Here is a 108,334-nt window from a genome sequence, read left to right as displayed (position 1 = left end):
TATAATTTGAGAGCGGCCTCAACACAAGCCTGAAGCCCACCATTTTAATCCTGCACCCCGATCGCAGAATTGCATGCGTCTTTAATTAATTCGTATTGTGTCGTTCTCCTTTCCCTTCCAGACACACTGGCTGCGTTCGGTAGGGGACCACTGCAGCATCGATCGACCAGCCAGCCAGCGTGACATCGCGACCGGACGCGGCGACACCAACGGAAATGACTATCAGCACCGCGGCCGCCCGATCGATGGAATCGATCGTCACGAAACGGGACCCACAGCAACCACAGCTCAACAACGGACACGATCGGCCTTGGTTGCGGCGAGAACGGCCGAGAACGCAGCAGCCAGTAATGATGGTGACCAGTTTTCTGTCCAAACCCATCCCACCAGCCGTAATGGCGCACGGCGCACTGCTGCTAGCGATACTGCTCGTGACCTCCTGCGCTATGCTGCCCGTCGCTGAAGGGAAGATGCAGCTGTGTGAGGTAGAGACGGGTCAGTCCAGCATCATTCTGGACATTGAGGAAAGCCGAGGTAGCTGTAAGTATAGAAGAGCAACAAAAAAAATCATCAAAACCCGTTCCTTTTTTTGTGTTTTTAAGCATAAATAGACATATTTGCGTCTGGCCCATGCATCCCCGGGCAAAAGGACGGTTTAATATCTTTCGCGCAGCAAACTGTAACAGGCGGCAAAGTAAAGCGTTACAACTTTAGTACCTAACCCTACGGGCACACGCGTTAAAAGCTGCAGGTGGTGGTAGCATTGCCACAAACATTATCCCTTTCCGGCCAAACATGAAGTCACATTCCTGCCACGAAACAAAACCCGATTCCATTCCATAAACCGATCCTTCCTGCTTCCCCGTCTAGCGTTCCGTGGCAGCACAAAAAAGCACAATCAATTAAAATTTGCCCCGTAGGCGGAAACGTAATGGGTACACTTGTTTTGCAGCAGTACTTCGTGACCGTCCGGCAGCTCTTTGGGGGGCTTATTGCCCCCGCAGGCACTAATCAGAATTAGAGCTTCCTACGGGTGTAATGCATTGCTGAAACATTGGGTGCATGCATTGGGTAGGGCTCAAAAAGCAATCAAGCGAATAAATCCAGTCATTTGGAGCGTCTGGGGAATACCAGTTACAGCCTTACAATCATGTACTAGAAGCCCTTATTACCCTCATGTGAAGTCTGTTAAACTATATTAGCTTACTTACTTCAGTATTTGGTTTGGCTTGTTGAAAGTAAATACGTTCAACAAGTTCAACATTCGTCCCTTCAAGGGTGATACACCGATTATAGCGAACTTTCAATTTTTCGATACAATTTTTGTAGTAGTATTTGCCCCTTGCCTCAAAAAAGGCCTTTGTTTCGGCGATCACCTCTTCATCCGACGAAACTGTCCTCCGAGCATCCTTTTGCGATCTGAGATATGGAAATTGTCACTGGGTGTCAGATCTGGAGAATACGATCGGTGGGGAAGCAATTCGTAGCCTAATTCATGAATTTTTGCCTTCGTTTTCACTGATTTGTGGGACGTGTGGCGGGTTTATGTGTATCTCTCGTGTGAGGTGAATGTGGGGGAGAGTTAAAAAAAACTTCTATTTTTCTTTTCTCCGCTTTGGAGCAGGTTCATCGCGTCCAGTCCACTCGGATGACTGTCTATAGGACTTTAGAGTGAAGTGGAGAAGCCAACACTCATCCACAGTAACATATTGGCGCAAAAACTCGAAATTATTTCGCTTGAACAGCTCCAAACACTGCTCCGAATCATCAAATCGTTGTTTTTTTTTTGTAAAATGTGAGCTCGCGCGGCAGCCTTTTTGCACACAGCTTTCTTCATATCCAAATACTCGTGAACGATATGTCCAACACGTTCCTTAAGACATCTTTAGGGTGTCAACTATCTCGATCAACTTCACATAATGGTTGCTTTTAATAATTTTGTGGATTTTTTAAATGCTTTTGTCAGCAACCACCTCTTTTGGGCGTCCACTGTGTTCACCGTCCTCAGTGCTCATTTTATCACATTTAAATTTAGCATACCAATATTTGATGGTTGATTTTGGTGGAGCAGTGTCCATAAACTCTTTATTTATTATATTATTAAAACAATTTTTGGCTTCAACTGTATTTTTACCCTTCAAAAACCAATACTTTATCATCACGCGAACTTCCTTCTTTTCCATGATTACTCAAAGCACAACAGATGCGTCACAAAAAATGCTTTAGCCTACTAGGTTATGGCCCGAGTGCTGTCAAATTTCGACAGAATTCGTTTGAAGGTTGGTACAAACTAAGAATGATACGGATTTAAATCTCCTAGCGCGATATATGTGTTAGACCAAACAATTATCAGCCGACCGATGTCTAAAAACTCATTAAGCTTACAACAGATCTCGAACAAGATTCTGAAACATTTAAATAACATTAAATATTTTAGATGAGTTGAGAATGCCAATTTAAAATTATGCAATTCTTGGCCTTTCCAATTTAATTTTTGATCAGGATGCTCTGTTTTCTGTTCTGTCTGTGCTCACAACTGTTTCACAATTTTATTCCAGCGATAGCGCAACACACAAACCCACCGGAGCTACCGATCTCTGGTGACCCGAACGATGACATCACCCTGGAGCTGGTCTTCCCAAAGGGCAAACCAACCTTCCTGCTCGATGGCAAATCCTTGCGACTGATCCATCCACTGGATCGCGATGAAGAGAATCTCAGCCACATCGTCTTCCAGGTAGGTTGTTGGGCCACATCGCCACAGCAATCACTCCGAAAACTGTCCAACTGATCGTTCTCGTTTGCGTGTTTCTTCCGTGATCTAGATAACCTGTATGGTGCGGTCAACGCGCCGCAAGCGCAACATTCCAATAATCGTCCGAGTGTCGGATGTCAACGATAATCCACCGATGTTTATCAACACACCCTACGAAACCACCGTCCCGGAGGTAGGTAGCGCACTAGATTTGTCCCCCCCCAAGACGCCACCGATTGAACATGCTCGAGTTGCACCCGAGACACGATGAATCATAAGAACCGTCGAACCCACCCCCGAGCTGTGAAAAAAGTGCTTAAACGGCATCACTCCACTATCTCCGCTGGTACTGCATTATTTATGGTGCATCAGTAACCGGCGTCAGTAAGCGGGTGGCTGCGTACGTGGCCTTCTTTGGACGCACTGTTCGACCGCGGTCGTTACCTGCAGTGCAGGGTCGCACGGTATACAGCAGCAGCCACCCTCGGTATCGAACCACCGTGATGTGTCCGATCCGATCAGCAGGGACAGTAGTGCGGAGGCTATAATTTTGCGCCGTACAGCAAATGTAACCCTCGGCATGGATTCCAGACACGAGACCCGCCCGTATTCATCCCGTAATTCGTTACGCATAATAATTGCACATGCATTGTGCGGTGCTGGCCCAGCCAGCTGCGTTGCCCCGGTACGGTGAACGCGTGGAACTGCTTGGCTTTTTTGCCATTATATAGATACCTACACACAGACGGGGAGAGTATACAGCGATGATATCATTTGTGTTTTACAAAAGTCCTCTCACCGTGCCCGTCGACGATGCACTGGGGAGGGTTCCAGTGCGGTGTCATTATCCTAGCCATACAAATGCTGGAAACGGTATTCAATGCACAGTTTCACAAGAATAAAGTGGGAAAGCGAACTTGTCACTGGATCTCTGCCGTAAAGCCTGGGAATAAAGGGGAAAATTAAAAGCGCGATCTCGCCGCCATGTTTGCACTGTGTTTCGGCTCTAGCAAGGCTAACTAGATTTATGAAAGCATTGAACTCTCCTGGAATGCGCTGCAAAAGTCTGCCGGATGAGCTGCTGGTGGCTTTCCTTATGAGAACTATCGTCTCTATCGGCGTAACCCACTTCTTGCAATTGCATAACAATCCTTGCGTGCAATCAGTGAATGTAATTGTACGGTGTTAGATCATCCATTTCATCATTATCATCCACCTCGATGCCTCAAATGTGTGCGCATCCGTTGCTGCCCGTTGCTGCACCACTTTATTAATTTTACAAATGTCTCTGTACGGTGTGCTATAATCGTGAAGCAAGCTCATTTTTCTCTTGCTATCTTTCCGTTCCCATTTCTCCGTTCTACCGGGATAATCTTACAGAGCTAACTGTGCTATTTGCGGACTTCCCTTCCACTGTTTACCGATGGTTGCTTCAGCGGCCCGGAATCGGAAGGTGGTATTTTATCGATCTTATCGATACTTAATTCTTTGTTTGTGCAGCAGAAATGGAGCTGAAACAGTTCGTGACTTATTTATTACCTCTCTGCTACACTCCGCCGATCCACATTGTTTTTGCCTCCTTCCGACCCTGGGATGAATCGGTGCAACTCATCATTGTCGATGATGCGCGGTAGAAACGTAACAAGCAACATCCTACATGCAAGCAGTTCGGTAGCGCCTCCTCTACCTACAATCGGTCAGTTCAATGCTGTAATTAAAGCGCGTGACGTTTGCTTTCCTACCCCTTTTTCTGTTTTCCTTTTTTTTGGAAACCTTCTGCAATAGATTTCGTTCGGTAGAGAGTCGCTCAAAAGTACTATGATTAGATTTTTAATTAATTCCAGCCGAGATTATGCGTTTGTGGGCAGTGGGTTCCGTTTTCGTGAGTCCGTGGGCGTATTAACAACTTTGTTGTACCAACAAGACACTTAAAAGCTCGCTCTTTCACCGTCGATCGAACACGTATACTTTCTCCGTGGTTCTGTTTTTTCCGAGATTTGCCAAATGCTATTGCAAACTGGCTGGGTGTAAACGGGAAGAACGAAAGAAGTGTCGTGCGAGCAATACTAATACCAAGCGTTCAAACCGGTCCCATCCGACCGGTCATCGTGCGACGGACCAGCTCACACCTAACCGTCCTCGGCAAAGCAAATAAATTAGCCACGAAAGCTTTTAGCGAAATTGTTAGCACTATTTGTATCGGACGTCACTTTTGCTGTGTGCTTTTCTTTTCCTTGATTTACTTGTTGTTGGCCTATTTTTTGACGACCTTATTCTGTACCGTGGAAAGGTTGGAAAGGACCAATTTTAATACTTTCTTGTTGTGCGAATCTTTAAATTGATGTTATCCTACTTGGAACATGATAAAGCACCAGGATGCAATCAATGCAAGTGCGATTTAATTGCAATTCTCTATCGGGAAGAGAGCTCACTTCAAGGATATAAATCTTCATATGGCACCCCTAACGGTGTAGTTACCGTGTTAGCTTAGGATAAAATTTATCACCTTGTCGTAATGTTCACCACAGCCAGCGATTAATTTATGGGACTTGGATCGCAACCCTTCCCGATCGAACGCTTAGGAAAGCCATCGTCGTATATATTTTTGTTTTCTGACATTTTAATACATGAAATATCAAAACTCATACATTCACATTGTGTCTAATCGCGCTCCATAAACGCATCAAGGAAAGTGAGACCCACAAACTGACACTCTCACGCGCAACTCACGCGGGTCAACTCAATTTGACCTCACCGGTGTGCATGTTTTATTTTATTTTCACCGAGACCACTTGCACGCCCTGCACATGCGTACGTACCCGGCGGCGCAGTTTAATTCGAACAGCTAAAGCCACCGACCGAACGACCGGGCACCGATGGGATCCGTGCGGAGGATAATTAGAAAGTCCTATCCGCGGACTGGTGATGGTTGGCGATATTAAGGTTAAAGATGCCCTACGGCACGAAGGAACCACGGCCGCCGCAGGAAAGCTTTCATCGTGCTTCCGAAGACGATGGTGAGAACGAATGAATCACCCAAACTCAAACCCCCAAACCCGACGACCGGCGAAAATCGGCGACATTTTAATAAAGTCTTTGATCTTGTCGATGAGTAATGTGTGGGCAATTTAAATGAACGCTACGGCCTGCTCATATGTTTACCGACATGCCGCACCGATGTGTGGTAATTACGCAATTAGTGTTCCTTATTAAATGATTGTTGAGATTATCATACCAGTTTATCGTACACCTGGGCTCCCGCTTTGATCAAACCCTCTGTCGGAAGCGTTTCCAACAGTGCGGTACGACCAAGCCAGAATGATATGTGATTGGAATTGAAATATAGCAAAGCTCAACGCCGGTGTATTTTCTTTGCATTCACCGCGCGTTCGAATGTATCTCCATCATAGCAGCCGAACCGATAGCGTAGCGGGCGCATTTGTTGTGACGAATGCAATCCGGTACACCTCGGAGCACCGTTTTGTCGTTTTGTTTTTACAAAATCCATCAAATGGGTCAGATAGCAGGAAACGCGTACCAATCTGCGCACGATATTGCGTGGTTACATTTAAACCACTGCCATCTCTCATTCGCTGTTTTTCACTTTCTTTACCTACATCGCACGGACCAACGCCCCGCGTACCGCGCCGCGTGTGCGTATCGATTACTGCCGACCGAACTCACTGATTTATGGGTGGTTAATTAATTGCAGCAAACTGTCAAACGAAGTCCGATTAAAATTCAATAATATTCCGGACTCATGGTGGCTTGATGCCGGAAAGAGCGTGTCAACTTTACGTAGCGTCAAATGGGTGAAGCGAGCGAATCAACTCAACCCGGGGCCGATACCACGGGTACAACAGTGTGAGGTGTACGGATGACTTGCGTTGCCGGCTAGGAGACGAACCTGTTCCTACACTCTCCTGTTGGTGATCGGAATGATATAATTAACGTGAAATAAGGTATTCGCGGTTGCAGGAAAAGCTCAGCGAATGGAATGAGGAAGTACCGGGTAGGGCGAACTTCCATCGTCTTTTGCACGCGATGAACGTCCGAACTGGTCGATCAACATTGGTTCGCCCAAGATAGTCCACGAGTACGAGAGCTGGCAAAACAAAATAGACGCAAAAAAAAACTGTACAGGAATTAGCTTCTAATGAGGAAGAAATTTTCTTGTGAAATGCATTATTTTAGTTTGTTTTTTTTTCTGTCTCATCTCGCCCAGTATATGTCAGTAATGCTTGTTTGACGTAGATCGTCAACCTAGAACTGGATTAATCGATAACCATATTTGTGCAAATGTGATGCCCTGTTTGCTCGGTTTACATCCCGGCTAGACGATTGCTTTGACGCAACGTAACGAGATCGTTTTTCCAGCAAGCATTTCACGATCGCCGGAATGCGATAAAGCGGTTCATCCCCGCCCGCCCCCTAATGCAATACCACCCAAACGAAGCGCGCAAGAGATCGGCATTCGTGAGCCGTTGCCTACTTTTCACATTAGCCCTTGCTTAAGACGTGACGTTCAATACCAACATCACAGTAAAACAGCCCGATTCACCCTACTTGTTTTGCATTAAGCTGGTTGAAAAAAATAAATTAACATAGTGATCGTTTCGTTCGACCAAAACATGGCCAAAATTCTATTAATATTGTGTTTATTATTTCTCTCCCTTTGGCAAAACACATCTTACCACCGCGGGGCATACTATCTGCTTGCGATACTCGTCCCATCGTACGACACGGGGCGAAAAGGTTCTGTGTGTTGTGTGTTTATTTTCCTGTTTTTTTTTTGTTCAAGCACCAAGTTATTCCACTTCAATGCGAGCACAGGACCACCGCCACAGTTCGGTTCCGTGGGCGAGAATCAACCCTGATTAGGTTCCAATTTTTGTGTTGCTTTACAACGATGCTCGGTCTCCACTTCTTCGCCCTGTGGTTGATTGAAAGTTTGTCGCTTTTCGTCCCGCTCGCTAAGGGTCGGACGGATCCAACCTGAGCGGAATGTTCGTTTATCGTAGCGTCATTTAACGACGGTGTTTATTTTACCGGTTTGCTTGGTTGAAGCAGGTTGGGAACATGGAGAATATTCTTTTTTTCATCAATAGTTGTCTTATTTCATCAACTAAGACCACGCGTGTGTACGGGACACGCAAAGGCTGTAAATTGTCCGCACTATAAGATGTCGACGAAAATAACACAAAATGTGCAAAAGATTATTACGAAGATCGCGGCCAATGTTGATGCGCTGTTGCTTGTGATGATGATGATGATGATGATGATAATCATGTTCATAAAATTTGATGAGAATACTCGTTAATTATATTGTTGAAATCGAAAATCACTGTGTCTGTATTAATTCTTTGCCCTTGCTGTCCTATCGTACGACATCGGATACATGGTTTCGAGGTACATGGTTGTCCATGGTGGGGATATGAGCATAATAATCCATTTCGTATCAAACTGCACCATACACCTCTGGAAGCTATGGTTCGATCAATCTGTTCCATCACCTAAATAGCGGCAATGTTGATTATGTCTCGTACGAGCTGAGAAAATTAAAAAGAGCTCGTAACGATGTGTGATATTAATTTCCTATTTGCATTTAGCGTGAGATCAAGGTCGTCTGGGTTTGCTTGCACGAAAACAAACTCACCCAACGGGGAACACAATCTTTCGTGCTTGTCAGACGACATCATTTGTCATGTCGTCATGTGGCACAGGATCGAAATTCGTTCGTTCTTGCCGAGAAGCAGCCGAGAATTGTAACGATTGCAATTCAAATCTATTTCCGACCGACAAAACTGCTGCCAGGAATGGAATGCCGCACTCACAGTCACTTTACGCCCATTCACAAACGAAACCGTCCGTGCACTTGAGAGCACCGGGGCAACCTCAAACGAACCTGTCAAAATTATAAACGGTTTCGTGACACATCGAAACACCCCGTGCCCGGTGCATCGATTCACGGCGTCAAACAGGCGGACATGTGCTGTGCAAGCGGCCAAACGCTTCCAACTCCAACGCAACATAAACAAACGAAACGGATCACGAGCGCTCGTGAAGCAGCGATGCAGTTTAATTTCCACTCACAACCTGTGCGTGGTTCTCATTTTCGGGTTCCCCCGAACGTTTTGTACAAACAAATTAGTGACGACTACTTTACCACTCGCATGAGGGTTTCATTTTTTTTTTTTGCTCAGACCTCTATTATTATTGTGCTTAAGAGTCAGCCCACCCGCAGCCCAAATTGTACGAAACACTTCAAACCGATCAAACCGAAGGCGTCCCCCCTGTCCGTGCATGCATTCCGATGGAATTCGATGATCGTTTACCAATCGATCAGCAATCTGCAGTTTCGATTGACAGTTTAACCTTCAGCTTTCGATCGCCTTCGGTGAACGCAAAATTTAGTGCGAGGTTCGGATCAAGAAATTTTGTCATACCTTTACTGCACGCATCGATGTGGATCTTTTTGGATTTGGACCCATGATTCCTGCCAGTGAAGCGTACCGAAGTCGATGATGCTTTTCGTACTGAGAGCTGTGATTTTCTCACGATTTTGCCATTAAACGCTCCCCGTACCGCTGGGAATTCATTCGTTTACCTCTTGCGCCCGCGTGTGTTGAGCAGGAATCGTCCGCGTAAGCTAATATTATTAATTCAAATTATCTGCTCCTAATTGATCGCAGCCTGTGTTTGCGCTGCCGAATGAAGACGGCGATGACGCTCTTATGCAAGCTGCTATCGAAAATGGCAAACGGGTAACAAACGCTGTGTTGACAATCGGTAACCGCAGTACTCGAAGCACACCACGAGCACCACGCTGCAGTCCCATCGAAGGCAAGCGATCACCGCACGGGCTTCTTTCAAGGTCTTGGATGCTACGTCAAACGGCTTGAGCAGCGTTGCACGGCCGGTTGGGATGGCTGTGTGTAAATTAGCGCGCATATTGAACAGTTCTCATCGGCCCTACTACACACGGTCCGGGTGCAAAACCGCAATTATGAATCGTAATCATTTTTTGCCATCTTAATTCGTACTTGCCACCAATGAAGAAATCGACGGTGATGTGTGTCGTATTTTTTGTTACAAGCGGGACATTTTTATTCATCGAAAGAAACTTGCGAAAAGGAAGGAAAAGAATACAACGCTCGACTGGGAAACGAATGTTGAAAGTGATCGTATGCAAGGCGACTGCAATAGCGTGCGGTTACAAACGTTGCAGGTTTTTTTGGAAACGATCGCATTTAATGAGATTCTTGATCTGCGTGATATTACTCGGCAGGGCAACACTTTAACGAAGCCGAACGTCTTAACGACTCATATCAGTCGAGCGTATAATTGGTTTCTAGGAAGGAAAATGATGCGAATCAAATTTCAGGTTTAAAAACAATCCCATCTAAATCGAAATACAATACTGATGGAATGAAATAGGCTTCATTTATAGCATTAGAATCAATTACCCCATCGAGTTAAATTTATGATTCAAATGTCATTTTGAAAGTTGTTTTCTACCTTAGTAACAAATATTGACGTAGCTTGAGCTGTGTTAAAAGCTGTTTGGAATGAATGCGTGTTTAAAATGAACAGGCTATCTAAATGCCTCCTCATTGTAAAATTTTATAGGTTATATCAAAAATCAACGTAATAAATGAGCCAAAAATACATACTAAAAGGATCTTGCACAGTATCTCTTGAACGAATGAATGCGTTATGTAGTCTTGAATACACTGCACACACATTCCGTCATTTGCAAACAAGATTCATTTGTTGTGATCTACCGCCTCAGCTGTGTACTCAGCTCTTTACGTGCATATGATTCCAACGAAACGGTAATAGCACACCTGGAACACTATCAACGCCGTGATGCATAAACACAGCTTAGTGACAATTTTCAGCCACTCCACAGCCATAATAAAGTCATAAACGCGGTAGAATCAACCTCCGCACCGTGTCGCAAAACATACGACTTGTGCGCCGGAACAGCGAGAAACCCTCTGCGCGCGCAACAATTTTACTCGAAAGGATACGAAATTGGCTGAACCTTCACTGTAACGAATTGGGCACCGAATTCTCCTATGCACCGAAGGAAACGCATTACACGCAGACGTGACATTTAGCAACATTTTTCCTTCCTTCATAAACGAGGTCAACGAGGGAGAGCAAATGTGATCGCAAAAGATTGAAGGCGCATTAAAATTAAAACAAAATCACATCAAACTGTGATAGTTAGTCAGACGGACGGGCTCACCTTAAAAAAGAAAAAAAAAACCGCAAAGTTTACGACCAATAAAGAACTGAAAAGAAAAAAATCATCCCACTTATGAAAAAGGTTAATGAAATCCAGTAAAGGGAATCGCAGTACGGTGGACCCGCCGCAATTAACCTGATCAACGCCAAATTGGGTATATGTTCCAGCAACATTTCTGCACAAGTGAAAACGAAATAAGAAAAGCAGGCCAAGAAACACCAAAATTGAGTCACATCGGTCAGCGTGACTTGGTTTGTGAAGCCCTCTGCCGAACCGACTGACAGCTGGCACGTTTGGGTGAGACATTTAGCAATAGCCACACAACAAGAAAAAAAACCCCTGGCAACCATGAATGTACATCCAAAAGTGCATGTCGAAAACACGGGCATCGATCCCGTTGGATGGAATGCGAGAAGCAGAAGGAAAAAGCAAGCTCCACTATAGTGGAGCGACTGGAATCAGGTTCTAAATCACGATTCTTTTTTTCCCCTTGGGTTTGGCCCTAATGGATTGTCGTTGTCTGGATTGTTTTTTTGCTTGTTTGTAGGCGTTGTACCTTGTTGCAAATACCGGTAGCCATAGATCCGACCGAGCAAAGGTGCCACCGGTTCAATCCGTTCGGTCACTCCCCAAAGATGGACGTGTGTTTCAACATTGCCGTTAGGTTCTTGAAAAAATAAAATAAAAATCGGAATACATAACAAAAAAAACGAAAACCCCAATCGCGAATATCCATCCAACGATCCGGATCACCACTCGAAAATACAACGAAACACTTCCTCCGTCCCGGGCAACTCGCCTCATTTAACCAGAGCAAGCAGAATGCAGCGAACTTCTCGATCCTTCTGTCCGTTTACCCTTTCGTGAACGCTCACCCGATTAGGGGTTCCACCGGGAACCGCATTATATTTTTTACACGATTTTCCCTTTTCGCATCCTGTCCAACATAATCCTCGCGTGGCCTAAACACGGCCACACCGCGCCTACCATCGCCGATTGCAGAAAGAATCGCAGTCCCGATCCGCGTGACCACGAACCTTTGCAAACACCGCATGACCGGTTTGTCGGGATCAGTGTAACCTGTGCTGTGAAAGAAGATACCGGTGACTCCGTCTGTTCCTGGCTTACGGCAGCACGGGAAGCACGCGGAATGAATAAAGGGCAAAAACGCTATCGAGAACGGTCTCTCGACAACGGTACACGCGGAAGTTGCACCGACACCGAGAACATAACAATTTCGTCTGACCGCAATTGTGATGTCGCGTTTTGTGATTCGTTAGCACACAGCTTTATGCGCTGTGCTTTCGTACCTGGGGAGCTTTGGAATTTCCATTTCCCACTTAGAGCCGCACCTTGCCAAACGGTTGAAGACAAGGCTGAAGCTGATAGTTCAATAGTTGCCCGCTAATATCACCCGTAGCAAAGAGTAGCACAGTAACACTTTTGCAATGTGAAAACTTCCGGGTATTTGCAAAAGGAACGCCTAGAAATACCCAGCCCCAGAAATTCCGGAACCATAAGCAGCCCGAAATCATGTCGCTTACTCTCAGACACACACCCACCGAGGGATGGATGGATTCGCTTAAATTGGCCATGTTCTTAAATCCACCCCTTCTCGCACTCAGCCTTCAGGGGCATATAACATGAATAAAATTGTTTGAAAACAGTATCTCACATGAGTGATCAAGATCAGGTGGTCCAGTAAAAGGCCCGCGACCCGCGAACGACGTGATTTGCCAAAATCTTTACTATTCCACGGCTAATAATAATAATGACTAACTAACCATAACCTCGAAAATGGCAGCAAACGGTCAGACGAGCTTGGTCAACCTCAAGAAGACCATCCATCCACGTCTATTAATCTTTAGTCATGATATTCACGACTAACACGCGCGCGCACAACAGACCACATTCACCACACATACCGTGCGCGAGTACACCTTTAGCGCGAGAGCTAAAGTTTAAATCTGCTGCGACAAACAATCACACGCCGTTGCGGTCAAACGGATAGCGTTTTTTTTTTTCCTTCAACGAACGCGAAACGTCGCTACCATTGGAAAGATTAGCAATTACGCAAAACGATTCGCGGTAGAAGCTTGACATATGAGTTCCTGCGGTTCGAAACCAACAACCTTACCCAGGTGTATCCCCTTAAAACTATTCTTGAACCATTCATCTCGCTGGAGCTTAGTTTGCAATTTTGGGAGGCAGTAACCACACGGCGAACAATGCAAAACGCGTGTGTAAAGATTTTTGCTTGCTTGCTTGCTTGCGACTGGTTGGGTCTGAAAGGCAGAGCACAGCCAAATCGGCCATGAAATGTCACAACAGATTAACGGTAGCTTTTGCGGTGGTACCATTTGTTTGGAATGGGGAAGCGAGAGGTTTTAGTTTTAGGAAGGGAAGGGTGGAACTTGAAAAAAGCAGGTGGATATTTAAGCAGAACCACTTTAACATAAGTTGACCCATGTACGGTGGGATTTAAAACCTAAAAAAATGGTTGGAAAAATCGATTAAAGAATCTCAAAATAAATAAAGACCATACACAAAAGTTAACTATTTAACTTACTTCAGGAAAGGCGTTGGAAAACCACTTACTAAAGTCTTTTATTTTATTATAAACTAGTACGGTAGTTAGGGTGATTTATGTATCACGTACTGGCGTACCGAACTTGAACACATTCTTTACTGAAAAATCAACATATCTTGTTGAGTTTTCTAACGCTTAAATAGCGCTCTCTCCGCAGGTAGGCAATAACCCGAAGGTCGAGTGTTTTAGTGAAATGATGAAGTTCGATACCAATCTTAACGAGTCTGCACAACATTATATCCGCCTGCTTTACGATCATCTTGTTACGATGGGTAATAAAAGTAAAAGTCAAAGTCATGTCAAACAAATTACACCGTGTCGTGCTCGTATCATTGCCCGACCGGTGATCAATCCGTTTTCCGACCAGCGTTCCATCCTGGGTGGTGATCAATCTTTGCCTACAAACCACCGCTCGGATAATGTATTCTGCAACTACTGCCGAAGAGAAAAAACAAACAAACACACCCTACTTTGGTGCGGCAAAGAATGGGGTCAGGAAAAATTCCCCCTCCTCCCCCTCCCTCCATTTTCCATCCCACCCCACCCGCTTAAGCGGCTTGTCGGGGATGCTGCAAACATTATCAACATTGTTGCCAATTATATGACTCCGGCATTGAAGCGCACTGGTCGGCACTGCTCGTGCCGTAAACACGAGAATTAAGATCATATTTCTTATTTTCCACCCACATCTCGTGCACACATAGCTAAGCTGATTTTACAGGGGGGGGGGGGGGGGGGGGGGTGGCACCCATTGATCGCAGTAGATAAAATGTCGGATTAACACTCGGAAATGGCACACACTTTGAAACGAGCGCAACGATTTTGATGACTTGCTGCTTGGGCGAGTCTTTAGATTGCGCACAAACTTGCTCATTTAATCCCGCGTAATTTAACACTTTGCAGAAATAACAAAACGGGCATACGCTTTAGAGTGTGTGTGTGCGCGCGGGTGATCTAATGATCTAATGCAGTGGCGGGGTGAAAATTAGCACGCCTGACCAATGCGCGATACATAGTTAATGGTCTGTTTGATAGTGACTAATTTCCCACATTGATGTCGATCGCTACGATCCTCGTTCGCATGATCTTTGCGGCGAGCAACGCTAGATAGCCGAGTACGCGATCGGACCACCGACATTTATAAACCCCGCAATGAGCAAACGTTCACTGATCGTGCAACGGCAACTTCTTTTTTCTACTGCCGCCGATTGCTCCATAATCGCACCCCCTTATTCTGGCCCGAATGCGGCAAGCCAACGCAAGCGTAAATGGGATGAATTTGTTGCCCTTGTTCCAGCGGGTTCCATTGCCTAAGGTGTTCGCCCATTGCTGAACAATGCTCAGAATGGCCTTATTAGAAAGCTATAATTGATCCACAAGGCGTTGGGCGCTTTTGTCATTCGCTTGCTGACAAATTACCGGCCCGGGATCAGCATTGCTGCAATGCGACGTGTCCCTCAACTCTGCTCATGCACCGACTTCATAAACCTCGCCAATCGCGTTCTAGTTGCGCGAAAGGTGATCACCGACGGCAGAGCGATCATCGATAAGCAAAGAATCGAACAGACAGTGCGCGCCCGTGGTACCATCGAGCCCCGAACGATGTTGACCATAATTGGCCACATGCTGGTTTCCATTCCAGCTGATCCAAATGTTCCGATTGCCGTTCGACGACGAGATACACAATGAACGGCCAAGGGAAAACCTTATGGTCCCGGTTTGAAGCAGAACGGGCAACCACACGCGTTCGACGAAGATGTTCGTGAAGAATGTTAATCAAGCATCGAACTCGGTGTACCAGTTTACTTTTCTTTCCATTAGTGGACAAGTTGGGCGTGAACATTTGATTGATCGCTGCTCGCAAACCGAGTTTCCCAAGCACACGCTTCTCATTAGCTACTGCTAACCTGTCGCATCATTCCGTCCTCACAAAAAAATAAAACAGAAACCCCCTCACGTAGTCGATGCTACCCGGTGAAGGTGCACATCACGAGACAAAGCTAATCCAGCACGAATCGTGCGATCAAGAGGGTAAGACAACACCTTGCGATCGACGGCATATACATGCACGTTGGTTCCATCTTCCCGGTTTTTGGCATGAAAATGTTTATAGGTCACACGGCGATCTCCGGTCCGTTAGTTTTGCAGTTTTCGCCCACGAAACGAAAAAAAAAATCCCGCCACGGAATCGATCAGAGGTTGAGCGATCATAAATAATTCATTTTTCTTTTTTTTTGCGCCACCATTTGCCACCTCTCGCGCAGCAGCTTTACGACAAGACGCCCACTACTATAAAACTGTTCTAAAACACCCCGGCGAAACCACACATCACCGTACCGTTGGTGCCGTTTGAATTAAAATTAACCAACTCTCGACACTGCTGCTCGAAACAGCTGGAAGAAGAGAATCGCTTAACCCATTCTTTCCCAAATGAATCGTGGTCTTGTGTGGTGATAGTTTTTTTGTTTTGTTTTTCTCATCGTCGCGTTTACAACCAACCCCGTTTTGTGACCGTGTGCCCGAGAAAATACTGATGCCACGGGACTGGAGCCACTCCTACGAGAGTATATAGCTTCCCATTCCGTGTGGCATTCCGCTCATCGACACCCCGTGCCCAAAGCAAGGCAGGTGACTTATGGAAACCGATTCGCCACCAAACTGACTATCACAGGTCGTGTAAAAACAGTCGACGATAGCAGTGCGGACGATCGTATTTTCCCCCGTTCCGTTCGGGAAGATAAATCTCCAACCACAGCCGCTGAAAGATTTCGTCGTTGTCGTTCCCTTGCTGCTTCGGCCCCTTTCGATAGTTTTGCCTTCTAATAGCTGCAAAGGTGTCCCTCCTTTTCGATGCGGCAATTGCAAAGTGCATGCAGACACGACACCCGTGCCACTGCTGCTGCTGCTGCTGAAATGCAGCAACCACGACAAGCCACGATCGCGGCCCCATTCGTGAGGGGATGTTCTTGTTTTTTGATTTTTTTCGGGGGGGTAAATACCTTTCGGTAACAAGTGAACTTACCGTATCGTGTAGTATCCCTCCTACCACTATCGAAACGTTTCACAATCGTCCATCAGCGCGTCGATGACTTGCGGCTGGGGCTGAAGAAAAATCGTATAATGAGACAAACGCTTTTATTAGAAGTTGCTATTTTTTAGCAAAATATTGTTCCGATAGAATTAAGTTGTCTTTATTTGTGCTTCATCCGTCTGAATGGTGATAACCAACCCGTTCATTCCACTTTTGTGGCCGGGGGGCCATTCTCGATTTGGTGGGGCATTAATAAAGCAATAAACAACATTATCCCTAGTTATCCACACCGCACTGCCCTGGAGCAATCCACGGAAGAAAAAAGGTGACGACAGCTAAAGAATGCCGATGGCAAGTTACCGTTTGCTGCCACGGTAGAACCGTTCTGCACCTGCAAGGAGGAGGAACGAAAGGAGACACGAAGGAGCGATAGTGCTAATTTCAAGTTTATTTATTGCCCGCACTTAAGTGCCGGCCAACATTCGAACAATTCGTACCGACCGTCCCACACAGCGCTTGCTGGTTTTGTTGCATGCCGAACTCGGTTCCCGTATGTGCGTGCATGCCGTCACTCCAGGATCGACAATGCTGCTCGAGATAAATATTCCGCTCTCCCCTGTGCCGCATGCCAGAATTTCGCGTACTCCTTTGCACTTTTAGCACTTTTACGGAACGAAACGAAGCTGGCCAACATTCGGAGCACAAAGCTCAAGTAACCACGGTACGGTACCACCACAAAAAAGGGGGGGGGGGGGGGGGGGGGGGGGGGGGGTCGCACACAAACAGGATGAGTGTTGCAGGGATGCAATGTTTACCGTGCCACAGCCTTCAAACCAAAGTTTTACCTTTTTTCTTCCCCCCGTTGGGTATCGATACAAATGAGCGAGAATTACATGCCGGTAAAATGCGATTTTTCAATTACCACGCGGTCCCCCTGGCGGGTCCGGGGATCGGGTCGACCACTCACTGACCTGACCTTTTGGCACCGATGGCAGCGAGCATAAATTACATTAACACAGGGCACGTATCCTGTCACGCCCGGAAAAAGAGCGGGGTATAAAACTGGAACCGTTGTCGTATCCCTGTTTGCTGCCAGGTACGTGGCAGAGGTTTCGGGGCACGCTGTGCTGGAGCATGTAGCTAGGGTTCCGTTATGCAAGAGAAAGTAACGTTTCGTATCACGATCGATCGATCGAACGGGTGTGCAGCAGTGCGAAAAGCTTATCACTTCCCTTTAAACCCCATTTATGACAATTTACGATAATGGAGGAAGTGATAAAGTAAGGATAAGGTTTGCATCGTCTTCCTTGAAACGGACGAAACTTTGTCAATACTTTGTAGTGTCGAGGTTAAAAAGCATCAGTATCCATTCTCGATGGTCTCTCTAAACTCGATAAGGCTGCTCGCGACCGCAAAACAACACTTTGTGCACGGCTCATCATTGTCGGTGGTCTCCCCTTTCCATCCCCTTTCCGAGCACCACCCCTCCCCCTTCATCACTTTTCGAAATCCTCGAAACAGTAGGAAGACCTCGACATGCCGCCGTACGGTGCTGCAATTCATTAGGGTGTCAACCGCAAAAAAAAACACTTTCGAGAGCAATTAACCTATCCGAGGAGATTTAGTTTCTTACCAACGCGAGGTGAATCTGCCCTCCTGCGACAACGACCCCCGTACCCCTTCACGCAACCGTACATCCCCTTTCCCACCGGTTGGAATGGTCGCACTACATTAATCTTCGTCGGGAAGATCGGTGCAAAAAAAAAAACCATCACTTACACTCACGGTTGACTGTCATCGTTGTTCTAAACGTTCATGACGTGCGCGAAACAGACGGGCGCGGTTAGGCACCGGGTTAAAATCTCCTGCAGCGTTTTGTGCGGCTCTGATCTGTCAAGTGTCAGTTTTCCAGTTCACGACCCAAACCGCACCATTCTCACGGCACGATCCACGCGAAGTGACGATGATTCTAGAGCAGTTGTGTGCCGTGTGTCAAAAAAGCGGCGTGATGCTTGCTCCTTTTTCTCGCAATTACACTCCGAAAGGTATTTGCATCCCGTTTTTTTCCCCGATCCGTGCTATGTTTCGGAAGACCTCGTGGTTTCTCATACTTGCGATGGCTTTACTATTCCTGGGTTTGGAAATGTTTCCGCGTTGTCAGCACGACAAGTGGTCGCGATCCTGTAGCGATCCGCCAGGCAGGCGAGAGTCACGTATCCTTTTGCCATTGTGAGCCGTTGTGAAGACCACAAAACACGCGAGAGAAATGGGATATTGCAATCGCTTGTACGAATCAAACATGATCGTTCACCCTTCATGGGCAGGGAGGTCTCCAGTAGGTTATGATTGATCGTTTCTATCGACGAGAACGAGAATCGTATGCACAGAGAGAGAAAGAAGCCACATCCTAGAACATTCGCCCGAAAACGAAGGGTGTAATGCGGCAAATTGTTTTTTGCATAATGCCGGCAGGAGAAATTATGATACATGATTAATTGAACAACACCCGCCGTTGGTCGATCGTGCACGGCGTCCTTTCTGCTCCTGTCGCGAGTGGTGACGAGCATGATGATGAGTGACTGTGGTTAGCGCACGAACTTGCATCCGTGGCCCCGGCGACATGCAATTTATTTCTGCCACCTTTCAACCTCATCACCATTGGGCATTAAGCAGCAGCGCAGAGGTTCTATCCGGAACCGACATCTTCCACCGCACACAAATGCACCATGTTGTGCGGATAGTTCTTCGCTGTCTTTCGCTGTAGTGTTGCTGTATGCCAACCCGTTGTTCATCCCCATACAATTACATGCAAGCATTAGGCCAAGCCGCGGCCATGATTTATGATGTTGATTTTAATACCGCTCCTATTTTGCTTCTCTTTGCAGTCAACACCGGTCGGGACGACGATATTCCGCAGCATACAGGCCACGGATAAGGATGCCGGTATCAACGGGCTGGTCGAGTACTTCATCGTCGAGGGATCGCAAAATATTTCGGACATTTCACCAAACACCCTCACGGCGGCGGACGGTTTTGGGGTGTTTGCCATCGCGTACCCTCACCAGGGACAGGTAAGAGTTTGTTCGTGATGGCGCGATGGAGTGACGCGTTACCAGTTTGCAAGATACGCGGGGAAAGCATAGGGAAGGCCTCTGGAAGAAGGGGGTTTCTTCGCACATTAAAAGCAAAATTAATGGAAGAAAACAGATAACTGACTGTCACTTGATCAAGTCCGTATGTCTTGATCATGTTCCGACCGTGGTGCAAACTGACGCCGACCGATGACAATGACGACAGCGTCGTTGTTTATGATATTTGCGTGTAGCTGCATCGGACGGTGGCCACCATCGTTGCACCATGCGGCATGCTGGTGAATTCCTGCCACACTACAATCACATTCATTTTCTTCATATTTCGTTTTTATGAGTGCTTTTTATGTACACAAAGCCTTGCACGGCGAAGGTGTTAAAATACCTCCGAAAGCGTACGGCAAAAGCCTGGCAGGCAAAATTGCAGTTTGCAGCACAAACTCACCGAAGCTGCGGAATGTTCGCTGTGGGGTGTACCAATGAAATGGAAATGATGGAAAATATCAAAAATCCCTCTCCAATTTCCATTGCCAACGGAACGCGTTCAGCGACAAAACGGGACAGACCATGCGGCTAGAGGTGTCGCAAGGGATGTGAGCATTTACCCGACAACCAGGAATGTCGTTGCACAACAGCGTGCTGCGAGGTGCACCATGCACACACACAACAATTTATAAGGTGCCTGGTGCTGTGTGACGGTACCTCCCGCACTATCGACAGACAGGCCCCGTACCGGGCGATGCTGTTCCGAACAGGTCGCCTTGCTATGGATCTCGTCCGCTGATTCGAGAAACCGGGTCACTGGAGAGAACGGCCCCAAACGAAACGATAGGACGAACCAAATAGCGACAGGTGAGCGTTGGCATTGGTTTTCGGTAGGAAGGAAGGAGGAACTAATCTCGTTTTGGTACACCCCCTACCGATCGGATGTGTAGGAGTAGCCATGCAACCATTTCGATCGGTTCCTGCTCCACTGCGACGGTACACACGGTCGCGACTCGCAGTCTATCTGCGAAGTTCTACCACCGAACTAACGGGTAAACCAGCCCCAACCGTGGGGCACACAAACAATAATATCAAAACTAACAATTCATCGCACTGCTCTAGTCCTTGATCGCTCCCCGGTGCACTAAAAACACGCTCTCGCGTTCCATTACTTCGCCATATTTTATCACTAATTTCCATCCGGGGAAAAGATTAAGATAAACTCTTGCCTGCCCCCCTCGCACCTTACATTGTTCCACGTTGATCGTACGTTGCAACTTTGCAACGCGCCAGCTGCGTTAAGGTGTACGGCAAAAAAGAAAAATGCGGAAAGAGTTCCAGTTACAATTTCTATCGCCAGATTGCAACCAGCAGCGGACTAGATGATGATAGATTGCAACCAAGGAGGTTCTTTGGGAGGATCGGAACTAGCAAAAAGGGCCAACGTAGACCAAGCCATGCACAAAGTTTGATTATTTAAAAAAGGAGCAATATAATAGCGATCACCTGCATTAACTGTTTCTCAATAGTAGAAATTGACAGTAACTTTAGCTCTTTACATTACTATTGATTAGTGATGGGAAAGTTGGGAACGGAACGTACATAGTACGTTCTCTACGATCCTAGTTGAACCTACCTTCACGAGGAAATTGAAATAATCCTATGTAATATGATTTTTACATATCAAAAATACAAAACATAAAACAAACAAACAAACAAACAAACAAACATAACATAACCAATATAAACAACATAAACGTAAAAACATAAACAACATAAAAACATAAACAACATAAACATAAAAACATAAACAACATAAAAACATAAACATATAACAAACATAAACATAGAAAAAAAACAAAAAATAGTAAGAATATGAATGGTATATCAAGTTCGAGTAAACTTAAAAAAATGTCGAAAAATATGACGTACATTAAACGATGTAATATTCGAACCGAACTTAACTACAACTATTAACGATCGTGGTAATTTTTTATAAACGTACTTTGTTAAAGTTTCTTTGTTAATTTTTTCTGTCGTAGAGTAGTCTGCCTCAATATAATTCTGCCTAATTATATATAAATAATTAATTATATAGAATATATATGTATTCTATTCTATTCTATATAGAATGTAATATATTCTATTTTGATTATGTAGAAAATCCGTTTCACATTGAATCTCACCTTTCAAGCCTACACAATAATATCGTGGCACATGAGCAGCCATCATTGACACGAATAGATTACAGCATAATCCTAGATTCTCTAAAAAAAGTGTAACAATTTTGCAAAAGCTTATGGAACAAGCGTGAACTAATTTTTTAATATCGTTGTTTACCTTCCACTACACATTTGAGCAAGAGTAACAAAAGTTAACGTTAAAGCCATAATGTTCGCAAGACGAACAGAATATGTAGGTGCAAAAAATCTACTTTATGAATTTGTATGCGCCTAGGTTTGATCGTTCCACAGAAGGAACGGAACGATCCTAGTAGGCCCGGAACGAAATTCCCATCACTACTATCGGTATGCTGATGGATTACTTAGAGTCCATTTCTGTGATTGTCCTAAGATTATTACACGAAGATGTTACTTGCAGAACACGATTGAAAGCTGCTAGCCTCACGAGGTACTTTACTTCTCCCCCAAACGATACGACAGAGGATCAATCATTCGTTTCTGCCTGCTGGTGCGCCTATTATAAGAAGCTTCTGCAAATGCATCACACCTTTCGGGAACTAGTTTTCTCCCAACATAAATTCAGTGCTGGTGGGTTGCACACGATGCAGCAGGTAAACGAAGTATCTAGGACACTCGCCTTAATCACCACCACAAACATATTATTCACAGCCGCTAGAGATGGGGGTGAGGCTTGTTCAAGTGCTGTTGTATATTACTTTTTTGTATGTACCTTATCCTGGCCTTCCTTCGAGATGGACCATGGGACAAATCCCATCAGCGATCGTATCTTGCACCGGGTTTCGCGCGTTCACCGATTTTCGTATTCTTATTGTTTTCATGTTATTTATTTCTTTCTCTTTTATTTTTTTTTCGCAATGATCGTTCTCATTTAGGTCACCGTGGTCAAGACGCTGGATTACGAACGAACGCAGCGGTACTACCTGACCATCGTTGCATCGGTAAGTACGAAATTTATGCGCTTAATCTTGCATCACGTGCAAAACACACATACAGCACAGCCTCCGACGGTACCATTTATTTACACCGTGGCGAGAGTATCAACGGAACTGAACCGCTACGGAAGAAGGGATTCGGTAGATACAAGCCGGTCAGTATAAGGTGTGAGCCGCTGTGGGAACGAACACGGCAGCAATTGTGCGGAAACGGCTAAAATCCCGAGGGGTGCTGGGTAACTAAATTACATAAATGTTGATATTTCTGCCCGCCGTATACACATCACTGGCACCCGTTGTACGATGAGCTACGACGAATTTTACGCCACAGGCAATCAGGCTCAATGCCAGCGTCTATGGTGAAGACTTTTATTACATCCTCTTCAGCCCTCATGACGAACGTCATCATCGTGTGGGTTCATTTTTTGGAAGCATTAATTCGACTGTGAATTCGTATTTCAGATTTGTGTACATGTTCCAAGCGGTAAAAGTGGCTCCCGTCGGGCAGTGTTTTATTGCAATTAGCGTGCTTAAACGTTTACTCATTCCATTTGCGTTTGGTATTATGTAGCAAAATGCGAATGTTAACAAACAAATTCCTCCGCGGTCATAATTCGAATTTGAGATGAATTTGCACGTATGCTTTCGCTTTTCAGCACGAACATTGCACACCCTCGAGTCATTACTACTCTACTGTACAACTCACCTTTTATTATTTTTTTTATCTTGATTTTCCCATACGATTCCATAGCTTTGAAGATGTGCTGATGAAGGAATTTGGCGATCGTATTTTTTCAATTGCGTCTTTCTTTTGCTCTCCACTGTATTTCTTCGCTTCATTTTTGCCCACAGTTTAGAGTGTTATTACCAAGCGGGTTTTGCTTTGAGCGCATTTTCGATTTCGATTTGATGGAACCGAAACGATACTAGAGTTTAAAAAAAAAACCACTAGCAAAAACATTCAATTTATTGCTTTCGCTTCACTTCCATGGTTAGTTTGAGAGGCATGATAATCTTCTTTTGGTAGAAAAGATTTTTTTTTGTGTTTCGATGAAAACACACAATAGCACATCTAGTTCCGGCAGAAAATTGATGCCTCGGTGTGTTAAATGTGAATGCTCAGTATGGAAATACCGTACGCTGTTGTGCATTAGCTTAAGTGTGATAGAGTATCATTGATTTTATTGCCCCGTTTCGTTTATGTAGCCTACAAGTTACGGTTTGATGGAAGTGCCCTTAATTCTTCCGTTGGTACACATTCTTTCGCACACAGACAACTATTTTCCGCCGGTATGTGAACAAAACTTCCATTCTTCTTTCCATTCGCGTACATTCTTGATTTCAAACATACATCATCTCCTTGCCCAAAAACCACACTGTTCTAGCACGCCAGTTCAGTCCAAAACCATGCGCAAAATGTCGGCAAATGTTGCTCCTTAATAAATCAAATTTTAAAATGTGCTCAACCCGGTGCTGCTGCTCCCCTTTGCTGCGGCTCAATCAGCGGGCGTCGTGCGAGAGAATAAATGCCGCTACTGCATATCGGTACTGTGTGTGTGTGTGTGGTGGCCATTCAAATGGCCTTTTAGGGAGAAAAATCCATACCGGCGAGTTGTAAACGAGCGCGAGTGAAGGGATTTTTGATACCCTGCTCCATCGCCAAACGGGTTTCACAGACTGGGAGTGTTATCCGATCGGGTTCAAATAGCAAAATCGCAACCGTCGCATATGTTCTGATTCTCATCCTATTTCGGTGGTGTTTTACTCCGGGCTTCAGATTAAAACTAGTAAAAGATCATTTATCTAGTCTTGCTTAAAACATTATTAAGTCAACACGTGCGCAAGCTATCTTTAATTTGTATTATTCAATATTTTCTTCATTTAATTCTCCATTAAGTAACACCCTCAAATTTTTGGTTTATGTTCGGTCTAGAAGTTAAATAAACAGTACCACTGCTATACTACAGAACGTTCCGTTTACATACGAATGCATATTGTATCCGTAGGTTTTGATTTATTAATGGAACCTACATGCTACAACGAGATACTGTTCTACCGTCGACCATTGCCAGGGAAGCCCAATACAACGTTTGTGTTGTTTGCATACTCCCCAGCACAAATGCCACCACCAGCGCGGCATGCTTTCGTAGCGTGGTCCCCTTACAACAGCGATACCGTGAGCTCTCGGCAAAGGTCCAAGAATGTGCTCCATCTCGTTGACATTTAACCCCGAACTAGCAGGAATGTTTCTTATCAAGCATGTGCCTTCGCCACGTTGCTAACGATCCTAGAAGAATTTCGCACGTTACCAGCAGCAGTACGCCGTTCGTGATTAGTAGGTTCGCTAACGGAGGAAGTAACATAGGCATAAAACAAAACGAAACGACTTTTAACATCGTGCAAGACAAACGACATTCATATGCTGTCCTGCCGGGGGACAGAAATTGGCAGAAAATTTGTTCGCAACATAATTTACGGCGTTCGGCGTTGATGTTTGTCTTCCCGTCGCAGCGTGGTGGCTCGAAAAATGTTTAATAAATGTCCTCAGGTCCGTACATAATCGCTGCTAGAATTGGAGCAACCAGAATGCCGCGAGAAATGCTCGAAACGATTTAACGAAGTTAAAATATAAGCTATGTGTAGAAGGTTGTGGTTAAAAGTTAGCAGAAAATACATCGATACCGTAGAAAATTGGAACTCACTTGGAACATGCCACACAAAAACCGTCCTGGGTTAGGCTCAAGCAAGGTGGCGTCGGTGGCTTCGTAGGAAGGAAATTAATGGTGTTGTTTACGCTAAATGGTAGCCATAAATTAACGCACAGATTTCCTCCTGCTTCGCTTCATATGCTCGATAAATCGCAAGCACTTGTCAAAGAAGCATGGAAAAAACGCACACATTCACATATTGAATGGCATTAGTTCCTTGATTAATAAATTTACATTCGAAATTCAGGATAGGCAGCAAAAAACTTACACACACACACACGCACAAACGAATGAACGGTCAACTAATATTGGCTGCGATTTGCCACTGTTTTGCCACTGTTAAATGCGCCTCGTGTAATACCACCATTTCATGTGTCTGTCCCACCGGGCACGTCCCGGTGCAGGAACGAGCATTAGATGCCAATTAAAAGCACACTTGCTTCAATTTTACACTTTAACTACAAAACTCGTTTTGAAAGTGCCCATGGATACACGGTGTCAATGGTACGATCACATAATTCTTACGCATGCAGCAAAAAAAAAACACAACAAAACGCTAACATAAAATGATGGTGTAGCGTTACTCTAGCGTTACGAATGATCCCTAAAAATGATCGTTGCCGTAAATTAACCGAGTCAGAAAATAATACTGGCACTTAACACCCGCGAAAGATAACTCACTTATCCCCGGGAAGATCCACAAGGGGCATCGTTTCAGGTTGCAAAATTGTATTTTTAAAGTTTTAGTTTTCAATTCCCTCTCAACTTCCTTGGGACCGTATCCCATCGTTTGGCATTCGAGAAACTTACAAAACCCCGTCCAGTTGCCAACATTGAAGGCCAACAGTAAAGTAGCGTTCCTTCTGCGCATCGTAAATCCTTCAGGTTCGGTGACTTCGGGTCCACTTGACAGGCGACGGAATTCGTGCTGAGAGCTGGAGGTTCAGAACGTAAAATCTGGTTTTCTTTACATTGTTGGGAAGTTTTAGTTTTTTTTTTTTGTTAATCCCTTCACGCACCGGTTGCGTTAAATCTCGCTCGCATCATCCTTTCCACCGTCCACCCCAGGAAACCGATCAAATTGATGACCGATTAAAAATTATTAATTGATACCGGATCGAAATAATTCTGTACCGAATCTTCGTTTTTAGATCGGCATTAAATGCGCCAATCCGTTTTTGGGGATTTCGTTTCCTTTTCCTTTCGATTCCGTTCTTTCTTTCGTTCGAATCTCTTCCACTTCTGCGCTGGCTGCGGCTGAATCGAGAGCGGAAACGGCTCTGCGCTTTGCTTTGGCGGTCTGTTGAAGCATGGGTATGAGCGGCAGGAAATGTGCCAAGTCCTACAGTGCGGGATTTATTGCATCTCTCGGACCTGGCCAATGAAGTTTTCTTCCCAGGTACGGTACAGTGTAGAAAGAGAAAGGAAGGTAAATGCCAACCAAACGACTACATTTTGGGAAGGCAGAAGGTTTTTAAAATTAAAGCAAACACATGCGCTTGCTGACGGTCGCGCTCAGCTGTACACAGCTTTGCTTGGCGTGACCGTGAGCCCAAAGCGTATCGGTATCGATCGCCGCGGGTGTCATGCTGCGAGGGTTCACGAAATCGCAAACAAACCTGCCGCTAGGGATCGTTAACGGCAGAACCGCGACGAGAACCCGGTGCAGTTGCCGGACGGAAGGAAGGTACCAAAAATGGTGGGTTGAAGTTTGCACTACATTGCACCGACCAGCGTCGAGCACCGGCATCGGCCACGCTCGACGCGTGTGGGTGTTCGTTTGACGTCCCCACGTTCCCCCGGTGTGTGTTGGCTGTTGACACGATTGCTAATCGATTGTGGGGTGGTGGGTCAATTTGGTGTGGCCTACACCAAATCGGACACCGCTGGTTCCCCGATTGGCTCGGTGTCTGGCAAACACGCAGGGTGGCACAAACCGATGCAGTTAATCTTTCTTTGATGCGGGCAGATGAATCATCCGATAGTATTGACCTTTGGGCTTTGGTTTCAAATTTATTTTTCACCCGGCAACCGGAGAATCGGGTTCGTCGCTTTTTATTTTTGCTGTTGAAGTCTTTTGTTTTTTCGGAGTAAAATTACGATTTAATCAATAAAATACAGTAACTGATGGGTTCGTGATATAATTTTCAAACATGAATTAGCATAACATGCACCCACCGTTTCGTTTGACACTCAAATTCTACGGAAGCACCAAATGCGTTTGCGTTTTTTCTTAAAGAATGGCATTCCCCTATCGCTACCGTATGTGTATGTGTGATTAATAACACCAAATGCACCTTTTAAAACGTTGCCTGTCCATTGCAAAAGTAAACAAATCGAGTTTAATGAATAATTCATTAGTAGCAACTGCATTTAGCCGTCGCTTAATATAAATCTTCAAAATTGATTACCATTCCAAAGGACATTATTCGCTGCCATATCTGTAGCACACCAAATTTCAACAGCTTCGTTCGTTTAAAATCATTAGCATCCACGTTCCGCTTTGCACCGATTCGGATGCGAATGATCGATACTCTACCGGAATATTTACGAATTAATCATCATGGATCGCGGACGTTGTGTTTCGAATCAATGCGTTCCGGTTATTGCTATTGTTTTTAAAAACTTCACCGAAAGCTGCTAAGCACCGTTTGTAGTAGAGCCGGCCGCAAATGAGATATTAATTAGCATTTTATTTTCATTTCTCCCCCCTCCCTGCTGCATGCCATCCGATCGTGTTCGATCGTTGCAACCACAAACCGGGCGGGTCGATGATTGTAGCTAAAGTGGTGCTAGCTTTCATGCTATCGCGGAACAAAACATGTTCAAGACAGAACGGTAGTAGTGGTGCGGTGATAAAATAAAAATCCCATCCCATCTTTTTCGCCTTCGCCATAATCATACCACTGTAAGCGAAACTATAAATCAGTGACGAATTTATAGCGCGTTCAGATGTCGTCGTTATGGATGTTATTAGCATATTTTACTCATCTCACGACCAACACCGGAGCGCGTGAGAATGAGCGAGAATGGGTTTTGGGATGGGTGAGGGGAGGGAAGCGACCGCACAGACAAAATGTCGGTCGGCGCAAAAATTTTGTTATCATGTTTTGGAATATGTATGAGCTGTTAACACCACACGCTTAGCGTGCCAACTCACGTGAGAAGAAAGGAAGCAAAAAACAAGCCGCACCAGAGGGAAAGGATGGTAGAAAGTTAGTGGGTCACCAACACCATTTGGTCAGAGGAGCAAAACCACTGCTTTAACCGTACCTTTCGGTTGGGATTGTCGGTGTCGCGGAAGTACAAGTTAATTATGCAAGAACCAGCTGAGACTGGTGGCACGAACACCACCACCCGCTCCAAGAAGTCATGTCGCTGTGGCCATTAAAATTTTCTCACCCACCTTCGACGATAGGAAAATTGTCTTCGAGCAAGTGATAGGGAACCGGAAAGTGTGTCTCTAGTTTGCATGTTGGCGCCATTTGCTGTCTCACCCATACACGCGCATAATTATAAAAATGTGTTGTATATGCTTTGGCTTGCGACGAAACGAGCGACGACACAAACGGCAACTGGTTCAAAACACTAGCCACAACACAATGTGCAATGCGTGCGGTGGTTGAAAATTGCAGAAACTCCCATAATGAAAAAGCGTATTTCTATCGGTACGCAAAGCAAAAGCGCCATGAGAAAATGTGATAATCAAAGCACCAGACACTCGCGTTTCATTCACCAGCACCGGTGCGACCTTCTTTATGGTACCTTCCTTACGGTTCCACATCATCACCGTTGTGTCGCGTTCGTAGCCAACGAAAGATGGAAATGCAATGAAGGAAACAACAAAACGGCTAAATGTTGCAATACCACAATGCCGGCAGAATGCAACCAGGCACTGGCAGCTACAGCCCACAAAATCTAACCCTCACCCGAAGAGACACCGCAAGGTACCGGCCACAATGCTACAAAAGTTAAAGTTCACCGCTGAACCGTCTTCAGCAACGGTTCTTTTTTTCTGTGTACAATCCTAACGCGTCTGCGGGTGACTTCACCGGTGGATATAGTTAACAAACCTGAACTGAAAAAAAGAGCTGAAGCTCCCCCAATACTAAAAAGCGAAAATGTTCATCTGTCTTGCGGTGAATGTATATTCGCTTTTGTAGGCAGGCGAGCACCCGCAAACGATCGAGCGGCACGATGCTCTAACGCGCGGAGGCCAAAAGGCAACGACGTGTAGTTTGCTAATGTTAAACAACTAATTAATTTCGATTTAAAGCGACCGAACGCGACCGTGCCCTGTTGCCCTTAACGACGAGCGCAACAAAACATGCAGCAAAAAGGGATGATGCTTCTTCGATGCCTCGAAAGCTGTGGAAGAAAGCTGCTGCTGCTACAACGGTAACGAAGTAGAACTAAAAGAACAGGCGATGATGACGACGCCATCGAGAAGATGCACTGTGTCACTTAGACCCCCCCTCGATAGCCTAGTTGCATAATAGCTGACGGTGTTGTGCATGAGTATACGTGTGTGTATTGATGTAAGGCAAGCGATCTTCATGTTCGGTGCCATTTCAAACACGATCGTTTGTTTTGTGTTTTCTCTACACTGCCATACTATTGTAGTGGTAGAATTGTTGTCTTGATGCTCGCATGTGGGAAAACTCGAAAAGGGGTAGGGTGCACGGTTCCGATCGAGATCCGTACGCGAGAAGTTCAAGGTCCAGGATGGGACTGGACAATATTTCACATACCTTGACATATGCGCGATCGGCAGCATAACCACCTCGCGGACCCAAACGGCAGCATAAGATTTGGGGCCAACAACTCACCTGTTTCTTTGCCTCTCGTGGCAGGCTGACTCCCGCTGACTACATACACCTTCATCGCCCGCCCCGTCATACGTACGTCACAATTGGTGCGCAGGAGACGAGAATCTAATGAAAGAGAAACCGGAATCCAATTAATGTAATTGATACTGTCAAACCTGTCGCAAATGGGGGGGGGCCCATTCGGAAAGTAGTGTATCGCCCATGCATACCATAGAAGCCTTCATCAGACGTTCGGTTGTAATTCTCCAGTGTCTCCCAGTGCCACCACCGACGAGAGGCACTCATGATGGAGAGTCCACTTACATTTCCACCTCAAATCGATGCAATTTATAGTTTTGGATCGCGTTACTATCAGAGCGGTTGGGATCAGTGTCGTTCATCTGTTTTCTTACTTTTGGCGAATGCTCTTGATGCCAGTGAAAACCCCGTTCCATTACCGTCCGACCGTCGATGTAGGTTGTCTACGTGTTCGAAACTATGAGCGAGTTCTTGTCTTGCTGCTGGTGCACCTCATCGATCGGGCTATTGCGAATATATATATGTCCACCCCGCCTTCATCCATCCAGAAGCTGGTGGTTTCGGAATCAAAAGAAAATGAAATAAATGTAGAGGAACCCTAAAAAAAAAAAATCAAACAACCCTATACGACAAGTGGCCAGCCACGGCTGAGCACCAGTGTCTCGCAGATCCACGGGTGCGATCACAGACACTGGGAGCAAAACGTAAGACAGGTCGGGCATAAACGTCTCTTTACTGTGACGACCCGGTCCTTTGCGATCGTAGATCGAAGATTAGGGCTTAATTCAATACATCGACTGCTGGTACGCTCTCAATTAATGGGTTATTTAATCATTTGCTCCGAACCAAACTGCGCATGGCCGGGTTTCGCGCTTGCATTCCGATTGCTACTCACATTTCGCACGAAAAACTCCTTTTGCTCCAACGATTCGGTGAACGCGTGATTTTGCAATGATTAATTAATTTCGATGCTTGCGACTTCCATGACCCTGGTGTCACCTGTGCAACCTGCGCGATTTATTTGACTTGTGTTTATTAATGCGAAAAATTACAATGCGCTGTTGTGTAGACCGATACTTGATCCTTTTTCGTTTCACTTTCAACTAAGTGGCTCAGTGGCATTGGAAACATTTCGTACCGCTTCGGCAGACGAGTTTTTTTTCCGCTCACGATCGTTACCCAAATAACAGTGAAAGCTCGGTGGAATTTCTATGGTGGAACCACAGCAACAAAATGTGGTCCGAAAACAATAGAATGATCAAAAATGTAAATGTGTTTGCTCCGTAGGTCCCGAAAGACCCCCTTCGAGTGGTTCCAATCGGCTCGGAAAGGCCTCATTCATTACGGTGTGCATCTGCTTTTGCCCTCTACCGTAGTCGCAGCATCCGTACACACACTACCCATCGCACAGGCTGTGTGCTGAATAATGCCGAAGGACTATAAATGTAAATACAGCTATATTTAGTTGTTTTGCTCACCGCACCCGCAGCACCCGGAGCAGTTGCTTAGTTTTGATTTTAATAGTACCCGCTGGTAGCCTCAGCTCAGCTGGTACACCATCGAAATAGCAACTTTCCAAAACACCCCACCAAAAGGAGGCAACCCCACACAAATAGCGCAGCACGAGACAGTGGTTTCTCTTTCCAGGCTGGTTCTGTTTCTATTGATTGTGTTATATCTTTAGTATCCGTTTTTTTTTTTGTCTCTCGCTCTCGTGTTATTTTCTTCCTGTAATTCAATCTGTACAATGATGCGCGTCATGAATTATGCATGAGGTTGTGGAACCACGCTGAAGATGGTCACAGCTCTTTCGACCAGGGCAATAGCAATGAGTTTCGCTGATTGGCCAAGGATTCACTGCACGGTGATAGCGCTAGGCAGTGGTACAGTAAAAAGGGGAGTGTGAAAAAGATAAACACCAAACCCCCTGGTCGTCCCAAAGGTTCGAACGGAATTGCCCACCCCATTAGCATAATGATCGAGCCGCGTTTGCGCCGCCACGGCGTTCTATGGGTGTATACGTGTTGTTGCCAATAATTTTGCGCTCCTTGTATGGCGTTTTACTCATTCCGCTCGCATGCCTTCTGTATTATCACCACACGCATTCCACCTTTAAATTACGTTATTGTATCGCTTTAATACCTTGCAGCCCATGCAAAACTACGTAATATTAGAGTTTATCACATCATTTTGGACCTTTCAACAGGTTTTTTTTTGTTGTTTGCTATCAAAAGTTTATCAGCCTGGTTTACTTTATTCAGGGACGCTTTGAATCCCCCTAGTCTGATTGCTGTCATCATGGCTTTTGTTCTCTCTCTCTCGTTTGGAAAAGAATTCGTTCCATCAAGCGTCTAAATCGGGCCAACTCATGTGCACGCTTTAATAAAGGCAGGCGGTGGCTACCGGGTAAATTATCGTTTATCGGTTTCAAAAGAACTAGGCCACTGGGACAAATCTTAAACCGCGGGCAAGCGTACGGTTTTAAGAAACTGAAAGAAAAACCCATAAGAAGATGTGGGTGAGTTTTCCGTAACGTTAAATTGGCCCCCGAAAGGCCCCTTTCTTTTGTCCATCACATGCACGATCCGCAGCCACAAATCGGAAAGATTCGCTTTGTGCAGAAGATTGCAGTCAAGCGATTTGCCCGCTAGAACAAACCGAGCCGGGAACAATAACGAAACGAAATCCAAACTTCTGAACGAACGTACATCATCTTTCGTGATTTTACACCCCTAGAGCCAAAGTCGTGTAAGCAGACGTGATCTATTCAGCTTTTTCTACACCCCCCCCAAAACCGATCCACTCCAGCGTCTCCGTCGCTTGTTGGTTCGTCTTCATTCAGCCCTATTATCTCATCCGTACAATCGCGTTGGGTTAACACCTTCCGTGGCAAAATTGTTGGTTCTTCGTTGGTTGCCGAAAGAATGGTTCATGCGCCTGCTGAGATTTGTGACACTCGAGTACCGCAAACTACCGCACACCGATCGATTCCGATGGGATCTAAGACCGTTCTGACTCTTTCAATTGGAAAGCATTTAAAATTCGACCATTAGTAGGCCGTATCACGCCCCCTCACGCTTGGTTTTTAGCCTGACCGGATCGATCGTAGTAGTCCAAAAATCGATTTTCCCCCGAAAGAAGCATGCGATTGATTTCCCCGCTTTCGTGTTTCGTGTCCGAGTTTGCACCGAGGCAAAAAGGGCCGTCACCATTCGTGCATAACGGCACATCTGATCGAACATCGACATTATTATTCGGCCACCGGAGAGATGCGAGTAAGGCAGCATCTCCAAAGGTGGAAGTTCACATGCAACCGGAACGCGCCCGCGCACGGGGCTATTTGGTGTGAAAAAAGGGCCCGCAAATAGAACACGGGTGAAGGGCTTGCACAGAGAGTGTAATTATAGAGCAAATGTGTTGGCGGTGAAAGAATATCGCAAGAATCGAGGTCGGAACGATCGAGCGCGCCGATAACGAGAGCGCGCCATGTACTGTGCCGTGGCTGCACATTCAAATCATCTTCCCATCTTACCATCTTCGTTCGGCGTGATCAGCACCTCGTTGCATAACAGTTCCGCCCGCCGTACTCGATTCCGTTTGGTGGTGGAAGCAGCGCATGCATGATCATGCGCGCATCGCCAACGGGTACGACGATCGGTGGGGAAGAAGGTTGAAGAAAGTCTTCACCAAGCATAAACGCTTTGCGCAATTAAGATTCACCCTCGACGTACAACCCCCACCCCCAGCGCATGGGAAAAGCATCGCAGCATCATCATCATCGTCACCTACAATCGGTGCTCTCCTGGTGCACGATCTACTCGGTGGTCACGGAGATCACATGGTCGGCATGGTTCGGGCAGGCCAACAACTTAATTAGCTTTTTGCTTATCCTCACCTACGCCAGCAACCACCCTACAACCCTGGGGAGCACAGATTCAATCGGCAGTCGAGATCCGATCCGATCCACCCAATTCGCGTCGTGTACTGCTTTGTTGCCGGATGGACGCTGCACCAAACCCGGAAATGCACTACGCTCCTGCTAGCGCGCTCAACACTATCCTTCCTTCATGTCACCACCGAGTGAGCGGTAGCAATCTCCTGCTGCTTCACTACCCACTTTCTCTTCACGCTACGACATCCTTGTCGCGCACAAATGCGGGCAGGCGCGCGCGCGCGTTAGGTTGCAATTAAGTTTAGATTCAAACCCGCAAGGCTGAAATCCTTCTTACTTGGGATTGTGTTTGCATTTCCCTATTTTACCAATAATTGCTTTTCCGCTGGGGTTTCCTTTTCTCTGCAAACTCTTTGCATCCGCCTGGAGTTCGTTTGGCTATCATCAACGAAGTATCGCAACAAGATATCGCACATCTGTCACAAGACGGGGATAAAACTGTCGCATGGTTACGGGGTTTCGACCAACAGGTCCTGCTTCCCTTCGTTCCTTTCATGAGACCGTGAGCCAAGGTTTCATTTTTCTCGGCTTTCGAGAAAAGTGCCAATTTGTTTCAATTTCCATAACGTTTCCACGACGAATGAGAATGGCGTCGTTTGCACGACCAAACCAATACAACAGCATTATATTTCTTTCCGAGACCCTTCATCCCGTTTGTACAATGGCTCACAAGATGCGCAAGGTCCCCTTGGTAGAGAGTTTAGGGCAACGTACCTAGGAGATACCTGGCATCGGATTTAATTTGACTTATTTGAATAGTTAAGAGATGAACAAAAATGTTATATTAACCGATCATTGAAATTGTTTGGTCAATTTTATTTGTTTAATTTCTATTATGACGGCAATGCCATATTTTCAATTATAAGTCTGCCTCCCTTTCAATGGTTTTGGCGTTATCCTTGGAGGCGACTGTTTCCTCATCGACTTAAAGTGGCACTACATAAAACAATTATCCACAAAGACAACAAAAAACAAAGGATGGACTACGAAGTGATATGGGAACAATGGAAATTAAGGATAGGAATCAAAGGATAAGTCCGTGATCTCGCGCAAAGCAGTAAATGAGCCTCATAGACTTGAGGTCCCTACACCCCAGAATGTCGCGTATTGAAGTACCCGGGAGCCTTCCGATTATCCCGGCCGCATCCAACAAGGAAGGTCTGGCGGTTTCAAACTCCACGCAGGACCACAGAAGGTCCTACACCGTAGCCACATACCTTTGACGTTGCCAGATTAATACGCTGTAGATATCCATCCAAAGCGAAATGATTCGACATGAGTCGAATGAAAGCACGATCTACAGGGAGCCGACCGAACCAAGGCCGCAGGGACACTTGCGGAGAGATCGAGAAAAGAAAACGCCCTAATTCGTCCGCTTCCCACATGCTCTACTATCTTGACAGGAGAAGTTGCTGTGGTGAACGGAGGAGTTCTTGGGTTGAGATAGGCCTGTCGTAAAAAACGCCTTCTGTGGCGCCTGTTTTGGCCAGTGAGTCAGCTTTCTCGTTACCAGGTATTCCAGAATGAGAAGAGACCCAAATTAGCGATATTCTAAACGCTTTGTTAAACATTGAGCCGAGCAACTCAACAATTTTAACTACAAAATAGTCTTACCTCTGAACGGCCCTTAGTGAAATTGAAGGCACTAAGGCTATCTGTAAATAAGAAGTACTGATTTGGGGGACTCGCTGCTATTAACAATAGTGCGTAAAAAATTGGCTGCTTCAATTTGAAGAATGCTTCGGTGGTCTCGCTAAAAACACCGAAGCCAGTGCCCTCCTCAGAGGATGACCCATCAGTGTAATACTGGTTCATTTTGTCAATATGGCCGTACTTGTTCACAAAAATGCCCGGCACAACCCTCGGGCGAAGATCATGAGGAGTGATCTTGATCTCCTCACGCAACGAGGAGTCGGTACTAATAATGGAAGGGGAGCACGGTTTACTGCTTGTGGGGCGCTAGGATTGACGTGTAGAGCAACAAAATCATTATAGATATTAATGATGAAAATGTTTGGTTGTTTGCTTAAATCTTTGTCAGAGTTCTGTAAATCTATGTTGAACATTTTATGTCCAAGAGATTGGACAAGAATAACAAATTGTTTAACTCGGAGCGTTGCTTTATCTTTGCAAGAGCTCCGTAAATCCTGGTTGAATATTTTTGAACTTATTGTATATTAAATGGGGACTTCAATAACCTCAATGCTTGGGCAATAAAGTTTTGTAAATTGTTTCATACAGCTCCGTTATCGGGGGCCCCTCGACAAACAAAGCAAAACAAGTCTCAAAATCATTTTACGCTCCCCACAGCCAGCCAGACGCATACAACAACACACGCAACAACTTTCCAACCAATGTTTCGTTAAATGTCGAAGATTCGCGCTGCTAATTAATGGCAATCTTTACGTACAGCCAGCGGTCTGCAAAACCCCGCGGACGAAAAACCGGAACCACATACTTATAGGCGCTCCGCGGGAGAGAGAAAAAAAAAACAGGCCGCACGTAATTATGGGAGGCCAGCACTTTACGCCAGCTCCCGCGCCCAGTAGTAGTGAGCCGAACGCGACGTTGCGCAACCTGTGACTGACCGCGGACATCGGTAGAGTATTGGTACGCGAGTGGTTAAAGGCGAAAAAACAAAAACGTTAACCTTCCGGTTAAAAGTTCCGCGCGGTTCGAAAAAGGCACACACCGAAGGCATCCTCCACATAATTATCCACCCGTTATTTAACTTTTCATTGATCGTTTCCGGAGGTGAAGGCGTTGTTATGTGGACGCTGTGGGGCTCCCTCTTCAAGAGCTTTCGATGCAAAGAGAAAGCGCACCATCGTCCGTTATCATTTCGTCGCTCTATGATCATCACCCGCAGCATCCAGCGAGACGTTCAGACACGGACGCCCCATCATCGATGTGACAGGTTGAAAAAGGGAATCGATCGGTCCCTCCAATCATCCGCCTGCATGCCGATGTAAAACCTTCAATTTTCCTTCGATCACTTTTTCGGTTGGCTAATATTGGCCTCCCCCCAGATCAAACGAAGCCACCATCATCGGCGAGCGATCGGATAGTAATTAAAAGCATCACAAACAATTCTTGTGCCTCGGTTGGCAATAAAAATGATAGTTTCCCCCTCGGATCGCGTTCGACCAAATGCGGCAAAACCGGGTGTTCGAAACCTCCCTCTATCGCGCGAATTATGCGTCGCCTTTGCTACATTGCATCAGCAAAGGTGGTTCGATCGCGCTTTGGTAGCACTTTTTCGTCTTACCACACACGCACACACACACACGAATGCACCCATTATCCTAATTGGGTCGCAGCAACCTGCCACTGGGAGCCGGTGGTGGTAGTATTGTTACTATTTTTTTTTTCGGGTTCCAGTGTCTACGCATTGCGAAGTTGCACGGTGTTCGGGGCACACATCGCGACGGAACAGATCCCAATCCGAAAGCAATCGCGGACGCTGCACCGCGTTCGAATTGCGCAACCACCGTTCGAACTGCTGCTGCTCCACGGTGCACACTAACGTTTCATTCATACTTTTACGCACTGAACGCCAACGGTGCGACCCCGATCGGGCCCCGGTCAGCTCATTGAGCAAAATAAAATAATCAAAAAAAAAAGCTTACATAATCGCCTCCCCCCCCCCCCCCCCCCCTCAAGTAGGTTGTGAAGTGGTGGGCACCAGGCGGTACATCAGCAGTGGCAGGTGCTGTTCAAACCACGAACATCAATAAATCGTCTCGCCGACGACAAACCGTTAGAAAAGCTTTCGAATCAAGTGTCCCCGTGATGGGGAGGGTTGCGTGCGTGAGTGGAGTGTAAATGACACTATTTGCACAGTCCGATTTTCAATCCTCCCCCCGTACGCTTCCTTCCTTCGTTTTATGCCTATTGCAAATCGTGCGACACCAAGGGGTTTGCTTGTTTGTTTAACCCACCCTGTGTGTGTGTGGCTCCACCGTTTTTCACTATCAGCCACCCTTGCTGAAGGCTTGTTTTATGGTTGTTTATATTGGTTTGCTTGTTTACATTTCTCCTTAACGCACCTGCAAAACCACACCGAGTTGGTAGTCACGTACGGATTCCATCGATGGGTTAGGCTGCTACCAAAATATAACGCCGCAGGCGCGTGGGTAAAGGATTCAACTTGTGGCTCATTTGCATTTGTACTTATTTTTTTCTATACTTATTATTTTATACTTATTATTATACTGATTATTTTATACTTACTCATTATTTTATACTTATATTCTATGCTTATTATTATTTTTCTTACTTATTTTTTTGTATACTTATCCGTATACATAAGCTTACATTATGAATTTCCTATTAGTGCACAATTCCGCTGTTACCATATTAGCTGTTTTAGCTCATCTTTTGAAACGTTCTGATTTAATTCATTATTGAAAACACACTGGACGTATTTGCTAAAAATTGACAATATTGTGATTCGTTTTTTTGTACTCATAATTTAATTTTGAATTAATTAATTAAAGGAATTTTAATTTCGTGAACTTTAATGATTTGGCAAAAATAGTTCCCAAAGTTTTGTTTCTAATTTTACAATCCTTTAGTTTCTGTTCAATACTTTCCACACATTTGCAATTTTTTGCAGTTAGGATGCTGTACCATTTTATATTTAAATGTTAATTCCTGAGTGTACATTCTTTCATTAACCAACTTATACAGAATACTTCTTTCGCAAGAACTAAGCTTATTTTCATTGATGTTTCTCTATATCCTGTGGGATGTTTTTGTATTATTTGTGGTATTGTTATTGATTGTACTACTGATGGATTTTTGGATTGCCTTTTGTGCTTGAGTTTTTAATTAATTCATCTGATAGATAAGCCATCTCATTTTTAATAGTTTTAATACACGGATTGGGTTGTGGAATGTGTCTGCTATGTATGGTGGATTTTGAATGAGATTTCATAATTTGCTACTGTATGGAGTGTCTTCCATTTCTTTTAGTTGTCTATTCACTAGTAAGGCTTTGAACTTTACTTCGGGGATCATGAGGTTTAAACCTCCTTGTTCTTTAGGCAGTGTGTACTACCCTATCTGTGTATTTTTGTTCTCATCGTGCATATAATAAAAAAAAAACTTTGATCAATAAGTGCAGAGTTGCACTCGAATCTCTGCTGAGATAACAGCAGAGTTGAATTGAATTGAAGCAACGTGAAGTTAATTTAGTTTTTTTTTATAGCAAATGTATTCCATACTTTACAAAACCTAAAGTTGCGCAAGCTGATGTGATTTTCATAACTCGTAATTGGTGCTTCTACCATTTGCTCATCGCTCGTGTGAAAGCTATCAAATCCCTCAAGAAGCATCATCGGCAATCAAATATAAACGGCGCCAAAAGTCAACCCTGTAGGGTGCACGAGAGAGAGAGAGTCTAAAGCACACTTTTCACAAGCGTCGGCAACACACCACACCAGGCGGACATCTTCATCGATGAGTGGCTCATCATCACGCGCGACCTCTCTAGGTGGGCACACTGCGCCCGAGGTGGGCTGACATATTACAAAACGCGACGCGTCACAAGTGGGAAAAGCAACATACTTCCCTCTGCACCGCGTGCACCGCCATCCGGGGATCCGTCTGGGGGGGGGGGGGGGGGTCTCATCGATACAGCAGGGCACCGTGGCAGGGTTAATTCCCGACATCAATCAAATGCACCTTACGCGCTTGCGCAACAAATGGCATCGATGCACATTGACGGTAATTCACAGTTAGTGACGTTTGGCACACGGTCGTCACCCCTGGGGTACTGATCCGGCGTGCTGCCGCCGTTGCCACCATTCATCCATCAAGGCAAGATCGTTAGATTTTTCTTGTGTCCGAACCTGCATGTGATTGATTACGGTCCTGAAGGGAAATTCTTCAAAAAGGCAACGCTTTTATCTATGCACCATGGTACTGCCATCAAGAACAATTGCGCTCCACACCAAAGGGCAGTCGAATTTCACAATGCACACGCTGGAAAAAAAAAACAAAAGGTATGAGATGCGTGAATCATGATAGAATGAGATTGACTCTATAGCAAGAATGCTCAAATTTATATTGACATCGTTAAATTAAACAGTGGCATATGGGATGGCATTTACTTCATGAAGGAATAATTGTGGAACATTAGTATACGAAACTTAAGCTAAACTGTAGGAGATAAAGAAACTAGATGAAGATAAAATTTTGAATTACATTACAGCATCTACAACATTACAGCATCTACCCTACCCTATCACAAGGACGCAATATGCAAACAACGCATGCGAACAACAAGTCGCAAGAATATTCTAGCACCTTCCAACAAAATATTGTTTAGGCTAGATTTTTTAGGCTTTTTGGGCAAGATATGCCCATAGCCATTCAATTTCGGCAAACTATGTCGATCATACGGCCCTTGGCCGTCATAATGGAATAAAACAAAACAAAAAAATAAAATAATACATTTCACTCTTGAAAAACTACGATATCAAACATTAAACATAGCGAATTTAGTGAAACAAATCACAAACAAACAAAATCAGCTTTATCACTTATCACTATCCTATAACACTAAGGTAATGATCCAGCTTCGATCTTCGTCTTCCGAGTACCTATATGCACTTTTTTTTCGAACTTTGAAGTTTTCAATTTCTCCTTCAAATGGCAACAAACGGTGGACTGTTTCAAATCCGTAAAACTTCACCCGCGTACTAATTTGTTAATTACGATCAATCCAAGTAGCCTGCTATTGTCCCTTCATTATGTTTGACCGGAATTTTCTACGCAAATGGTTCTACGAGCACTGTGTTGCACAAGCCTGTTTTTATGTTCCTATAGTGACACTATGGCCAAAATCACCTAATTTTTAAGCATATTCGTGAAGATTTCATATCATGTTATTGATTATTTTATTATTTATAGTATTAAGAAAAAGATAACTTTCGTTATGAAATCTTAAGAAAGTTTGCATATGCCGCAGCCTGTTTGATAAAATTGAATTTTTTTTAATCATTTCAACACATTTGACAATTTGGCCGATTGTTTTTTAACGATTCATAGACGACCAGAGAACGTTTCTTGAAGAAGAAATGTATCTTTATTGCGTTTAATTTGTCGTAGGGATGGTATTTTATTCCACTATCACCACTATTGGTATAAGCACCACTGGTGGTACACTTACCCTATTTAATAGTATATGTAGGTAGATTGTGAAATAGCTATTTAAACTGTTAAATAAGTTATACCTAATTTATAACCTAATCTACCCCCTGATCTACCACATAAAAAGTAGAAGAAGGAAATGTCTCTCAGCCCTATGTATGGCTTATGAAGTATCTGGGTTTTTATTTCGGTTAGACATTAAGTATAATTCATAAGATGTACGTGCTGGCAGTTCTTATAAGACTGTTATATTATATTCTGTATATTTCTGTAAGTTATATTCTTTAACCAAATATGACTGAACTAACTATATATATATATATATATGAATCGTCTATTTCCAACCGGACCACAACTGATGGCGCGTGATTGAACTGGCATGTGCTTAATTTTCAACTAAGAACTCAGGTTCACTCAGAGCTTACATTGACAAACCCACAACCATGTCAAGGTACTGAAAGGTGTTGTTACAGCCGCTAAAAATCCCAATCATGGGAAGTAGATTAGAAAAAAACTCCACCCGCTCGTTAGTTAATGCTGTTCGTGATTACGTGCCTACAGGACCAAACCTTCAGGTTCTCCATAGGTATCCTCGTGCGTAAAGCCACCTATCGCCTCGGTACGATGTTGCACGTTCCTGCTCCGATCACCCGCGATCAAAATGGAGCATAGCAAAGCACCACAATTCGAGGCGGCTATGTTCTGGCGAACGTTTCTTGCGACGAGTTCTTGTCGCACTGCGCAGCTCAAAAGGGCATAGGCGTTCGGTTCTGTACCACCGGCATAACAACCAGACCAACCTGAACAACTTCCAATTTTGGGCGTCCGGCGTGTAGGGGTAGTTAACCTTCAACAGCGCTTGGCCGGTGGTTCGCTTGTAAGAGTTGGCACGGTTACTACTACGTCTTAGAGCAGGTCGCACAACCCGTTGCTGTACGCCGTTACAACCCCGTACGAATCAACGCGGGGTTTGCCGAGAACCAGGGAGGAAATTTATATGCAAATGAGGCTTCACTTTTTAAAAAATGGAGCATGATTTTATCGTTTTCTGATTGGTTTCTTGCACTTCTATTGCTTCCACTGTGGGGCCGGGTTGGTTGTGTTTCGTTTGCGATCACTCGCATCCCACCATCTCGCGTTCCCCCCACACCTAATTGCTGTCGGTTCTTTTCGGTTCGATCGCGCTGGTCGATCAATGAAGCCTTCGACACCTTGTCGAAGCGGCGGGCTGGTGGCAATTTTCGACGGCTTCGTCGTCATTGTCGCCGTCACCTGTACACGCTAGGCATCCTAACGCCCGCGAGTTTGTGCGTCGCGACCGACAATCGAACGTTGGGATCTCAGATTCTATCGAACCGAAACCGAATTGAATGAATGAGGCGGGTTTTGCAGATTACAGCGCCAAAACCCGTCGGTGGGTTGCGATCGGCGCTGGATACGATGTGCACTTTACGGCCAGATCAGCGAACAAAATAGTGTAAGCTTTATGGGGCATTAAATGGTTTTTAAAACGCACATAGGAAACGCGCTTAAGCACGCGCCACCACTATTGCTCGCCTTTCATAATCATATTTCCACCATGGGGGAAACGCAGCGGGTACGAACGATTACACGCGGTTTCGGATTAGGCATAATTTAAATGGCGCGACTTCGGTGTGTGCGGTCTGAACCGCGATGTAGCTTTTTATTCGCTACGGGCAATGAGACATTCGAGTTTTTACTGCGTCCGTGATGGTTATGCTTTTTTTTTACAGCATCTTAAAAAAAAGCAACGCAAGTACACCATTAACATCGGCAGCCGGTGCGCCTCGGTGGGCTGGAAACCGAAAGAAATCGAGCGGCGCAGTGCTTTGATATCATTGGACCTGCGCACCGGCTCAAGTTCGTGTTCGCCATTCTTCCAGGCGTTAAATAGTTTCATACATACCTCCCTCCGCACCATAGTGGGCTCATAGTGGCCCTCGCACGCAACACGTCGGTGAGCAAGTGGAAAAAAGGGAAGGCTCTAAATGTCACATAGCCACCGGTAATGTAAATACCTTCCTGACAGGATGTTAACTTTCCGCTCAAAACGTCAGCACTCGCGGCACCTGATACAGATCGGTCCCATATCTTTATGGCATTGGTGGCCGGTCGCTGGTACTCCTATATCCCACAGTCCCACAGTGTAGCAGCAGTATGATTTGCTTTGCTCCATTTAAGTCGCCCCACCTTACGCAAACTTGCAGCAGTTGTTGTGCCTTGTGGCCATGGAGCATTCATGTTTGTCTTTACATGTTCTCATTTAACAGTCGTCCGGCTTCACTCTTGGGCCGAACGTTTCGGATAACCTCGGGAACGCTAAGAACTAGTGAAACAAATTTAAATACCCTTACCCGTGACAAAAACGGAATGAATCTATTTGCACGACACATGCACACGCCATTGCAATCGCGTGTCTCTCGTAGGTGTCACCAACTTCAGGTGCCACCGCTTCACCATTTCTCAATGCGGGGTCTCCCAAGTCTGATTTGCGTTTGTGCCTACGAGGTGCTTAATTGTCATTAAACCGTGACACCCGTGTAGTATAAGCCTAATTTTGTTCACATCGCAAAGCTTCTTACAGGTATTCCAAGGTTTTTTGATTGCGTCCCAGATATTTTTGAATCCGGCCCGAGATTTATTGACTGCGTCCCATCAATTTTTGAATGCGTTCCACAATTTTTTGACTGCGTCCCATATATTTTTGAATTCGTCTCGAGGTTTTTAAACGGTTTCCCAACTAGTTTTGAATGCTACATAAAATAAATTGTCTTTCGCTTAACCACAGTATTCTGCAATTATATTAAACCACAGATAAGGGAGAGAAGGGCACAGGTTCAGATGCATTCTGGAAAATCTTTGGCCTCCGTATGTCATCTTTGAGGCAAAAAAAGTTTAGAGAAAATCGACCGCTGCGGATGTGCTGCTTGGTTGCACGTGCTAACAATCCGCAGAGATTTTACCGTCAAGCTCATCACCAATGCTTGATTCACCTGCAACATCTTTCTTTCTTGTGTATCGGCACAACAACCTTAAGAGGCCTATCATTTCGGGCTTTCTCTATTTACCCGTAGCCGGATAGTCTGTCCTGTGTACAGAAAATTGGTCCGAATGGGATTTTGGACTGATCCTGTCGAGTGAAGACCGGCGCCGATACCTCACCGGAACGCCCCAATAAAAAAAAAACCTCGGAACGAATTCAAAAATATATGGGAAACCGTCAAAAAACCTCGGGACGAATACAAAAATTGATGGGAAGCAGTCAAAAAATTGTGAGACGGATTCAAAAATGTCTGGGAAACCGTCAAAGAATTGCGGGATACCCTGTACATCGGAGGTTTCAAATATTTCGCAGCCAGCTTCAGACAAGATTTACAAGAACTGATGAGTTAGGATTGCTGCTTAATCATGCGTGCCGTTGGAGATTTAATACAATTCCATTGCACCTGTGTAACGCCGCCCTACTGTACCACCCTGTCTGTCAACATCATCTGAACGAATGCCTTCCCGTGCACTGTTTACTGCAGCTCTGGTTTGATGGGGGGTTTTCACGTTTTTTTTTTATGAAATCACTACGACAACTTGCTGGCAAAGAGACTCAAAGAAGGGAACCTTCTTTATTTGGCTTCATGACAAGGTCCCGTGACAACGGCAAGCAATTCGCAATTCGTGGTAGCACCACCGGTTGCCGTGGTTACCACTATTGGTGGTGTTGGAATGAAGCCTGTGTACATTCGATGCACATCATTGCATTCAGCAGCACATCATCACCAACGACGCCATGCGATAGTATTCCCTTCCCTTCCAAACAACAATTGTTTCAACAACCGAAGTTCACCCGGAGAGAACTCTCCGAGCGAATCAATAGCAGCATAAATTCACATGATCATTACCAGCGAACCCTTCCATAGTTGCGGCAATGCGCGAGTGTCGTACACTGTTGTCGGCGATAGTCCAAAGCACGACAGCAGTACGACACAGAAGCGATGAACGGAATGGGAAAAACACAAACCGCGGTACAACAATTTTAACATTTCACGATCACATTCAGCATGGGGATTTGGCAACATTAGCGTCTAGGTATGGCTGAAGATGATACACTCGCGATCGCTGCCTCTCATATTGGAAAGTGACAAGGAAATGTTTAGCTGTTCGTTTGCAAAACCATGCCCCCGGTATTGTGATCCATGGATGGATAGCAACCTCTAATTGATGTGGATTTTTCGTACACGAGGTGCTTGAAGTTTCTATGTCCCTAGAGCGTGGGGACGGTGAAATGTAATCTTATGCGAATGTTGCCGTGATACAACGGATAACATGAGCGCAAATTTTGTGTATCCTCTTCACAGAAAAAACAATACCGGCGCAGACGAACGGAGACGCTCATTAGCGCGACGAAACAATGTTTTGCTTTTTATCGCGAGCTGCTGCAGGAACGTCATTTGAATCACCTTCACTCGTTCCTGCCGGCGAAAAAGTTGAACGGCCGCGTAACAACCAGCGCTCTTCCTTCAAACCGCCATAATTTCAATGGCCCCATTAGCATTCAGTTCAGCTCTCGCCCTCTGAGAGGACCTCCGCGAGCAGAAGTTATTCTTTATATGCACTGCCAAAGCGTTACACCGTCCTCGTACACGAGGCTGTTTCATCTCTTAATTCAAGGAGCGTTCCATTATCTGCTCATATTTGCACGTAGTCATCATCGCCATCCTCGTCACCTGGCATGGCAGGTGAAGACGAAGCAACACGCAACAACCACACCGACGAGATCGGCGACAAAACTGAGATGTAGTTGCGGATTGCCCGTGGCCACCAACATCAACATCGTCGATCGCACAATGAAGATATCCTATCAGCAAAAACTTATCAACGGGCTGGGAACGGGTTGCCATGTGTTTGCACTTGGGACCCACCTCCGGACGGGAACCATAACTTGCACTTATACGCAACGGATACGATCGCCATCCTGCGGCCGGCGATGATTCGCAACCGTCCGCATGACAAGCGATAAAAGCACGCCTGGATTTATGGGAAAGATTTACGACATCAGCTTAATTCTTGATTTGCAATGTGTAGCGTCCAGCCATGCCTTCCAGCCGGCACGAATGTCGGCCGTTGGATGGCCCCCGTGGCACAATAGACTCCACCCTGGTGCTGCGGTTTCCTGCTGCCGGTCAGTGTTGCCCAACCCTCACCCAGCCGGCGTTGAACTTTAACAGCGTCTCCGTTGTCCGCCTCAAGTGAAACATAAAACGCACCCTCAAACGGTGCCTGTTCCACCCGACGACACCAACACACACGTGCAGCGCAAAAATGGCATCGGAAGTGAGTGCAGAATGCGGAATACCGTACCGGAGACCGAAAGGGCAACACTCTCGATGTCATCTCATGTCGAGCGACGCGTAAATAATTTGCACTCACGCGACGTGACTCGGCGGGATTAGTGAAAGTTTTTTTCGCACGTCCAGACGACGACGAACCCCCCTGAAGGACCAATGCCGCAGTATTGCGAAAAAATAGGATGAAAGGGAGGCCCCTCATTCGTTGCCGGTTCCACCTGCATCGGGGCGGCTATAGCTTCACAAACATCGCTTAGATTCGAGGGCATTATTTAATCACTTAATAATAGCTAATTCATCATTTTGCGTGCATGTCGGCACATACCGCCATACACAGCCAGCCAGCCAGCGGCATTTGATCCACTGCCCGGAAACGGCGGTGATCGCCGATCATCGTCATCATTCGCACTCTCTTTTGATCCCAACCGACTGGCCGCTCGAAGAAAGTGCCAAACAAAACCGTAATCGAATTCCTTCCCCCTCCCCAACGCGATGCCCCAAGGGTCGATGGATGGATGGATGGTGGTGGTACGGCCATTGCTTTGCTCAATTCCGTCCGGTTCGTGTTCACACTTCCCTGTTCCGGGCGAGTCTAAATGAAGGCATTGGTTGCATTTTATTTTTTAATCTACCAAACCAAACCAACCTCGCTCGTGCCGCCGATCGCTTATTCTGGGGCCGATAGCTGGGCCAACGAGGCAGAAACCTACAACAGTCGATGTACTCCAATTAACCCCACGCTCCAATCGGAAGTGATCTAATTTTCTTCATTTTCCACCGGTTCTATCGACATTCTGCGCTGAAGCTGGGGCATGATACTTAGCAGGGAACACACATAACAAAAAAAAACAGCACGCAGATAGGAACACGTTTGAACTCTTCACCATGTAACGTTACCTCAAATGGGGTTCAAAACCTTCTTCTTTGCTTATCCGCATCCCCCATTTGTTCGATCCTTCCTGGCCAGCGCAATGGAAATGTGTGCTTATCGGAGATTAGAATCTGCCTCGTTGTTGCTTTGGTCGAGTTTTTGCTCGCTACTTCATGCTGCTCTTTTTCCCACTACCACGGCCAAGTGCTTAATCTAGTTCGCTCCCGAGGGTTTAGTGCAAACCCTTGATTGTTGCTGACCGCATTTTTTTAGGTCGGTTCAATCATTACCAACGTACACAAGTACCTTCCCCCTTCACCGGTACCCGAGCTTCTTCACCCGATACGCGATCAATCGATCTGTGTTGCACAACTTTTTGAGCAAAAAATAGGCCTCGGCTCGTGCCATTTTCCTACGAAACCGTGCAAAGAAACTGTATCAAGAACAAACGAACGAACGCACGGACGCTCCCTGCTTTGGGGTCGAGATGGTTTTCCGTCGGACGGCAACGGGAATCACCCCGCTAGGTCAGCTCACCCGCCTCCCCGTGCACATGAGACCGCTTGACTTCAGACTGCCAGCAATTAAAGTACATTGTGGAAAGGCCCCTGAAATGTAGACCATGCGCCCCGCAATCACAGGAAGGGGTTAGTCACGTTAGGCTTGGTACGTTTATGCGATACGTCTACAATGCGAAGCCTGGCTAGAATATATTATTGGACATTTGGAGTTGTGTAAGCAAAATGTAACTAAACTAAAATTCTGCAATAAATTATTATTTATTACACATTACTGGCCATTTTCACAAAGGCTTGGTCTCTTACAATCCGCAATACAGCCCACAGTATTTCCTAAACAAACGTACACATCAGGAAAACGTATCACCGATTGATGATTAACGATACACTCTGACAATAATTACCAACACCTGTGCGAGAGCCCCCGCTCGGTTAAAGGCCAATTACTCGCATCATAAATCAGTGTCATTGATTTCGATCTAATCTACCACGAGTAGGCACCCTCGACCCGATACGTGAATTAATGCGTCTTCCAATTAGTATCTGCTTCTGTTGATCTGTCCGCAGAGGAGTGTTACTCTAGTTGCCCCAATGTGTTACTCAAAGCTATTAAACATGATGCTGCATGCAATTAATGCATTTAAGCAAAGAACTGCATCAGCATCGTCATCTTCATGCAGTATTGTTGTTTACGTTCACAAAAGAGCTGCACCGTGAGAAGGCAAATAAGTATATTCATGAGAAGAGCTTTACGCGCAGTAAACTATACTTTGCTACATTTCGAAGATCCAACAGTTGTTGCCAACATCAAACCGTCCCAAGTGATAGTAATAAAACAAATTGTGTGGGATTTGCTATTCTTGTTCACTAGCACTTTGTTGGCTACATTTCTTGTGTTGCTGGAGCTAGTATTGGGAAAGTTCCATTTTATTCGGAACGGAACCTACTTTCACGAGAAAATTAAAATAATCCTGTTTGATATGATTTTTACATATTCGTCGCTTTTGGCTTACAAACAGTTTTGAATGTTAAAAAAGAAATTAAAACAAACAAACTGAAGAAGTAAGGAAATTAATAGCATGTCAAGATCGAGTGATCTTTTTAAAAAAACGTAAAAAATATAACGTATATTAATCGATGTAATATTCGAACCGATCGCAACTATAACCAGTAACGATCTTGAGAAGTCTTCTAAAAGTATTTTGTTAAAATTTCTTCCATAGTTCAGGCAATATCTGTCCAGTTTTAGATCGCTTAAATTTAACGTTTAAAAATCTTACTTTAAATTTGATTCATTAATTGAAATAATCCTTTTTTTGTTGATTTCGTTAAAAATGTTTGTTTACATTTTTAGCGTACGGAAAACATGGCCAAACCTCGTTCAAACCTGCTAGTAAAATCGTTTGTTTTGACATTGATCGTGCAGCTTACCGAAGCTTCCATTAGGAAAACAATCTAATCCTGTTTTCCTAGTCTTAACTTGGCTCGCCATTTGTATGGGATGCTGTAAGCGGATAAGCCTGAAATAAGCGACAAAACGAATACAAAAAAAACTGACTTAGAGTATGATCCCGGCCATTATTGGTTATTGGAATGGAATGGTTATCTAAAAAAGGGCTTAAATTTGACATAAGATAATTGACCTCTCGTGAGCATATTTTTGTTACTATGAGTGATGCTTACATTCTACTACAACTTAGAGCAAAGGTGACAGAAGCAAATTTTAACGTTATAATATTCGAAAGACGAACAAAACATCTCAGGCCCAAAAAACTTACATTATGATTTTTTAGGTACCTATGTTTGATCTTTCCACAGAAGGAACGGAACGAATGTAAAAGGTTCGGAGCAGAATTCCCATCACTAGCGCACAACGTTTTGATTGGAAATGGAAATTTAGCTCTATTTAATCAAGCTTCCGAATCAGCTTCTCCGAGCAGTGAGCTACAGTGGAGCCTAGCTGCTAGGCAAAAGCTATTGATCGTTATTAGCGTGTTCGTTATGACAATGGTAATAAATCCTTCCTGCTAATCCTGCTGCGGAAAGTAGCCATATCGCAAATTAAGCTAAATGCAACACACTTTCACCGATTTGTCAAGTTCAGCTCACTAACATCTTGTGCTCCTTACTAACTAAGCCGATATCTTCATTTTGCAGCATTTTGCCAGCGGGGTGGTGAGGCTGTAAGTTGCATGATGATAAATCTAATACCAAGCATAAAGTGAGAATACATAGCGCTATACACGTACTACACGCTCTTTCGCAAATGATATTTCACCTTACGTTCGGGGTTTAGTTTTCACCGGTCGATTAACACTTCCACCAAGCGTGTAATGCTTTCAGCAAACCCGTAACTTCCTGGAACCTGGATCCTTAATCCTCCCGTGCCAAGGGCAATCCCATGCAGAAGCATATCACACGCGAAAGGGAATAATTACGAGTTATTAAACTTGATAGGTTACATTTTTGCTACTCTCGTTTCACTGCCATCATCCAAGCGGAAAAAAAGCACCCGGTGTGTTACTCGGTGCTTGTTACTAGTAAACACACTTGATAAAGCGCAAACACACATTTCACTGCCCGTGCAAAAGCATATCCCGCGGCACCGAACACGCCCAAAATCAGCTGCAGCCTTGGAGGAAACAATAATAAAAAAAAACCACCACCGATGTAGTGATAGAAACATTCGTAGCCAGGCCGAATGTTTTGAGTTACCATCCGGTGTGGGGGAGCAGCAGGCCCGAGAGGACATGGCACCACCATAATTACATAGTTTCTGGCAAGTGTGAATTTCCAACGCCAAACCACCGTGCACGTGATCACCGTCAGGGACGACGACGATCAGTCGGCACCGCAAAATGTGTGCCTCGTGTGCGAAAAATTGCCCGAAACAAGCGAAACAAAAAAAGCAGCTAATAAATTCTCTGCGCTTGCTCGAGGGTGGCAGTCCGATAGTTTAGGCTAAGCTTATATATAGGCGTGAAAGTCTAACGATATCTAATCACTACCGGAACGCGGAATCATGGCCATTCTCTCCGCCTGCAGCGACATCCGTGATTTATGAACTGACGACGATCGTGTACGCGCTGGAGCAGCAGTTGATTGACAGTAGGAGGGGGTCAGGGGGATGGGGGGGGGGGAGGAGGCGAGAGGGGATGATAGTGATATTAGGCTTCCTAATCGCAACCGACAGCAACCGATCACTGTGCTGATTGTGGACCAACCCCGACGTCTATGTGATCGCAAATATCTACCGAAGGTAGTGCTGCTTGACAATTTAATTATCATTCTGTGTTTATGCGCGATTTCTTGTATGCCGCAGTGCTTGAACAATTTTCCCCCCAATCTCACCTTCCCTTTGCATCTTTTTTTTCTTCTCCGTACCTCGATGTTTGCTGCGCGTGCCAGCCCTAAAACCACGATGCGTTTTTCTTTTTCTTTGCGGCACACACGGGTAATAATTGCTATTTCCATATGCATCGCGTCGCGATCGAGGGATGAAAAACAGGGCCTAACCTAAATACCACCGCGCGTCTGAAAAGGGTCTACGCGTCCGCGCATTTACGTATGGACACACGCTCGACAAGGATGGATCACTCGCTGCAGACTCACACACTCGCTCGGTCCATGTGGACCAGGTGCAGTGTGCAGTGTGTGACGGTGCTGCAGACAGTAATTGGAACTGATTTTCCTCCCTTTGGTGGGCGACGAACCTGGGGCAAACGTTCGTTCGATGTGTTGTGCCTTATCCAACACGGTTTACGGGCGATATTTGTTTGCTTCTAGCCCTAGCCGTCGCATATTTGCATAAATATCGTACAACCGCAACCAGCAGCCGTTGGAATGCGCACTCCAGAAGCGCAACCCCAAAACAAACAACCACAGCTGGACGGTAGCCGTACGGTCACAAGTGTCGAGAGCAGGGGAGCACCCTATCGAACCCCGTGGCACACAGGACATTTCTGTCTTGCCGTGTTGCTTTTAGTCGTCTGCCGACGATTTGCAAAACTCGGTCTTGGTGCGCGGCTGGCGTATAAGGTGAAACAGATTAACTGGAGCTGGAATTAGCCTACGGAATGGGTAAATTGTTTTTGCCCTTTTTTCGATATGCTCTCCCCCCACCCGGACATGATTCGCCACAGTGGACTTTCTTCTGCTCCATTTACCCCATCCCACCGAGGCGGGTTTGGCGGAGGCTTCTTCGAGCGAGCTGCCACAGCACACGATGAACCTCCGTTTGGGGTTGTGTATTTTTGTTTCTGGTTTATCTAATGCTGTTGTACTCGTTTGGGCCAGATACGGACGATCTGCATTCCACGGTTGCGTTTGTTTAATGCAACTCGGCAGTGGAGTGGAGCACACCATGGAGCCACCTGATACTTTGCATGATCCTTAACCTGCCCCAATACGAAATGTAGCGAAACTAGAACACACTTGCATGGCAACGTCAAACATGACAGTTTGCTTTTAAAATATCTTCTCAACGTACAGTATGGCCCATAAAAAAATGCGAAAATTTTAAAAGAATATTTTTTTGCTATATAGAAACAATATTTTTACTTATATTAGAAATTTATGTGACCTTTAGGATTCAAGCTATCAAGAGATGTTAATACAATACGATGTACGATGTCCACGAAAGAAGTCGTGTTTAGTTTGCTCCACGCGGGAAAACTTGCAAAACAAATTGCGTAGGCCATGGAGTGCCATCTTGCCACTGTATACCACATTTAACGTATCCTTCTTGAAGGTCAACGTCTTTAAAACTTGTGGTGCAAGAGTGGAGAAATCCGTGAAATAAATACTACAACGTAATCGAGTACAATCCTTGTGACAATTGAAGAAAGATGAAAATCTCTAAAAATAAAATAAAGAAGCGATTGGTCAAAGATGAATTAAAATTTAAAGCACATGACACGTGGTAAATCTCAGATGCTGGAGAATGTTCCAGAAAAGGAAATGTTTAGGTGAACCGTGCTGAACCATTCGCTGAAATAATGGTTTTCAGAGCAATTGCTTCTAAATGCGTTGAACACGATATCATTTTGAATACCGATGTCTTTTTGGGCATTTTGATGGCGGAGGTCTTACTTTGGATGAAAGAGAACTTCAACGAGCAGCATCAGGTCTTTTCCAACTAGTCGGAGAGTCGTATCATACCTGGAAAAGGAATTAAGAGTTGCTGAAGAATATCATGACTTTTTGACCTACCAATGTTTGGCCTCCAGCACAGACTCCAACAGCCTGTGAAGATTATCACCCCGATGTAGACGCTTTGGAAGCCTCCATTACAAAAGTATGGAACTCAATGTATGGTGAATACATTTGGAAGGTCCTTGGCCGCCTGCAGGAAGTAGTGGAAAACAACGGTGGCCATATCGAATAATGTAGAATAGCATGGTTTATTAACTATTTTTTAATTTTTCTTCACTTAACCATGTGAAAAAAATCTTATAAAGGAGTACAGATTTTCGCATTTTTTTTATACGTGCCACAGTGTAAATATTAGTTGATTTCGTGCCTTGACTTTTACAAAAAAGCTCTAATTTGCATTCCACTTATAAGTCGGCACGCTTTTCATCCTGAAACTATTGTAAGCTTTTTTTTAGATTCCTTTATATGCCATCATTTATGAATCACTTAAAGAAATGGCAAACAGTAATAAACCAAGTTGTAATAAAATGATTAGGCGGTAGTATAACCTTAAAAAAACATTTGCTATTCTAACTTAAGCACGATAAAAAACTGAAAATGAATATTCAATTAACTTAATTGAACGTTGTTTTTCCCCCCCTTTCGTTTAAGAGCATTAATGATTTCGGCAAGGTGTGTTGTAAGCGGCGTAAAATATCCAACTAAAGTCCCATCCAAGCAACACTATTCTGCTGCGATTTGACATTGAAAAATTTAGTTCTACTTGCGTAATATTGTTACCATTGAAAGCTGCCAACGCACTCGCTGAGGCATTGTTTTTTTTTTTGGTGTTTTCAAATACAACATCTTAAAGGGGCAAACACGACCCAATGTGCAAAACGGCAACCGAGCCACCAACGTCGGGAAGAAGCAGGTGAAAAGAATTAACAAGTCACGTTAATAGGCCAACCCGACCGACCACGGCAAGTACCACCACCCAGCCAAGGTGCCAAATGTAGAGCTAAATTACGAGAGATAATAAAGATTGTGATCTTAATTCGTGGTGCAAGTTTTTTGTTGTCTCTTTGTTCACTTTGTGGCCAGCAACGCGTTGCGTCATTAGTCGCTGGTGCTGGTGGCGATAGTGTTTTGTCCTTTTGGGGTACGTTTCGGCACCGTTTCGGGGGTTAGGCTGCATTCTCGGTGGTGTATGCAAGAGGGAAGCGTCCGCTCGACTGGTGGCTGGTCCATCTACGGTAACTCCGCACCATTACGTGCAGTTGGAGGACATTTGCTGTTGCCTTAGTGTTTCCATCACTAAACTAAACCCCATAAGTTCCGGGTTCCGGGAATAGAGTTGTGGTGATGGACGGGAATGAGATGACGTGCGCAATCGAAGTAGGCGTCAATTACCTGTTCTCGCTTCACACGGCCGGTCATCGGTAAGGTCGTCAGCAAGAGTGATAAACTCGGGTGGATCGTGTCCGTTGAACCATTGACCAACGAGTTTCCCTTTCGATCGCCATTCAAGTGGATCCTCGATATTAGTCGTAGTAACGAGCGTACCGAAGAATACAACTCGCGCCAAAATCATACGACAGCGAGTGCACTGCCCGGCAAACACCCGAACCAAAGTACCTCCATTTCCTTTTAGCCAAAGTCGTGATCAATTTATTATAATTTTCCACCCCGATAGCCACAACAACTTTATCTTTTCTGCTAAAGGCGCCACGCTACGTGCCGAGCCTAGCCCGCCCCGATGGCGTCGATTGCGTCGCTCGGTTTGCCATCGACGGAACACCTCGGAACGCCGTTGGCACCGAACTAAAGATAGTTATTTCCCGGTATTGTACTTCGGTAGGCTTCGAATTTGACTTCTCTGCTAATGCTAGGCTACCTGGCTTGCGGCTTGCCGTGTTCTCGTTGTGCCCCAGCGACCAAGACGGGTAAGGCACACGCGTTCCACGAGGAGCCAATTTAATTGGAAAATGCATACCTTCCCGTCGGGTTCGTTCAGTTTGGTGTTACGCGTTTTGAGTAGAATGATTAAGTTAATCTATCTAAGGGCAGCATAAGCGGCCACCACTTCAATAGTTTGAATTGTAGCATTTTTATGCGTTTGTCTGCATGCTGCATGCCAATCAATACTAGGGCAATATAATATTTGTTTGATGCATGTTTATGAAAATAAAATTTAAATTTTGATATTAATGATAAATTGATAAATAATGTTAATGATAATGCAGGGGTTGGCGATAGAAATGATATGGCGTGCGTAACTTACTAAATCGCGCAAGCGAATAAGATAAAGCGTGAGATTGATAGTGAAGCGCAAAACACTTCACACGGTATCGCAAGAACTAGATATGGAATCGTGTGCACAATTTAGTGAATGTCAATTCTGGAAGCCTGTTTACGCACATGCGGATTCAAGAGTTGAGAAATAAAATTAAAATTTGTGATGATTAAATTTGCTTAAAACTGATCACAAATAATCATCATTATTTCCCAATATATTTATTTCCTGAAATCACAATTCTTTTTGTAATCACACGCTTCGTATCAATCTCACGCTGTTTCTCACAATGTTGTGAATGATGTAAATGCACCCAACATACGAGTGAGTTTTTGCTCTGGTACGAGTAAATGTTTGTCTAAAGTATCCTAATTATCGAGGTCTAGTTTAGAATTCTTTTAAATAAATAATCTTTAAAATATTACTCCCAAATTTAAGAAAAGGTTGTCTGTTTCGATCATGATACGATCACGTCGCAACAAGCAGTTAACAAACATCTACACCCGTAGCTATCACAGCGGGAATCAACCGGTAACTTGCCTCCTCTCCTTGGGTGGTTAATTTAACACCCATTCCCACCATGTTCCAAATTTCCACAAAAAAAAATAAAATAACAAACATGCTGTTGCTGCTGGTGGTTTGACCACTTTTGTTTTGCAGCGGACACACAGCAACAAGCAAACGAGAACACCGATAGTGATAATTAATAATAGTCGGGCTGCGCTAATTCGATTCGAACAAAAAAAAACAAGGCTAAACCTTCAACTCTGACCAACGCATGAAAACGACCGAGAAATAGCTTGGACTACGGTCGTCCTCGGTCCCGTTGGGTGGCGTTGCGTTGACAGAAACTGTTTGCATTGGGAAAGGGTTTCCATTTTTCGGGCGCATTGAAATCACCGCTCACGTGTCTTGTAATCTCTTCGCGGTCTCCGCCATTGTTTGCAATCACTGTGCAGAACCACCCAAAATCGAAACGCCACCGATCGAACCGGTGGGCGCTGCATTATTCTTCATGTTTAAAAGGATTTTAATTAAAAAAAATGGTGTCTCTACACGCACCCATCCCCGTAACAATGGGATGGTGTTAGGGTGCACCCTACAAGCGGTCTTGCGGCGCATTTGTCTCGAAAGGGCAGATGATTAATGAGCCTGTTGCCCAACACCGTCAGCCCCGTCCGATGGCAATTACATTCAATTTACCGATGCTTGACAAATGACCACGAGGTGGATTGGGCGCGAGATTGCAGGCTACCGATGTGTTACCACTAACAGGGTGCCAATGAACCGATTGACCGTCGACAGCAACCGTGCAGCGATGAAGAAACGTACCGAGATGCGTCACGTCACATACTACTGCAATTTGCATCTCGTCGAAGGGAATTCTACACGATGCAACAAAACAAGGAAGAGGACGCAATGAAGCAAAAGAGAGACATGGTCGTTTCGGAAGATTGTTCATGTGTGTAACGAGAATTTTAAATGATATCTTCCCTTTTTCCTTCCTCGGACGTTGGAAGGTGCTGATGCTGCTTCGTCTGAAATATGAGCTGATCGATTCGCTAGCAGAGAGATGAGAACAAAACTCGCACCAATAGCGACGATCACGATGATGATGATCGGACTAGATTCACCGCGAAAAGAAACATGTCAGATCAGACAGAAATCTGCATCATGCGTCAGAATGATGGCGCACGGCGAAGCTGATGTGATGCGTTAACCCGAGGGTACATGAAACCATTCGAAGGGAACTGTCTAGAAGGATTACCAACTTAGCATTTCCCGGCATGGAATTCCTCGCAGAAGAAGTAAAAATCCTTGAGTACAAAAGATGCCATTGATTGTTACAGCCTGCCCGGCAAAGCTGTTATTGATCCACGCGATCTAGGCAACGAGAATCACCGACATGGTGGCCATTACATCTCGAGAAAGAGAAGCTAACTGTAAAGTTCAATGTTTGCTCTGGAGGTGCTGGATTGGTATGGTTTCGCAGCATGGTTTTTTGTTACTATTTTTGCGATTCTTCATTTAGATAAATATTGTAACAAAAAAAACTTCATATCATTACATTTAAAGCATCATTTTTACAATTGAACTCTTAGTTACACTTACTTTTATCGTTCGAGTCTTTTGTTGCGGCGCGCACGAATCACAAAGGTTGTATTTATTCAACGAAATTGGGCACCATTTGGCTCGAAACCATTAAATTGACCCTAACCTGTACGAAACAAACCATTTATGGGCACGATTTACATATCTTTAGCTAGGCTCCGCGACTTCATTAATAGTTTTTGCGACATTTTCACAATGCAGGTAGCGAACACATACCGAACAGTCTTTAAATCGTAACCTCTATCGGTACTGTTCGTCGCTCCAAGGCGTCAATCGTGTGGTCGCCAATTTTAGCATGGCACGATATCAATAAACTATCAATTAACACAAACTTTAAACCGAACTTTATTACTCCACTCCACTTTTTATGACGTTACGTTTTTTTTCACCTGCTTCTGGGCACATCCCGCCCAGTTGAGTAAAGCTAGCAATTAAAAACGACTCCAATTACTGATCCCGTTCTCAGGTGAAAGGAACCGATAAAACTTCAATCGTTTCAACTCCCTAGGGGAGTTCAACAGTTACCGATTCGATTTCCCTTTCAATGAATGGTAATGAATATTCCAAAATGGCACTCCAACAACGAACAGCAATCACTCAGAATAGCTTTTACAGAAGATGACACACCTTTACCTTTAACTCTGCTTGGAGCTATTGGGCATTGCAGCTCCCATTTAAAGACTGTATTCACAACGCTTCTTTTCATTGCAATACGTGTATGTGTGTGTGTGTGTATTGCGACCAGATGAACTTGTTATAAAATTCAATTAATCGCATTTACTATTACCATTGAAGAGACTCTAATAATCAACCTCCGTATATGTATATATTTTTAGGATCGTGCACGAAACGCCAGCGAACGCCTATCTGCTACAACAACATTAACGATCGACATTGCCGACTCGGACGATCAGGACCCGTCCTTTATTTACCGCGGATGCGTACTGCTGGACGGGGCATGCCTCAATCCGGAGTACAGCGCTTCCGTACCGGCCGGCACACTGCAGGGCGTACTGACGGTAACACCCGAGCGAATTCAGGCGGTCGATCTCGACACAATCAGTGCACCGATTCGGTACACCTTCCTGAGCGGCATCCCGGGCAACTACGGTGATTATTTCGAGATCGATCCCCAGACCGGTGTGCTGAAGCAGACGAAACTGGTCGATGGTTCGGTGACGGCGAAAAAGTTCGACATCATCGTCAAGGCGGAGGAGGTCTCCGATATGAAGCGCTACACCACGGCCAAACTGTCGATTCACGTGAAGCCGGTCGATGCATATCCACCGATGATCAGTATCTCCGCTACGGAGGGGTTTGTCGATGAAAACTCCCCAATCGGAACGGTGGTTATGGATGCGCAGGGTCAACCGATTAAGCTATCGACCACCGATCAAGATCTCGGCCCGGACGGTGAAGGTATGGAGTACATCTACGAGGTAACGACACCGTCGTTCACCGTATCGAAGGAAGGCATACTGCGCGTTAACGAGGAAGGACTGGACCGCGATCCGCCCGGTCCGGGCAAATATCTCTTCCAGGTTGTGGCGCGGGAAGCGAACGGTAATGCCGCCAGCGCACCGATGAGCCTTACGGTGCACTTGCGCGACGTTAACGATAACGCGCCAAAGCTGGCAATGGTCGCCCCGGTTACGTTGATGGCCGGCGACGGACGACGGCTTGTGACGAAGGTTCATGCCACCGATAACGATGCAGCCGATAATGCCGTCGTCACCTACTCGATCTTCCACGTGTCCAACAACGGTGCAAGCAAATTTGCCATCGACTCTGCCACGGGTGAGATTGAAACCCGGACGCGTTTGAACGCCGGTGAGCAGTACAGCATCACGGTACAGGCCACGGATGTGGGCGGTTTGTCGTCCCAAGCCATCGTTGAGGTGACAATCACACCCGGACCAAACACGAAACCACCCCGATTCGCCAAACCGGTGTACGAGGTGCAGGTCAGCGAGGGAGCCGAAATCAATTCGACCGTAATCGTACTCAAAGCGGAAGACCCGGAGAACGATCCGGTCAGCTACGCCATCACGACCGGTAACGATCTGCGCCAGTTCTCGATCGGCAAGGACAGTGGCGTGATAAGCGTTATCCGCAAACTTGATCGGGAAGATCTGACGCGCTATCAGCTGATCGTACGAGCCGAAGACAACGGCGGACTGGCGAGCAGCGCCACCGTGAACATCAAGGTCACGGATATTAACGACAAGAATCCGGAGTTTGACGAACGCAAGTTGCCGTACGTGTTTGCGGTGGACGAGGGTAAGGAGAACGTCGCAATTGGAACGGTGCACGCGACCGATGCCGACGAAGGTATGAACGCGGAGATTACGTACACCATTCCGTCGGATATTCCGTTCAAGATTGATTCCAAGACGGGCGAGGTACGCACGAAGCTGGCGCTGGACTACGAGAAGCAGAAGGAGTACCGATTCGTCGTGACGGCAAAGGACGGTGCACCAGAGCCGCGCCTCGGGACGGCTAGTGTGACGGTGAAAGTGCGCGACATGCCGGACGAAGTGCCCCGGTTTATGGAGTCAACTGTGGAGATAAAAATACCGGAGAATGTGCCTGATATGACGGTCACCACGGTGCGTGCATTCGATCCGGACACGAAACCCGAGATCACGTACGCACTGAAGCGCGGTCCGGGCGATTTGTTCAAGGTGGATGCCCGAACGGGCCAGATAAAGACGATTCGCGGGCTGGACTACGAGAAGGATAAGATGCACGAGCTGATTGTGGGTACGCTGGAAAACAATGGCACCAACCCGGGCGACTACATCCGGATCATGGTGGAGGTGGAGGATCGGAACGACATTCCGCCCGTATTCGTATCGATCCCCGAACCGATCAGTATCAACGACAATCTGCCGATCGGTGCAATCGTCGGTTCAATGCCGGCCGTCGACGGTGACGGATCCTCGCCAGGCAACGTGGTGCGGTACGAGTTGGTCGGTCGCGGCAAAGCCCTCAAGTACTTCCAGGTCGATGCGGATTCCGGAATCGTGCGGATACGTGATGACTTGGGCAAGGAGGAGGACAGCGAGTATCTGATTGATGTGCGGGCGTTTGATATGGGCGAACCGCAGCTGAGCAGTGTTTCGACGCTTCCCGTGTATGTTGGCCATATCCCAGCCAATCCCAATGGTGATTCTGCCGAATCGCGCCTAGAGAATGGTGGTATCGTGAACCTCGAGGTGCAGGGACTCGCGTTCAGTGACGACAGCTACACTACAAGCGTGCCCGAGTCCACCGGCGTAAATGCGACAATTAAGCTCATTCAAATCATCAACTCTAAGAAAGCCACAAAACACAACGGTGGCTTCAGCTGCGAGCTGGTAGGGGATGGCAATAATGAGCAGAAACTGTTCCGCGTCACTATTGAAGATCATGCCTGCGCCTTGATACTGGTCGCACCATTAGACTACGAGACGGCCACCAGCCACACGCTCGAGGTTCGGCTAGCATCGAACAAATATTTTGTAAACCAGCACAAAAATTCGGCCACCGTAAAGGTGATCGTGCAGGACGAGAACGACAATGTGCCACAGTTTGTGTTGCCGAAGACGTATCAGCAAAGTACGCGCAACGACACGTACTACGCTGTGATCAATGCCGATGCGGACATCGAAACACCTTTGCTGCAGGTGAAGGCAATCGACCGTGACGTAGGAGCGTTCGGTCAGATCAAGTACACGCTGGTGGACGTGGACGAACAGTTGAACGAGATCCCGCACGACGATGCGCCGAGTTCGTACTTCACCATCAGCGAGGACACCGGGATGCTCAAGACTCAGAAATCCCTCCAGAGTGTCCGTCAGATGCCGCTCGTGTTTTTGGTGGAAGCGCGTGACAATAATGGTAACACCACCAGCGGCACGGTACACAAGGCGCGGGCCCGCATTGTGGTTAACCTAATTGCCGACATCAATCGAATGACGCTTGTGTTTCTGGACTCGAATCCCAAAGATATGCGTCGCCATGCACGCAATCTCGAGGAGCTGTTGCACGAGAAAACCGACGGGCTGATCACAGGCATCGAAAGGTTTAGCGTTCGCAAAGTGCTGAACGAAAATGGCACTGCGGAGGAGATGGCCGGAGCGACCGATGTATGGTAAGTATCGAATCATATCGATAGTAAGCAAATAAGTTACTCCATTGTGCAATACATGATATCCCATTCCTCTTCGCCAGGTTCTACGCCGTCGATCCGCAAACGGAACGCATCCTCGAGCGAAACTCAAGCACAATCGCCAAGCGCGTCTTCGCACCGGCAATCTTGTCCCAGATCAATTTCGAAGCATCCAGTATTGCACGTGCTACGGCACAGGGCATTTTCGGACCGATCGAACCGAAGCTGCCTATACAGAAAATCAAAGCAACCATCGTCGGTAATGATGACGTCTTTCCGTTTGCACTCATTGCCGTTGCCATCGTAATACTTATTCTCGGTTCGATCGGAATCGTATACATTTGCATATCTTGGTCCAAGTAAGTAGCGCATGCCAATAATTCCAGAAAGCAAAATTAAATCCTGCTAGATTGATCCTCACCTTAACTCTTCTGTTGCCTTGTGCCCCTTCTTTCGACCCGTGTAGATACAAAAACTTTAAGCAAAGAATGCGCCAGTATACTGCTCCCGCTAGCCCCGTACGCTACGATCCGGTAATGATCAATTCCCAACAGCAAGCCCCGTCGGAGAATCCGACCAGCTTGAAAGAGTACGAAACGCAGGTCCTTGCCATGGCTGTTCCACTTGCGGACGAGGGTGACGATTTGCAGCTTGACTTTAGCGCCAAAAATCATGCCTTCAGCCTCGACAATGTTAGCTACATCACACACAAAGAAAATGGTCAGTTCAAAACGTTTTTAAAGTGTCAATTACCTTTTTTTGCTTTTACCTCCACTGTGATGCTGATGCACTAAAGGTTTTTTTACCTTTTCACTCTCGCAGGTCAACACAGTCCTACAAACTCCGACGCAACGACCGCTGTTGTTGGCACACTGCAGCGCAACAATAACAATAACACTAAAAACAACAACAATCTCAATATCAACAATCGCCAAAACACGCTCAACCGAACGCTCGAGATGAACCGCAACAACTATCTGAATCCGCTGGTTTCCGGCGGAGTAGGAGGGAATGGAACGGTGCCCGGAACGTTAACCCTCGGACGCATAAAATCCGAACGCAATAACTACATCAATGGGTAAGTAACTTCATAGCAGGAAGCATATGCCGTTTTGATGGAAGAAATGTTCTGATTGTGTTTCTCTGACTTATCTGCAACAGGTATGGTGATACGCTCAACAGGAATAATTTAACCATGGCCCAGAACAACACGTTCAACACGCTTGGCCGCAACCAGCGGAACATCAACCACGTACCGCACAACAATGCCAACCATGCATCGAACAACATCAACCTTAACCAGGGCCACCATCACCAGATGCACAACGGTGGCGGTTACGTCGGGACAGAAATAGTGACAAACACGCTCGGTCGGAACAATCGCTACAATGATGTGCCAATAACGAATCCTCTGTTTCACATACGGTAAGCTAAACGTTACTGCTGATCCTTCCGGCACAACGGGCAGTTAAACTGAACGAATTGCGTTTCTTACCTTACAGACAAAACGGAGATCTACAATCGCAACCACAGCTGAACCACATCAGCGCTACGAACGAAAACGTCAGTTTCGGCAAACGGGACTACAACCAGTTGTCCTTCTCCTATCTAAACGATCTAGATCGATCCGATGCGGAAACTACTACCGAGCTGTAAAGCCGGGTTCCAGCGATCCGAGCACGTAACACACTCGGGCTCGGTCTCGACGACAAGGTTATCTCAACCATGCCTTAAGAGGACCACGTGGGGCCGGTGTTGACGAACGGACACGACGAAAACTGTATCATCACTTCGAATAGGTTTAGCATACCGCTGTAAAATATTGTGACATATGTGGCATTTTATTGACTATCGTTTTAATTTCTCTTCTACGTTTTATGCCAATAGTTGCCAGCGTAAGCAACTCCCTTTTTAACGACAGAATAGATAAGTATGCAATTTTTAAAACAAAATCGTGTATCATAGTAGCAGTAGATAGATAACAAACGAAGACATTGCAAAGCATGAATGGTAATGAATGATTGCGCAATTTTATATTTATTCGCTGTGCGCATGAAGGGATTGGTGCGCTAAGGATACGCTGGAGAGTATACCACCGTTTTGAGAAAACCACTCTCTCCGTTATAAATAGTTAGTTAAACATTGTACCAACGTAACTTGTTGGTACCGCAGGCGAAATGTTGGCTATAGTGTGTAAATATATACAGTCATTTAACTAGTAAGCCGCTCGTGCTCGTGCTTAGGAACGTTCAGAGTTGAAACACCTAATATACCAAGTTCCACGGAGGATAGTGTTGAGCGAACGGTTGAACATCCTCAACCATGTACGAATATTGACGCTCACATATATCGTTTCTGAATAGAGAGAGTGCCTATAAAGCCACAGAACTGAACGATAAACTGCCCGTAGTAAGTGGATTCCGAACAGGTCTACATGCTTACCGTACTATGGTTACATTTAGAGGGAAATGCAATCACGCTCGAGGAACGGGGCGATATTTATAGTACTCCGTTAGACTGTAATCGTACAATGCAATGCAATGAGCGTAGGAAAATGGGTTTCTATCATCGCAGCCAATTTTAATCTTACAATTGCGTGGAAGCGCAACAAGCGTCCAAATACAGCAATAAAAACCTACTCAATTTGAGATTACTTTTAAATAAAAATGTGTTTGTCGTATCATCCGTTTTTTTTCCAAGCCATCAAAAAACTGCCGTGACCAACTTCATGGATCGCGGTCATGCGGTTCTTCTTTAAATTTTAGCATTTCCGTTCTTTTCAGTATCAGTTCAAGTTGTGCCGAATATTCTATTGCTTTGATGGGAAACTGTACCATGTGCCCATACAACGGCAACGAGGGATAGGTGTGTTCCAATTTTATCGTCCGCAATTTCGGTTCTTTGGATGGTAGTTTCAGCACAGTTGTATTCACTATCGGTTCAACTAGCGCGCAACCGTACGTCTCTATCGCTGGTGTGTGCTTTTGTCGATCAGCCGAAACAATTCCACTGCTTGTTAAGCCACCTCCACCACTTATGGTTCGTATTCGTGGGAAATCTTTCCCACCTCGTAACACTTTCGCCGTGGTAAAACTTACCTCTCGCTGCAAATCCGGCGGAATACGGAAACGATAGCCTTCTGGCGGAGGTAAATCAGTCGCCAATGGTTCCCAGGTTACTGGGCTACCCAGCAGGCCAATGTAGCGTCCTGCGAGGGTCCACAGGCGTATAGTGCGATCACTGCTGCAGCTCAACAACAGGCCCGTAGCGTCTAGATATATCAGGCCAGTAACACAGGTCCAATGCGCTTGGTAGGAATTCAGTAGCCATGGTTTGGGTTGATCTTTGGCGGACCGCTTAGCACGACCCGGTACAACATCGTTAAGTAGAAATGGAAACATGACTCGTAGCGCCGGTTTATTCACATGGAATTTGTCTTCGTTCGGTATCCTATAATTGAAGATACATTTAAAGCCATATATTCAATTTCAAATTGCTTAATATTACAAGTCAAATATACTCACCAGCAATTTTCAATGTACCACGTTTTAACGTATCCTAATGCTGTACCGGTGAAAAGGAATCTGTTTGCTTTGTCAGTTGCCAGCGTTATTATCCTATCGCCTGCCATATGGATTCCATTAAACTGTCCCTTGAAGCCTCCTTTTGGGTGATGCGACCACACCTGGACTGTTCCATTATCAAGCGAACCAACCATTGTTCCATACTCAGCAAGCATCGGACGGTTTGGGAGAAACAGCAATGACTGTATCGAAAGCCGTCGCATCTGTTCTAACCCGGATGGCATTACGACCCGGGACAGACGGCGCTGCGCCAAGTGTCCAGAAGCTACTGCAAACATAGACCGCCTTGGAGCCAATTTGTGAGGTTTTGATTCCGGAGCTTCGCGGAATAAGATCGGCACTCGTGATCGAGGATTGGTTGCGTCAAACCGGCAGTACGGCTGGCCTGTTTCCAGCATCCAAAAAACCAGTTCCCCAGAGTAACTGGAAGTGGCCATCACGCCAGGCATTGAACCACTGACCGCCGCACAAAGAATATCATCCGAGTGCAGTTTGCGCCACTGCAGTCCGCGCGGGTACTCATCATTCTCCGTGAACGCAGCGAATTCTACGACCCGATGATTCCAGCCCATTGCTAGAATACGATTCGCTTGCCAAAATACGGCTGTCACTTCGCAATCGTCGTCCATTTGTATCGTGCGCATGCACGTTCGGCCACTAATATTCCAGATTTTTAACGAACCATTGCGTGCACCGGTCAATAGCAGCTGCTGCTTCCCGTCAAAGCACGCTGCCGTGATTTCTACCGGTTCCAGCACTCCATTACGTATCTGCGTGTGCGCTTCCGTGATGATCGTCATCTTTCGATTCAACCGGTGGTCCCAAACTATGATGAAACTGTCGAACCCGCAGCTGACTACCAGTTGATACAGATCATTGTACAACAGCACCGATACGGGCTTGGTATGACTATCGCCATCTGTACGATCCAGCGCAATCTCAGGACAGCAGGCCGTGACAAATAGCTTATTGCTGGCTACGACAAGCTCCCGCTCACGCATATTGTAGTACGCACAGGCTGGAGTGCCTTTCACGAGCACGGTCGAAAACTGGCTAAACGTTTGCAACAGGACCCGATTGCGCACATCCCACACTTTGATAATCTTCTTCTGATCAAGGCTGTAAATCTTCTCGCCATTATCTTGCAGGAAAACAAACGTAATGCTCGAGGTGTGCCCTACAAGCACAACGGACGGCTTATCAGGTCGGTGTATATCCCACAAACGAAGATCACAATCCGGTCCACCAGAAACAAGCAGCTCGTTGGAGGGTTCAAACGCGAAACAAGTCACACCACGTGGAACGTAAAACCTCGTCATCAATGCAACAGAAAGATCCAGTGAGCGAATGATCATGCTGCATGGTTGTTCCGAACGTGATCGGGCTCGAGTGGCAATTAGAGGATTTTCTTCCGCGCACGCTACGAAGCTTCCCAGGCTATCAACAAACCGTATCGACCGTACTATATCGGGTAGAAGACGTCCATAATCGATACACTCCAACGGTGAGTACTTTCCGCATTGTACATCTTGTAGGGTAACGCGCGTGATTGTGCCAAATGTTTCACTCGATGATGTCGCTTTTCGTTCGGGATGAAACACAAACAAGCGTAAGTGACCGTCGTAGTCACCCGTGATAAGCTTGCCAGGTTCGAGATGGTTAAAACGATACGCCATTGCACTAATTGGATGTGGAAGTCGTTCAATCACCAGCTTCAACGTGAAGGACGACGCAACGACATCGTAGAAGCGTAGCTCCGTTTCCAGTCCAGCCACGCAGAACATACTCGCATCTGGAAGAGGAACGGTTTCGAGCACCCAAGTTTTGGATCGTTTCAAATTCGACGGTGTCGTTCTAGCCGTCATGGCCGGTTTCCAGTCTTCCGTCCAAAATTGTATCACACCCTCGCGAGACGTTGTTATCCAGTGTCCTTGCGACCAACTAATACTGCCGTCCTGAATGCATGAGAACTCTATCAATAACTGATTCGAAGTTTAAAATACTGAGCTCACTTACGTAGTACACCATTGGACAAAAATCGATCTTTGTGATAGTGTACACCTGGCGGCGCAACTTCAGACAAAGATCGCCCGAAATAGGAGGATCAAGCGATTGTTTTACTCCCAGTGGATCATCGTCCTGAAAGCCGAGTATAAGATAGCTGATAAATTCATCCCACTGGCAGTACTCATCGTGGTCGGTGTTTATCTGCAGACACAAGTTCCGATACTCCTCATCCGTGTATTCCAGTCCGATTCCGCACAGCAATTCACGCAATTCCACCAAGGTTAGATGGTCGTTGCGGCAACGGAACTGTCCGCGTAGAAATTCTATCTGCTCACCAGTTACAAAACGATGAATTTCTTTTTCTGATTTGATGACAGATAATCTACCGGCCATGTTGGAGAGCGACACATTTACTGAGTCCTTGGATCGGTACTAATCTTTTTCAGCTCACGACTTGCTTTTGTGAGGTTATGATGTTTATGCAACGACTTCTGAGTTATTATTTGCGCGGATATTCATAGACGGGTAAAATTTTAGGTAATTTGGTACTACAAGCGGCCTTTTTAAAATTAGCTTTTCTTTTTCGCTTCACGAATTTTTCACCGCACCGCCGTACATGAAGGATGTTTGGAATATTGCAACTCACAATGACCAAATGAACAGCCCTTTGTGCAATGTTGGCAGTGCAATAAAAAAATAAAATTGTAAACAAATCAGCTGTCATTCGCATTCTATCGCGGAAAGGGAAATCGACGACACAATTAAATACGCGTTGATTAGATAACATCGAGATACGTAGGCTTGCGTCGCTGATACACGGATACGATTCTGTTGATTGTTTATCCTCAACATAGTTGCCCTTGATATCGGCTGCGTGTGGGTGAATCGAAAACTTACTTTCACTGTGAATGCAGTGAAGAATTTTGTATCCTTTATTCGCAACTTTTACGACGGTATAAAAATGGCTTTACCACTGAACGAAACGATCGGTTTCATTGGTGGTGGCAATATGGCTTATGCTATTGCGTCTGGATTGCTCAACAAAGGTTTGTATCCAATGCAACAATACTGTATCCTTCCCGAGCACTATGCATTCCAATCCGTTTCTTCCTCAGGTGTCGTGAAAGCGGAAAAAATTTGGGTTTCGGCCACAAATCTTGAAAATCTGCGAAACCGTTGGTGCCCACTGGGGGTTACGCACGTTACCACGAACAACAAAGAGATAGTTTCCAAAGCGGACGTTGTTTTTATCTGCGTGAAGCCACAAATTTTCCTCCAGATAGTGGGGGACATTAAATTTGTAGCTGAAAATGATAAAAATTTCCACGTTAAACTATTTGTTTCTATAATGGCAGGTGTTACGCTTGATCGCTTAAAGGAAAATCTGCCATTGGTAGATAGTTCGAAGCTGGTCCGCGCAATGCCTAACACGCCGATGCAAGTAGGCGTTGGTTGTATAGTGTTTTGTCGTTCGTGCTCCACCGATGTTATCGATGCTCTGTACGAAAACGTTAAGTTTATGTTTGGAACTCTTGGACTTGCTTACGAAGTGAAGGAAAACCAAATTGACGCCGTTACCGGGTTGGCTGGTTGTGGGCCAGCATATGTATACGAATTTATCGAAGCCCTGGCCGACGGAGGAGTGAAACAGGGAATTCCACGTGCAATGGCTCTGCAACTCGCCGCCCAAACAGTGATGGGTGCGGCAAAGACCGTATTGGATACCGGGAAACATCCTGCCGTTCTGAAGGATGAAGTATGTTCTCCCGGTGGAGCGACTATACATGGAGTGCATGCATTGGAGGAGGGATCGATGCGCGGCACCGTTATGAACGCAGTGGAGCGAGCAACAAATCGAGCCAAACAACTTTCTTAAGTATCCTGTTGTTGTATGATTGTACATACATGTTTTACCGTTAGTACCATAAATCTATCGAATCATATTCATTGTTCAAACGGAAAATAAAGTGTATTATTTTTTATTGTCAATACTCTGGTCTGTGTATTAGCCATTTGGCAATGAAAAAACTTTAATCTAATACCTTAACGCTATTTTCAGATGCATGGTACATAAGCAATTTCAAAACAATCATGTCCGGATATTGAATAATTTCGTCAAATATTTTTTTTTTGTACTTCGGACTTACATTTAATCTTGTCTATCTTTTTTACTAACGTATTCCACGCACCGCGATGGGTCGGTTGGGAAATACTCCTGCATTTTAGTCATCAATCGTTTCAACCCTTGTATGTACTTTCTCTGTGTCTCATCGTTCATGACGTGAGCAACGTTTTTCGAGAAAATCTTTTCACGTCCTGTACGTGCGTGAATACCGACCATAGTGACTCCGATCGGCCAGGGTGCATTTCCAATGGCCATTGTCAAATAAGCATCACTTGCATGGATATAGTCCCGCTTCAGTAAGCTTTTCGTAATGTCCGTGAGGCTGTCGAGAATATCTTCGGGGATGGTTTTGTTCTTCAGCTTACGAAGCAACGGCTTCAGATATAGTCGCGTCTGTTCAAACGTAGCCCGTGCTATTTTGCCTTTGGTAGCCATCCGCTCTGCGGCCGTCACCGCACTCAACTGATCGTTCCACATTTTGAGCAAGAACTGAATGAGCGTCATTATTACGTGACAGTCGTGATCCTTTCCGCTGCGCCCTAACCGAACAGCCATTTCCTGTATCGATTCGTAAGTGACACTCTCGTCTATGGCGTAATCTTCGTTGGAATTTTTCGCTTTGCCCATACCAGGTGCTTGTCCGTTTGAGGTAAGAATTTCGTTCAGATACTCCTCGTCGACCTGCTCCATCGCTTCCTGAAAGTCGTTGCGGAAGCCTCGATTGATTTCCGGGGTTGATATTTCCAGCTGGTGCAACCGATGGCACGATTCTTTCTCCGATTCGCCAAACAGCAAGATAGGTTCGCCCCGTTCCCGTAGCTTTCTGATCACTTCCGACCGTGGTAGCTTTTTGAAATCATATTTTGGGTCAACTCCCAGTGTCGATTGGCCATCTTTTTCGGCCAAGCCGTTGCTGGTAGCTCCTTCAAATTTATTCAATCCACTCTTTTCGAGATACTCAACCTCTTCCTGCGCCAAAAGTTCACCACGTTTGAAAAATTTCTTTTTCGCGTCCTGTAATGGTACGAACAGACAGTCGTTACTACATGCGACCAATGATAAAGGCAACGATGGCACATACCACAAGCTTTTTATCTTCTAGCAGCTTTCTTTTTTTAGCTATTTCTGCCTTTAGAATATCCATTGCTGCACAAAATTGTAGAAACACAGCGAAATTGTTTTCGTATTCCTTTCTGTTTAGAAATTGCAACTTTCGTAAACAAACAAAACTGACAGCAAATGCGATTGAAGTACAGCACCTCTACATGTGAAATGTGGTACTAAAAAAATTCGGGAAGAGTTTAAAATCATCGTTGTTTTTTTACTAATCCTGCACCAAGCAGCTATATTAATAGTTGATTTTGTTTGAATTGTTGAATTCAAACCCTGATTTGTGGAAATATTAAATAGCGGTGGAATGAGTTCTTGATTTAATGTTTCCGCCACAAGACTCAAGATGTTTGGATGGATAAACGAAGTTACAACTGGACTGCATGAAAGACAGGTCAAATTTGCATCTAATGTAGAGTCATTATGGAAGAATTCTTATGTTTCCGAATCCATTCATTTGTTTGAAGAAAGATTACTTGCTGAAAGGTACAAGAAAGAGTGAAGAAGGAGGAGGGTGGTTAGTACTGGTTTCCGAGCTTAAGCGACAAGCCGACGCTTAACCTAGCTGTCACAAGGTAAACACTCTGATATGACTCAAGAAGACTCAGGAGTAATGCCAGGATATAGAAAGCAATATTAATACGAGGATCATATTATTCTGCAGCTCTCGTATGCTGGACGAATTCATCCACACTGGCGTTTGAGAAAAATCCATCAATTCCAAGTGAAGCTATCCCGACCAAGTTCATGCAGGAAATTAAAGAATTTCCCGCAAAAACATGCGCACTTTAATTAATAATTTTAATAATTTCCACACTTTTCTATTTCCTATATATGATATGCCACTTTGCTGGGACAGTGAAACAAACTAATGCAACGTTCTTTCCACCACAGCTGTAAGGACTGATGGCTTTACGGTTTTATTTCTGTCGATGGAAATTAGAACATGTTACCGATAAAGTATGCATACCGGAACAAACCAGCGTTCTTGCATTTACTTCTTTACGACCTTCTTCACGACTTTCTTGCCAGCTTTCGCGTTCTTTTTCTCCGGCAGTTTTCCGGCCTTCTTGGCGGTCTTGTAGTCAGCCAACTTCTTATCGACTTTCGTCTTTCGCGCGTCCAATCGCTTCTGCACTCGCTGCACTCGTCGCTTTTGTTGCTCGATGTAGACAACAGCCTGGTGCTTGGCATCCAGTGGTTTCTTGCTGGCCTCCGCCTTCGCCACCAAACGCTCACACTTGCGCAACTTCGTCATCAGCTGAGCGCGACGCTTCGTCACGGCGGCGTACGGGTTCAGCTTCAACATTTGCTGTGTGTTGGTCAGCGGGTTCAAACGACGCACATGTCTATGAACCTTCCTCTTCGGGGCCTTCAGCACACGACGGATTTCGTCCGACTTCAGCAAACGGGCCAGATCGGTATTGGCCATGATCGGGGTTGGCAGATTGTAACCCTTCTTCATGCGGGACCTCTTCTCCCAGGTGCCGTACAAAGCGTCCAACTTAGCAAACGCCGACTCGGTCCAGATGCACAGACGGCCAACATGACCACCAGGAGCCAGCTTCAGCAAGCTCATCTTTGACACCTTCATCGTATCTACGCCGGGAATGTTGCGGAACGCCTTGCGTAGACCTTCATCCTGGTCGTAGATCACCAACGGTCCACGACGCTGGATGCGACGACGGTTGCGCATCTTACCGCGACCGGCACGCAGACGCTGCGACTTGTACACCTTCTGTACATCAGCCCAAACCTTGGACCGGCGCAGGAAAGTTACCGCCTGCTTGGTTTTCTTGAATTTCTGGATGTCGTTGGAAACTACCAAAGGCAGCTCAGAAATTCCATCGATGATATGACCTACGATAAAAGCGCACAGTTATTAGCGAACGATGATAAGCAGAAAGAACAAGGAATCCGTGGCTACTAGAACTTACCTCGCGATTGCACCAGAGCAGGTACACCGGTGGCGGCGAGAGCAGAAACCAGAGCGTAACGCTTCAGGTTGATGTTGATCTTGCGATGCCAACGGCGCCAGGTCTTGGTCGGGGCAAACATGCGTCCACCACGGCACATGTTACCGTACGCACCCTGACCGGAACGGTGAGTACCACCGCCACGAACACGCGGAATACGAGCCACGGCACGGCCAGTACCCCATGATTCAGCCGACGTTTGGTGACCGGCAGCCTCACTAACAGCGTACGGCTGGCGACGATTACGGCGCATCAGCTGCGACACCTCGCTCACAACATCCGGACGGATCGGAGCCTTGAAAATTGCTGGCAAAGCAACTCCCTTGTCCTTCACCGCCTCATTTTTGTCAGTGTACACACTGACCAAAGGGCGCGCTGCCGTCAAACTCTGCAAAGATAAACACACACACATACATGCATATTATTAGAAAACAATTTATCGATAGGAATCACAAAGCCGCGAACGGACACAAATGGACAACAATTTCACAGCTCTTCACATCGAAATGTTCTGCAGTGCGGTAAACAATTTTCTTTGCTATCCTTTCATCTCATGCAACACACGTTTCCGGTATTCTCGTCTAGGGCACGACGCAGTCATCCATGGTATCCAGGTATCCATGCTCAATATCAACCGCAGCAATAACGACGGCACTTCACCATTCATCAACAGTTGGGGAATGTTCAATTTTTCCATCGCACATAATCGTACTTCAGCGACGGCCTGGATTCAATGTGAATCGGTGTAAGCCACTACACCGCATTCATTGTGGTAGCATCCGCGGATCACACAAACACACTACAATATGGCTACTTTCAATTCCATTTCTGGAACTACGGAATCATTCTACGGCTGCCCCAGGTTTGGACCATCGTTTACCGTGTGCACTTACCATTTTCGTACAAGTTTACACCCAAATTTTTACGATTTTTGTTGGCTGCTCCAATAAAGCACGTCCACCATGCCACGGGGGACTGAAAAAGAACTATTCAAAGCGGAAGCACCCCGGTCCGGCTTTTCCCTGACAGTTGTCAACAAGACGGACCTTCAGTTCAGTGGCGTGTTAAATATTTCTAAAATTGCATATTCTGGGGAATAACCGTGTGTACACGATGGAAAACTATCTGAATTTACTACCATTTGTAATAAATGTGCTTCTGTGTTAAAATGAATTTTGTTTAACCACGAGTGGATCAAATGTTATGAAATTGTTTTCCTGCAAAAAAGCCTTTCTGGCCATGTTTATAGCGGAAAGCCTTTTCGATACACACACGCATGTACAAACTGTCAAAATAATTGTTGTCAAACATAAAAAAACCAAACGCTGCGAAACAGTTGCTCATTTCAACAGAATCGGTGGTCTGAAATTGAAACAGAACTTCCCAATAAAATGGCCGGTGAAGTTTTAGTAGATGCTTTACCATACATCGACCTAGGCTACGATGATCCTGGCGTGCGGGAAGCGGTACATAACGAACTTTTTCATACTCAACTACATCTCATACTGATACAGTTTGTTTGCATTGCAGGCAATCGCTATGGTAGAGGAAGAATGCCGCCGATATAGGCCAACGAAAAACTATTTAGAACATTTACCGGCCCTGAATACGACCGCGTTTGAGACCGAACTAATGACTGCAGAATTCGAACGCATTCAAAACAGACTCCCGATGGAACCGCTCAGCATGAAACGGTACGAACTTCCACCGCCACCAGCTGGCAAGATGAACGAAGTATCGGCATGGGGCGAAAGTGTGGACAATTCGATGGCGCAGTTAGAACATCAGGCCGTACGCGCCATGAATCTGGAACTTATGGCCGATTATGGGTGCGAGATGTGGAAATCTTACTTGGAAACGTTGGTGACGATGCAGGCGAAATGTCAGGCCAGATTGGCGGAGGTGAAGAAAGAAATCCAGGACGTAAATTGGGCTCGCAAGACGAAGCAGACGCAAGGTGGCGAAAAGCTGCGCTCATTAGAAGCACAGTGGGTAATGCTAGTATCGAAAAACTACGAAATTGAGCAGGCTTGCGCCAAATTAGAAGAACAAATTTACCACAAGAAGATGGAGTGCAAAGCATATGAAAAAACACCTGACAAGGAGCAATAGGCAGAGTGTAATGTGGAAACTGAATAAATTTAAATATATTTAAAAGTATTGCAATGCAGTGACCTTTTCACATCACCTATTGCTTCTATAATGTATGGACATACACACCGTAGTCGGTTCATTAAACCATTTTATAACACAAAATCAGCGTTCGGTTCGACAAACCTGTTTTAAAATTATGATGTTCATCATGAAACCTGAGTGAACTACTAATAACATTTTTAAAAAATCTTTAAAGCATTTTTACACCACAATGTATATTGTAAGCTAAAATAGTTCATCTAAGAATGAGTAGCGCTTGCACGTAAGTTGAACATATAGTTATCTGTAAATATACATCCCTTTACTCTACATAAGCTTGATTGATTTGAGATCGTCGATTATACAGAGGTCAGTGAAGTGAGGTACCAATCTACAACAGATCTGGCCGTAGATCAGGCAGCTTGTAGTTTGCAAAATGAAACGGTGGGCCCGACGGTGACGGTGATCGACTTCCAACGTTTAGTGCACTTTTTTCCACACTCGCAGTACTAACAGATTGGGCAGGCCTGTCAGCCATGATCATATTTTCATTTAGCTGCTGATTGTACTGCTGCACATCAATCTGGTTCGGTTGCTGGATAATCGGAGGAGCTGCCGGTAAGTCCATTAACGCCATTTGTTGGCGACTTGTAACACTGCCCGGATACATGGCCGTTCGGCCACGCTTTCTTTGTGGGAGTATACCTTTACGAGCCATGTAGAAGCTAAGAGAAACGATTAAGCAATATTAGCAATATAGCGAGTAAGCATTCATTTTTTTCATTAGAACTCGTTCAATAGGAGTTACGTACCGAATAGTAGAAATCGGAATATCAAACTTGATGCTAACGTTTTGGAATGTGTCTCCGCGCGATACGAACTCCGCCGCCTGTTTAAGTATCTCTTCCGATCGGCGCACCCGGCGACCAGCAGAGCCGGTGTCTTGTGGACCCGTTTGAGTGTTCGACTGATACTCGCATGTTACATTGGCCAACGCAAATTCTGAAGGTAAAGCTAAAAGATAGACACGCATGTATGAAGACAAATTTATATGAAATATTTTTGGACGCATTTTTTTCTTTTTTGCGATCGATGTCATCAGCACTGAAGTGAAACATCCCGCTAGCGTTCTTATAAATAGTTTACTGGTATTTCCTTTGTTTGGATTTTGTGTATGCACAATATATTCGGTATATCCTGTCATAAGTTCCATCTGTTTGTCTGTAGACGATTTCGCAAAGACCCCTTTGTAAAAAATAGGTGAGGATTCACTCAACATTATTCTCCATACCGGTTCGCTATAGCCTATTTACTGTAGTATAGCCCCTGCATTCTCACTTCCATCAGGGACATAGGCAAGAAATAAACACCTTCGCCATAAACGTTACAAAGTGGTAGGAAAGGATAATGAGAGCAATAATCGAACGACTGGCGACGACTAATGGCTACTAGAAATGGATTGGTTCGACTAGCATCGAACTAATTTATCGGCACAACTATTACCTAAGTACGACGGCAATTAAAACCCTATTTCACTAGAATTCGGTTTAATTTCGTATCAAATGTTGAGATTTAGTTTGGTTTATTATACCCTTTCGTGTGACAATAAATATTGATTTCCGATGTAAAGGGGAATAATTGAGATAAGGAATACAAATGTAGTAATCTACAGGTAACTGAACATAAGCATTGGAACCGATTCGTCGAGCATAGCTCGAGCTTTGAATAAAGTCCATCACAATCAAACTAAATGTTAAGTTATGTATAAACTATACCTTCTTGCATTAAATTTATATTGCCACCGATTTCATCGAATAAAAACAAGCATAAAAAAACAAAAAAAAATTGGAACAAAATACTAAAACTTTAAGCACATTCAATGGTTAGACTATTTTCTGGTTTGAAATAAACAAAACAAATTCAAACTATCTGCTTAAGAAACAGATGATGACTAGAAAACCATCACTTGTTTAGAATTAAGTGGATGGTAAAGTATAACTTTCGATTTTAGGACTTATCTAAAAGAATCTATGTTTTCCCTCTCTTCGTTTACTTTGGCCGTTAGTATACACAACTTCATAAAATACGAATCCGCATCATTCCGCTTACTTTTACATTTCTTTTGTCACATGCAGTGCGTGCGGCAGCTTAAAAGGACTCGAACGCAATATTTACCCTTAAGCAAACGTTTACCAACGGGTGCAGTTAAAAACTTATACAAAACTATTTGGTTAAAAGTAATGGGTATTACTGACTATACGATAGGAAATGGTACGATTCCATATATCGTGCTTCACCATACTTGGCAAATGGAGTGTTATTGGTTCAAGGAAAGTTAAGTTGCCATGTTGCATGTTGTTCAATGGCTGCCATTGCTGCAACTCCTCTCACGTAAAAGGTTCACCTTTTCTGGGAAAGTGAAAGATGATAAATTCTATGCTCAACGCCACTGTAAAATATGATTTGTAAAATAATAATAGCAATACCATGTATATATATCTATTCTCTTACTATTCATTTCCCTGGGACTATCTTTATCTTGGCATCTATTTCCTTCCCTGCGCAATGTCTTTTAGTACATCGCAGTGTAACATCATTTGAATTCGTACGTACATTCATCTGCTTATTGTATATATATCTATAATGTTTGTTACCTCCTTTACTACGCGCTGTTTACGTTTCTGGCTTGTTTCGTTATTTCGATTCTCTTTTGGCTGATTCTAGAAACCCTACTTTCCACTCTCGTTTCCCCTCTTTTAGTGCGGGTTTATCCCCAACTTATTGGTATAGTAGTATTGGCAACGGTTGATACTGATGCTGTTGCCGGCGGTACGACAACAGCACTAGCAGGATTAGCAAAGTGGAAGTTGGACTGTAACAACACGTTATCGTCCGTTTGGCATAACAATGGTTGCATCGGTTGCATGTGTTGTCCCAGTTGCAGCTGCTGCAACCGTTGCTGTTGCTGCTGCTGCTATTGTATTTGGCTTGTCAATTCTTTAATGATGCGCTTCTTTTCGGCTGCTTCCTTCAACTGTCTTGGCATCGGGTAAGCGGACTTTATGTCCCAACGCTTCATCCAATTCCGTAACGTTTTTCGAGGAACTTTGTGCATTTGTGATGCGCTATCGAGAAGAAAAGTAAATGAATGCTAGTTATTTCTTAAAAACCAAATCCAAATATCGGTACATGGTACGAGAGCTCATCAAATACCTACCGGTAGATACTTTCACCTGCTTTTACGTCCATTAGGGCAGCCCACAGTGCTTCGGTATTGTATGTGCGAGGTTGATTACCCCGCGGATTGCGCAGTGTGAAAGCGATCGGTGGTGGCGTTCCGTTCGTGTTTAGCAACTGATGGAAAGCTTCTTTCGTGCGGCCAGTTAGTCTGGGACGACGAGTTACCGAGCGGGTCAAACTGTTTGTTTGCGAAACGCTGCCTCGTGCCTCCCGCTCGATTTTGCGAATCGTTAACGTCGAGGTAGCTCCGGTTCCATTACCCATCGCTGCGGTTCTTCCATAGGTTCGTAAAGTGGAGGTTTTGCTATTGGCACAGTTGTTACCGGAGTGAGATCCCTTTGCACCAGCACCGATGGCCATTAAGGGAGGTGGTTTATAAAGGATTTCATCTCCTTCGCTCTCGCCTCCGTTTGCGAGCATACTGCTATCGATCTCTTCCGCCAAGAGCTCTATGGCGTACTGATCCCCGTACTCCTCTTCATCATCGTCCTCTTCCGCCTTGTACCCACCACCGACGACTTCATTCAGTTGAGGAAAATTGGGCGAACATATTATATTCTCGTACCCATCTCCATCGCTTACCGTTGAAGCATTCGTTTCGTCTCCGATACCTTCAGCGTTGGGATGGCGCTCGGTTGCTTTAAGAATTCGCTGCTGCTGTTGCTGTTTAACGTAAATGTCCATATCTTTCCGGTTGTAGATCAGTGATGAAACAATACCACTTGCATGATGTTCACTGGCACTATCATTGTCACTGATATTGGCACCGCTGCAGCCCAGCACCAGCACCGAGGACTGCGGTGTGTTTTTTCTTTTGTCACGGGAAGACTTGGTTGGTGATTGTTTGGCATGATAACTTTCAAAGAGATTCTCAATAGACTTCACACGGATCGACCCCCTGGAACCGCTAGGTACCGTTCGTGTGGTGCTTATGGAAGAAAGTGATGGCACGGCACCTATCGAACGAGCACCGTTCGCTCGCTGTCCACCTTCCATCGTGGTCGGTTGCAATGGTTCTCCCGATTTATTGGCACTATTACTGTACGTCGATACCACGGAGGAAGCAGAAAGGGTGCGAGTTGAGGAACTGGTGGGTACTAATAGTTCGTTGCTTTTGGTGGAATGATGCACCGTGGCGCTTACTTGTTTTGCCTTTCTTCGCATTTCCATCCTATCGGCACCTTCCTGTGTAGTCAGTGATTCTTCTGTATCTTCTCTCACCTCCATCAGATCATTATCAACATCATCTTCATCATCGCCTTCGTGCTCGTGGGTGAACGTATCGTAATCGTCCGGCACGCAATCATCGCGATCTGTATGATTTTGAGCCTGTTCTGACTTTTCCATCATCATTCTACGATCACCGATCATTTTTTCTCCCTCCTCCATCTCTTCCTCCATTGCGTCCCGCATCGAATCACTTCCAACCCGATCGGTCACTCGATCCTCTGAATCCATTGCATGAACGCCGAGGAACTGCTCGCAGCGAATCGCGTCTGCAAGTAGACACACAGGTAACGGAAAACATTAAACATTAAATTAAATCCAAAGAGATAGAGAGAAAAAGAGATTAAGTGAAGGCGATGATGTCATACAATGTTATAATGGAAGGAGTGTGTGAGAAAGGTAGACGAAACACTTACGATGGCCACAATGGAGAGGTGAACGTTAGGTAAACTAGTCTAAACTAGTGAAAATGTTGTCTACAGATAATTTCGACATGAAATAGTATGCATTAGGCGTACATAACAAACAACAACCAGGCACCTCCATTTGTACGATCAGAGATTTGGAATTATCTCTTTGACAAACTTTCACAAGGATATGACAAAATCAAACTGGGTTTACAATGTAATATTTTTTTTTTGCACGCAGAACGATGCGGTAACGAAATGTATAGTGTAAATTCCATTTTGTTTGCGTTTACAACAGAAAAATATAAGGGTGTATCGCTAGAGAACATTTGGTAGAACTACATTGGTAGAACTAATACTAATCGTACTAATCGTATTTAAACTTTATACCGATTAATATTGTATATTACATCGTTCAACATTATACTGAAAATAATAAACCTAAAACTTACCAGAAGCTCCTTTCTCATTACTGTCCATTTCCAAATCTTCATCGCCACATGGCCTGCTTGTGTCGTCATCGTCATCTGTAAGCAGGAACAAAGGCTAATTTAAATCTCGCTCTACAGATAGCACCAATTTAACGAAATACAAATAGTGCAGAACAATTGTAGCCAAAACACAACTCAACGCCCGCTTACCGATAATTAAGTCTTCCGTTTTGATGCACATTTCATTGCCACTTTCCCCGTTATCACTATGACTTCCATCATCCTGGTGATGACTTCCCGCATCAATAGGTTGCAGGTTTAAACTATTCAAAAGCTGTCTCTTTGGTCCACTAGGTGCGTTGCTTTGCTGTGATCTTGCATCTACAAATATTCGAAGAAAAAGGCACAAAAACATTCAATAAACAATCACACTGGCTATGGTTCCATTGCAAAGCTTACTTTGGTAACGGCTGCCGCCATGTCGATTTGTATCGCGGTTGAATTCCACCAGGTCACCTGCATCGCTGCTGGCAGCACTGTGATGTCGCTGTGGCGGGTAGTTGTTACCTCCACCGCCAGCAGGGGGGCTGTGTGTTTGGTTCAGGTTTAGCGCTGCATCGGAACCGCAGAGACCGCGTATCTTCAAAATTTCGGCACATTTCATCAGATCTGGCAGCCCGGCCTGAGATACGTTCACTTCTCCTTTGTACATGAAATCCACCAACGCCTGTATGGCCCATAGCTTAATGTCCCGCGGTAGGATGATGATCGGATGTTTGCAGGGATTTTCGCCGAGTAAATTTTCGAAGTAGGTAGAACAGGCGGCCAGCACCAACCGGTGACAATGCACCTGGTGTCCCTCACAGGCAAGCGTTACATCAACGAATCTTTGACCGGCTAATAGCTGCAAAACAGTAACAGGAAGCAATTTTAAATTACACTTCTGCGTTGGAAAAGAACCTTTTTTATTAACAGAAAAAAGGGCAGATCGTACATCGTTTAGAAATGATACAGAAATGCACATAAATTTATACAAAACCTTTATTATAAATAAGAATCATTGTGTTGGGGAAATTCGGCTAAACTAACGCATGCCATCAAAAACAAAAGGGGCTAAAAAACCGACCGAAACTTATTCTTTTATGGCTTCTTTCATTGCTAAGGGACCCTCTTAAAAGGATGATAATTATCAGTCCTGGAACGTTCGATGACCCCAGACAAGGCAACGCTACAGGGAATAGTTCCGATAGAAACATCGTTTACTGAGCGCAGACTCAAAGAATGCCCTTTACCTCAGACTGAAGCATCACAAAGTAACCCAAAAAAAGAAGAAAAATGTTCAAATTTCCTCATTACCCTTACAGCCATATAGCGCACAGGTCAATGAATGGTGCTGAGGGGTTCCTCTATAAGGAAAAAAAAAGGTATCACCCGAATCAGGAATAAAACTAAAAGGATGTTCTCATAGCAAAATAGAAAATGTTGTCCTTCCAAACGACAATTCCCCTCCACCTTAAGACTCTAGACCGTATGTGACCTTTAAAAATGTGTTCAAACCCTTCCAATATGAACATTTATGCAATTTCGGCATTTTTTTTTGTTCAATCGAAAGCCTACTAGTTAGTGGAAATTTCTGACAAAACCATTCACTGGACGACCCTAAACCCAGTACAAGATTACATACAACGGCATAGCTTAGAGCGCCTAGAGCGATAGAGCGAGGGCGAATTAAAAAAGGGAACGAATGTAACTAGATGGGAAATACCGAAGAGCGGCGCATGATCACATTTCACGGAACCCCAGGGTGTGCTATCATCGAAACGCGTGTCGCACAAATGGACCACATTGGAAACGAACTAAGCCAAACCAAGGGGTGCTTCTTCGCACGGTGATGCTGTCGGTCGCAGACCTTCGTTGGTTACGATAGCGCCAGAGCGAGAGCTGCACAATAACCGAAAGAGACGCGACGGTTATGCTCAGCAGCCCTTTAAAAATCGGAACCCTTCGAGTTGCGATGCACTTTGCGCTAAATGCTACCCCTTAGGAACTTGCGGTCCGTGTCCGATGCTTGAGGGCAGGCCGTTGTTCCGCACCCACCCGTTGTTTCTGCTTCGATTCTCGCATGTCGCTGTCCTTCTCTCCTTTGCATCATTTGTTTGACGTACTTATTATTACACCGACGCCAATTGGGCCGTAGCTAGCCTCCGCGTACACTAGCGGCCACAGTCGCAAGGACAGCCGTGCTGTCCCACAAAACCAGGCTAAGAAACAGGGTGCCACCAGTGTTGCCCTTTCGTGTCGATGGTTTCATCTTCGCATCTTTAACAACACAACCCCACGCGCGCTTCGATGATGAAAACGCACACAAGCGTGCAGAGGCTGGTTACCATTGACAACACACCCTCCATCGTTCCGTCGCGGTGGGGTGTTGTGTTTGTAGTGGTGATGGCAGTAGTAGTGTTGTGTAGGATAAAGGATGCGATGAGCAACGAAGATATCGCACGTAGTAGGAAGATTTGCTTGCACGCATGAATTGTCGACAACGATATCGAAAGGGGTGGTAAGATTTTAAGACCCTTGTTAAAAATCGAGTGTAGATTTTTCCTTCTCATTGCACATGTCTGATAGTTACCTAAACACGGTTAGTTTTTTGGACAACTTATCAAAGGAACCAATCGCGGCCAGCAAAAGAAATGTGTAACACGGTACGTACCTGTGGAAAGGCTGCTCCCAAGCTGCCCAGATGGCTGTTCCATCGTACACAGAATTGCTGCGATAGTCCGGTGGCACTCATGATGTTTGCGGGTAGTAAGTGCATGCACAGCACGCACCTTTTTATCACCACTGCTTAGTTCATGTGACTAGTTTCGAAGCACGGCATGCATCGGATCGGTGGATGCTTAAACACTAGGAGCTGTGGAAAGAAGTAAGATGAACACTTTTGAGACCACACACAGACGCGAGCTGTCGGCGACGTCTTGCCAATTAACACGCCACGCTCTACGTCAAGGTGGAGACCTCGGCGAATCGCCCCCTTCGGAAAATCGATAACCGTGTAGATAGACTTCAGTACGTTCGCAGGTAACTACACATTCATCCGAGGAACCGTCGCGCCGTGCTGTTCACGGAGGGCGCGCGAGATGTAAACTAACTGGGGACACAGGAGTCACAAAGCAGGCGAACCCTCGCAATGCGCCCAAAGCAGAGTACGTATTTCGCACACAAAGCGTGCAACCCCATTCTAAGCTTGTGCGATAAAAACAGCACCAACACACGCTCCCACACACCAACACACAGCCCCGGATACAGCCCCGGCGCAGGGATATAGTCTCCTGAGGTCAAAGGTTCAAAGATCCCCTAGAACGAAACCCACCTTATCCTCACTACTAGTACGCACACCAGGACGCACCCACAAACACACAGGCTCTCGCAGTGTCTTCTTTTCAGTGGGGTGTATTCGTTCGGGGTGAATCTTTTAATCTGTTACCCATCTCACTCTAGCTGCCGCTGCTCACCCCACACGGGGGTGCTATTATAGACTCTAGTGCGACTGAATCATAGAAACCTATGGTCGCGGTTTTCGCCCATTGAACATCACACTAGCAAAGGGTGAGGGGGTGGGAGGCGATGCGCCGCCTGCTATGCTCTTCTGCCCAGTATCTTCATCTTTCGCTGGCCCTACGACATCCAAATCTACAGCACACAACACAGGCGCGACCCTCTCGGGTGCACAGACTCTAGACAACGATTACGAAATGTCACACTCGCTGCTGCTCGCCTTCATTTCGGTATTATCGATCATGAAACTTTTCGACCCCAATTTAAGGGTGCTCCCGAGAGAGCAAGGCGAACAATAACCTGGCCAGCCTGATACGGCCTCCCCGTGGAGTGCACCCCGTTTTTAGCACGGTTGAATACGCTACCCACTTCTGCCGCTACTACCACTACTACTGCTACTAGGCACGAAAGACCACTTTCTTGTTCACATCATGTAGCTGTTACTATTGCATGCGTAGCTGATAAAATTGCATCCTTTCCGTAGTGATGTTTGAGAGTAGAGTAGATCCTTGCCGTAGCTATAAACACGCCCAAAACATCGCAAACGCAAATCACAATCGAAAGAAACCTTTTTTCCACCTATTCACTATGACATCTTCGGCACAGCACCATCGGCAGCGAAACGATGCATCACCGTCCGCGTTTATATTCAAATGACGTTTTGTTCCGTGCCCGCGTACTTGCGCCCCGTATCGTTCGCTATTGCACAACACCGACCATCCGTCTCCGACAATGAAAACACTCGACTTGACACACACGCACCGAAATCACCACCGAGACGCCATTTTAGCATTAGAAAATGCATTGATTTAGCCTTCTCGCTTCTACAACGTGACTCCCACGTACCATCCCCTAAACGGCGACGGTTCCGGTCGTTTCCGTTTCGCTCCGATCGCTCACACTTGCGCGGAAAAAGGATACGCAATCTGTGGATTGTTTTGCTTCGCTGCTACAGGGGTGTGCGTGCGGTTGGTGCGTACCGCGTACCAAACGCACGACTGCACGCACACAATGATCGTGATGTGTGAGTTTTGTTTTGATTATCTTTCTTTCCATACGGCCTTGTCATGTGTGAGGCCGTCTGTTGGCGCAAAAGATGATAGAACAATAAACAACAACAGAACTGTAAAGTAGTGAAAATAGCATCCCTCGTTAATCAAACTAAGGCCTCGATTATAGTAGGCTTATCCTGCAACGGTCCGTAAAAACATAGCATTACTCTTTGTATGTTCAATTCATTAATAACGTTTGCTGTTCAATTATACTTTCAGTCGTTCATATACTACCAGTCTATCCACTGATTGCCATTAATCGCAAGCCAAGCACCATCTGATTATGTTTTCCTTAACGAATCCCGACCGTCTGAAGCTGCTGAACCACAACGAGCAGCAACGTAACCTAAAGCCGGGACACTGTAACAAGTTCCTGCACGTTGTAATCGATCCGGACTTCCTGAAGGATCCGCAAGGTACTCAAGTACTGCCAAAACTTACCGAGCTAGGATGCAAGTACGATCTGGCACCACAACCAGTGGCATCTACGATAACGTTCTATCGAACCGTTGCGGCTAAACTTACGCCAGATGGAGCAGTCTCGGGAAACACAATTCAGGAACCATTTGCCGTGTATCTACTCAATGGTGGGGATTTTGTTGCAGCCGTACGAAATCATCAGCTGTTGGGAATGATGAGAAGTGTTAAGGAGCAGCTTCCGAATCGCCGACTGAGCTTGATCGTGTTCGGACTGGTCAGCCACTGCCGTGTGCATCGCGGTTGTGTTGGTCGCCGTGAGACGGAACACTCGCTCACCGAAGTGCAATTGTTCGAAGACGTATCCCATCAGCTGCTGGAAACGGCCGAACAGGTTGCAAATTTTGTTGCCCAGCTGGCACGAAGTATCGCCGAACTACCCTACAAACAACAGCAGATGGAAAAGTACAGCAGCGAACAGATGTATCTTGGCAATGAGAAGAAAGGATGCGTACGCGTGGAAGGCACGGCCGGACTACAGCAACTGTACCAGGCGCAGCTCATTAAGGTACCTTCGGTAACGCTAGAGATAGCGGAAGCTATAATGAGCGTTTACCCAACGATGAACTCGCTGTTGCAAGCTTTCCGCGAAGCAGGTGCAGAGGGCTCCAATTTACTAGCGAACATTTCCATCCGAAGAGCCGGCGGTCCCATCACAGCATCAAACCGACGCATCGGTCCGGAATTGAGCCGTAAAATTCACAACATGTACGTTTCTACGAATCCCAAGCAAGAGCTATGAATGAAGTGGAGTTGTTTTTTTTATTTCTCTTACGTCTATTCCAATTTACATCGTTGTGTAATTCCATTTCTGTAAACTCTTATCGATAAGCACAAAGTTGTTACTCGCAACTAAATGTTACTTTCGCTTCATATTGCTACTACTGAGGTTGAACATGTTCTGCGTCTTCTTAATGTTTTTCGCTATCCGGCTGTTCGGATGTAGCTTCTTTTGGCTACTACCTTCACCGGCATCACTAGCTAGCGTAAAACCACCGGCAGCACCACCACGTTTGCCTTTGCGTGGAGCAGCGAGCGGTTTAGAGCCGCCCTGAAATCTGCCAAAGTCTACATTGCTGTAATCGAACGGTACGATCGGTTTGTTCGATGTTTGGCGTGATTCTTGTCCGATGGACTTTTTCATGCGATTACGCTGACGTTGTTTAGCTTTCTTAGATTTTGCTTTCTTTTCATTCCAATTCGCGCTGTCATTGTGACCGTCTGGTTTCGATTCATCCTTAAACGGTGCCATTTGGAATTTTTCTTTTTTCGCTGCTATACCATCCAATTCGTTGCTTCCCTTCGCTGGCACTAGGTCCGGCTCGATAGTCTCCGCGCTGCCACTTACATTAATCTCCATCGGAAACGATTTCCGTTTGCCGTGTGATTGGCCCTGGGTCGCAGTCTGTTCGGTGACGTTCGTTCCATTAAAGCAAAGCTTTTCTCCTGCGGCAATTGCTTTGCGTGTCTTAGCTTCTTCCAAACGTTTCAGCTGATTTTGAGTCATTAAACGTTTCGGAGTTGATGGGTTTTTGCTTTCTTCCTTCGCTATCACTACAGTTGCTGGAACCGGTGTAAGTTGAATTGCGGCATCAGAGGAATTAAACGTCGCAGGCTGATTCGATATATCGGAGCTTTGCATTTCTGTGGATTTCTGTTGCTGTTTCTGCAAATTCTCATCGCTACGTTGCTTTAACTGTCTCAAACGGCACGTCTCTAGATACCGTTCAAAGGGTGTATTGAATTTATTCTGTTCATATTTGCTTGCCTTACTTTCACTTCCCGCTTGTTTTTGCTACAACAGACAGAGAAAAAGATTGTTATTAATCACGTTCTGTTTATGTACAGTATTTTTTCGCAGTTTAAACCCTACCGCAATGGTGGTATGCAGCGTCACGAGCTTTGCAAAACTTTCCTTACGCAAGGTACTTTCGTCCAAACCAATTTGACCGCGGGTGTCTATCGTTCGCTGTAAACGAAAGGAGAAAGCATGTGGAAAAAAAATTCTTGCGATCTTCGGCGGATTTTTAATACTTACAATCTTCGTTGCTGCCAAAACTCCCATATCAGGAGCATCCTTCAATAAATTGGTATTAACCTGTTGTATTAGCGTGATCCCATTAAGCGTGTTGGTTAAATCGCCCAGCAGTGTGGGATGATTAGTACCACCGATTGCATCTGTGTGGCCCGTATTGTCATGAGGACACACCAAGGGATTATCAAAATCGAACGCAGCTTGGATCTTATACCGCGTGTCCGCATGCTGCTCCTTTGTATGAGGTTGATCACCAGCTACCGGGGGCAATTCGCGTGCCTTCAAGATAATCTGGTGAACAGAGTGCAGATGCTGCCTAACGAGCGACGGAACCGGTGTACAGCATGCTATGATTCCTTGCATCTCACGCGGCAGCTTCGAGGCAATATCGAGCGCCATATGCTGCGGCAGTACGTATCCCGGAGATTCGTCCTCCATGCGCGCTATTTGATCGCGCCAGTACAAGATTTCACGGAATGCGTACATTTGCCGATGATCGAAAACGTATCTCGAACGACGGTAGATGTTCATCACTGTGTCCTCGTTCATGATGGGTTTCTGATAGCGTTGCTTACACATGAATGTCGATTTATCGAACACGGTCTGCAACAGACCTTCCCCCTTGTCTAGCAGTTCGTTCTTCATACGATCGTAGATGTACAGCAGATAATGCGTATCCTTCCGTGCGTACTCGATGAAGTTGTCCGGCATCGGACGGATGCGCCAATCTGCCAGCTGGAACGTCTTATCCGTATCTATGTTGCAATAATGCTTCAGAAGAAACTGCAAACCGATGCGGGAGAATTGCAAAACTCGTGCCGCTTCGCCCGTATCAAACATGTTCACCAGATAGAGTCCCAGATCCCGTTGCAACCATTCGATATCACTAATCGAACCGTGCAGCACTTTCAACTTTTTCGAATCGGTAAACACTTCATTCAGCACGTGTAGGTCATCGCGAAGAGCTAGTGCGTCCACAATGTAATCTTTGTTACGGGTTGACAACTGCATTAAACAGGTGAAACCCTGGTAGCTACGGTACGAATGATGTTCTAAATCGATTGCAATTTCGTTGGCGGATTTTAAATCACGCACCAGAGCCGTTAGCTGTGACTCTTTGTCGACTAACACCAATGGTGTTTCTTCCAGTAGTGTTGGTTCTTGCGGTGTAACTCGTTGAAAGACGTCTTTAGTCGGTTGAAAGCGATCCAACTCAAACTCGTACGGATGCAAATAACTAACGATGTTTCCGAAATCGTCGTACTCCGGTAACACAGCCAACGGTTTCATAGAGTTTGGTTTATCACGTATCTTCGGTACGAAAGGATTGATGCGTGAATTATCGACCGGTATTTTGAATTTTGCCTGAGGTCGAGCAACATTAATACCGGTTATGAGGGTTGCTTTGACTGGTTCACGTGTCTGCTTTTCATTCCATGCACCGCTGAGACGATAGCGAGGTACAGTTGGAACGTGTACCTCCGATTGAATCAACACTGTTGGAGCTGTTTTACGGATGCCTGCCATTTCGTCCAAGTTTGAGTGTATCCGCTCCAAAATGTTATCGTTAAAATCGTGAATCATTTCCAACCGCTCGTCCGGATCGCGTCTGTAGAAAAGTTCGTACCAAAATACAAATCTTTGCCCTTAAACAAATACGTTTACGTTTGCTCAGTCTACTCACTGCACAATGTTGCCCTGTACTCCTTGTAACTGCAAAATGTTCGATATTATATGCAACACCTGATTCGCCCGCGTGTCCATGATTTTGATGAACTCTGGATGAGCTGCATAAAGGTCGCGCGACCGTCCCGACGGCATCGCGTTCGTCACCTTCATCCCAGCCACAATAACGTTTTGTCCTTGCTGCGAAAATTAAGCAACCAATCAGCACAGATTGTAGCTTGTGTTTTTATCTGCCGTGCGGCCTAATGGGCACGGAGCGAACAAATAAACCGCGTACATACCTCGCATAGGTTCTGGATGTTGTCTCTATTGCTGCTATCGTCGCTGTTCTTCGTCGATGGTGACCCCAATTCCATGGCGTTACCGTCAGCCGCAAGGGTACTATTTTTGCTAAATTTCTTTTGTTTCTGATTATCGGTCATCTCAGTAGCCATGACATTAAATTTATCATACAAAGCACTGGTAAGGGCGGCGATAGGTCAGTTCAACAGCCCCAGAAATCGCGAGAGAACGATTTTCCACAACAAAATAAACGTGTTTGTGTGTTTGACATTAGTGACAACGGAAAACATTTGCTATAATTATAGGAAACGCAGCACCAGCAAAGTTGTTTTGTGGTTTTTGTCTGTGTTTTTATCTGTGGTGTATAGCTTTATAAATTGCTTATTTCATTTTAAAAGTAAAGAAAGCACATTTCTGTCTTAATTTACCGGAGAAAGTAATTTCGTCAGCTGTCAAACGTCGTTTGCCACACTACCCAACTGTCAATACATCCCGTTTGTTGCGGCCTGCGTTTGTGTTTTCTCCAATTGTCAGAATATACCAGTGTTTTGTTCAGGAGAAAACAGCGTCGTTTCAATTCACTGATTGTTTGATCTGTAATTTTGCTATTGTTTCGTTGTGAAACACGATGCCAAAGGTGCGGCGGAGTAGAAAGCAGCCACCCGAGGGATGGGAACTGATTGAGCCTACACTCGAAGAGCTGGAGCAAAAGATGCGTGAAGGTAAGAATGTGTGAACAGCCGACACAGACTACTCGATATCATTAGCTAAAGATCGCATTTCCTCAACCCAAAGCCTTCATCCTTTTGCAGCCGAAACAGAACCGCACGAAGGAAAACGAATTACGGAATCATTGTGGCCGATCTTCAAAATACATCATCAGAAGTCGCGCTACATTTACGATCTGTTCTACCGCCGGAAAGCAATCAGCCGAGAATTGTACGATTATTGTCTGAAGGAAAAGATAGCCGATTCGAATCTTATAGCTAAATGGAAAAAGTCGGGCTATGAAAATCTTTGTTGCCTGCGCTGTATACAAACCAGGGACACAAACTTCGGTACGAACTGTATTTGCCGTGTGCCGAAATCGAAATTAGAGGAAGGCCGAGTGGTCGAATGCGTACACTGCGGATGTCGAGGATGCTCGGGATGAATCAATTTTGTGCAGCTATTAGTTGCAACGGGTTGCCTGACTGTAGCTAAAACGTTTTCTTTTTACCATTAAAGTGACCGGATATTAGCGGATATTAGTGTGAGTCTTTCATTAATGTATTTTCGATTTTGTTACGTTTAAACATGGTGGCTTTTGCAAAATCTCAAATCTTCAATTAGACTATTTCATGACCGTAGTCACGACACACAAAATTACAGAACAGGTAAATATCAGTTTCAGTTTCAGAACATTCAGTATTTTGTAGTTCTTGAGTGAATCTACCAACTTTACTACATTCGAGACATTGGAGAATATATTTTAGTTTTAATTATATTCTTTTATTTGTTCACAATAATTCATATATATATTATATATAATAAGAATTAACAACGAGTTCACAATTTTTGTAAGTATACTGATGCAAACATCATTACTGCTTCAAGGAATTCAGTTCTGGAATCTGATTTTAAAGTTATTCCCAGCTGTGATCAATTGCAATGTAGGCAAAAGGGAGCGCAAAATTGCAATATCAGAGGAGCGTGGTGTATATTCCAATCGGCAATGGATTTCTTTGATCTTAGTAATGCCTGGATGTTCATCGTTTAAGATACATAATGGAAATGGCACAACGAGTACTTCTAATGTAGGGAGCATTTTCAATAGTCGTATTGTTCCTGTGAATAATTCTTTAAGTTCAACCTGTTTCAGCTTCGGTATTTTAATAGCAAGGGCAGTTATGAAATCCGTTGAGATGTTATTGCTCAGAATAGTAATTTTGCTAACAGATTCAAATGCATCTAACGTTTCATAGTGTAGTGGGAAAGATCCGATTCCCAGTGAGTCCAGGTTGGGCAATTTCACGTTTTGAAACGACACAGGTTCCAGGCAAGTTATTTTGTTGAATTGAATATGTCGAAGCTTAGCAAGGTTCGAAAGATGTAGCAATGTAGAGGTATCGAGTATAACCAATGACTCAATTGATAATTCTTTTAGATTGGTGCAGTTTTCGCAGATTGCTTTGAACAAAAAGCCAGAAAGATCCACATGCATCAGGTTCAATTTTTCCAGTTGCTTGTGATTGTTTAAGAACCGTAGTACATGTTCCATGTTGTTAATGATGGCTAAACTGGATGAAGCACCTTTATCGATTTCCAGAGATTTTAAGCTAGGTATTCGAAAAGAGAACAGCCGTTTCTCGTTAGCTATTTGTAGCCTTTTGTCGATGAGCGTTTTCGTAGTGATGTGCAGTGACGAAAGCTTCGGCGTTTTTATAAGACTGGGTTCTATACCTCTTAAGACAAGCAGCTCAATGGATTTGCTACGAATTTTCAAAATGTTCACTTTGCGCTTTGTATAGCAATCAGTGCTTTCAATGTGCAGTTCTCGAAGTACTTTCATACGTGTAATGGCATCCATTATCATCCTAATACATTCAGATAGATTATCTTCGATCGTTAATTTCAATGTAACCAACTGTTCCAGCTTTGGATAGCAAAATATGCTATAAAGTGTGTTGAAAGTACGGCCATCATTTGAATTTGAGGAGCAATCGCTATTTAAGTTGATATGCATATTACAATACAGACGATCCGAATTTTCCATTTCGCGTGTCGTGTTATAGCAGGATGGAAGCCTCACGGTAAAGCAGAACCTTTTAATATAGTAATCGGAAAAAATTGTTTTTTGCCAGCGTCGACATGTACGAGAACAATACTTCACGCTCCATATATCGAGGTAATCAAATATTTTACACAACATCTAAAAGAAAAACACAACGTTACTAAGTGTTACTGTTCTACAGAAAACCATGAAATTTTTTACTTGCCTCGAATGGAAGTTGCTCTATTGCACAAACTGTTTCTTCGGTGTTCATGGCTTTTGTTGTACCGTTGTTGTACACGACCAATATATCAGACGACTAGCGAGGTGAATGCCTGCACTAGTGAACGACAAATGAGTACGTGATGTCGTCACGTCTTTTGATGAAATTTGTCTTAGCCTACTGTAGCCCGAGGAGCAGACCTTTTTCGTCAGCAGTTTATCGCAGATTGGCTGACGTATGTGTGTGTGTGTGCTGTTATCCTGAATACGGGGGGTTGTTTTCAGAGAATTATTGCTCGGATGGCTATTGATGAATTTCAGTCAGTCCCCGAGATACGCTATTATAGCGGACGCTATTATAACCCGGGAAAAATCCGCGTAAGTCGAATCTTGGTGCAATTTCGTTTATACTTCAAAGTCACAGCGTCGAATTTCTTCTCTGCACTTAATTTATTCATTGAATCGGGCGATTTTTAGGAAGATTACATTAAAATAAGTAAGAGAGAAAAATTTTATTTGACAAAAAAAGGATTTTAGACCAATTTTTACACTTTTTTGGTTAGGGTTTGTGCTATAAACTAGCTCATCTGTCAAATTTCCAAAAACCGCGTATCTTCGAATCCGCGTATCTCGGGCGCGTATCTCCGCGTATTTATCTCACTTACATGTCTAAGCTGCGATATCGGGCTGTGTAGATGCAGCTGTGGCGACCAAAGCGCCTGTTAACTAGGATACGAATCACGCCATCTAGGGGGATTAGTGCGTACTAATGAGATGATCATTGGAAAGGTAACTGGTGTAAACGAGAACTGTAAGGCCGCGTTTTCCGCGGTACCGATAAACGGTAAAACGGTAGCATTTCCGTTCCAAAAGTTAGTAATCCTTTGAGGGGCGAATAGAGCTGCCCAGCTCAAAGCCACTATGCAAACAACAACAACAATTATCCTTTCACCTTCGACGAGCAAGTTCTCTCCGGCGTGATCAATATAATTTTTACTCGGAAAGTTGTCGTGTAGTAGGGCAGTTAAAAAAGTGGACTTGGATCCAACACCACTTGCTGGGTGTATTTAGACGTAAGCAATAATAAAATTAGAAACCAACCCCGGAACCAATGGTTGGAACCTGTAAACAGCCATTGTTGATTCCATGATTGCAGATCCAGTTGTCGACAGATTCAAAGAAAAATCGTTTAACGATCCTCGGTAAATGAAACCGACGGGATCGTGGAGTTTTCATGCCTCATATCTGAATATCTGGACACTTTCAGATCAGTCCTGTACAGTTAAAACAGCACTTGAACCTTAGCAAAGCATATTCATAGCTTTTAAACGAAACGTTTGTGGAAGATGTGGATGAATAGTGTGGAAGGTTCGTTTTCATGAAGTCTGCATCATTGTCACTCAATTGGACAACTTAGTCTTTTTGTCAATCGCATCATCACCAACCAAAAAGGCAGCTACTTATTTCCGCAGCCTGCTCCTTATCATTCGTGGACGCGATCTACGCGTCATAACCGCAGCAGTGCGTATTTGGTCAGAGGTGCGCCATTCGCTAACATAGGCTGAAGCGTTGGATGTAGGTAGGGACGTGGGTAATATTGAACGACGCGCAAATCTTGCGATTGTTGACATCATAACGAGTGTGTGGACAATTGTGGTTTGTTTGGTTTGCCGAGACATAAGTAACATTAGTCTGCAGCTTCGCATGTGAATGATAGGGAAAAGGAGGAGAATAAAGAGAAATGGTCAATATTTGGACAAACTTCATTAAGACGGGCGTGTGTGTGTGTCCCAATGCTGGCTATTAGCGTAGCGATGGCAGTACGGAAATGTGGACGAAAGGGAACGCCGGTATCAAAAGAAATCCTACCCATTACTGGCGGATTTTCTAGCTACTAGTGTGTCATTTTCAGACGCAGAGAAACGGGTAATGAACGACAAGTTCCGTAGCTGGAAGTGTGTGCCAAGAGTGAGATAAATTAAGCGCATGAAAAGGTTGCATCTCTCGGTATCGGTGGATCCTATCGGGATCGCAGCATGGATGCTAAAATTGCGCCGTTGTTTGCCTGCCAGCGCATGTACACGCCGGTATGGGAAAATGTAATAGAAGTATTCTAGTTTATTAGTACAGAAAAGGATAAAAAGGCCGGTTCCGAAGCTTATCATTAACGAAACCACGACATGTCCGAATGGTGGAGAAAGACAGAAAAGATACTCTTACAATTGGTGTAAGTACTTGTGTATGTGTGTGTGTGTGTCCGTGTGGAGAAATGGAGGGAGCGTCAGGATATCAACGATGATGGGCAACGATTACTGAGCGGTGGACATGGTTTCGTTTCGCCCTGTCCAGTCCAGGGCTACCAATCGTGAAATTGTGCCTTCAGTTGCATTCTTCCAATGATCGAAGCAGCGGGTAATCCTCGGCCCGGGGATGGAACGTATCCGAAACCAAACATTTTATCATGATCCATAAAGCTAACTAGTTCCTCAAACAATATGAAACGGCAGTAAAATTTAGGTCATACCACGTACAGTGTGCTACCGTGCTCTTCCTTCGCCGTTCTGAGCCATTCTTTCGCTAGCCAGGATGGACCATACAGCAGCAGAGCCTCCACACCATGCACTGCTGCTGACTTTCGCTGCAAATGGTTCGTTTGCGTCTAGCTGCTTTGCGCTTCCTTACTGGGTTTGGTTCGCTTTTGTTGGCTGCCGTGATTATTTTTTTCTTCTTGTTGCTCGTTTAGCTTTGCAAAAGCGTTTCGTGATGATAATGTTAGCTTTTTTTTCGCTTCACTATTCGTTCCCGTGCTGGCCCATTGGTTTTGGTTACATACGTCTACTGTCGATTTAAGGAATCGTTTCCAAAGGATAAATCGGAGGTTTCCAATGCTGGGTGAGAGTACAGGTAATACGATCCGTTCAATTGATGGTTTTAACAAATTCCGGCAAGGAAGCGATACGAAACAGATTAGTGTTTGAGGTTAAAGTTGATCACAGAAAGTAGCTAGCATAAATTGTGTAGACGTTTCAAAAACAAAATCAAATAGTGTTGTTGATATTTTCTTTAATAAAATATAATGCTTTTGAATGATTGAGTTTTTTTTAACGTATGCATATAAGTAGAAATAAGACATTAATTACGATTGAATATACTTATATAGTTATTTAAAATAAATAAAAAAGCTGGATGGAATCAATATGGACGAAAACCCTTAGAATCATCCCGTCCCTTTAGAATCATTAAGTTATATACTTAAAGAACAAACTATAACTTTAAAGCACAAATAAACACATATTAAAATATCTTGGATACTCGACTAAAGCACACTGAATTTGTGGGTCAAGAATTCGTTAAGACTTATTTGAAATAAAGGAGATTAAGGTATTGAAATTAGTGATGTTCAGTTCTTCTGGTTGCTGCTTTGCCTAATTTAGTTTAATATTTAGTTACGCTCACCAATATCCTTTGTTGGTTTGTTAACAATTCCCCTTAAATCGACGGTGTTGCTTAAAGAAAATTCCATAACGGGCTTGATGAAAGTCGGTTTTTAGTAGGGAAACTAATTGATAGAAAAATCATACCAAGGAATGGTCAATTTTCTCACTGCTTCGTAGATTTTGCTCCATTTTACTACAAGTGCCTTTAGTTGGTGTGATGTTCTGCAAGCGGTGTTTGAGGTAGAGAAAGTATGAAAAATAATCCATAATCCATTAGTTATTGAAAAAGTTGGATCAATGTGCTATTCCTGAAATCTTTAACCGGAACCTTCGGGAAGCCAATTGTAGCTTGTGATTTTCTAGCACCACATCACATTTATAGTATCCGTGGATTTACTATGAATGTGTACGGATGTGAACTTTTTTTTTTTTGGTTGATGTTGTATTTCTTTAACTCACTGTTCACGGTCACTTAAGGGAGTTGCACCGTGGGTGAGCGAAAAGAATCGTAAGCTATGATCGAACCGGGTTTCGTTTGTTATCTGCTTGACAAAAGGGCGGTTGTGGTTGGTGGTTGAAACATCGCTGAATAGATGCTTGCTTCACAAATCTGGCTGAAGGTGGTGAGTGACCAGTCAAGCGGGGATTGCTTTCCTTTTTGCCTTTTTCAGCCTGGATTACCTATGGCCGATGGGATGGTTGTTGCGGCATGAAGTAATCTTTACATGACATTCGCGAGGGGCAATGAAACCTGCAAGCACGGTCCGGGGGGATGGGGTCTTAATACATTGCGCAATAAATGCGAAGGCAATGCTCATGTGGGGGCGCATTGCCACTGGACGGCAATGGGGACGCTTCCGCAATGATATTAGCTATTGTCAATGGGGGAAAAAGGATTATCGAATGTTTAACTGGAATGTTGTTCTTTATCTCTTGCTGTTTGCCTTTTTTCGCCCTTCTTAGAGCGAGAGATTTTGAACGTCCTTTCGGCCCCTATGCAGTGAAAGTATGCGTGAATGAATGCACAACACTTTTTTCCTTACCACCCGGTAGCATTGGAAAAGGGGAGTCACACATAGACCGGGCGATAAGTTAGCAATCGCATTATTGCGGAAGAAATGCTGATGTTTGCTGGGCGTTGAAACATCGTATGAACATCGGAGATGGGAGCTATAAGTGTGATTATGGAATTGATTATTTCGTTTGGAATTCTTATTGATTTCATAACCCCATTAATAACGAACATTTAGTGAGTTTCATAGCTCCCAGAAACTCTTGAGGTTGTAATGCCACAAAAGAAAAAGCAGTGAGTATCATTTTTTAGCCTCGAACTCACGAACGTTACTTTAGGACAGTTAGTCACAGATGCGTTTTGTATCGTGCCAAGTTAAGTTATTCATTTCAATTATTAAAGCTAGATATGCTTGTTTTGTATGTAATAAATTATATATGAAAAATAATTTGACTCTACTATCGTTTTCAACTCAACTCTTTTCACTTATTATTTCTCTGATTGAGACGATGTTTTGAGGTTGAAGATGTTTTTTAACTATTAACATATGCAGCAATCGCTTAAAATGTTAAAAGAGCCATAGCAATAATTAGCACACTTTATTCCGCACTTCATAAATATTTAAAATTCCGTAAAAAGTGGAAACTAAAAATAAATTGGGATAAATCGGCAGTTATATATTTGACAAGATTCTGAAAGGTTCACAAATCTCAAGTACCCACCTCCTAGATAAGAGCTACATTTAGACACAAAGAGAACAAAATTATTAAATGTGAGAAAATCTTGCACTCCATTTACTGCTTTGTGAACAGAAAATCAATACTTAACTTGAAACACAAGATAATGCTCCACAGTGCATTGATAATACCAAACAAATGTATGCCTCCCTAAGTTTAATTAATTGTGCCATAGCATAGGGAGCAATGAAGTCACATAGATTGCAATATAAACACCATTGAACAATATCTTACAAAACTAAGCTTGAATTACAATATTCAAGGCATATAATGAACTTCAATCGAGGAATTAACAAGAGCATCCTCACCCACTGTCTCTCATTCTATCCGGAAAATTCCTTTTTACTATTTAGAAATGTCATCTACTCTCCAGTAGAATAATAAAGAGTAGATTATAATATGTAACGAGTCTGCATAACGATACATAAGTTAGATTAAGATTAGCAAACGGATTTTATGAAGACATTTGGGATTAGGTCTATTTTCTCTTTGTGCATGTTTGTGGGGTTTTACATTTTTTGCAATTGCAATGCAATTTTTGCAAATCAACATCGATAAGTTTGAATATTAGTTGGAAATAAACGAGGATAGGCAAGTTTGAACTCATTACAAAATATCAAAAATGATATATTATATTTAAAATAAAATCTTACCACTACTGTAAGCTCATCAAGATTCTGAATTGATGAAAACAATTAATGGTTTATTTATGAAGAACAACTAGACCGTATTGGAATATTTATCTATAGTAATTAATTCAACTTTTTACAGTGAATTGTATTGAAATTGAATTATTTGAACTGTGGAGACATTTCCTTTTCCAAACAGAAAAAAAACATTTGGGAGCACTCTTTGCTAGCAGATGATCCTCGATTCATTTCGGAAATTGGGCTTGTATGACCTATTTTTCGTTACACTATAAGGGTACAGATTGCTATACATAATTGATCTTTGAGACGATGGAAGCATTCTGGATACAGATTTATTTTCCATAATATTGTTTCAATTTAAAGACACTGTTCACTGTCACATGAGGCTTGGTTATTCGCGCTGTAGGAGAATGGTCAATTTTTATATCTTTAACCTTTCTTCTTCACAAGCCCGTTTTGACGATCAATTTTCTGGGTTGATTTGGATTTTTCATCAGCTCTCTTCCTTTCACCGGAAGCGATAGCAATAAAAAGATACATTCATAACGTTGTCTGCTTGTTCATCATGCATTCGGGAGTTCTCGTCGGTTGCAACGCTTCCCTCATGCGCAGTTCTTTTTTTTTTGTTCCTCTGAACTTTTTCCAAAATTCCATCCCAGCAATGGAGGATGTGTGAATACCGCTATTAGCACCATTTAGAGCTGATTCTCGAGCCATATATATACACACACACACATCATCGTATTGAAGATGATTGGTGAAGTTGATTCCAGCGTTCATAAAATATTTATCTCTAATCAATTTAATAGATTAAAACATTACGATTTCTGCTAATACGAAACCCCAACCCGAGCAGTAGCAGTACTGTCGGGCACGATCGGCAGTAACAGTAAATCACATTAATAGTCTGTCGTTTTTTCGTCAATCGGCTCCTTGGGAATGTTCGGTAACTGGTGTGCAGAACAGTGGCGAGCTGACGGGCCCAAAAAGCAAAAATGTTCCATCCGTTCCACAGCGGCATTATCTTGAAAGTTGTTAATTTTTAGTGGGTATATTGCGAGCTATATCCTTGCCCGTTGCCCGGAAAGGGAAACAAAACGCATCAAATTCCAGTCACGATGGCACGGATTATGGCTTTCGAGATTATGCGGCGCTCTCCCCAAAAGACGTCTGTTGGGAGCTTTGCCGCCCGCTTTTTAAATAGTGGCTGTTTGCAAAGGATTCGGTTAGCTTGTCTTGGCATCGAACGGTAATGTCTTACTTTTGCTGCAAGGTGTAATTGATTTTAAGTTAAGCTTCTGATTGGGCTCATTCCGTGGTTGGTGTAGTTGGTGGATTATTTGGTGAAATTTAATTGCACCCTTTAATCGTCGAATTTGTTCGTAATGTATAGTAACGTTAATACACCAGTGAGAAGAACGGAGAGAATCGCTTATGAAAAACACATTTTATTTAAATTTACGTTAAATTCATGTATATTTAAGAGAACATAAAGTAACGATCACAAAACAATTGGTAACATTTAGTTTTTCACTTATGCAGGTTTTTAATTTTCAAACAAAATTAAATTGTGTACGTGGAAAAATGTTCAATGAAAAGACGATAGTGTTACCAAACAACCATAACATAGTTCAGTTCGGTTTAGTTAAATAATTTAATTAGTATTAGTACATACATTTATTCTCCATTCTCTGCATACGATGCTGCACGACTGGTTAAGCCTTAGGCTAGAGAGCATCCTTCGTGTAACGCCTTCCGAAAACAGTACGACAAAATCACTCATTTACAAACAAAACCTTATCCTTCGGGCGAAGAAACGCGTAATAAAAGAGGAAACATATGGTGCTCAAAGCACCGCTCACAATGATCGTGTGGTGTAGAAAGTAGAACCACCAGGATTCAAAGACGCCCAAATTGAACCATACCGCTAACATTGCGACGTTTTCCAACATCACGATACCGGTGTATCCCATGTACCACCAGCGCACATGAATGAAGCGTATTTTAAACTCTACCAATGAAAAGACGTACATGTAGGCGAGGAAAGGGTAAAAGAAGTAGCGCTCCAACTTTTCGTGTAGCCGCACCTCGTAGATGATGCAAGCGATCATCAGCAGATAGTGGTTGACGACCAGCATCCAGAAGTACAGGGGAAAGAACACATAGAACGTGGAGAGCGATAGCATACGCATCAGCAGGAACATAACCCATCCGACGAACAGCACCGTTTTGCCCACCATATCGTCCTGCTCCAGGCCCACTATCGTCTGTCGGCGCGATGGTAAGGATATTGCATCACCGTCGTTCTGATCGGTCTCTACCATTTTCCGCGTTTCCGACTTGTTCGACTCCGTATGCTCAAACATTCCTTCGGGTAGTCTAGGAACTTTTTGCTTGATGAACTCTTCCGCATTGTGAAGCAACATGTTCCGGAACACGGACACGCGATGAAACATACCGGGCGTAGCTTCCGGGGTTGGTGGGGCCCGTTTCTTGGGGACCGCATCGAAGTCGTCCGGTTTCAGATATTCGTCATCGCTGTCATCGGTAACATTCCGGATATCTTCCGTGCTGCGTAGATAATGGTCCATTTCCTGCAGCTCCTCGATGGTGTCTCGCAGCTTGAAGCTCACACTACGTCCAGTAGGCCGTGGCTTGGACACAACTCTATCCACGGTGTCGGGGGCACTGATCTCGTGCAGCTTATCATCATCGGTAAAGTTGACGAACGGGTCGTGATGTGCTTTCGATTGCTGACGATTGAAGTTGATCGCATCGACGTTTAAAGTTTTGCGGGGGCTGCTAGGGGCACCGAAATGTGCGCTTGATTCGGACATTCGTTCTTCGTCGCTGCCGTAGCGTGAGTAAAAATTGCGCATTATGTTCGGTACGATCGGATCCGCCTCCGGAGCGATCGACGGTGTTTGGGCCGCAAACGTGCATTCAGCCGTGCTAGTTGATCGTAGTAGCTCTTTGCGTCGCGTCGTCGCCTGTTCCGACGTGCTCCACGGATAGCAACGGCCGACGATCTTTTGACTTTCGAACCGTTGATAGCCGGTGATGATTGTGGCCATGGTAAGGAAGGAGAAAACGACACTGATCACCTGTACCGTGACCGTGTCGTAGTTTCGGAAGGTGCCATCGCGCAACAGAATATAAAGCTGAAGCATCATCTGTGGAGCCGCCTGCAGAAAAGCTTGAAGAAAGTGATACAGCTCACAGGGCGACATCTCCAGTATTTTTGCCACCGACTGTGCCCGTCCGTAAGTGTTCTTATCGTGAAACAGGGCTTCAATACTCCAGAAAATGCGTCTATTAAAGCTGCAATAAGTAGATGACCGATTTGATCGGAAAGGAAATGAGTCAGGCGCGCTCGCTCGAAAAGGAGTCGATCTCGTTTTACTGTACCGATAGAGAGCAGCCAGCGGGAAGAACACAAGAATAGCAATGTTGATAAATAAAAAGCGTCCCGTCCGTTCGTCACACCCCATCTGATCTGGCCATCTTTCCGGGGTAGATACGATGGAGCAAAAGCACACCAACGAAGGTAGCCAGATAAGCGCCAGTGTGAACCAACCCCAGGAAGGGTTACCATTGCGAAAGTGTTCGACGGTCACCAAAATATCCGCCGTTGTCAGCACGATGTAAACCATCAGCTCGAAGATCACCGGCACGAGGAACGTCATCACAATTTGGGTACGCGTTTTCACCGGATAGCCGAGCACCGATCGCGGAACACCGTCTAGAACGTCCATCGTTCGTTCGGTTGGAAATCGCTTTGAGGTGACGCTACGCAATGGTACCGTCTGGCAACGAACGCTAACCACATCCAACTAGTGCTATCGGTCGGTGTTGTGTCGTTGCGTTATCGAGCACTGGTGCGCACCGTGCTGACTCAACCCCCGTTGGGCTGTGGCCAGTGTGCTGGTACCGAAAGCGATAACAGTTCAGGTGCTCGGTTGAGCGTTTTTTCTGATTATTTTGTTTCGATAGAGATACTGAACATGGTCGCGATAACATTTATGATACATTTCACGGAAAGGTGTGTGAAGACAGGTGAACAGCACTGTGTTTATGTTTTGCTTGAGCTAGTATTGGAGTGGCGCTTGGTGAATGTATGGCAACTGCTTAGAAATTGCAATTTTACAATTTTATTTTTTTAAAAAATGAATTGGGAAGTCTTAAATACGGTTACGATGTAAAGGTTTTAATAAGGAATAGATTAATAAGGAATAGGCACTAAAACAACTGCGTGGTCATGGACTGCTACTTTCAGGCGTATGGCGGACGCATCTACGGTATCACTCCATCCTAGTTTTGGCCTACCACGCCTTCAATTAAATTTTTGACTTTTAATATTAGGATACGAAAATTTTGAATGTTTTTGGGGAAAGTGTATCGAGAATAAAATCAAAGTTGTAGCACACAGTAAGGTTCACACTACAAGATACTAGGAGTTATTTGGAATCCTGTCGAAGGTATCTTGCAAGAATGATAACAACTTACGTCATATGTCATGTGACGGTAGCTGAAAATCTCCTAAAACCCTATCTTACCACGCTCTAAGGTTGGTAGCATGTTTCAAACAGATAGATTTTCATGGTTTCACGCCAAAACGTTCAACTGCGTCCAATCTTATGTGTTTTATATCCTTCCTTTTTACACACCTTGTTGCTGGTAGGCAAGTTGACACAATTTATGTAGATTTCCATGCAGCTTTCGATGGCATACCACATAAACTGTTAACGTCAAAACTAATCAAACTCGGGTTTGATGATCCTTTGCTAAGGTGGATGTCATCCTTTCTATCTGATCGTAAATATAGTGTTCGCGTTGGTAGCTCTCTATCCTGCGAATTTACTGGTCTGTCTGGTCCTCTTTTATTTATCCTATTTATAAATGACTGTATTAATGTTTTACCTTATAACGGACACTTGCTATATGCCGACGATTTCAAAATATTTCTTCCTGTGTCTTCGACAAATGATGTATGTCTGCTCCAATCCTACCTTGACTCTTTCTTGACTTTGACTTTGCGCGCAAAAATGCTATTCTATATCCTTTGGACGTCACAACGCTAGGAAAACAATCACAAACTGTTTACTTCTCTGAACTCTACCATACAACGAGTGTCTCTTGTTAAAGACCTCGGCGATTGGCTTGATGAATTATTGTCCTTTAAGGTACATATAGACAGTGTGGTGGCTAAAGCTCGCAAAGTTCTGGGACTTTTATGTCGGCTTTCAACTAATATTCGTGACCCTCTCTGTCTAAAGGCGCTGTATTGCTGCTGGATTAGATCCACTATTGTATATGCCTGTGAGATCTGGGCTCCGGCCGGTGTCACCGCTCTTTAAAGAGTAGTTAACATCGAAAAAAAGTTTACTAGAATTGCAATCGGATCATTGATTCGACACTCCAATGTCCCGATGCCTTCCTACTCCATTCGTTGCCGAATGCTGGGAATTGTAGATCTAAAATCACTCCTCTCACATACGCAGGCTATTTTCATCGCTAAGATTCTCCTCAACAATATTTATGCCCCATCCTTACTATCCATGCTTAACCTGTATGCTCCTTGTCGTCGTCTCCGTTCCCATCCTCCTTTATTCATTCCGGCGCGCTTTACCTCTTACGGCCAAAATGATCCTTTTCTGCGAGCTATGAAATCTAGCTCATTTCTCATTGGATTATCATTTCGATTAGAACATCTCGGTATCTACTTTTCGGACCCGACTAATTAATGACTCATTGTAATCCTCTATGTTTAGTTTGTTTCCTCCTCCTCATCTGACGCGTTATTAAGTTTATAAGTTTCCTTTTATTAAGCCTTATGGGCGGACAATCCGTAAAATAAATAAATAAATAAATAAATAAATAAATAAATAAATAAATAAATCAATAAATCAATATCCAGTATAGGATCTATAGGACGGTCAAAGACTAAAACAAATAACTTGAAAGGTATGCTTCGTAGACCATCTTGTAGAGTGTTTACTGTTCCGTTGTATTTAACTTTCATTGAAGACCCCTGTGTTGAACAGTAGCAGTAGTATGTACGATGATAGTATGTACGATGGTAGATTACAGATAGGATTGGTAGGCGATTGCAATTTTGAAGAGGTTTAGTTATGTTGGGCAACATATTGGGCAAACCTCAAAATAAACACCAAGAATACCAAAATCTTTCCAACCAAACCATTCCGACTTTATGCATTAACTAAGTGTTCTAGTCTGATAAAATTCCTCCACTTAAAACCTGTTGAAACATGGACTCTGTTCAAAAACTGTTAAAGTCCTCGTTGCAGCTTCTTTCGAGGTATCCGAGCCAATCAAATCCAGCCTGCATACCATCAATGATGTCTTTTGCTTGGTTTAGAACAACATCTAGTTAGCAACGAGTTGAGAAAAATAGGCTATGCACCTTCCTATTACGGCTACATCAAGGTGACATCGACTTTCTTGTGCTCCACGCTACAATTGATTTGTCTGAGCCTATGTGATCGAGATTTTGATGTCGTTGTAAAGGTACTTGGACCGTAGGTTTTTATTGACCGTTTACAGTTGATGTGTCAAGAATTAAACGATCGCCTAGATTTATGTGATTAAAATTTGTGTAAGAGTATGTTTAACAAGCTTCTTCGTCTCGGGTTTTTTTAGTTTAAAAGTATTAATTTAAAAGATTGTGTTTATCACAAAAATGTAATTCATTTTTATTTCATTCCATTATGACGGCCAAGAGCAGTATCATCACAAAAAAAAAAAATGTAATTTGAAAGTAAATTTTATAATGCAAAATAATAAACGTCAAATGGAATTCAAGCGAATGTTTCAAACCGATTTTACTGCCGCATCATTATACAAAATCGAAACAGTAAAAAGATTATAAAACAAAACTTGTAATTTCCTCCCAGCACACAAAAGGATGCAAATACGCAATCGCTTTGAAAACGATCAATTCACGCAGTCTTCTGGAAAAGTCATAACCGTAATAACTTTTCACCAGCAGCATTTACTGCATGCGTTCATCATTGAGTTCTAGTATTGATTTAGGCAGAACACTTTGGAGCGATTTTCGTTTTACACTGTTTTATAAGCTATTTAAATCAATACCAATCAATGTACATTTTAATCCCAACGCTCGGCTGGACCAACTCCGTTCACCCTGCAGCAATGCAACAACGATGCAGCTGTTGAATAGCTTCCGGCAATCAGCATAAAGCACAATCAAATGGAATTTAATTTAGTTCGGCTTTGCATGCATGCTGGACGCCGGTAGTTATTTTGTGCCCTTCCCCGTAGGACTAGAGCATGCTAAACCGAACCTCGGCTTCGAATGGCAGTTTCCAGTTTCATTTAATTACTCGTCGATTGGGATTCTCGATGCTCACGGATCACGGCGGCATGCGGGGAAATACGACATTTGGCATTAGCCGTTTTGCTCCATCTGCATGCCGAAACAGGCAAAAACGATCGTAGCGGGAGACTATCTTTTTTGGGGTGAAAATGTGTTCTACCGGGACTTACACGCCTCCCTCCACTCCACGCACACGGTTACTAGGATTTTCACCAAACGGCAACGGCTCGTGAGCAACAGTTGTGCCCGTGTGTGGTAGCGATTCGGGAAAAATGATGGTTCCCTGCCAGCATTCCCATTTTCCGCCGCATAGATTGGTGCAGCAAATTCGGTTACCCAAATTGGCCCACCTTCGTGCCGGTCTGATGTTGATGTGCTGGCGAATCGAACGGATTGTCGTGTGATTTTAGCCTTTCAATCCGCTCAGGAATTACAATTCGTATTCACTTTTCACGGTGATTTGTGCTGCTGCACATTCCACACGTAGCTGACCATATGGTTTTTTTTTCCCTCATTCGCCAAAAACCAGTTCCAGTGAACGCAACTGGACGGTTGAACTCGTAAATCGATTCCAAGGATCACATAAATTTGACGGTGAATGCGGATTTTGGTGGAATCGCTTTGGCTATTAAATTTATAAGCCACTTTCGTGCCGTGCGTTTTGTCTTGTCCTTATCGGTAAAGCATTTTTGGAGGATGTTTTCCTTCACTGTTTACATGCGCCAAGCCAGCGATCTGCGTTCGGTTGCCACAATGCTGCCAACTGTCCGATTCGTAAGCCTGATCCAAGCAACACATTCGTCTCCCTAACGACAAAATGGAACAAAATGGCGGGAAAGCCGGTCCGGTTTGGAAAAGCGAAAAAAACATCCTGCGCTCCTTAGTGGCCGTATTGTGCGATGATTCTGGGGGAGATTATCGATGAAACTCCGTCCAACGAAGAAGCATGCCAATCACAGACGGTAGTTATTACATCGGGCGCGGAAGGACACAATGCAGCCGACACGGGCTAATGTGTTTTCCCATCACCGATGGATAAACTAATAAAAAATCTTATTTCCTGCCGGATGTCACTGGCAAACCTGTGCACCGACCGGTCCGCCCTGTCCGGCAGAGGGGATGCTATATATCGCTATGCGCTGCGATGGATTTATTTTATGTGTCGTCGTTAGCCAAAGACAAAGTTGAAAGTTACACAATGGCAACTGCAACGGAACCTGCGCGAAAGGACCACGCGAGATTGATTAACATTTTTATGGAGAAGTGATGGGACCGATTATTAAGTTTACGGGATGGGGCATGCCGGGCGGGCTATGTTTATTGTGGACGCTTGCGGTTGCGGTGATGGGTGAAGATCGCATAGAAATTGAATAATTTGAATGGCATTTTACATATGGCAGACCATAGACAGGCGCTAGTGATGGTAAAATTGTCTATGGGGTGCATCGCGTTGAAGCTGTGTAATTCGATCAATACCATTCATCAGCGTCATCGGACTATTTTGCCAATACCGTATGAAATGTCAAGTGGTTTACTGGCTTCCGAACCTCCGCCCCTCTGCCATCCGATCGTTGTAAGACGGTCGACTACAGCGAAAAGTACTGAAGGAAAACACGCTAAAACACTCGCCCTCTGCCGGGAATAAAATAAAACATTATGTGCTTGTATTTCCGCTTTCCGTTGTTTATTCTCACGATTCATGATCGAGCTGCAGTCGTGTGTACTGGGTCGAAAAAAAAAGAAGCCCGAAATGGAAAGATGTTTAATAGTGTTTACAGGCCATAAACCAGAACATGGGTTCAATAAATCGCACTCGAATTGATGGGCTTCTGGTTCATGAGTTCTCGATCTCCGGTTTGGTGCTGGCGAAAGTGGCATTTTTATGCGTGTTTTAGCTGTTTGGCTATATATGTGTGTGAGTGTGTATGTGTGTGGGTGTGCGTTTCCGGCGGGATTATGGTTGTGTAGTGGGAGTTTAATGCTGAAGTTCTTCGTCTGGTCGAAATTCCCGTCCCAGCCCGCTGATGGATGGAAAAGGCACAAATATAGTGGTGGACTGGATAATACACCGACGGTGCATGGTACTGGCATGTTGACGGTATATATAAATATATATATACATCTCTCGGACAGCAATCGCATCAGGGACAAGGGCAAGGGACGCAAGCGTAGCTCTTTGTGGTCTTTAGCCGAAGCCGTCTCATCAAATCACCAGCGGTCATAATCGAATTTTGCTGTTTATTCAGCACTTTTTGCCCCAATCTTCAAACCCAACTAACTGTAAAGCCCATCAACCTTCGGCCCATCAAACTGTGGGCCGCTCCCCACCCACGTTGGCTCCCCACCGGCAAAGGGGAAGCCTATCGATGCTGGGAAAGGAAATAAAAAATCCCCAATAAGCCAGCCCCGACAAAACGCTAACGATGTTTAAATCCCACTTACTTCTGGCCGCATCCCTCAGGCAATGACCAGATTTTTGGCTCACTGGATGGTTGAGTTTCAGTTTAAGCGTTTCGAATGGCAAAAAAAAAACTAGGGAAAAGATGTTCGATTCACAGGCTCTCCCCGAAAAGTGACCATTTCCGGATAAACGTTGCGTTTAAGCCTCAGGCCATAATGAAACAGGAATGCAGTATGAAAATAATTTCCTACACATTTTTGGGGTTCAATTTACTGTGTTGTCTAATATACTGAATTTCGCAAAGAATTTGATAATTTTTGACATAGAAACAATATGTCAAGCACGAAAGTAAAAAAAAAATAGGATAAATTGTATAAATTGTTATGAAATCAACGAATATACGATTTTTTTTTCTATAAATCCATTGTTTTGCAACAATGCAACACAAAGTTAATTTAATGATAAATTAATTTTGAATTGTTAATGAG

The 108,334-nt window shown here is 44.6% G+C and overlaps 13 protein-coding genes across 13 annotated transcripts; 5 read left to right on the top strand and 8 right to left on the bottom strand.

The window, feature by feature from the left end:
- The first annotated feature begins 215 nt into the window (after positions 1-215).
- Positions 216-64,017, top strand: LOC128296789 (cadherin-99C). Its single transcript, XM_053032274.1, has 11 exons — positions 216-540; positions 2,559-2,737; positions 2,826-2,948; positions 19,516-19,701; positions 22,781-22,846; positions 58,632-61,930; positions 62,011-62,307; positions 62,415-62,668; positions 62,771-63,026; positions 63,110-63,373; positions 63,451-64,017. Exons 1-11 carry the CDS (start codon positions 216-218, stop codon positions 63,602-63,604), a joined length of 5,403 nt encoding a protein of 1,800 aa, XP_052888234.1. The 3' UTR covers positions 63,605-64,017.
- A 657-nt stretch (positions 64,018-64,674) lies between these two features.
- Positions 64,675-67,932, bottom strand: LOC128310334 (WD repeat-containing protein on Y chromosome). Its single transcript, XM_053046956.1, has 3 exons — positions 67,549-67,932; positions 65,473-67,487; positions 64,675-65,398 (listed from the first exon to the last, which is right to left on the bottom strand). Exons 1-3 carry the CDS (start codon positions 67,930-67,932, stop codon positions 64,675-64,677), a joined length of 3,123 nt encoding a protein of 1,040 aa, XP_052902916.1.
- A 363-nt stretch (positions 67,933-68,295) lies between these two features.
- LOC128297378 (uncharacterized) lies at positions 68,296-69,505 on the top strand. The gene is made up of 2 exons (XM_053033009.1): positions 68,296-68,585; positions 68,655-69,505. The coding sequence occupies exons 1-2, from the start codon at positions 68,501-68,503 to the stop codon at positions 69,413-69,415; spliced, it is 846 nt and encodes a 281-aa protein (XP_052888969.1). The 5' UTR covers positions 68,296-68,500; the 3' UTR covers positions 69,416-69,505.
- Positions 69,506-69,639: 134 nt separating this feature from the next.
- On the bottom strand, positions 69,640-70,848 carry LOC128298004 (pre-mRNA-splicing factor 18). The gene is made up of 2 exons (XM_053033727.1): positions 70,746-70,848; positions 69,640-70,678 (listed from the first exon to the last, which is right to left on the bottom strand). Exons 1-2 carry the CDS (start codon positions 70,806-70,808, stop codon positions 69,689-69,691), a joined length of 1,053 nt encoding a protein of 350 aa, XP_052889687.1. The 5' UTR covers positions 70,809-70,848; the 3' UTR covers positions 69,640-69,688.
- Positions 70,849-71,648: 800 nt separating this feature from the next.
- On the bottom strand, positions 71,649-73,791 carry LOC128299740 (60S ribosomal protein L4). The gene is made up of 3 exons (XM_053035784.1): positions 73,644-73,791; positions 72,712-73,138; positions 71,649-72,634 (listed from the first exon to the last, which is right to left on the bottom strand). The coding sequence occupies exons 1-3, from the start codon at positions 73,644-73,646 to the stop codon at positions 71,769-71,771; spliced, it is 1,296 nt and encodes a 431-aa protein (XP_052891744.1). The 5' UTR covers positions 73,647-73,791; the 3' UTR covers positions 71,649-71,768.
- A 280-nt stretch (positions 73,792-74,071) lies between these two features.
- Positions 74,072-75,101, top strand: LOC128297766 (pre-mRNA-splicing factor SPF27). Its single transcript, XM_053033458.1, has 2 exons — positions 74,072-74,216; positions 74,281-75,101. The coding sequence occupies exons 1-2, from the start codon at positions 74,142-74,144 to the stop codon at positions 74,860-74,862; spliced, it is 657 nt and encodes a 218-aa protein (XP_052889418.1). The 5' UTR covers positions 74,072-74,141; the 3' UTR covers positions 74,863-75,101.
- A 142-nt stretch (positions 75,102-75,243) lies between these two features.
- LOC128307931 (uncharacterized) lies at positions 75,244-76,162 on the bottom strand. Its single transcript, XM_053045445.1, has 2 exons — positions 75,696-76,162; positions 75,244-75,608 (listed from the first exon to the last, which is right to left on the bottom strand). Exons 1-2 carry the CDS (start codon positions 76,160-76,162, stop codon positions 75,275-75,277), a joined length of 801 nt encoding a protein of 266 aa, XP_052901405.1. The 3' UTR covers positions 75,244-75,274.
- Positions 76,163-77,851: 1,689 nt separating this feature from the next.
- On the bottom strand, positions 77,852-84,539 carry LOC128307915 (protein jim lovell-like). The gene is made up of 7 exons (XM_053045444.1): positions 84,427-84,539; positions 82,902-83,102; positions 80,648-81,092; positions 80,399-80,569; positions 80,210-80,284; positions 78,101-79,619; positions 77,852-78,008 (listed from the first exon to the last, which is right to left on the bottom strand). The coding sequence occupies exons 2-7, from the start codon at positions 83,004-83,006 to the stop codon at positions 77,858-77,860; spliced, it is 2,466 nt and encodes an 821-aa protein (XP_052901404.1). The 5' UTR covers positions 83,007-83,102; positions 84,427-84,539; the 3' UTR covers positions 77,852-77,857.
- A 542-nt stretch (positions 84,540-85,081) lies between these two features.
- On the top strand, positions 85,082-86,017 carry LOC128306007 (crossover junction endonuclease EME1). The gene has a single exon (XM_053043676.1). It carries the CDS (start codon positions 85,082-85,084, stop codon positions 86,015-86,017), a length of 936 nt encoding a protein of 311 aa, XP_052899636.1.
- Positions 86,018-86,026: 9 nt separating this feature from the next.
- Positions 86,027-89,506, bottom strand: LOC128305999 (exosome component 10). The gene is made up of 5 exons (XM_053043666.1): positions 89,278-89,506; positions 88,995-89,176; positions 87,314-88,919; positions 87,149-87,244; positions 86,027-87,070 (listed from the first exon to the last, which is right to left on the bottom strand). The coding sequence occupies exons 1-5, from the start codon at positions 89,428-89,430 to the stop codon at positions 86,135-86,137; spliced, it is 2,973 nt and encodes a 990-aa protein (XP_052899626.1). The 5' UTR covers positions 89,431-89,506; the 3' UTR covers positions 86,027-86,134.
- Positions 89,507-89,834: 328 nt separating this feature from the next.
- Positions 89,835-90,523, top strand: LOC128297758 (protein BUD31 homolog). Its single transcript, XM_053033450.1, has 2 exons — positions 89,835-90,000; positions 90,091-90,523. The coding sequence occupies exons 1-2, from the start codon at positions 89,907-89,909 to the stop codon at positions 90,429-90,431; spliced, it is 435 nt and encodes a 144-aa protein (XP_052889410.1). The 5' UTR covers positions 89,835-89,906; the 3' UTR covers positions 90,432-90,523.
- Positions 90,524-90,878: 355 nt separating this feature from the next.
- Positions 90,879-92,304, bottom strand: LOC128298611 (uncharacterized). The gene is made up of 2 exons (XM_053034379.1): positions 92,257-92,304; positions 90,879-92,189 (listed from the first exon to the last, which is right to left on the bottom strand). Exons 1-2 carry the CDS (start codon positions 92,302-92,304, stop codon positions 90,879-90,881), a joined length of 1,359 nt encoding a protein of 452 aa, XP_052890339.1.
- A 7,328-nt stretch (positions 92,305-99,632) lies between these two features.
- LOC128298052 (uncharacterized) lies at positions 99,633-101,843 on the bottom strand. The gene is made up of 2 exons (XM_053033784.1): positions 101,497-101,843; positions 99,633-101,409 (listed from the first exon to the last, which is right to left on the bottom strand). The coding sequence occupies exons 1-2, from the start codon at positions 101,841-101,843 to the stop codon at positions 99,864-99,866; spliced, it is 1,893 nt and encodes a 630-aa protein (XP_052889744.1). The 3' UTR covers positions 99,633-99,863.
- Between the last annotated feature and the right edge of the window lie 6,491 nt (positions 101,844-108,334).

Source organism: Anopheles moucheti, chromosome 2 (assembly GCF_943734755.1).
Source record: "Anopheles moucheti chromosome 2, idAnoMoucSN_F20_07, whole genome shotgun sequence".
NCBI classification, from domain to species: domain Eukaryota; kingdom Metazoa; phylum Arthropoda; class Insecta; order Diptera; family Culicidae; genus Anopheles; species Anopheles moucheti.
The sequence above is the reverse complement of the archived record's forward strand: the minus strand, read 5'-3'. Positions and strand labels throughout refer to the sequence as shown.

Excerpts from the sequence above, each read along its gene's own strand:
- LOC128297766 (XM_053033458.1), top strand. The coding sequence starts at position 74,142 with ATGGCCGGTGAAGTTTTAGTAGATGCTTTACCATACATCGACCTAGGC. Across the intron at positions 74,217-74,280 it reads ATCCTGGCGTGCGGGAAGCG|GCAATCGCTATGGTAGAGGA; the intron begins GTACATAACGAA and ends TTTGCATTGCAG.
- LOC128296789 (XM_053032274.1), top strand. The coding sequence starts at position 216 with ATGACTATCAGCACCGCGGCCGCCCGATCGATGGAATCGATCGTCACG. Across the intron at positions 2,949-19,515 it reads ACGAAACCACCGTCCCGGAG|TCAACACCGGTCGGGACGAC; the intron begins GTAGGTAGCGCA and ends TTCTCTTTGCAG. Across the intron at positions 22,847-58,631 it reads ACCTGACCATCGTTGCATCG|GATCGTGCACGAAACGCCAG; the intron begins GTAAGTACGAAA and ends ATATATTTTTAG.
- LOC128307931 (XM_053045445.1), bottom strand. The coding sequence starts at position 76,162 with ATGTTGAGTGAATCCTCACCTATTTTTTACAAAGGGGTCTTTGCGAAA. Across the intron at positions 75,609-75,695 it reads ATTCCGATTTCTACTATTCG|CTTCTACATGGCTCGTAAAG; the intron begins GTACGTAACTCC and ends CGTTTCTCTTAG.
- LOC128310334 (XM_053046956.1), bottom strand. The coding sequence starts at position 67,932 with ATGGCCGGTAGATTATCTGTCATCAAATCAGAAAAAGAAATTCATCGT. Across the intron at positions 67,488-67,548 it reads TTTGTCCAATGGTGTACTAC|GACGGCAGTATTAGTTGGTC; the intron begins GTAAGTGAGCTC and ends TCATGCATTCAG. Across the intron at positions 65,399-65,472 it reads TGGTACATTGAAAATTGCTG|GATACCGAACGAAGACAAAT; the intron begins GTGAGTATATTT and ends CTTCAATTATAG.
- LOC128298004 (XM_053033727.1), bottom strand. The coding sequence starts at position 70,808 with ATGGATATTCTAAAGGCAGAAATAGCTAAAAAAAGAAAGCTGCTAGAA. Across the intron at positions 70,679-70,745 it reads TAGAAGATAAAAAGCTTGTG|GACGCGAAAAAGAAATTTTT; the intron begins GTATGTGCCATC and ends GTACCATTACAG.
- LOC128298052 (XM_053033784.1), bottom strand. The coding sequence starts at position 101,843 with ATGGACGTTCTAGACGGTGTTCCGCGATCGGTGCTCGGCTATCCGGTG. Across the intron at positions 101,410-101,496 it reads CCGCTGGCTGCTCTCTATCG|CTTTAATAGACGCATTTTCT; the intron begins GTACAGTAAAAC and ends TACTTATTGCAG.
- LOC128297378 (XM_053033009.1), top strand. The coding sequence starts at position 68,501 with ATGGCTTTACCACTGAACGAAACGATCGGTTTCATTGGTGGTGGCAAT. Across the intron at positions 68,586-68,654 it reads GTCTGGATTGCTCAACAAAG|GTGTCGTGAAAGCGGAAAAA; the intron begins GTTTGTATCCAA and ends TTTCTTCCTCAG.
- LOC128306007 (XM_053043676.1), top strand. The coding sequence starts at position 85,082 with ATGTTTTCCTTAACGAATCCCGACCGTCTGAAGCTGCTGAACCACAAC.
- LOC128299740 (XM_053035784.1), bottom strand. Across the intron at positions 72,635-72,711 it reads TGCTCTGGTGCAATCGCGAG|GTCATATCATCGATGGAATT; the intron begins GTAAGTTCTAGT and ends CTTTTATCGTAG.
- LOC128297758 (XM_053033450.1), top strand. The coding sequence starts at position 89,907 with ATGCCAAAGGTGCGGCGGAGTAGAAAGCAGCCACCCGAGGGATGGGAA. Across the intron at positions 90,001-90,090 it reads GGAGCAAAAGATGCGTGAAG|CCGAAACAGAACCGCACGAA; the intron begins GTAAGAATGTGT and ends ATCCTTTTGCAG.
- LOC128298611 (XM_053034379.1), bottom strand. The coding sequence starts at position 92,304 with ATGAACACCGAAGAAACAGTTTGTGCAATAGAGCAACTTCCATTCGAG. Across the intron at positions 92,190-92,256 it reads TAGAGCAACTTCCATTCGAG|ATGTTGTGTAAAATATTTGA; the intron begins GCAAGTAAAAAA and ends TTTTTCTTTTAG.
- LOC128307915 (XM_053045444.1), bottom strand. The coding sequence starts at position 83,006 with ATGCACTTACTACCCGCAAACATCATGAGTGCCACCGGACTATCGCAG. Across the intron at positions 80,285-80,398 it reads AACGGAAGACTTAATTATCG|ATGACGATGACGACACAAGC; the intron begins GTAAGCGGGCGT and ends TCCTGCTTACAG. Across the intron at positions 78,009-78,100 it reads GCAGGTGAAAGTATCTACCG|CGCATCACAAATGCACAAAG; the intron begins GTAGGTATTTGA and ends TCTTCTCGATAG.
- LOC128305999 (XM_053043666.1), bottom strand. The coding sequence starts at position 89,430 with ATGGCTACTGAGATGACCGATAATCAGAAACAAAAGAAATTTAGCAAA. Across the intron at positions 89,177-89,277 it reads ACATCCAGAACCTATGCGAG|CAAGGACAAAACGTTATTGT; the intron begins GTATGTACGCGG and ends TAATTTTCGCAG. Across the intron at positions 87,245-87,313 it reads TTTTGGCAGCAACGAAGATT|CGAACGATAGACACCCGCGG; the intron begins GTAAGTATTAAA and ends TTTCGTTTACAG.